Genomic DNA, 107,589 nt, shown 5'->3' with positions numbered 1-107,589 from the left:
GCAGGCGGACAATTCTGGGAGCGACTCAGTAAGGGGTCTTTGTAGAAGTGTCCCAACTGCCACCCCACATGGGCTTGTTCTCTTTGTCTCTCTCTTCCTGCTCCCCCTCTCCTGCTTTCTGGACAATTCTACAAACCGCCTGCACCCAAGTCTTAATCTTAGACCTGCTCTTAGGGAACCCAACTGCGATTTACTCTGATGGCAATAGGGAGAGCCCTTGAAGCATGTTTTCCCTTTCTAATAATAATCCTCTAATGAACTCTAGGCACTCTGCTGGGCAGAGAAGATACAAGCACAATACATCGAAGTCCTTGAACTTGAGGAGCTTATGACCTCCTCCTCTTAGAACCTTCACAGTGTTTTTATTTCCATGATCTCATTTGGCCCTCTCAGCAACCTTTCCAGAAATGTAGTGCAAACATCATTATTCCCACCTTATAGAAAAAGCAAAAAAGAGACAAAAAGGTTAAAGCAGTTTGCAAGGTCACACAGCTAGCGCATGGCCTTTTAAGCAATTAAAATCTGCGCCTGGGTCTATAAATTATCATAGGTACTCAGAGAAATAATGTTAAAAGCGACACATTTGCTGTGATTTAATTATTCGCTTGCCTTCATTATATTTTCTTTGCTTTTTCTGTTTCTCCTCAACTTTCCAAATATTGTACTGGCTGTTAATCAGTGCTATATAATTTCTTCTGTGAAACTAGGTCAACGTACAACGTGTTAACATAACTTTCCTTTTACAGTTTAAACAACATTTTAGTTAAACTGAATCTTAAAAGAAGAAGAAAAAAAACCCTTTGATTACTATTGCATAATGTTAAGCAGAACAAAAAGATGGGATTTGCATTTTAGAATACCCCGGTCTGAGGGCAGGTTGGAGAGACTGGAAGGGCATGATTCTATGTTCCCTCCCTAGGCGGTTCTATCTCTTTCCATGGCTTTAAATAACATCTGTATGCTGATGACTCACACATTTACATCTCCAGCCCCAACTTCTCTTCGGGAGTTCCAGATTGGCATATCCAGCCCCCTAACTGTCAGCTTTATTTGGATGTCTCCCAGGAGCTTGAACTTATCATGTCCAGAGTAAACTCTTGGTTTCCACTCTTCCCCCAAGCTGCCCCTCTAAGACCTCCAAGTAGAGATGTCAGTCAGGGGGGTTGGTCAGGGGTATCACCATAGCCCCAGGTGTTCAAGCCAGAAACCTGGAAGTCATTCCAGATCCCTCTCTCCCATCCTCTGTATCCAGGCACTTAGCAACTTTGGCAAGTTATATATTTTCTGAATATGTTTCAGATCCCTTCACTTCTCCCCATCCTGACCATTTGCCTGGACCAGGGTTGTAGCCCCCTAACTGTTCTCTCTCCTTCCTAGTGAGACAGGGGTGAGAGCAAGACGGAAGTTTTCCCTCTGATTGATTTCACGTTTCCCCGTGGAGCCTCCTCTCTGTTAGGTGAACAGTGCCGGCCTCTCTCCGCGATCTGAGGGGTGAGTTTAGGGAATGGCATGGCACACGTGGCTTTGCTTTGTTTCGGAATGATCTGCCTGCCACAGGAAGGCTGTGTTAGTTTTCTAATGCTGTGTAACCAATCACCACAAACGTAGCAGCTTAACGCAAACACAAGCATATCATCCCAGAGTTTCTGTGGGTCAAGACTCTGGGCATGGCTTAGCTGGGACCTCTGTGTGATTCTGGCAAAGTCGCCATCCAGATGTCAACCAGGCCGTTTTCATCTGGAGGCTCAGCTGGGGAAGAATCTGCTTCCAAGTTTATTTGGGTTGTTAGCAGAGTTCATGTACTTGAAGTTGTATGACCGAGAGCCCGGGTTTTTGATGGCTCTCAGCTGGAGGCTACCTTCAGATCACGGGAGCTGCCTACAGTTTCTTGCCATGTGGGCTTTCTCAACGTGGCTGGTGACTTCATTAAGCCAGCAAGGAGAATCCAGCCTGCTATGATGGCGTCTTCTATGAAGTTACGTAACCATGCAATGACATGCTATCACCTTTGCCATGTAATGCAACCTAATCAAGAGAGTGATAACCCATCACCTTTGCCATATTCTACTGATTAGAAGCAAGTCAGTTTCTACCTGCACTCAAGGGAAGGAATTACAGAAAAGCATGGACACCAGGAGGCAGAAAATCACAGAGTGTCATCTCAGGGTTTGACCCTACAGAGACATGTACCATGCTCTGCTTCTCTACCCATAGGTTTATAGAAATGCACTCCCCCTTTCCCCCCAAGGGAGCCACCGTCATATAGAGTGCCTGGTCCTGGGGAGCTGGACTATATGGATGGAGTTTTCTGGGATTTGTCCTGCATAACCGACAACCCAGACCTGCACGTACTCAGTCAGGCTAAGGAATGTTGTTTGTGAGACTCCTACTGCATGAATGACCTCCGGAGCCCGGTTAGTTGATATTATCTGGCCTCTAGTTCAGAACCGGCCCTTCTGGTCTGGACACGGAGAGCTATAAACCTTGCCTTACATCCCCTCCTATTCCAGGCTGGGAATGGCCCCCAGAATGGAATCTGGGAGGGGAGGCAGGCACACATAGCCTAGGCTCCTTGAAAATGTAAAAACATGATAACATAGAAATTCAGCTCCCACCAAACTGCACATAGGCAAACAAATGTTTAACTTCAAACCCTGTATTTGCCCATAAATATGGCCCTTTTGGGGATGGTCAGTTAGAAGTTTCACCTGAGGGGAGAATGCTCTCTGCCCAGGCCTCTGAATGGGGACTCCAACCCCTCTCTCTCCACGGGCTTCCCCAGCTAATGAGGTTGGATATTTTAAGTACCCGATTCGATGTAACTCTGTCTTATTCTTATTTACTGCTTACTATTGTCCTCATCTATCTGTAGATTTCCCTTTTTTTCCTTTCTGTTTTTACTAGGTTTTTATAATATCAATAAAGTATCTTTCCCTTTCGAAACCGAAAACATAGTTGTTGTGAATTCTTTCTTCAGAACAGGAGTAAGGGGTTGGTAACTCTGTATAATTCTGGGATAAAGTATTAGAAAATTCACTTTGCCACAACTAAGCCGCATTCTCCAAACAAGCTTTTGTCAGTATTAAAGATGCTATGTTGATTTCCTATTGTATAGATGACTGTAAAGTCTTTCACGTAATTCAGAACCCAGCCGGAGAAAAAATGAATGCTTCGTTTCTACTCCCTCAAACCCAACATCCCCACCATTCTATTCTCCATAGAGAAGACAGAATGATCTCTTTAAAAACATAAATTATGGATATTAGGAAGAGAACAAGAAAATATTATGAACAACTTTATGTCAATAAATTAAACAACTTAGATGAAATGGACAAATTCCTTGAAAGACCCAGAGCTAACATCATACCTAATGATACAAAACCAAATTCTTTCCCACCAAGATCAGGATGCAGAAGACTAGACAACGCTATTCACTGGCTTGATCTAATTACATTTGCGGACTATTACACCCCATCCTCTCTCACCACTTCTAGTCAGCACTATACTAGAAGTTCTGGCCAGTGTAATCAGAAAAGAAAAGAAATAAAAGGTGTACAGATTGGAAAGAAGGAAGTGAAAACATCTTTACTCTCAGATGGCATGATGGTCTACAAAGAAAATTTGAAGGAGTTACAAAAGAGCTACTAGAACTAAATGAGTTTAGCCAAGTTGTAGGATGCAAATATACAAAATCAAGTGCATATATATATATATACTAGCAATGAACAATTGGAAAGTGAAATTTAAACAAATAAACCACTTACAATAGCATAAAAGATATAAAATACTTAGGGACAAATCTGAGAAAAGATGTGAAGGACCTGTATACTGAAGCCCATGAAACATTGTTGGGAAAAATTAAAGAAGAACTAAATAAATGCCTTGTTCATGGATCAGAAAAGGATGTCAATTCTTCCTAGATTGGTTTATTGACTCAATGTGATCCCAATCAAGATAAATTCCATCAGGTCTGTTCTTTCGTTCTTTCTTTCCTTCTTTCTTTTCTTTCTTTCTTTCTTTCTTTCTTTCTTTCTTTCTTTCTTTCTTTCTTTTTCTTTCTTTCCTCTTTTCTTCCTTCCTTCCTCCCTCCCTCCCTTCTTTCTTCCTTCTTCTCTTCTCTTCTCCTTTCTTCTCTTCTTTCTTTCTTTCTTTCTTTCTTTCTTTCTTTCTTTCTTTCTTTCTTTCTTTCTTTCCTCTCCCCAGGTGGATTCTAAAATCCATACAGATATTCAAAGGATCTAGAATAGCTAAAACAACTTGGAAAAAGAAGAACAACACTGGAGGTCTAATGCTCCCTAATTTTGGCTTATTATAAAGGTACTGTAATTTAAACAATGTAGTATTGATGTAAAAATAGGTAAATAGATTAATGGAACAGAATAGTCTAGAAATAGAGCCACAGATATCTGGAAAACTAGTACTCAACAAAGGTGCAAAGGCAATTCAGTGAAGAATGGATATTCTTTCTAAAAAATTGTGTCAGAGGGGTGCCTGGATGACTCAGTTGTTTAAGCATCTGTCTTCAGCTCAGGCCATGATCTTGGGGTCCTGGGATCGAGCCCCACATTGGGCTCCCTGCTCAGTGTGGAGTCTGCTTCTCCCTCTCCCTCTGCCTCTGCCCCCTGCTCGTACTCTCTCTCACTCTTTCTCTCAAATAAATAAATTTTAAAAAATGTAATTAAAAAATGGTATCAGAACTATTGGATATTCATACTAAAGAAAATGAACTTTGATCCATACCTCACACCATATAAAAAATTAACTCAGGGGGTGCCTGGGTGGCACAGCGGTTGGGCGTCTGCCTTCGGCTCAGGGCGTGGTCCCGGCGTTATGGGATCGAGCCCCACATCAGGCTCCTCCGCTATTAGCCTGCTTCTTCCTCTCCCACTCCCCCTGCTTGTGTTCCGTCTCTCGCTGGCTGTCTCTATCTCTGTCAAATAAATAAATAAAATCTTTAAAAAAAAATTTAACTCAGAATGGACCATAGACCTAATGTTCTCTCTTCGTATAAGGGCACTGATCCTATTGGATCAATACCCCACCTTTAAGACCTCACTTAGCCTTAATTACCTCTTTATGGGCCCTATCTCCAAATATAGCCATATTGAGGTTAGGACTTCAACATATAATTTTAGAGGGACACAATTCAGTCCATAGCACATAACTGGAACATGGAAACTGCAAGATGAGCCTGGACCATCTTGTTTGGTGAAAAGTGAGGAAGTTCTCAAAGTATGATGGAGATGTATCAAAAAGAAACAAAACCAGTTTGAAGGGGATCACAATGACCAAATCTGGAAAAAAAAATGAGCATGAAAAGAAATAATATACACCTGAAACTAATATAACATTGTATGTTAACTATACTGGAATTAAAAAAAAATAATAATAAATTAAAAAACATTTATATCTTAATGAAAATAAAATGTTACTTGAAAGACAAAAAAGAAAAGAAATAGTAATGGTAACATATTAAAATCCTTTGAAAAAAATAGAAAACAATGAGTCACTGATATAAATAAATAAAAGAATGGAAAGTTTGCTAAGGAAGGGAATATTACATTGTTTCTAAATACCTTCTCCCAAAGTAATTACTAATTTCCAAATGGAGAAAGAGTAGTTTTATGGAGGAGAGGGCTGATAGACATTACTTTAGTCAAGTGATCAAAGGTAACATCACTGGTAGTCAAACGAATAGAAATCGTGTGCCACCTATAAGATTCACTGAGAAGAACATAGCATCACTTCTGTGATATTTGTACCAAAGTTTCATAACCTAAATACAATCATGAAGAAATAATAGTCAAACCCAAGTTGAGAATATTCTACAAAATAACTGGCCTGTAATCTTCAAAAGTGTCAAGATCATGAAAATCAAGGAAAGACTGAGGAAACTTCCAGACTAAAAGAGACTACATAGACATGACAAATAATGCAACATGTGATCCTAAATTGAATCTTTTTGCTCTAATGAACTCTACTGGAGCAGTTGGTGAAACTTGAATAGGGTAATTATGGCAGCTCAGGCAAACGAAGACATGGTGGAATCAGCCTTTTCTCTAAGAAGTGCTAGTTCCTTTTACATGAGAATGATACTTAGAAGCCACAGTCCGGGTGTTGCGTGTGCTCATTACAATGGAGGTGTTGCTTGTCTTTCAGGGCACAGACCTAGAGAACACATGCACATGCTCACATGCACACATTTCAAGTCCCAAATCAGTGTTCATTCTAGTTTTCTCCCTTTCCATGTTTGTAACTCCCATCTCCAATAATGAGAAAACTAGCTTCACTATGCTTAACTTAATTTACTTATTTGATCAATTTTCCTATATGTAATCAATCTCCCATCCCCGGTGGAAGGATCCCTTCCTCACCCCTTTTGAGCTCTGATACTCAGTTCTGAGCTTCCACAATGACCCCATGTGGATGACTTCTTCAGCCTGTCTGGGCTCCAAAACTGCACACTGGGCCGCCCCTTAGATCAAAACCTTCCTCATTCCTCTCAAGTTCTGATATTCATGCTGGGATGTCCCCATCCCTATGTGAATATTCTTCTCATTCCTCTCAGGCTCTGACCCCTTGCCCCAGGTCACCTTCTTATTCAAATGCCCCCTTCATCCTGATCAGGTTTGGACACACTGCACTGGGCTACACCCTGTGTGCATATCATCCTCACTCTCTTGGAGTCTGACATTCTCTCCTATGTGGCCTCCTTCCTTACTCTGCTCAGGCTCTGTTATCCCATGCCACCCCCCCTTCTATTGCTGTTACTGTCATCAAGCTCTGACACTCTGCACTGGACACCCCCACCTTCCTGGTGTAGACAACCTCACTTTAATCAGGCTCTCACATCCCACTCTGTGACACCACAGATACCTCCCCTCCCCCAGGCAGACATCAGATTTGTCTGGCCCGTCTAATGGCTTTTGGACTGAGTTGTTCAGGAAGGCAAGGGAAGAAGCAGTGGAAAGAGGAAAAGGAACCCCTTATCAACTTTTGGACAACTTCTCCATCTTTGGGAAATTGAGTCCTGCTTCTCCAAGACAGAGCCAGAAATTCAATTACCTCTTTTAGCTTCCTTTTTTTTTTAAAGAATTTATTTATTTATTTGACAGAGAGAGAGAGAGAGAGAGACAGCCAGTGAGAGAGGGAACACAAGCAGGGGGAGTGGGAGAGGAAGAAGCAGGCTTCCAGCGGAGGAGCCTGATGTGGGGCTCGATCCCAGAACGCCAGGATCACGCCCTGAGCAGAAGGCAGATGCTTAACAACTGAGCCACCCAGGCGCCCCCCTCTTTTAGCTTCCTGAAGCTGAGGCACAGACATGTGAATCCACCAACTAGCTGGACCTAGATGAGGTTTAATTCAGAAGTAAATGACAAGAGAAAACAGAACCTTCTCTTCCCCCTCCCTCTTCCCCTCCACTTCCTCCTCCTCCTCCTCTTCCTTCTCCTTCTTCTATGAGAGTGGTGGTGGAGGTTTCAGCTTTTCATGGACAGCAATGGTGGGGTTTCTTGCATTGAGTTCTCTGCATCACCAGTGAGGCTGGGACAGTGGTCTCTTCATAGGAAGACCCTGCAGGGGGTTGGGGGCATTGTCCCTAACTGCGTAACCTCTGAGCCCACTTGCCAGCTCTTCTAGAGACTCTTTGAGTTATCTAATATTCTTTAATAACTTCCTTTTCTGTTTAAACTAGTGAACATGGATTATGTAGTTTGCAGCTAAAACACTGATGTTTGTCTCTCTTATATCCCTGATGATGCCACGTAAGTATTTGTTGATACATTAATTCTGTAAGAACTTCACTTTCACAAGGGGCTCTACTTCTCCAAGTCATGAGAAAACAAATATTTACTAAGTCAAAGGAGTGTTCATTAACAAACAGGCCTTTTAGTCAAACAAACAAGTTGTGCCTAACACTCTAGGACTTAAAGTAAATAGGATCTATGACACCGGTGACACTGACATGTTCTTAAAGAGTATACCACACCTCAGTGTTTTCAAATCAGGAAGGAATACCTATCCGTATCAGTGAGGAGATTTGTTTTTTCCCCAAAATGACTGAGCCTTTCCCAGGGAAATTCACATTTGGTAGGTTTGAGTGGGGCCTAGGAATTTATGCTTTTTGAAAGCTCTCCAATGATTTGGATTTACCACCATGAAAGGAACAACTGAACTAAAAAAAAGCATGTAGGCCATGGGGATTGTGGGAGCTGGCTGAGAGCTGGCTCAGAGGCTAAGTAATTAGGTCAGGAAGTCAGAAAAAAGGGCCTAATGTCAGCTTAGGAGCAGTCAATAACCCTCTAAAAACTTGGAATTAAACTTGCCTCAGCAATAACTAATAAAAACAACTTGCAGTGGATAGGATTGTATGTCTGTGGGAGTAAGTTATAGTGTGGGGTTGAAGAATTTGGGAACACCCAAAAAGTCCACTCAAGGTGTTATGGGAGGACTCTAGGGAGTAGGCCTGAAATGTGATTGTAATTTAGTGAGTAGTAACCCAATGATTAGGTTCTGATTATTGTTTCCATTTTAAGAAAAATCTGTCCACACTGAAGAAGATTGCTCAGGTTCAGACCCGAGTGTTACTGGCCACTTGGGTGGTCTCTGCACATTATAACTTCCTAGAAGTCCTCATAATCCATATTTCTCTCTACTCATTATGGCAGCTGTTCTTTGCAAAGCTCTTTCACTCTCCTTCCAGAACCTTCTGACCCATCTGGCTTCTTTTGCACTCCTCTCTATGCCACCCCCTCCTCTTGCCTTCTGAACCTCTCTTTTCTTTCTTGTTGCCATGCCTCTTGTAACAAATCTGATTGGCTTTTACCTTCTTCATCCCACCCACACCCTAAGCAAAAAAAAAAAAAAAAAGGGAGAATTTTTCTTAGAATGCCGAGGGAGGGGAAAGACTGTGAATACATTAATATTTTTCTTTATCTAAAATATAATGACTTTGGGAGGTCTGGGTGGCTCAGTCGGTTAAGCATCTGCCTTCAGCTCAGGTCATGATCCCAGGTCCTGGGATTGAGTCCCGCATTGGGCTCCCTGCTCAGAGGGGAGTCTGTTTCTCCCTCTGCCTGCTGCTCCCCCTGCTTGTGCTCTCTGTCTCTCTGTCTCTGACAAAGAAATAAATAAAATCTTTTAAAAATAAATAAATAAAATATAATGACTTTGTTAGTTAAGGTTCTTTAGATGCAAGTAAGCCAACCCAACTCAAGCTAGTTTAAGTCAAAATGAGAACTTATTGGATTCATGGAATCCAAAAAGGAGTTGACCATGGAGGTGCCTGGGAATAAGGGCAACTCTAGGGCTTAACATCAAATATCTGTGGGTCCTTCTTCAAGAGTAGGGGTCTCAAAGTTTTTCACTGTGACTCACTGAAGAGGAGTAAAAGAAAACCTTGAAACCTTTCAATTATTCCCAATATCCAGAGGACAAAAGTCAGTGCAGCATGAATTATCACTGTACTCATAACATTGCAAGGAGAATATGCATGCATATGCATACATAGAGGCATGATGATGCCATTTGAATTATAATGCATAGTTTTAAAGTCTAATTATTGAAAAATGATAGGCCCAAAAGATCACTACACACAGCAACCACAATAAACTAAACTGATAATTATAAGCTCAATAATCAAGAAGCCAAGTTTATAGTAATTTATAATTAATGTCATTTATAATTAATGATCAATGTAATTAAGTCATCAAAACCCACAGTCAATTCTAAACAACACCGATAAAGCACTGAAGATAAAGTGTCATTACCCCAAATTGCAGGAATTCAGCTATCTGGGTGCCTGTGCTGTGAGAGCATCACTTCATTGCCAAGTTGGCCCGGCAAACAGCTTCCCCAGCACAATGTCGAATTAGAGTTCTCAGAACACTCTTCTAAACAACCACTTTAGTTTCTGGATCCTCAATTTTAGTAACCCATGGTGACCCATTCAGTAGATTATTAGAAAATAGTCCCTCGTTATACATAAAAATTTATGGCATTATATGGTAAAGTCATTTGCGCATAAGAATAGGAACAAGGGCTTACACTCTGGGTCAGTTTGAGGCTCACCAGGGGCTCCCATAGTCCTTTGGGAGCCACGGCTCCGGAAATCTGCCATGATTGCCAGCCACTAACAGCTCCTCTTCCTCAGATCAAAATCTCCAGATCCCAAAAGAGATTAAAATTGGTCCAGGCTTGAGCCACCCTGGAAACCAACCACCCCTGGGTTTGGAGAGCAGGGAGGAGGGAACAAGACCTCTCAATAGGAAGTGGTTTGGTTTTTTGGCTCTGCTCCATGGGTGTGGAGGGCAACTCGCACAAAAGAGAACTCCACAGATGACAGCCTCCATTAAAATAACACCACCAACAAAAACTGAATCAAGGTCATAAGACTTACACCATGCCTTGGACATCCAGAGGGAATTGGATTCTTTATTTTGTCTCCAGCCTCTAGGTATCTGGAAGAAAAATCTAGATTCCTTCGAAGGCAACAATGTAAACAATACCTGTAGGAAATATTCAATCTTTCTGTGTAAAAATGCTCAGTCTCCCAGCTTCTTGGGTCTTTTTCCCACTCACCCCTCCTTCCACCACCCCTTGGAATCACATGGTGGTGTCCCCGGTTTCTGGAGTCTCCAGGGCTTTCTCTCTGGCCCCTAATTCTGGTCGCTGTTTGCACAGCTGAATCTGACAACTAGAAGGATTTGTGATCCGGTCTCTCAGCCTGGTCGGGGCTCTACCTTAGTCCTTGGCTAGCTCGGCCTTCTGTTACAGTTACTGGCTAGGTGGGGAATCCTTCTGAGTTTCTGTCATGTCCCCCTGCTGGCTCCCCAACCCTGGAGGTCCCTCCTAATCTCCTCCAGACCCTCATTCTGCCTGACATAGCTACTTGGTTCTCATTAGCTATGCTTTGCCACACGAGGTCTCTACGTCCTCAGTGCTTTTCATTCTCTGGGTGTTTCAGAAGGTCAGTCCCAACAGTTGTGTGTGTGTGTGTGTGTGTGTGTGTGTGTGTGTGTGGCGTGGGGTGTGCGTGGTGTGTGTGGCGTGTGTGATGTATGGTGTATGCGTGTATGTTTGTGTGGTGTGTGGGGTATGGGGTGTGGGTATGGGGTGTGTGTCTGTGTGTGCTATGTGCCATGGGTGTGTGTGATATATGGTATGTGATGTATGGCGTACGGATGTGTATGTGTGTGTGGTGTATGGTGTGTGTGATGCGGGGGGAGTTTTCTCCTTTTTTCCCCACCTCCTCTTCCCATAATCCCTCAGGACCGAAAGGAAAGGCTTTTATCACTTTCTCTCTTACCTGTCCCCCATCTACCACAGAAAAAACTTCATGGCTTCGTTTTCACTCTAAGAGTCTCCTCCTGATACGCTAAAGAGAAAGATAAAGGGAATTTTGAAAATGATGTTTATTGAATACCTGTTATGTCCCAGACACTTTCTAACTACCTCTAAGTGTTACAGTGCTTGGTAGCTTGACGGAATCCAATTTGTTGAATGTATGCTTTGTGTGTATTAGCTGATTAAATTCTCAAAACGATCCTCTGAGGTAGGTACTCTTATTACTCCCATTTCACAGATAAGGAGAATAAGTCATAAAGAAATTCAGTAATTTGCTTAAGGTCACATAAGTGGTAAGTGGCAGAACCTGGATTCGAGCCCAAATATTGTATGTACCTCAGAGTCTGTCCATTTTAGCCAATTGGCAATTGTAACTCTTTCAAGACAGTAGCCTGGATCTAAAATTAAATGTCTTGCTGAGAAATTTCATTTTAAATGTCAGTAGCAAAATATTAATTCTTTATTTCTTTTTGCCTTCGTCTGTAACGATTTAATCTTTCCCCTGGCAGATGCGTGCTTACGGCTAACCACAGGAAGGCCAGAGTCTCTGAAAGGCGAAAAGAGGAAAGCACATTAATAATTTTTCAAAATATTGCCTTCTTGTTAATAATCATAATAACAACAACAGCGATAAGGGCATAGAAACATAACAATGGTAATGTAATGGGGCGAACACGGATGGTACCCTCTAAACACTGTTTTGGGAAATGAGCTCTTGGCCGAGCAGGCGTACGCTAAGATCTTCTTGACAAGGGCTACTTTGGAAGCATTGAGAGGTCCTCAAGCTACTCAGCTGGCAGATCTGTCCCAAGACGATGAGATCCCCTAGAACCACTTGGGGATTCACTCCTCATGGAGGACTTTCTGGCCACGTGGCCTCTCCAGTTTCTCACCTACAGGAAGAAGATGCACTAGCTAGGCGCTCTCGAGTCTCTGGCCTGATTGACAGTTACGTTTTGTGTGGTGACCAAATAGATGGGTGTCCTACCCTGGTGAGCCTGGGTGACACAAGCTGCCCCTGGAGGGGATCCCCTATTTGGTTCTAAAAAAAAAAAAAATCAAATCTCTGAACCAACAAGGTTGAGGACCAGACATGGAGAGTGGTGCCCTGCAGGGGACCCACCTGGGCAGACAGGTGTTCATGGCAGTCCCCCTCTCTGTCTCTGTCTGCGTCTGGGTTTCCCTAAACGACAAGCCAGAGACGGTCTTCACTGGCAGGTTTTCCTGTAGAATGGGGACAATCATCTAGTGAGAGTCAGAGGGAGTGAAGCAGGGATGGAGAGAGCTAATTCAAAGACACACTGCCAGGTGGGCCACTTTCTGGTGGCCTAACAGTGTGGGGCTGCCAGCAAAGCCACCTGACAGATGTCTCTGAGCTGTCCACCTGGAGGCGAGAGAGAGAGAAAGTTCTTATCCATCAGCTGCCATCCTCTCCGGTTAGAGGTCCATTCCTCCACCAGCTGGCCAGGTTAAGTCCCGGCATATACAAGGTCCTTGCCACGCAGGCGGGGGAGTCCCCCCTGGGGAGCCAGCCGTGCCGTGGTGATGGATATCGGGTTCAGCATGAGGCCGGTCTTAGCTCACAGAGGACTGAGGACTGCATAAAAAGACTGGGTAAGGGGCACCTGGGTGGCACAGCGGTTGAGCGTCTGCCTTCGGCTCAGGGCGTGATCCCTGTGTTGTGGGATCGAGCCCCACATCAGGCTCCTTCACTGTGAGCCTGCTTCTTCCTCTCCCACTCCCCCTGCTTGTGTTCCCTCTCTCGCTGGCTGTCTCTATCTCTGTCAAATAAATAAATAAAATCTTTAAAAAAAAAAAAAAGACTGGGTGAGGCCAACAGTGTCCGAAGAGGGGTGACAGCAGCCCTTGCTTTCTTCAGACTGCCACCACCAGCGGGGTGAGCTCAGGAGGGTCATTGCAGGCCTTGGGGCTTTAGATTCCTTGTCCATGAAGGTGTGGGGGCTGCGCACCAGGGAGATGAGGCAGTAGATTTGCTCATTAAAGCTCCTTTGGTCTCACACTCCACATAGAACAGAACTTCCAAATGGGATCTGAGGAGAAGATGGGCCGGCGAGCAGACAGGCAGGGAGGAGCAGGCCCCTGGGGAAGGTGCGTCTTGGGAGGGAAGTGGGGGCAGCCAAGGCAGAAGATGCGCAAAGGCTCCTGGGATGGGGGCACAAGGAAAATTCGGTTTGTGTAAAACAGTAGGTGATTTGGGGATCAAGTGGGAATGACAGCCTTTAAAGGTAGAGGCTTTGAAGATGTGGTGTGATGGGGGGGACAGGTGTCTAAATGTATGACCTTGGGCAACTCAAGTGCTAGGTCCCAGTTCTTCACCCATGAAGTGAAAGAAGTGTTTCAGGGCCTTCGGGGGGCCTTCACTCACAGCGGGATGGGTCCGAGCTGAGGGGCCTCACAGGTGGAACTAGTGTTTTGCAGCTGACCCAGCTATATGGGTGGCCTTTTTACCCCCAAGAACAAGGAGTGGGACCCCTGAGGGGAAGCTGGACTAAGTAACAGCTGGTACTGGGGACGTGAGGCCGGGGCTATTTGGCCTCAGATATCAGGCTGGGGTCAACATCTGGAGGAGGACTTACTTCTGCAAGCAAGACAGAATATAGTCAATCCTTTCAGTGGCTTCTGTAACTGACCACTAAGTTTCAAGCTTTCTCTCTCTCTCTCTCTTTTTTTTTTTTTTTTTTTTTGGCGTTTCAAAACTGGCTTTAAATACTCATCAGGGCTCCAGGAAAAGGGGCTAAGAACTTGTTAGCTGTGAATTTGGGGTTGGGGTGCCCTGAGAGAAAAGGGTACCCCCCCACCCTGGGACAGAGGAGCAGAGTAGAGGTCCTCTCTGGAGGGTCCCAGGACCAACTGGGAGCCAGGCCTCCCTTGGAGGTAGGTCATCAGGGAGGGAACGGAGGAGGAGCTCCCATGGTGGTGATGACAGGCAGTCACTTCCTCAGTGGTACTGTGGATAGCCCGGGTGACCTGGGGCTAGGGTACCCTCCTTAAGGGGCAGCTGGCTGGGGTCCTCCAGGATCAGGGGTGCATTGAGGAACTGCTGGGCAGTATAGCGAGTAAGGAGGATGCCAACACCCTCTATGAGGGCCAAGAGGATGCCCCCCATCATTGCCGAGCCCACCATGGCCATTGGGCCACGGCGGGCAGCCAGCACAGCCCCGGTCAATGCTCCACTGGTGATGGAGTTCTAGGGATCTTCTTTGCCCTGCAGGTGCACCAGGATGGTAGAGAACAGGTCCCCCCCCACACATCGCAAAGCTACCTGCAATCTCGGGGGCTCGGATCCTCACAGCGTTGACACTACCTCTCAGTGCGGGATTCCAACAGGGGCGTTGTGGAAGACCTTGATGGCCTGGAAGACTCCACCGCCGATGACACCCACCGTGAAGGCTCCACCGCAATCATCCACAGTTAGCCATGGGCAAGCCTCCAGAGCGTAGTCCTCCATGGTGCTGGCGTCCCACCACGCAGTCTGGCTTGGTTCAAGCTCTCTTTCTATGATGTGGAGGCACTGCAAGGATGTGGCTGTCCAGCCAGACACCACACATTGTTCGCAATCCACTTGTCTCTGGCTGGGCCCAGAGGACTAGCTCTGACCCACAGAACCTACATAGAAACGATGCATCTCATTTCCCAGCTGAGGGGATTGATTATGACCTGTGCCTGCGCCAGCTGGCTTCCCTTCCCCAGCCTCTGGATGCTGCATGTTCAAGATGGAGCGTTATAATGAGAGACTATGGACTATGAGAAACAAACTGAGGGCTACAGAGGGGAGGGGGGTGGGGGAATGGGATAGGCCGGTGATGGGTAGTAAGGAGGGCACATATTGCATGGTGCACTGGGTGTTATACACAACTAATGAATCATCGAGCCTTACATTGAAAACCGGGGATGTACTGTATGGTGACTAACATAATATAATAAAAAATCATTATAAAAAAAATAAATAAATAAAAACATATGAATATGATAAATATAAATAAATGTTTCAATTAAAAAAAAAAGATGGAGCGTTATAGCAGGCCAGGGATCTGGATCCCCGAGCCCCCGCTTGGGGGACAGCTGCCCAGGAACATCATCATCGGACTTGTCACGAGCAAGAAATAAACTTGTGTTGTGTTAATCCAATCATATTTTGGGGTCATTGTCATGGCAATTAGCCTATCCTATCTTGTACAGCTATACTAGGAACTTCCAATAAGTCCCAGAGCAGAAGCTCAGCTATTTGGGGATCCACAGCTTGGGGAACGAAGGGATAAGCCCGCTCATCAGTCTTGGATGATACTGATTCTATTTATCTGTGGAGAGATGACCACATGCCAGACCCCCTCCTCCATTCTGGGGATGCAGTGCTAGGATGACATAGTCCATGGTCCTGGGAGGCTTACGGGCCAGCAGAGGAGACAGATAACAAGCTGACATCCTAAATGCATGACTTGTAGGATCAAAGCATAACTGACTTTGTCTTGCCCTGCCTGTCAGAAGTAAATTCAGTGGTGGTGAGCTTTTCCTGCAACAGAAATGTGAGCAGATCTCACGATTGTTCTGTCCACTCCTAGGTTATAGACAGTCCTGCTGCTTTAAGTTGTAAAACAGCCTCCGTTTAAGAACTGGGATTCCTGGCGCAAGATAGTAATTAAACTCTTCAATTTCACCCAAAGGTTAAATTAAAACCTCTGAGTTTGGACCTGTTGATGACTTCTGGACTCCAGGGAAAGGGACGGAGCCAGCTCTTGCTTTCTCGTATTGCATCCTCTTCCCATTCTCAGGTTCCCTTCTCTTCCTAGCTGGTGTTCTGCTCCTTTCAGGATGGGGTTTGTGTGCATGAGAGGCCGAGTGTGTGTGGTAAGGGGATGGGGCAGTTCTTTCTAGAATGAGAGATTTTGTGGTCCCTGGCAGATGGTTCTTTTGGCCCAAGTAGATGCGTCTTAACTGTGAGGGGTTATTGACTCTCCCTTATCCTCTAGGAACCTAGCCTTGGCTCTCAGCTTCTTGTTGCTGGAAACTTTGCACCTTCTAGAAGCTCCCATTGGGCAGAACCCAAGACAACACCTCTCTGATTTTTCTCTCGTGGTTCACATTGGTCCATAGGAAATAAGCATTTTTCATCCCAACAGGTTCTGGAAGTGAGGGCTGAACCCAGAACAGCACCTTCTATCCTGTTTTCCTAGGTTAACCACTTAAGGTTTCTCAGGAGAGAGGCACGAGTCCAATATCTGACACCCCTCCTCCCCTCTCACCAATCTGAGAGACACTTAGTAAGCTCTCTGAGGGGTCCTCTAAAACCCTCTCTCCACACTTGGAGGAGGTGGCTGTCCTCATCTTACTACCCCTTCCCTGGGGTGGGAGGAGTTGGCTCTCTTAGGGCAGCAACAACTCCTTCCAAAGAAACCCCCTTACAAATCCCTCCTTCTTCATTTTCTTAGCCCTTTTGTATATACTTGATCCTGCTGAGGGGACCAACAATCATGGAAATTTTCTTGACAGTTTCCTTTGTAGATCTTGTAGATAGCTATCTAGCTTTGAAATTTCACATCTAGGAGCACCTGGGCGGCTCAGTCGGTTAGGCGTCTGCCCTTGGCTCAGGTCATGATCCTGAGATGGAGCCCCAAATCAGGCTCCCTGCTCAGCAGGGGGCCTGCTTCACCTTCTCCCTCTGCCCCTCCCCACCATTCCTGCTCGTTCTCTCCCTCTCTCTTCAATAAATAAAATCTTTTTAAAAAATAAATTTCACGTCTATTGTCTCTTGGTGTTTTGATGGAAACTTCTACTTTAATGTCGTGTTACACAGGCAAACAAATTAAAGGGAAGGTAATTGCAGATAGTAATCAGCTGCATAAAGAAGTGAAGTTGGGGGGATGGGACAGAGAGTGGCCCAGGGGAAGAAGGGCTAATTTAGAACGTGTGATCCAGGAAGGAAGGCACCTAGCTCTGAGGAGTGGCAATTTGAGCTGTGACCCGAAGGACGAGGACCCAGTGTTGCCAAGATCTGGTTCTGTGGGGTGAGGGGGGAGAAAGCATTTCAGGCAGTGGAAACAGCAAGGGCGGAATTCGGGGTGGGAACAATTTGGTGAGTTCAAGGAAGGCCCTACGGCGGGACTGAATCAGCAAGTGACAGAGAACGTCGGAGAAGCGGGAGGGCCAGGATCCTGCAGGGCCTTGGGTGTGGTAAGGGTTTGGGATTTTACTCTAACACCTGCAGAAGCCGTTGCAGGGTTTTGAGCAGGAAATGACCTAATCTGATCTATATTTAAAGAGATCAATCGAGGGCATGGAAAGAAAGGAGGGGAAACTATTATAAAATAAAAGAGCCTTAAAGAACATAATGAAACACAATGTAATAGACCTAAAACCACGCCCCATAGAGATAATGAGGTTAAAACTCACCATTTAGACCCCCACTGATCTCCCCTTCTTCTTCACTGAAATGCTAACCCTATCTTTTATTTATTCATTTTTTTTAAGTAGGCTCCATGACCAGCATGAAGCCCAAGGTGGGGCTTGAACTCACAACCCCTGAGCCGAGACCAGGAGTCGGACATTTAACTGACTGAGTCACCCCGGTACCCCTAACCTCATCTTTTATAGACAAACCACAGGAAGAGCCTAGACTAGTTTGAGCTCAACCATACACACCTGCACAGAGGGACCATGGCGTGTCCCACAGTTACCTCTGCCCCATTATAATGTCAAAATCTCTGTCCAAGGAGGAGCACAGGCTTCATTAACATAACATAGGATGTATGTATGGACATGTTCTCTGTCTGACTTAACTTGTGGTGAGAATACTCCCCTTTCTGAATAGTCATCCTAACCCCAAATAAAAGGAACCCGCTTACCCTTGCTCGGGGAGTCAGGGCTGTGGAAGTTATTCCCTGTGGTCTTTTTATTTGCTGCAAATCAAGTTTCCTCTTTGTTGTAAGTCCACCTGGTGTAGTCTCACGAAGGAGCAAACTCGTGTGAGCTCGGTTACGGACCTAGTTTGGATCGCTATTCAAACGAATTGTGAAAAGAGATCTTTGAGACAACCTAGGAAATTTGAATACATACCTGGTATCAAATAATTTTAAATAATTACTGCTAATTTTGTTAAGTGCGATAATAGCATGACTCTTAGGTTAAAAGAAAGTCTGTATTAGTTTGAGATGCATAATGCACAGGTGTTTATGGGTGATTGCCTTGATATCTAGGATTTGTTTTGATGCATCCCACACGCACAAAAATCCCCGAGCCTTCATTATATGTGGTGCCTAAATGGGGGTGTCTCTCGACCTAATGGAGGCCCCCAAATGTGGGGTGATGATCGGGTAGAAACAGGTGGCACATGGGGCGGGGGTGGTAGTGAAAGAATTCTCCTGAGGCAGAACAAAGGAGACAGAAGTGTATTGAATACACCACAAGGGGGACAGCAAAGGAGAGACTATCTGCAAGGAGGCAGTGGGTGGGGGTTGTTTTTAAAGGGAGAAGATAAGGAGGCATGGCGACCTATGGAATCTTACCCTTTTTTGGTAACTATGTCTGGTTGTAAGCAGCCCATTGGTCAGTGAGGGCCTGTGGATACCTTGAGGTGGGTTGCCTGATGGGCTGGTCTGCATCCAGTCAGGGGGTCCCTATGGGCCCTTTGTACATTCTGGTGCTCAAGCCTGTTTGCCTCAAAGTAGTCTCTACCTTATACTTTGCTCTCTACTTAGGTATGTTTTTAAAAATGCATATTAAATGTTACAAAGTAAATAATTTGGCTGTGGTGTGGAGAGTGGGTTGCAGGGGCAAGAGCGGAAGCAGAGACCAGTTCGGAGGCAGTAATCGGAAGAGAAGAGAGAAGGGATGGTGGATTAGAGCAGAGTGGGAGGGTCGGGTGGAGATGGAAATAAAGACAGAAATTTTAGAGATAGAGCCAACAGAGACTGCAGATCACATGCGAGGGAAATGCTGGTAGCCTGGGTCAGAATAATAAGAAAGTGGCTCGGGGGACAATGAGAGAGCCCATTATTCCACACCACTGCTTGCATTCTCGAATCCATCCCCACTAGAATGGGGGGTGGGGAAATGGGGGACTAAAGGTCTTCCAATTATTTCTGCCTCATGTCAAATTTATGTTCTTGGATTTGGGGCTGGGCTGAGCCCAAGTCAGCAACGCAACTGTGAGGAGCTTGCAAGAGGCCAGGGAACAGGAGGACTGGCTCAAAGGTTTAGAATAGCCAGAAATTCTCGAATTCTACAAGGTGGGCAACTGGAAGAAATCACTTCCCATTCGGAGTTGTGGTCCTCAACCTTCAGGAAAAACTCGAGGTTTATCTGCTTCTGGAATGAATGGTTTTTTCCACACGAGGCCATACCAGAGTGCATGTCAGCAGTGGAGCCCAGAAACACAGATCTCAGATCGACTCTTGGCTAGATCAATTATGCAAACACCCGTTTAGCTGCTAGAACACTATGTCAGCATTTAGGGAGCTTTAATTCAGCCACAAGTGCTGGTCCCAGCAAAGGAACTGACTGCCTGTGATCTGCCTAGGGGCAAAGCTGTTTGCTGGTAGTGATTTGTTTCTGGTGTCCCTCTTTTCTTTTCCTTTCTGTACAACCCGTAAGACAAATGGAGATGTGCATCTGTCACTATGGATCTATCAATGGCTTGGGTTTTCTGGATAGAATCTTGTTTAATGGAGCCAGCCCTTTCTTTGCCTCTATTTTTTCCATGTGTGTGAAGCATTTGTTGTTGCTGAAGTGGTCTGATGTCCTGGCACTGAAATACACACACAGAGAATACAAAGTGCTCTTAGTGATCCTACAAGCAGAGTCCCTGAATGGCGCATGGAATGCGGTTGGGATGGTGTTGAATGGGATGGATGGACCTCGTAGGCAGCAGGTAGAGTACAGGCCAATTCTGTATTCTGCCATCCTACTGGATCCTTGATTGCCCCCCTCTGCTTGGCCTATGTCATGTTGTTTTCTAGAAAATCAAGTCACCTTGTACCTAACTTTCCCCTGGCCAGTAATTTTTAGCTGCTTATTGAGCTGGTGGTGTTTTATCTAATCCTTGTTCAGGCTACCCGGGTGCACTGCCATTAGAAAACACCGTAAATCATCACTTAAGGACCATAATATCCATTCTAATAGTTAGAACACAAAGTGGCCCTCACCCTTGTGACCAAGTGGCAGTTGCAAGCTCCCGGAATAGGTCCCCCACTGTCTTCTTAACAACTTCAGTGTCTGCTGGGTTAGAGTCTCACATCTCACTACTCACAGCGCGTTTTTCCTTAGAACTTGCTCATTCCTGTGCTTTCTCTGCTACCAGAGATTGGCACCTGCTCCCCAGCTGTCACTTATGGATTTCCCAGTAAGAGCCAGCCCTAGCAACCTGCTGTCAGACCAGTCATTTAATGCATTTGAATCGTATTTCCTTCTCAGGTAAAGAAGAGTAACATTCCTCCCTTCCTCCATTCTTGGCGTTGCGCCAGGGCTGAGGGTGGGGGTGCTGGGATGATCCAATGAGACATGACTTGTGAATATCCTTTACAAGATATAAGACCCTGCACAAAAGCTAGTGATCGTAATAACAAAGAAGTGTCGTCAGGAGTTGGGAGGCATACATACAGCAACAGATAAGCATGTCTTTTTGATTCAACAAAACTGTATTGAGTATGTACCAAGCACTAAGCTGTATACAGATAAGAAAACAGGTATTTACAATCCAGAGTGATGAGATCTATGATAACACCAAGCCCCTTAGGAGCGTGCACAGAAAATACCTCTAACCTAGACTAAGGAAGGTCAGAGAAGACCCACCGGAAAAGGTGTTGGACACGTGCAAAGCTCAGCCAAAAGAGGGACTGACAACAGTGGCTTCTGGGAACTGGGAACGGCTTGGTCTGGCTCTTAGAGTGAGGTCAAGCAGTAGGGCTGGAGGGGTAGGCGGAGTCGCCATTATGGAGGGTTTGGAACATTGGGGCACGATGGAAAGGTCCTAAGAGTGACATGATCAGATTTGTCTGAAAACCATCTGGGGAATATTTTGGACAGAAGAAGGAAGATCAGTGAAAAGGCTACTGGGATAAGCTACTTAAAAGTTAATGACAGCATGATCTAAGATAATGCTGGACGGTTGAAGAGAAGTAGATGGATTCAAGAGATATTCGCGAGGTAAAATCAATGATGTTTGTTGTTTGATTCAACATAGGGATGCGAGTAGAAGGGACACGTGAAGGCTAACACCCCCATTTCTAGCTAGGATGGTGGTGCCATTCATTGAGATCAGGATTGTGGAAGAAGAAGGATTGCCATATATAAAGATAATCATCTCAATGCATGCCATGACTCATTTTCAGGGCCTGTGGATTCCGTGTAGAGATAAACGTAGTATTTGGATATTCTGCTACTTGTTTCATGATGCCTGCTCCAGGAAGGGACAGAATTACAGACTGCATGGTCCTCACACGACTGCCAATGCCAACTAGACATAGAATAGAGGTCAGTCACAAAGGCAGTGAGTACATTGGCTGACCGGTAAATTTTTGTGGGTGGTCTGGCTCAAAGAAACGAGCTACGCCAATCAGATTTTGTTTCTGGAGAGTTTTAAGGAAGCCACTGAGTACTGCCAGTCATTAATGGACATTGGTGTTGGAATGTTTTAGAGTCAGGGGCTGTGGTAGCAGCCACTGGGGCCACATGGAAGTTGTTGAGAGGGTGGTAAAGGTTTCAGTGTTAAATAAGCTCACCTTTAATTCTTTCTTACTTTAGTTCTTTCAAGTGTATAACCAGACAAGTCACAATTAGAATAGAAATTGGTACTGGGAGTTCAAAGAGATAGAACCTTAACACGTGAGACCAGCTATGGTATTATTGGAATGAGATACAATACAAAATTGTTTTCATTATAAGATAGGAAGCTTGCAGTGTGTGGTTTTTGGTGGAAAAACAACTAAATAAGTTGTCATCTGCTGTCCCTTGAGACTCACACAATATGCATACCAAAGGTGAAGCTTTGGGAGGCTTGATACCTGAATGTAAGGATAATGAAGCAGATTATTTATTGCTTATAACCTTAGATAATGGCCAGCAGCAAAGAGACAGTTTTGAGTCCAGAATGCCTGTCTACGAGCAAATAAGAAAAACAGGGTGATTATGTAACTCTGGGGCAGAAAGCCCATTTTGCCTGTAGCTGGAGCTCTCTGATTACTTCACACCAAGTCCAGAAACCAACGGGCCTTGCCAAACTGTGGTCTGGTCCTAATTTTCTGTCTCATTGAATTTCTAGTGCCAAAGTGAAAGCTCTGATTGACAAAGACGGATGTTCAGACCATTGGAAAGGAATGATTTGGGAGGAGGAGTTGCTGGGGATCACAACACCCCACAGGCTCTTCTCAGCATTTCTCACTCCATCTTCACCACGAAATAAGGAGCGCCTTGCTCCAGAGAGGCGAGCCTCACAGCGAGGGTTGGAATATGCGTAAGGACAGACGGACTAGGAAAGACATACCATCCTCACCTACATCCTTTCTGTGCCATGTGTTATCAGCTATTGAAGGGACAGTCAGATGGAAAACACTAATCCTGGGTTCCAAACAACAAAGGATTTGGGAGCCTGGTCCTCAGGATTCATCTGAGCTGTGAAGAATAGGAAGCCTTCCAAGGACAAGGGTTTTACTCTTCCAGCCAGGGGTCTCCTGTGGCCCCCCAGGGTTTGACATACACTTGGACCAGGAGCCACGGTGTGGTTCTTGCCCCAGAGATCTCTTCCTTTTCTCTAGTTTTCTCTTTCCTCTATTTTTCCAAGTAAATAATCCCCCACCCTCCCACCCACTGCTGTCATCCTGGTTTTCCTCCCTTGTCAATTACTGGGGGAATGGCAGAGGTGAAATTTACCATTTCATTCATAGATTGTAAGAAGGTGGGCAGTCACCAGGATCCCACAGAACTAGAAGAGGGATGCACAGTGCCTGAATATTGTGGCTCCTGTGTCCAGCAAGCGACGTCAGCAGCAGTTTCACGACTCTCATTGACTCCGAATGAGAAGAGTGCAACTTCACATTCTGGTGGGGAGATGAATGATTTATAGTTGTAAATGTGATCAAGTTAGATAAGAATATCTTTGCAAATGTCTGAATAGGGAGAAAATTATGTGTGCCAGGCAGGGCAAGCAGAAGAATAAAATTGATAGGTTTTTATTGTTTGTCCCATCCAGTGATGCCGCCAGGGACAGCTCTACACACCACACGATCCCCTCCCTCTATATAGCCATGGCTATTGGACCTGCCATAGACACTAACCCAGGGCAGCCATCCTGTGACCTCTGTTGTCTGGAGCAAATGGATAGACTCATCCAAGAAGACTTCCTCCTGACACTTGAACAAGGAGACATGGAGTCTATTGCCATTGGGAGTGGGCTCTGGACTTAAGTCTTATACACTTGGGGGATGATAAGTAGTCAGGGCTAGGTGGTGGGGTGCAAGAGGAGAACAGAGCAGACCCTGGAGCAGGAGAGACAGAGTCGCTGCTTCTGTTCTTAATGGGTTTTCCCCCATCTCAAGTGTAGATCCTCTCAGATCTGGCAAGGAGTTCTGTCCTTGGAGTTCATTGGATTTCTGCTTTCTTAAAATAAATCCCAAACTGCAGCAGACATCTAGAGTTCGGGAGAGAGATCTGGACAGGATATAGCCTTCGGGCCCATCTACATTTCGTGGAATGATGACCTTGGGAGCAGATGAGATCACCCAAGGAAGGTATGGAAGGAAACAGAAAATGCTGTTATTCTGATCATTATAAATGCTTTACATTTCAGGCTTGAAAAGACACATAGTGCTTGTGTGTATTATTTTACTCACACTTCTAAACAACCCTGTGAGGTCACTATTATTACGATCCAATTTTACAAATAAGGAAAGGTGGCAAAAAGGGCTAAGTCCCGTTGATGTCCCATCATCAGCGCAGGGAGGGGGCTGTGTTCCAGTTATCCCTCCCAAGGTCAATGCCCAGTTCTCAGGGCTGTGTTTAATGATCCCAAATTCTACTGGTTGGGGGTGGCTAGTGGGGAGAGATGGAAAGTAGTATTTTGTGGAGAAAGGGTTACTGATGGGATCAGATTGTTTGGGAAGTCCAGAGTTAAATCAACACAAAGACTCCTCTATGCTGTTCTCAGAGCATTAAATGTGTTAATGTGCATCTCCCGAGGGACCTATCATCGGAAGAATTTCGCAAACTTACTTGACCACAGACTGACTTCCAAATGTGGTGGTGTTCAAAGTCATAATAGGGAAGGGGAGAAAGACAGTATGGAGGCGGGAGGCCGGAGGCTTACGAGAACATCTCACATCTACCTGCAGGGTTAGCGATCACCTGCTCCCTCTATGCTGGACGCTGGCCACGACTGGACATCTCCTTCGATGTGTGTGTGCGTGCGTGTGTGTCCACTCATCCACGTAGGCGTAATTCCGGCAGGAACCAGATGGATTTTTATCACTTAGCTCTTAAGGTCTCTCATGCCCTAGTATTTTTTCAGGTATCCTTGGGGACTCCTTGTTCAATAAGCATAGCCCGCCTCTCTCTCGGGCGCTGGGGTACAGCAGAGCCAGGTGGGGAGCTTATTCTCATTCTTCCAAGGCCAGGAAGGAGAACAGGCAAGTTAAGAGGGTACCTTGACCCTGGGGGGCTTCTTTCTTGGGCCTGCCCTACCTACTGGGGACATGTTGGGAGAAGCCTTTGCAGAGAACTTCTCTCTAATTGACATCCTCTGTTTATTTTTGCACCCCTAATTACCCTTTCAACTTGCCATGGTTTATTTTTAGAGGTTTCCCATCTACCTCATTAACAGCTAGTAAGAGTTCCTGTCTCATATTTCTACCATTTATACCCTTAATTAAACACAGTGGCCTTTGTTATCTCTGAGTAGTGGCCTTGTTAGAATTTAAATAGGATGGCTTGCAGCTATTCTTAACTGCTTTTTAAGCATTCCATCCCTTTCCTCCAACCCTTTTGTGTGCCACTGGGCTATCTAGAGCCCTGTCTCCCTGGGGCTCTCTGTTTCCTTTGGTTATTCTTTTCATAATCAAGAGCTGGCCTGAGCTGAGCAAGTACGAGAAGGTTCGGGATTCTGGCTGTTCTGTTCTGTGGGTTGGCTTTGCTTTGTTGTTTTTTTTTTTTTTTTTTGGCACCCTTGGCCTCCTTCCTCTCTCCCTCCCGGAGTTGTGAGGGAAGAGGCTGGTAGGGATTTTTTCAAGCTTTGCCATCCAATGTGTGAACAGAACAGCGATACTTAATTAAATGCACACCAGGACTCAGATCCCTGACCTTACACCTGCTGATTGTCCCACCTCATCAGGAAAGCGCTGCCTAATTACCTTTTCCTGCTGGCCCAGTTTATTTTCAAACCTTCGTAGTGGGACCGGCCAAAATATCGAAGGCATCCATCATCAGAGGCACCTGATCCCAGGTACCACCTTGCAGAGAGAGGGAGGCCGGCATAGCACAGAGGCTGCTCTCTGTCTGGGGATGCAGTGGCATGGGCCCAGGTTGCTAGGACAGGAAGGAAGATGTGTCCCCAGCAGTGTCTGGGGGGCCTGTGGAGGAATGCGCACTTTGGGCAAGGAAGCACAGTGGTCTATCCTTCGTGGCCGGGGCTCAACCTGCCTGTGGAGCTCACAGACTCTCTGGCAATAGATAAACACGTTGTCACATCAATGGCTCAAGGACAGCCAGTGGGGTGCAGGCTGAGGGGGCGCCCAAGCCCTGCAGAAGCAGGACAGAGCAGTTAGGGTCAGAAAGAATCACCTTGGCCTGAATCTCGGCTCCTCCCCTTGGCCTTGGGCAAGTGACATGACTTCTCTTACTTGTTTCCTCGTGTATGATGCAACAACACTTATGTTACTTACGTCATAGCACTGATGTCAGAACCAGTCAGGTGATGCAGGAAAAGAACCTGGAGTGGAGACTGGCATGTCACAGACATTGAACAGATGATAGCTTCTACTATTAATGTTAGTGTTATTGGAAAAGAGTGGCCACCGTAGTCCTAAGTGACCACTCTGGACCATAGGGGCAGTGGAACTCTTCAAGAACCTTCCAAATATGTATTCTCTTTAGCCTCTTGCTCCTGGAAATGACCCTGTGTTCCACAGATGGTGTAGGGTAATTCTGGGTCATTGTGATGATGTTGATTTTAGCTTATAGGAGAAGTCATCTATTCATTCATTCACATCCCCAACTTATCCAACAAACGTTTATCAAGCCCCTTCTATAGTCCAGGCACTACGCAAAGTACAGTAGGGACATCAGCTCTCAAGCAGCCTCTACTCTTTTGGGGAAGGACCCTAACTATGATGTACATCAGAATGAATTGTCTTCTAGAAAGAAGAGGCAAACATTGGACTTACAGGGACGGAGAAGAAGGAGCTGACCTGGGACGTGCGGAATTCAGGGAAGATGGAGGAAGGACATTTGAGCAGGAACGTGAAGGGCAAGAAAGTTTTCAAGGGGCAAAGGAGAAGTGGAAGAATGATCTGGGATAAGGGAACAGCGTGAGCAAAGTCATGGAGAAGTGGAAATGCACAGATGTTTGGGAAATGCTGCCTGTGTGGAGAGAAGAGGTGAATGTGTAGGGTCACCTGGCAATGGACTTGAATTCCACAGTAAGGAATCTGAAGGAACGGGGCTGGGGGGCCAAAGAGAAGTGACATTGGACATTTGTTCCAGAGAGATTGCTAACTGGGACTGTGTGAACATAGACTGGGTCTCAGGCTTTCGCGGCCAGGAGACCCCTTTCATTAATGTACTCCCATAGCTCTCATAGTTTGATTTCGGTCGTGTAACAAATCATATCCATGAGGCTGTAATGAGGTAAATGTACAGTTTCTAGTAGTTCTTTAAAATATTGAGGATCCCTGGATAATATGAAAGGGTCACTTTAGGAACCAAGGAGGGTAGAGAAGTCAAGGAGGAGAGATGTGCAGCCTCCTTAGTAGAGGCCTGCCATCGCTGGGGCCTGAGGTGAAGGGGCAGAGGTGTGGTTTCTGAAAGGCGGGACAGGTATGAGACAGACTGTGGGTGGAATGGACAGGACTCGATGAGTGACTGGGGCTGAGGAGAGGGAGGAATAGAAGATGATTCAGAGACCATGGGCCTGGGGGTTGAGAATATTAACGGTGCCATCACCAAGACAGGAGGCACAGCAAGGCTGGGAGCCAGAGGGAGGAGAGTCAGTTGAGAGTGGGATGCACTGACTTTGAGGTCCCCATTGTCATCTGCCTGGAGTTCTCCAGCAGGAAGTTGGGAGCTTGCGAGGCTTCTCATGGCAGAAAAACTGAGACTCGGTTGACTTCCCATCCTCAGACTGAATGCATAGGACTAGTGGGTGGGACTAGGACCCTCTCAGGCTCCCACCTTCTCTCTTACCTTCTGCTCCAATCAGTCCATGATCACAAAGACTCCCCCTAAAATTCTCTAGTATCTGTCCCTTGGGGCCTGGGTAATGCTTGAGGGAGAGGGGTCGGTGGAGGGGCTTTGGAAGAGGTACGAGGCTGGGGCAGCACTCCGCCATTGCCTCCTGGCCCTGCCTGTGCCCAGTCTGCGGTCAGTTAGCTCAGAACAGATGTTCTCGGTCATGGTCAACCTGGTTGCCTCTGCCTTTGCTCGGTGGTGAAACAGGACAGAGATGCGGGAATGGAAGCAGATGGCTTGCCCTGCTGTGGTAGGGACTGAATTATAAGATTACGGGGTGGGGGGGGACTCTTAGGGCTTCCACACTGGGTGCCTTTGCTGCTAACACCCACTCCTGTTCACATGGACAGCGTGCTGCCCATGGGGCAGCCAGCCAGACACCCAGCGTGGGAATCATCCCCCCCAAGACTGTCCAGGAACACAGCCCTCTGTGACTACCTTCCGTGCGGCGTTCAGAACGCAATCGCCCTGTGAGCTGGGTCTGGATCAAGGTCTTCATGATTAGGAACAACTGTCCCACCCCAGGTAAAGCCAAACCTCTAATTCTGGGACCAACTGTTTCTCAGAGCATGGGCCGGGGTTACTGGTGCCAGAATCATCTGCCAGCTTGTTGCTACATGGGTTCGTAGGCTCCAACCCAGGTCTCGTGCATCAGGATCTCTGTGGTAGCCATTTACATTCTTAACAAGCTTTCCAGGCGGTTCAAATACCCAGTAAGGTTTGAGAGCCACTTCTGGAAACCATTACCATGACCATTGCCCTGTTTTCTCAACCACACACTTGCTATTCTGAATGGGGGTACTTGACTCTGGTCTTGGCTGGGGTGTCCTCCTCCCTGGTGATAGGTGCTTCCTCTCTGACAGGCTTGCCGCGATGGGGCACCTGGTTGTGTGGGGGACGGGAGGGAGCCAAACAAGAGAAAATCGTGGATTCCTGCCATGGGTGGAGGACAAGAGCACGTGCGTGAAAAAAAATAAATGAGGAGACAAAGCAATGCACAGCGGCACACAGAGTAAGGGAGTGTGTGCCAGCAACTGCCCCGGAGCGATGTGGGGCCACTCTCCCCTGCCACGGGTCTGGGGAGGCTTTTCCAGGAGGAGAGGCTGAAATGAGGTCTTAAAGAGTGAATGTTGATGCTTATATTTCCCAGGGGAGGGGAAGGCATCCTGATGGCAGAGTCTGTATGAGTAAAGCATGGTGAGAGGTGGGGTTGCCTATGGAAATGGTGGCGGGGACCCACGGGGTGTTCTGAGTGCCGGATGAAGCCATTACCGGTTTCACGTAAGGCAAAGTCCTTGATAGTATTTAAAACTTTATGCAAACAATAATCATTCCTTTCTCCCCCTATGGGCAAAAGGGGAGTCAGTAACATTTTGGAGTAATGGCGGAATGTGTACTAAAGGGGTCAGGGTAGGGGCGCCTGGGTGGCTCAGTTGCTTAAGCGTCTGACTCCTGTCTGGGCTCAGGTCATGATCTCAGGGTCTTGGGATTGAGCCCCGAGTAGGGCTCTGTGCTCAGTGGGGAGTCTGCTTGTCTCTTTTTCTCTGCCCCTCCCCCAGCTCTCCCATGCTTTCTAAAATAAATAAATAAATCTTAAAAAAAAAAAATAGGTGTCAGGGTAATGAAACTACCAGGGAAGTGGAGACCGGCTTTTTAGGGGCAGAGAAGTAGTTGTCCAAGGGCCAAATCTGATTAGTATGCCTAGTGGGTTTTTTTTTTTTTAATTTCAGTTTGAATGTCTTTACATAGAACTTGCCCCCTCCAGGGCCTGCAACCTGCCGCTCTACCTTTGACTTACAGCCTCACACATTTACACCACCGGCTGCTTAGCTGCTGCTGTCTCCACGTTTCCAATCCCCGGATCAGCATAGAGGGTAAGAAGTGGAAATCCCAAGCAGTGGAGGCCACAGGGGTAATCCAGGAGGGCAGTGATGAGGGTCTAGAGAGAGGGGGCACCGAGACAACATAGAGAAAGAAGGAAACATGAAGTCGTGTCTCAGGCAGGAAGAGAAGGAAGTCCAGGATTAAACATGTAGGGGAAGGCTATTGAAGTTCACAGTTGGCAAGAGGGCCCGCAGGGCTGCATCCAGATGTCCAAGGGTCTTGTGTAGGGCAGGTGGCAGGTGGTCCTAATGAGAGTAATGGCAGCTGGGGATGGATCAGCAGCAGCATGGAGGCTGGAGGTGATATGGGGGTGAGGGGGTGGAAATGGTGTAGAAAGTTGGGGGGAGGCCAAGGACTGGGCCTGGGGGCTTCTCACTTCTGCGGGTATATACCTAAGAGTTGGGGTGGTTGCAAAACTGGCTCCATGACAGACACCAGAAGCAGGAGAGAAGCTCCAGGAGGGAGGGCGAGTGCTCGGGAGGCACTCTGCAAGACGACCGGAAGCCCTGCTGAGCTGCCGGGGCTTTGTGAACTGCTGGGAAGGGAGCGGGGGGGGGGGGGGGGGGGGGGGTGTCCTGTGGTCTGGCTCTGCTCTAAGTGAAAGCACACTTAGGTGGTGGGGTTCCTGTGTGTTTGGCTTTGCCTGGGGGGCTGGCATGGACTGCCTGCACAGCCTGGCTTTGAACCAGACAGTGGAAGGGTGGCGTCCTCAGACCTGTAACCGTGCACTCCCTGCGCAACTGGGCTTGGCCAAGGCTGAGCTGTTGCAGTTTATCCTGAGCTGGCTCACCCTGCCCTGCTCCCAGGCAGCCTAGAACACCCTGGCCCTCCTCCACTCCACAAGCCAGAAGCTGAACTCCGCTCGATGAGCTGGGCTTGCAGAACTTTGGAGTCTGCCTAGGTCACTTAAACTTCCACCAGCCAGTTTTCCATTTGGGTTTGAACGGCTCCTTCCCCTTGCTCCATCAGGTTGACTCAGCTGGGAATGAAAGCGGGGAAGCTCACATTGGGGGTTCAGGATAGAGTTTGAGATGAAAACTGCTCCATGCTGCTTGGCTTCACGTTTTTCCCCAAAGTGAAAATCCAGCTGGTTTGTTCCCCGGCTTGCCTCTGAAGCAGTATCTGGTATTTATAGAGGACTGAACCAAGGGCCAATCAGCTCAGAATGGAAATTCCTGAGCCGGGAGTTCTCTGGAGCCACTGGCTCTTGGCTTTCTCTCTCCCTGGAGTTCAGCTAAGGTTTCCTCTTGAAAACTTGTAAGCTCCGAGAAGTTTGAAGAGGCATAAATGGAGAATCTCCATGAAAACACGGGCTGTCTTCCTCTTGGTGCGGACGCCTCTTGTGTTTTTTAGAGTTAGTGGCAAGAAGGTGGGCGAAAAGCAAGGAGACGGGACCCCTGGGGGCCCCAAGGAGCAGCTGCAGAGTCCGGCTTTCTGAGGGTGATGGGTTTTGTCCCCTGTTCCTTCCGCTGCTGGGACCTCCCGCTTCTGCTATTCTGTGCCCGTGCTAACCCACTGGGCAGAAACCAGAATTGGTTGTTAGCACAAACCTTCCAGCTGCAAGGCAAAGGGATTGTGAGATAGCTGACATTTCAGAAGACAGCTGGAATGAGTGAGATACCAACGGACACATTCGTTAAATGTCACCACTTTTGTTTCTCTTCAACGTTCAGTGCTTAAGTTATTCTAAATTAATTACCCAGCCACTTGATTTATTCTCCCTGCTCCCTCCCCCCCTCGGCAGACTTCAGAGGAGCTCAGTCTTATTCCCTTTGTTCTCAAGTTACTCGGCTGCAAAAGGTGAACAGGTCTCCCAGGAGGGAGGATGTGGTCCACTCAGCACTGCGGGCTGCGCTGTGCTCTCGGGCTGCAGACCAGAAGCAACCGAAGTCACTCCACCTCTGTCTTACGGGCGGGGGAAAGAGGCTCAGAGAGGTTACACAACCTGCCCAGGGGAGACTGGGGAAGCCGAAGAGCCGGGGCCGAAGCCAGATCGTCTGGCTCTTGAGTTGACCAAATATAACGGTGTCGAAGAGAAGACTCTGTCCTCACGTGGCAAATCTGGCAAGATAGAGCGCTGTCAGGTAGCCACCGGGATGAAACAGAACGGAGAACACAGTTCTAGCCCCAGCTTCCTGGCCCGGGAGAGAGTAAGCTGGGAGCACTGGGGCCGTCTGATGGTTCAAGACCAGGAGGCAGAGGGAGAACCTCTCTGCATAAGAAGCCAGGCATATCTGGACCATCTGGAAAAGAAAGCTAGTGGTAATTTAAGGAGGCCTGTTTGGGAAGCTTGTCTGGTTCTTCGATTTCACCATCCACTTTCACCGCAGTGTTTCATCGTCAGTAATTTCTCCAGGGAGATGAAGGACCACAGCCCTTTCAACTGTGATTAGCAAGACCTCTGTCACCTCCAGGACTCATGTTTCCCAACACACTGAGAATTTCTAGCCACAGGTGTTCATGCTTCGTTGTCCCAGCCCGAAGGGTCCCCAAAAGCCTGGCTCAGATACAGACTGAAGCCGCACAAGGTGAAGCCATGGAGAAAAGAAGAAATGCTGCATGTCTCAGGATGCCTGAGGCGCCTGCCCACGTGGGTGCTCTGTGTCTCTCTGGAGAGTCCCTGATGTGTCACCAAACTTCCCCCATCTGTGCAGAAAAAAGAGTCACCTCAGGGAAAAGAGTCACACATCTCCCTACTCTGCCCCCAGTGCTAATTTACTGCCAGTGAGCCATCCTTAGCTGAGGCCCCTGCAGCAGGAGACTCACCCCGCTGGTACTGAACAGGAAGAGATGCGAGAAGGCAGGAGAGCTGAGCTCGCCTGTGTGCATTCCTGAGTTTGCAGAGCTCCTGTGAGCCCTCTGAGTTCTTCCGTCTGCCCCCCCCCAACCCCGCCATGGCAGCTTCATCGATTTCCCTTTTCATCAAGTCTGAGGGCACAGGCTTTGTTTGGGGCTGCATACTGTACAGTGACGAGCCTTCCTGCCATTTCCGAACTTTCCAGTAGAGCTCCTAAGTTGCAGCAAGACTTCATTCTTCCTGGCATTGTCCAACACAGGACACGTTTATGGGGTGACTGACGAGGGTTGGGGGTGATGAGTGGACTCCACAATTCTTGAGCTATTCCTGGAGGAGTAACTGATGTAGGGGGGGGGCAAATGAATGTGCATGAGTCTTGGTTCACAAACAGGGCATTGTAGGGCTCTCTCCAGGAAGGAATGAGTCTGGGGTCTCAGAGGGTACCCTTAGGGTTGCACTATGAAGGGTATACACATAGGTGGATGGCTTAGGCAACCTTTCTCCAGGCTTACCACATTATAGAGTAATTTCCTCTTCATGCGTCTGTCTCTTCCTCTGAATCATGAGCTCCTTGAAGAGATGTGTTTTGTTAGAAGGCAGCTCAGCATCATGTTGATAAATGATTAAGCACCATGCTTAAGCATGTGGACAATGGCATTGAGTTATCTGGGTTCAGTTGTATGACCATGGGCAAGTTTCTTGACCTCTTAGGGTTCAAGAGAAAATTAAATGAGGTAATGGAGGTAAGACACTTAGAACAGTACCCGGCCTAGAAGAAGTGTATCGTGTTGGCTAGTTGTTATTATTAATTTGTGTGCCCTCAGCCTAGCACATTATCTGATATAGCCTAGGTGCTCAACACATTTGTGGAGTGAATACCTGTGTGCATTCAGAAACAGAGGTGAACCTGCATTCATGGGAGTTAGTCCAGCTGAAGTTCTTGAGTGTTCCGGGGCCAAGTGGGGCAGGAGAGAGAAGTTGGGCTGTGGGGTTGTGTCTGGCTGGCTGGCAGGTTGGGAGTCCAAATGTCCAAGACATTTGCAGTTGTGGAAGATGAACTCCATAGGAAATTGGCAAGAATTGGGTAAAAAGTCTAGTGATAGCTGGTTAAACCTCCATCACTATGCTTGGTCCTCCACCAGTATTACAACATGTGTTTATCAGCAAAGGCCCCAGAGGTGAGGATGGGTTTGTGGACAGAATGTCAGCAAATAGCACCTGATAGGTGATTCCTATAGGATACTTTATAGCATCCCCAAAAGTCGAAGCCCTGTGAATACTACCTGAAGCTTTCTGGTGATTCAATGCAATCCCTATCAAAATCCCATTTTTTTGTAGGAACAGATTCATCCTAAAATTCACATGGAATCTAAGGGACCCTGAGTAGCCAAAACAATTTTGAAAAAGAACAAAGTTGGAGGATTCACGCTTCCTGATTTCAAAACTTACTACAAAGCGATAAGCAATCAAATTAATGTGATACTAGTATAAAGGCACACAGAGACCAATGAAACAGAATAGAGGGCCCAGAAATAAACTCTCCCATATATGATCAAATGGTTGTTAACAAGGGTGCCAAGATCATTCAATGCAGGAAAAGATAGTCTTTCCAATAAATGATGTAGAAAGCTGGATATCCATGTGCAGAAGAATGAAGTTGGACCCTTACCTCACAACCTATACAAAAATTACAATGTATCAAAGACCTAAGTGTAAGAGCTAAGCCTATAAAACTCTTAGAAGAAAACATAGGGGCAAAGCATCATAGCATTGGATTTGGCAATAATTTTTCAGATATGACACCAAGTAACAAAAGAAAAAGTAGACAAATTGGACTACCTCAAAATGTAAAACTTTTGTGCATTAGAGGACATGATCAACGGCAACCCAAGGAATGGAAGACAATACTGTATTTGTAAATCATAAATCTGATAAGGGATTAATATCTCAAATATATAGAGAAATCTGAAAACTCAACAACAACAAAACAAATTCAAAAATGAGCGTTGAATCACTATATTGTGCACCTGAAACTAATATAACACTGTGTGTTCACTACACTGGAAGTAAAATTTTAAACTTAAAGTTTTTAAAAAATGAACAAAGGACTTGAATAGACATTTTTCCAAAAAAGATATACAGATGGTCAATAAGCACATGAAAAGATACTTAACATCACTACTCATTAGGAAAATGGAAATCAAAATCACAATTAGATACCACTTTACACCCATTATGACGCCCACCATCAAATATACATAAAATAACAAGTGTTGGTGAGGATGGAGAGAAATTGGAACTTTTGGGCACTGCCTATGGGAATGTAACATGGCGCCACCACTATGAAAAACAGTATGGCAGTTCCCCAAAATATTAAAAATAGAATTACCATATGATCCAGCAATTCCACTTTGGGTATATACCCCAGAGAACTGAAAGCAGAGACAGGAAGAGATCTTTGCACACCCCCATTCACAGCAGCATTATTCACAACAGCCAAAAGGTGAAAGCAACCCAAATGTCCACCGATAGATCAATGGAAAACAAAATGTAGTATAGTCATAAAATAGAATATTACCCAGCCTTAAAAAGGAAGGAAATTCTGACACATATTATATAACGTGGGTCAACCTTGAGGATATTCTGCTAAGTGAAATAATCCAGACACAAAGGGCAGGTATGATATGATTCCACTGACATGCGGTACCTGGAGTAGAGAAATCCATGCACACAGGAAATAGAACGGTGGTTGCTGGGGGCTGGGGGTAATGGGGAGGAGGGGATGGGGACCTTCTGTTGAATGGGTACAGAGTCTCAGTTCTGCAAGATGAGAAAAGGTCTGTGGATGGTGGTGGTGACGGTTGCACGAAAATGTGAATACACTGAAAGCTGCTGAACTGTACATTGAAAAATGGTTAAAATGGTAAATTGAAGGTAAGTATATTTACCCCACACGCACACACCCAAAAAGCAAGAACAGAGGCAAGGGGAAGAAAGAGGTGGGTCCCCGCGAACGTTAGGTGAAAACAGACTTGCGAGTCAAGTGATGTTCAAGCACTTCGGATGAACTTGTGAAGAATCGTTTTACAAGGCCCTTGATTGATCTGTCTTTGCTCATCCGCATCCTCATCGATCAGCTTTGCTTGGGCACATCTCCATTGTTATTCACATCACTTTCTTCTTCCTTGACCTCTGAATCTTGATGGTTCCCAAAGAAGCTCTCTTTGAGGCTCTCCTTGTCTGCTTGCACACACGTGGCCGTGTCAGCCTCCTGTCTTCACATCTCATTCTGGTGCGTAAGCTTTCTATAAATTAACATCTCTCGCCCGACCTCTCTGCCAAACTGCATCTCGAACTACGGCTGTCTGCTGCACGTCCCTCACGCATCTCAAATTCAGTTGGCCCGAACCGGGCTCATCGTTGAGCCCAAACAGACTCGATCTGTTGAGCCTCCGGTTTCTATGGAAGTCTCCATCATTTTTCTGGTGCCTCAAGTGTGAGAACATCCAACACTCTTGAATGCCCCCTTCCTTCTCCCTGCCTTCCAGATCTGCTCAGCTGTCAGCCCTGCTGCGTGGTCCACCTGTGTTCACCGTGTCCAGTACCGGTGCCCTCGTTTCCCCATGTGGGACCCCTGCCTAGCTCGCCTTCTGCCCCCTCCTGGGTGAATGGCTGCCTCTGCCTGCCAGCCTCTTCGCCTCCAGTCTCTGTTGGTGAGCTTGCCACAGCAGTGCTGGGAGTGCCATTGTGAACCAGCCAGAGGAAAGCCGTCGGGAGAGGCCAGTCCTGTTCCCCACCTTAGGGCATCAGACATCTGGATGGGGCTCGCTGCAAAGAGGAGCGGGACACGGGACACGTCATGAAGTCCCAAGTGGCCTGTGGCTGCAAAACAGCCTGAGGAGGGGAGGCTGGGTGAATGGATGGGGTGTCGAAGCTAGACAGAGTCTCAAGGTCAGGCCGACCTTGCGGTTCCCGGGGACCAGCCTGCCTGGGAGCAGAAGCCAAGCCAGCAGTGGAGGGAGGAAGGGCAGCAGGCCCATTTCGTGGAGGCAGCTGGCAAGAACGAGGCAGGGGCCAGGTCTGCAGCCTGGTGGTATGGTGTATGGAGCCCTCAGCCCGGAATGTGCCCCCTCCCCACAACCTCCCCACCCCGAATCCTACCCATCCTTAAAAGCTCTAGATCGGATGCCCCTCCACCTCGAAGCTGTCCTTGTGCCCCGCTGTGATATGCTTTCTTGGACTTACGGAGCCTTTTGTTCCACCCCCCACCCTGCGCTCACCACTTTCTACCTTGGACTATAGTGACTTACGTTGCCAATTACCTAGACTAAAGCTTTCGGTGGGCAACATTCAAGTCTGAGGCTGGCCCAGTCATGGGGCTCAGTCTAGTCCTTGAGTTCATTCACCAACGAATGGACTGTAGCTTCTCTTTGTTTCTCTGAATTAGCCGGTCAGCAGCTGTCCCCCTCCACGGGGCTGCTAACCTCCCTGTGATCATCCCAAGTGCGCTAACCAATGATTTCCAGTTCTTCTTCCCCGGGGCGCTCGAACCGCTCTGTTCGGGGAGGCCGAATGAGTAGTCATGGGCAATGAACTGTGAAGGAAAGGGACATGGGTCTCCTCGGGGCCAGAGTGGTGAGGCCAATAGGAGAGGCCTCAGAGCGCTCGTTTCCCTCGGGCGTGGCAACTAGCCACCTTTGAGACGTTGGCTGCTTTGTCATCCTGAGCCCCCCTGAATAAATCTGAAGAGCAGAGCTCCCCCTTGCTGACCTGTGATGGACACGAGCAGGATCGAGAAGTAAGCCTTTGTTGTTCCCAGGCACTGAAGTCTGAAGGTTGTTACGGCTGCCTAAGCCAGCCCCGCCAGCCAGACACATTTACTCCGCCACTGGACCCGCTCTAGATACGCGAGCCGCCCATCACCGAGCCCTGGCTCTCGGGTGACCCGACGGCGGGCAGAAGCCAGGGGAGGCTGTGTGTTTGGGAAGCAGAGTGCTTCCTTCAGCAGTTCAGCCCCCCGGGGGTGGCCGCTCACTGTGGAGCGCCAGTAATTCAGACGCAGATGTGCAAGAATGGAGGGTACCTTCCACTTTCCTCTCTATGGGCTGCTTCCTAAATTAATTAAAAGCTGGGGGTGAGCACAGAGGATATTCTATTAAGTCAGAATGTTCTTTTTCAATGTTGGAGTCTGCAGTAGGATTTTCTCCTCACTCGGCCAAGTGGCGTTTTAGGAGAGTTAGCAGGATTCCTCTCCTGGTGGGCGAAAGTGTTGCACTTTCCAGCGATAAGCGTGCAACCCGCTTCCCTAGAGATGCTTGGGCATCTGGAGGGGCCGCTTGTGGAGCTGAACTGCTGAGGAAACAGCACAGCCCCACACACCAAATGCTCTGAGCCGTAAGCCTGATAAAAACACAGGTGGCTTTCAGCTTTATGGGGTACGCAGGTATGCCTTGGGCAGAACAAAAAAACAAACAGGCCCTTCCATTGTACCTCTGATGGCAGGGACGTGGTTATCTATGTGAAGCAAAGCCTAAAGATGACAGCTGTGTGGTGTCCTGTGTGTATGCGGACGGCTGAACGTCAGGAACATACAATGACGAGAGGAATGGGCAAGAGACAGATTTAATGGAATAAAAACTCCAGGCTGTGACAGGGGCGGGAGACATGAAGCGGTAATTAACATAATTTTTTAAATGATGTTGCAATTAATTAATATCCTGAGTATGCGAAGGAAGGGGGGGCAACTCTCAGCCCAGAAAAACTGCTAAGTAAAGAAGGGAACTTCACATTTTTTTAAAAAACATCGATACGCAAGAGGCCCTGGTTATCATGACTTCGGCAAAGCTCAAAACGCTAACCCAAGAAAGAGGTTTCTCGGGGCGGAGAAGCTCACGAATGAATCGACTTTGTATTTCATTTTATTCTGAAACTTGTAATTCGTTTTATTCTCATCTGCGAGGAGGAGGTATTGGGCTAGATAATGAAGTTGGCAGACATTCAGGTTCATTCATGCCGAATGGACTAGTGCCCCCAGAAGACACGGGAGGTGGGGCTCCTGGAGCCGAGAGCCTCCCTGGGGTGGGCTTCCCAGCCCGTAGAAATTTACCAAGACTGCTGTAGTGGGAGCGGGAGCAGTTGGGTAGGGAGAGTGAGGCTGACCATTATCTGCTCAGGAAATGATTTCCCAAAACCGCTGGGAGGTTACCTTGTGTGAGTTAGCTGCTTGGACATAAAAGGAATGTCTGAGAGCAGTTACTATTCCACGATTCACACCAATCACACTCCCTCCTCCAAAAGAGTCAAGTGGTCATCCTCATGTGTCTAGGGGTATGAAGATGGCAGCTGGACATGCGTTTCGAGATCACTTCTGGAAAGACCCTCTCTCACTCATTTCTGGGCTGCTCATGACCCAAGAAACTCAACTGTCCTTTTCCTAGTTGCAGGACCCGTGGCATCTGCTCAGTGATGGAGATGGCCGTTTTGATGGGGTCAGTCTACGGTCAAGAGACAGAATGAAGTTTATGGCCAAGTCTTGTCATGACTTGGGGTTTTTGTCTCGCTCTCAAAAGAACACCCAGCTGCAGGACTGCCTAGAATGGCCTATCAATCACAAGACATTCGGGGAGAAAACTTATCTCTATACCAATGACACATTAGCTCCTAGCCCAAGGCTCAGTACAGAGTGGAGTTTGGTTTATCTGCCTTTACTTTTCTAAACTGAAAACTTCTCTGGCCACAATATCCTGGTCATCCTCATGCCTGATCTGAACTTTGGACAGAAGACACTGCCTAAAGTTATATCAGCAGAGAAACCTGAAAACTTGGCTTAAGGTGAGGGTTACTTTATTGAGTCTCTGCTCCTAAAGCATGTGACATATGTAAAGAATAAGACACAAGGCCGTGACTAGCTTTTCCCTTCTCGACCTTCCATTGGCGGAAGAAGGGGTTCTTCAGCAGACTTGCCTCTTGCAAGGCACACACACAACTCTGGAAGCTGGCATTGTGTAGTCACAGAGGAAGGAGAAACTCACCACCACAAATTTTCCAGGGCTACGCAGACTGAGATTGAACAAATCAACTGAGTTATAGGTGGTTGGTGGGAAGACCACTATGAACTCAACAGAAACATACTATTACAATACAGAATAATTGAAACATTTTTTTTTCCTAAACTGAATTTGGCCTAAGGTAGAGATCTAAAGGAGGAAAAAAACCGTCAAAAAACCTTCACTATCACTGAAACAAACACTTAAGAACTTAGTAATCTATAGAACTAAAGTTTAAGATGAATATTGTCCCAGAGTCAAGGGGGCTGAAATAGGCTTAAGCAGACTTTGCTTCAATCAAGAAGATTCTCTTCACAGAAAGATGGATTCCAGCTGTGACTTGGATTAAAACTCCCCATTCCCAAAAGAACATTTTATCTAGGTGTTTCTTTGATCTATTTAGGCATTTTCAACAGTTGCTTGCTACTTCATGGAATTAATAAAGCTACGCGTCACACAGAAGTCATTCTGGAACACACGTGCCTTCTCTTCTTTACAACGAAGGTTATTTTGGGGAACAAAGATCCCGTGTTCAAACAAATATGGTCATTAACTGTGGTGTGCCAGAAAACATACAACATGTTCAGTTTTGGCAGAATCATTCCTAAAGAAAGGGATTAAGTTTCCATGAGGAATCAAGACATTTTCACATGATGAGGAAAGTCAACAAGGAAGGGGGGGTGTGAGGAACCCTGCACGACCAGCGGAAGGTGCATGGACCCCTCGGAACGCTCGTGATCACCGTAGGACCAGGAGCCTGCATCGAGGTCTGTGTCACAGCAGCGAAGAGCTTCCAAGAGCTCTTGGCCCAATCTGCACCTTTCCGCAGGCCACTGCAGACGCAGCCATGGCTCCATGGCTCCATCCCACGTCCTTCTTCTCCAGGGTCCTGGAGCTTGGCGGAGACACAAAACTGCAGGAACTCAAACCACCTGCTCTGAAAAGTCAACTATTATACACTGTATTTTATATGAACCAGCTCAGGGCTCTCCACTCTTCTTTCTCTCCTACTTTACCCTCCTTCTCTTCTTGGTAGCAGATCCATAAAAAGTGAAAACCACAGAAAACATCACCTTGGGAGACAAGAAAGACTAAGACAGGTCTGGCCACATGACAAGGGTCTTGGCCTTGACCTACACAGGAGCGGTTAAGACTCGGGCTACGGCTGCCGCTGCCCCTGTACAACACTGTGTTTGGACGGTTGCACAAGTGCAAAAAGAACGTCGCTGAGTCCCGTTGGTGTCGCCCGGCCGTGCAGCTCATGGTGTGGGAGGTGGTTTCGGAGATGGGCACGAGCTCTCGCTGTCAAAGCTGGCAGCCCGGCCCTGCCACTGCGGAGAGGGGAGAAGCCTGGTTATCCATGGCCAAGGGGACTTGCATTTCAACTTTCAAAACTTCTCTGGCCCATGCACTGAATTCACCTTTCCCGGCTTTTTATAAGCTTACTTGAATTTTGCTGTCAGCCATGCAAAAACAGAAGGAAAAGTGCTGTAGAGCTTCTAGCTTGGAATACCTGATTTTTTTTTTTAAAGACCTACTGCAGAGATAATGAAAGCTTTCTCCACTGTGTGCAGCGTGTGTGTGTGTGTGTGTGTGTGTGTGTGTGTGTGTGTGTTAATGAGGTGCTATGACTGGGCCATTTCTGAGTGCTTCAGCCATTTTTCACACTGAAAATCGGATTATGTTAGCAGCGAAAGAGGCAGGCTACAGAGTATGCCCTTACTGCCAAGAACCCACGATCATGAATTATTAGCAATTTGTCTGGGAGCTGTTAGTACAGCTACAAACCTGATATTGCTTTAGCGTCCGGCTCTCTTTCTCGGGCTAAACTCTTCCTGTGGGCATTCACGCCCACCTTGTGTGGAGGTGGGGGTGTGAGGCGGGCAGCCCCTTCCCCTTTCCAGAGCATTCCCTGACTTCTCCTGCCTCACAGGTTGCCCCGTCAGCCCCGCCCAGACCCTTCTCTTGAGGTGGGTGATGGAATGAGGCACAATGGAGCGAAGGAAAGGGCTGAGGGTGGACGGACCCGCGCCTGAGCCATCTGACCCGTCTTTAGATTGAAAAGTCAGTCATGCTGTGTTCTGGGCAAAGGTCTGACCCTGGGAATATTCTTGACCTGTCCTGGGGCCGTGTAACTTCAAAGTGAGGCAGTGTCCACTGCTCACTCCATCCTTCCTGGGAGCTGAGGACACCCCAACCTCTCTGCCAGGTGCCCGTGGGACAGGGCTCCAGAGGGAGTCAGGGAGGTGGTCGAGGTGGTCTTTCTGAACTGAATCCCAGCCTCCTCCGCTTCCCTGGAGCTCTGGGGGTCTCCACTGTGGAATGATGGGCTTAGTAGAAGCTGCTCTATGCATCTGTGCACAAATGGGGGCCAGAGGGGAAAGGATGCCGTTCTTCCCACAATACAGCCATTTCTAGACAGAGCTGAGCCACCAGCATTTCCTACTGGAAATCCACAGTGCCAAGGAGAGACCCAGACCTGTGGATCACCTCCACGCTCCCACTTCTACAGAAAGCCTCTGTCACCTTCCCTGGGCTCGGTCCCTTCATGTCCCTGTGCAGGCCAACCGGCAGATCTTTACAAGTCACCCAACACTGGCCCATCGGGTATGGATGACCACCACTCCATGCCCTGGGCCTGAGCAATCTTAGCGTGCCGGACCTGGGGGCTGGCCCACAGCGTCATCCCAGCCAACTCTCTTGTTCTCGCACATAATAAAATCAAGACACAGAGAAGTCAAGACACAGCTAGTTAGGGGCAGAGCCAGGATGTGAAACCAGGTCTCCTAACTCCCAGCTCTTTCCACTCCGTCCTGCTGCCACCTTAGCATCCAGCCACAGCAGGGGGAGAAGGAGATTCGCAGTAAGAGGAAGCCTAACGTCTTTGGGTCCACACTGGGTACTTACTCCTAACTCCAGCTGGCAGTCTCTCTGCTTGCAGCGTCCACGTGAATGAAATCACAACCGAGGGTTTCCCTGGTGAAATATTTTAAATAAATAAATGCCTGGTTGTTGAGCCCACTGTGACTTCCGACTCAAGTGCTTCTTAACCAGAAGGTGACACGAGATGATCTCTACTGCTCTCATTTAACATGCCTTTGTTTTAGGGGCTCTACTTTCTCTCTGCCAGCCGTTAGTGTTGGTGAAAGGTACACTGTAATTACTGGCTTCTCCCCTGGGTAAGCATGCCACTTACACAGTCTGATTGATAGGCCAGTGTGGAGGAGAAAAAGCGAAATGGCCACACAGACTACCTTTTTTTTTTCTTTATATAATAGCCCAAGTCACGCGGAACTTTATTGTTAATCCAGGACACATGAGGAAGGCACACTGGCTTCCCTGCCAGCCCCTGAATGTTTCTGTGAAGATAAACAGAGCAGGGAGATAGGGTTCGCGGACAATGGGAAGGTGAATGATTCCAGCAGGCTTATCATGGTGGCTCTGAAATCGCAAAGACCAACCTGCCCTCCCCAGCACCCGGGAAGGTGATCGTTCCAGGATGTCTGTGCTCCAGTAAGACCCTTAGTTGTTCTGAAATGGGTCACGTGCAAACAGATCTGAAATCTCTGCAAACTGATCTCCACTTGGCCCTTTGTGATAAAACGCCTTGGAGAAGGCTGCTGGTCAGCCTGGGCTCTGTGTACAGTGACAGCACTGGGCAGGAATGCTTCGAGGGAAGGGGGCCACCGCCACTGCCACCACCACTGGGGAAGGACGCTCACTGGGGCTTAATCAATTTCTACTCGAGAAAACATCCCAGCAGGGAAAAATACCTTTTCAGTTAATTTGTCCCCCTCAACCTTATTTTAAAACCCCAAACAAGGGGCACCTGGGTGGCTCAGTCGTTAAGCATCTGCCTTCGGCTCAGGTCATGATCCCAGCGTTCTGGGATCGAGCCCCGCATCAGGCTCCCTGCTCAGTGGGAAGCCTGCTTCTCCCTCTCCCACTCCCCCTGCTTGTGTTCCCTCTCTCACTGCCCCTCTCTCTGTCAAATAAACAAATAAAATCTTTAAAAAAAAGGAAAAATAAACCCCCAAACAAGCGAGCCAGTAGGGTGCCCTCTGTTCTCATTAATAAAAAAGAAATTATCACAACACTCGAAACTCCTTGAAGAAAGGTACAATATAAATAGAGAGTGCTTTCTAGATACGATGCCATTTATCTTCCAGGGAGCGGGAGAGTGAGATTTCTTTATTTATGATACGAATGGGAGAAACAAGTTCCAGGAGCAAGGTTCTTGCTCAATGTCCAGAACAGAACTGAGCAGGCAAGATGGGAGCCCTAAGGATGATTGAGGCCATAGATGTTGGAGTGCAATACATCACTTGAGTCCAAAGACGGTTTCCTTCGTATCTGCCTCGTAGGTTTTTAGATGCGGTTTTATAAAGATACTTAAACCGCGGGTGCTGAAAGTGTAGGTGAAATCCTAGGTTGCCAAGATGAATGTCATTTTCAGCTTCTTGATACAGAGAAATGATCAGCTGAGCAGAAAATGGTAGGATAATGAGAGGGGGAGGGGCAGGCTCGGGAGCTTGGTGTGTGAGGTCAAGAAAAAAGTAAACCCAAAGGATATGAATCAATTTATTCTCTTTTCGTTTTCCATATACTGTTACTTTCCCTTTACTGTCTCATCAAATATTCATTTTCAAGGGCTTGATTCTACTTTATCTTTCTTTCTTTTGTAGTCTGGACTAGTGAGTCAGAGATTTCAAAGGAATGGGGCTCGGAATCAATTATTTGGCTTAATTAGGTTGTATTCATCATGGAGTGATTCTGGAACCGGCGCCTCCGTGCCGCCCTGCACCCACCCCCAACTCCAGCCGCCGCTGGCCGGTGGCTTCAGTTTGCGTGCACAGAGTAGCCCCATTACACGGGGAGGGTTATCTTTCTGAGCTGGTGACACAGGAGGGCTCACGGCCTCCACCCTCCGTCATTTAGGGTCAGGGTCTCCTACAAAAGCAGAGATGACGGGAACCTACGCCCTCATTTACGAACCAGGAAACCAGAGACCAGAGGGGGCAGTGAATTGCCTGAGGCCCTGCAGCCCATCGGGGGCCTCTTAGCTTACATGTCCCTGTCCCTAAACCATCCTGAATATTCTAGTATGCTTATTCTGCTCTTAAATATCTTCAGGGGATTTCAAAGGGGGGGAGAGGGCGTGGCACCCTCCCTTGGTTGAATCAAGCCTGTGTTCGGTGAGGTGCCAGGTATGGACCCCAGGCCCCAGGTCCCCAGGTCCCTCAGTTCTGTCCAGGAGCTGCCTCCTTCGGAGGCAAAGGCTGGTCATGGGTACCTCCCCCGCACCCTGCAGAGAGAACCTTCTGCATAAAAGGAGGCAGAAGTTCCTGCGGGGGTGTGGGGGAAAGGGAGCCAGAGAGCTGAGGGACCGGTCTCTGTCATTCAAGCTTCACAGCTGTGGTAAAATCAAGGCAAGCACAAGATAGAAACAGGAGGCCTCTGAGGAACAGGAACTTTGTGTCTATGCCTTACTTCTCCATACTGGCCTCAAAGGCATGCTTCCCTCAGAAGGTAAATCAATTAGCCTGGCTCCGGGAGCCCTCTGCCCCCCCCCCCCCCCCATAGCCCTCAGTCTCTCCTAAGACAGCTCACACTTCCGGAAGCTGGGAGAAACAGGCCTGTCCACACCAGGAAGAAAAGGGAGAGCCGGCAGGTCCTCTCGCTTTGCGGCCCACACCTTTCCTGTGTCCCAGAGCCCGAAGAAGGGATTACAGTTGACCCTTGAACAACACTGGGATTAGGGGCACTGACCCTCTGCACAAAGATCCAATATGACTTTGACTCCCCTGAAACCTAACTATTAATCACCTACTGTTGACTGGAAGGTTTACCGATAACATAAATAGTCAATGAAGACATATGTCGAATGTTATAAGAATTCTATTCTGTATTCTTACAAAAAAGTAAGTGAGAGAAAAGAAAATGTTATTAAGAAAGTCATAAGGGAGAAAAATACATTTACAGTGCTGTGCTGTATTTATTAAAAAAAAAAATCCACACACAAGTGGAACGGCACAATTCGAACTGTGTTGTTCAACGGTCAACGGTACTGTTTTTAAGGTGACTGCTTTTAAGCTGAGGGGCCCTGTGGTGTAAGAGTTAAAGCTTTATTATTTTTTTTTTTATTAGTCGATGGTCTAATTTTAGACTCTAGACTTCCTAGGCTTGAAGCCTAGGATGAACAGACAACCATTTGACTTTTTAGGATATGGATTGGGGTATGAGATCCTCAAAGTGAGGTTTCAAGCTTGCCTGCTACCCCCACATCCCAACCCATCTGAGAAAAAGCAGGCCTGGGAGCCACCAGGATGACAACTTGCAGGATCTTATATTGGTGGCGTTTGGTGGAGGGACATTTTCTTTGCCATTGAGAGAAATGACTGGCTGAAGATTATACAGCAAGTCCAAAGCGGCCAAGATTGGAGCCCAAGCCTCGGGAGCCCTGGGCAGTGCTCCGTCTGTTACATCTCTGTCAGGATCCTGTCAGAGAGCACGACAACTTGAAGCCATACTCTCTCCCGCAATGGGAGAGGCAGCAGTCATGGCGGCGGGCTCTTGTCTCTGGCCATCTGCATGGAGGCCATGAAGACAGCCTGGGGACTGCCTGGCTAGAGCCTCAGGGAACATAGGGATTCCACCGGGGTAGACTTTCTTGCCAAGTTCTGATCTCACCCTCTTGGGACTTTCTCCCAAAGGACCGACTTCGCCCAGTGGGGGCTTTGTGAAAGCATTCCGGGCCTGGCTCTGTGCAGCCGCTGGGAATGCTTCCTCCGAGTTTTCATTTTCCATTTAGAACTCAGCGTCACTTTCAATATGCTCGATATCAGAGGCTTTTCATCAGGCAGCTCCCCCCGTCCCGCTCCATCTCCTTCCTGCCGCTCACGCACTGGGCGAGAAGCGCGTAGCCCCCTGCACAGCCCTGGAAGGACCCACGCAGGCAAGGTCACACAGCCGCCGACTGCCATTCTCCAGCCTGCGTGGCCATGCAGCAAACATGCCAAGGGCCGAGCACGACCTCACCCACCTCTTTGAAGGATTTCTTTACCTCCACCAAGGAGTGCCAGTGTGCGATGGGCTTCCGTGGGTAGGCCAGCATCTCGTTCCAGTGGTCCCGGCCCAGGCCTTCCGCGTTGATCCCCACGCGGCAGACTCCTATAATCTCATTGTGGCCCACTCTGGGGGAGAAAGAAAGGGCCTGGTGCTGGTGACCAGACATGCTGTCAGAAAGGGAGGTCCTGGGGTCTGGGATTCTGCTGGGCAGGTCTAACTCAGAATGCTGAGCTCTGAAAAGAGATGTTTGGCAGGGCCTTGGAGTGCCAGCGCCAGTGAGACTTTGCCCCACTTCCTTGGATGGACATTGACACAGACAGATGAGAAAAAGGTTGCAAACTGCTTTGGAATTTCAGGAAATGGTGGGCAGATGGCCTGACTTTAGGTAATGGGAGAGTTTCAGTCTTCTCCCTTCTTTGACTCAGCTAGCACATCATAGCCTCGCTCGAGACATCGGCATTTGGAAATAAATCACCCCGCTCTAAGCACCATTTCTCCATACCCCCAATGGCTAGAATGTGATTTATTTACTCAGCAAGAATATCAGTCATCACCCAAATATGTTCAGTGAGCACCTACTATGCCCGAGAACTTGTGCTAAAAATCCTGGATGGAGGCTTTAATGCGTGGTTGTTTTGTTTTGTTTTGTTTTTCCTTCAGCTGGCTTGACAACCGGAGAGAAGGAGTCATGTGGCTGGGGGGGGGGTTGGTTGGAAAACGTTTTAGAGCCAGCCTTGATGGAAGAGAGGATTTGGGTAAGTGGGTAAGTGGAAGGGAAGAAATACATGCAAGGAAGGGGAAATTAAGTTGGATGATGATGCTGGGTCCAGATTCTGGAAGGCCCTGAACAACCAGGGGAAGGGCCTGGAAAACAGGAACCATTGATGGTTCTTGAGAAAGGGCAGGTCCCAGAAGAAAGGGGTCTTTTTGGAAAGCGTGCCTCTTGCGCGTTGGCTGGCTTGAGTCAGGGAGTGATGGAGGCAGGGGTCAGCTGGAAGGCTGCACAGCCATCCCTCGGTGGGAATGGTAGCAGCACCAGAAATGGAGAGGACAGGGGATGGGACTTGGTGCCAGATGGAAGAACAGGAATCAGCAGGGGCGAATTCAAGGAAACTGATGGGTGGATTGGCCCCTGAGAGAAACGGGCCTGCTGGGAAGTAAAGCTTGAGCTTCTGCTCAGAGGAAACCATGCTCTTCCTCAAACTTCTGCACCCTTTCTTGGATGGAGCCAGATTTGAGGGATCGGCCCTGAGCCCTGAACCACAAGCACCAAGGCCAGGAACTGCATTGGTGTGGGAGTGAGAGGCAGGGAACCATGGCCCTCAGGGCCCCGCACCTACCGATCGTAATCCATAACCGAGATGAGCAGACTGACTTGATCCATGTTCTCTGGCGGGATATCAAAGATGATGGCCTCATTGTAGACAGGATTTAGAGTGTTCTTCTTTATGGTTGTTTTCTTCTTCTTCAGTCTCCGCCCGTCACAAAGCAGGGACACTTTGACATAAGGATCTGTGCCAGTGGGGGTGATGGGAAGGGAAGGGAGCATGTTAACCAGATGTCCTGGAACATCAATTGCAGCAGAGGGACGGAAGCCGCAGGCCTACTGTTGTTCATCAGATGGTATCAGTGGGTTGTTAAGATAATTAAACCACCTTGTATTTATGTAGCACACCTGTCTCTGAGGACACTTCGTGCTTAATAAAACACGGAGTCTTTAGCGACCTCAGGATTATTGGGAGAGTGCCTAATGGACTTTCACTAATGGTGAAGCTGGCCTCAAATCAGACAGGACACCTGCCCGTGGGTATGCGGTTCACGGCCCCACATCCCCGCTCCGTCATGGCCGGCTGGCTCCAAAGGGTGGTGAACAAGACACCCTTCCTTTCACCTGCTTGGAGTCCTTTCCTCTGGGGTCGTCAGCATTTATTAACCAAAGGATAAGGGGGGTAAAAATAGAAGCTGATGACACCCAAGGAGTAGCAGTGTGTCAGAGTAAAGGAACGGCGACAATCACAACGCTGTCTGTGTCCTCCCCACCTGACAACAGGATTATGGGTCTCATTGTCCCAACCAGCTCATTTCCAGCTGGCATCAAGAAGGGCCCTGCTCTCTGCTTCCCCCCCCCCCCCGAAAGCCATTTCCTGCCCACTTCTGGGCAGAGGAGGGGGACGGAGCTGTGCTGGGGGCCGTGAGTAAGGCGGCTGGCTGAGATTCGGGGCAGCCTGGTGACATTTCCTTGCTCAGTGGGATCTTGGATCCTCTCCATCCCCAGAGGAGGTATCTTTTTACTGAACCTCCACGTGTCTCCCATCCCTGTCTGTTCTTTAGTTTTCTGAATAGGTGTTTCATGGTCATCCTTCTACCCTGAAATTTTCCACTCATCCAGGTGAAGTGAGACCTATCGAATCTCATAGCACAGGTGTCTTGGGCACCATCATAATTGTTATTTATGCTGCACAGCTCAAGAAATGGGAGGGCGCTCACAGGTAATAACAGCTTTTGAGACGCTGATGTACTGACGCACCTTCTTGCCCAGAAGCCAGGGTTCGTGGAAGCCATCAGGAGGCGCGGGTCCAGCGGCTGCAGCCCGGAGCCTTGAGGCATGGGCACGTGGTTCTATCTGCTGGGCACCTGAGCACCCACCAGGACCTCATGCTCCCCGGGCATCGATCAGGTGGCAGTCGAGGCACCCAGCTATGGGGAAGCTAGAGAGAACTACGCCATGTGATCCGAAACTCCAAGCCTTAAAGGCATTTCTGCAGACCCCCAAAGGAGCGGCCGACTAACTAATGCGACAGGGCAGCTATCCCTGAACCATGGGGGCACTTGGGTTTACGAGGGAGCTGGGGAGACCATGATTAAACAGCAGGTGTTTAATCAACCTGCTGTCTCCAATGACCCATTTGGAAGGGCCCTCTCTCCGGGGTGTTTTCAGTAAAAAAGGAAGGCGGAATTCCTAGAACCTCTGTGAGACAGCTTTCTGGTGTCGGTGGGCTCCATTCTCTATGGCTATGCCCAGGGCAGGCTTCAGGTCCAAGCAGTCAGGTGGGGAAAGCTTGCTCCAAGACCCATCACTAACACAGCAATGTCTACACTCCATGAGGTGAACAGTGTCTTGGAAAGTGTCTTCAGGCTTGAGGCTGCCCGAATGTTGCCCCAACAGCTGCCATGCCCATTTCCATGCGCTCCCATGGCCTGGCAGAGCCCCACGCCACCAGGCTTGGAAAAATATGTCAGAGCCACCTGTCCTGGAGGCCACTAGGCAGATGCCTTATGACCGACTGGGAGATTCTCAGCTTCCTTCCCCAACTCTGTTCACTCCTACGAGGCATATCCATTTATAAAACTCAGTGGGTGTAGCTCCCTTGAAGAAATCATCAATCTCGTGATTGTCCAAGAGGCTACGCAGAGAGATGACTGTTCCTTAGGATTCTCTGGGGGCAAAAAGTGTGCGGCTTCCAGTGGAACGCTGGCTCCACGTGACCCTGGAGGTTGTCTGCTCTGCAACAGCCTCTGGTGTTCTATGCAGCTGAGCGAGGGAGCACATTTCAGCCCCATTGTCACGGGAGGCATCACAGTTCAGCATTTAGTATGTGCCGGGCACTGTCTGAGATTTATGGGCCTCGTGTCTTTTAAGCTTCCCACCAATGCTATAAAATAGCTATCATCATCATCCCCTCTGATAGGTAGGGAGATGGAGGCTAGAGAGATTCAGGAACTTGCCTCGGATTTGAACCTAGGTCTGTCTGACTCCAGAGTTTACATTTTAAACCACTAGACTCGAATCAGTACAGACCAGATGTGGCGGAGAAAGGTGGTTTTACTCGCTCACCACCCTTTTGTGGTGTCCTGATCCTTATTATTATTTTGTGGTATTTTCATTGTCATCGTTCCAGTGGATGGGCTTCGAGAATTGATTCACGACTGGTTAAATCAAGGAAAACAAGAAGACCCTCGGGTTTGGGGGTCGATGTCATAGAAATCAAGAACAGCCAATAAGCTCCATTCACTCCCTGCTTTAGCCCAATATGCAAGCAATCTGGGTCAAAGGCAACCTCAAACTCATCCTCAAAAACAGGCGATCTAGTTTGAGAGGCCCATGACACGCATGCCCGCAGTGTTTCACCCTCTGACAAGGCTCCTCGTGCTACCAATTCATTCATTCATTCAAAGCATGTTTATTCAATGCCTACTGTGTTGCACGCACTGTTCCAGACACTTGCTTACATTTGCGACCCAAACAGAAATCCCTGACAAAAAGAGGACCCCTGAATTTTGAGAATCAAGCTGAGATTTAATAGCAGATTCCAAACCCAGGTAGAAAAGAGGGTCAATTGCAAGAGGGAGATTAGAATTTAGCGTGAGAAAAATCTCTCCCCCCCAAAACCCTCTGATGTGGAACGGCCGGTATGATTACCTCAGTGGCTTCGCCATAAGCTCTCTCTCTGGCACATCAATTTAATTACACCAGAGAAGATAGTGTGGGGACTTAGGAGCAAAATCCTATTTCCCTCGGCAGCCTTGAGAGTCCTCCATGAATTTCTGTCCTCAGCATGCACTTATTCCGATATTAAAATGAAATCTACATTGGCTGTATTTTTGGAGGAAGCTGACTTGCTGGGGCCTGAGAGCTTCGCACATGTCGGAAGAGGCTCTTTAAGCTCTTCCCCATGTTCTCCCCGAAGTGCAGTGGGAGCTTCAGTGGAAGGAGTGGTGTTAGGGTGGGTGCTTTCTTGGGGAGCTCTTGGCCTGGAAGACAAGAGCGCTGCACAGAGACAGTGGGGGCTGGGAGCAGAGGCTCCGGGGGAGTCAAAGCGTCAACAAATACACGTGACTTCAGCATTTTCCAACTACCTTCCCCCCCCCCGCCCCGAAACCTCATTTTTCAAGGTCTAATACTTCACCTTCTTCCAACTACACCAGGTTGCACCTGGGCCCGGAGGTTGGCAGCTGGACCATCCCTTTTCTATGGCAACTGTGATGATACTAAGGAGTTATCCAGGAAAATAAATAATTGATGAAAAAAAGGAAAAATCAGCACCGCTGGAATGGTTTGACACTGGAAATCTGATCCCTCAGAAGAGCCTCTTGGGTCACGGGTCCAGGAAAACAAGTCTTTTCCTACATTTGCAGCTCTGAGTGGAGCCCAGACTGTTCTGCATGTCTGCTCTCTGGGACACTTCGCCCTGTTGCTCTTCTCAGGCTAATGTGAGCCGACAGGGGGAAAGGAGGCCCCTGGGACTCGAGCTAGGCCTCTGTTGTATCAAAACTCAAATACCTTCTCCGACAACGACTTACAGAATCTTGGAAAAGGATCAGTCTTTGCAGCGCCCCCAAGCAAGCATGTTCTCAGTTACTAGAACAGGACTTACTCTGTACCTAACAGCTCTCCTGGTGCTGAGGCTGGGGCCGGGAGCCCTGCAGGAAAAACCCAAGTACAAATGCACTTTGCTTTGCAGTGGCTTTGCCCCGTTGACTAGCTCTGCGGGGCTGCCGTGGGGCTGTGCAGACCTACAAACATTTACGTGCTCAAACCTGACCAAACCCTTGAAAGTCCTGGGGCCTCGTATAACTAGAAAGATTTTCCTTATTTTTTTTTTCTTCTCCTATGTGTTTACTTCTTATTCTCTCTCTCCTTTGTGGGAAAATGATAGTAGTAGCTAATGTCTACTGAGCGTTTATTGTGTGTCTGGCACAACTCTAAGCACGTACACGAATGAGCTCATTTATCCCGTAAAGCAACCTGCGTAAGTTATTTTTTTCAGATGAGAAAATCAAAGCATCACACAGCAAGGGAAGGGACAGAACTGGGATTGGAATCCAGAGCTGGTGCTCCTCTTCTAAGAATACTGACAGTTCTTCCCCTTTCTCTCTAAGCCTCTTTCCAGGTCCGAATGTCTGGGCGGCTCCAGGCCACTTGGGAAGGGGACGTACCTGAGTAGCCCGTGATGTCCATCGCCTTGAGGTTGCGACATTTAATCACTGTGAGGGTGAGCCGGCCTGCTGTGGGCAGGTAGCACAGGGAGAACATGATCTCTCCCAGATCCACGCTTTCCTGCAAAGAAGCAGACAAGAGGGCAGATGACGGGCACACAGTTCCCAGGGCTGCTGCTGCGGGCCACGCTGGGACCCAGGAGAACGCTCTTTGAGGCAGAGCGCCATGTCTTTTGGACCCAAGGGTCTGGCCTCCATGCTGGGAGTAACTGGGAATAAAAGACAATGATAACGATATTGCCTCTTTAATAGAATCTTCCCTGTTCATTGTTCCTTCTCAGCTCTGCTCAGATGCTCGTCCCGGTCCTCGCCATCCTGCTGTGTCCTGCCTGCCCTCCAAGTGCCCCTCGGGTCCAGCCTCCAGACCAGCAGCCCCAGAGTGACCCAGCCCTGTTCCCCTCCAGCTCACCCTTTTCAGCCACTGGTCCCCTTGACTCCACACCCCAGCCCCCTGCCTGGCCGTGGTCATGGTAGTGTCCTGCACAAGACACGCTCCAGCCATTCGGGGCTCTCTGCTGGTAGGTCTGCTTCCAGGCTCCAGCTCAGTTGTTCCTCACCAGTCCCTCTGCCTGGCAGCTTCCCCGTGTCTCTGGAGACCCGCTTAGCTTTCTAACTTCCAGGCCTAGGCACGAAAGCACGAGGGATCGTGATCTCGCTCAGGCCATGTTGCCACCAAGGAGACGTACATTCCCCATCCCAGGTTTGTGCCAGGTCTTGGATCCACCTTGTCCTTTTCCCTCAAATGTGATCATCCTTCAGATACGACGCAGTAGAGAGTATACACTCTGCTGCCTCTCCTGCCCCTGGGGGGTGTGGGGGGGATCCCAATCCTAGGAAGTTTCTCAGTAACGGGGAAGAGGAAAACTCAGAGGCTAAGTATGTCTGTCTGTCAAGTTACATAGCACTTTGCCAGACTGCTTCCTCTCCCTGCTCCCCACTTGATGAAGGAGGATGCTGCTGCTGCCAACCCCCCCCCCCGGGCTCTGAGGCTGGCCTGGTGCCCCCCGACCCTGGGTGGAGGAGGAGGGCAGGGTTTGCAGTGGCTCTGATTTCAGATGGGGCTATCTGCTTGCTCATTCATTGGTTCAGTCAATCAACAAATGTTCACTGAGCACCTGCTGTGTGCAGGTGCTGTTCTGGGTGCTGGAGATATGGGAAAGAACAAAATACACAACCCCGCCTCCACCCCGACTGACCTTACAGAGCTTACATTTTACTTGAGCGAAGGAAGAGAGAAAAAGTAAGAAGTTAGATGGTAAAAAGCATTGAGGAGAAAAATGTAAGGCAGGGAAAGGGGATGTGTAATGCTCAGAGGAGGCCGGAGTTGTTCGAATTTTGGGCAGGCTGGCCAGGGAAGGCCTCCCTGAGGAGGTGACGTGTGAGAAAGAGAGCAGTCGAGGGTGACACCAAGGTTTTTGTCCCTTCTCCTCACAAAGAACCCCTTGACCGGGGACTCCCAGAGCCACCTGATGATACCTGGCCCCAGCTGGAGACAAATCCAAGCCTCTCCCATCCCCTTCCAGAGCACATGGTCAGGGCTTTCCTCTAGGTGAAACCGGTACCCACTCTCGCCCTAGCGCAAAATTCAGTCTTGGTCTTTAAATCCCGGGGTAGCAGAAGAGGAACCCTCCCAGCTCCCCAGGCGGGGGTCTGGCGGGGGCAGAGCTGTACGCTGTGCAGAGGCGTGACCCCCTCCCGCACACAGCACCCTGTGGCGCCACAGAGCCAGTGAGCTGAGACCCACACCCACGAGCTCCCACGCGCACCAACTCTCTGAGGCAGGGAGTACTGCCCTTATTCCCTCCACTTCGCAGACTGAAGAGCTCAGTGTTCAAACTCAGGTCGCAAAGCTCTGCCCAGGCTTCCACAGCTGGTAGGAGATGCAGCTGGACTCCGACTCTTAGGACAGCACTCCTCCCACTCACTCTATCTCAGAGCACCTTCCGGCTCACCCAGGGAGCACCTCAAGGTGACCCTGGCTCCTCCGGACCTTGGCTCTGTGCTTTGTGGAGAGTATCCAGTCCTCCCTCCGAGACACACATGGTCTCGTGGGGTGTACCCGTTAGAAGAAGGTGCCAGAATGCCACCTCCCTCAGGTGAGTCTCCCGTCTCCCTAGTCCCCTAGTCCAAGGAGGGGAAACGGCCCTGTGACATGGTGTTGAGGGAGTACGACCTTCCCCTCGTGAGCAGGTCCCTGGTGCACCGGCTGAAGGTTCTATCTCGGACCGAGGCACTGAGGTACAAGGGGGCCTCCAGTTCCCTTTAGTTCCCTCATATCCCTCCTAGATTCATTCCTGCCCAAAGTTAGAGAAACCTTTCAGACTCAATAACAGCAAGAAGAACGAATGCCCCTGTGTGTCTGCCATATGCCGAGTCTTACCACAGCCCTACAAGCTAGGTGCTCTTCTTATCCCCACCGCAAACAGGAGGAAAGGACTGTTGGTGAAGGTAAGTAGCTTGCCCAAGTTAAGTAACTTGCGTGACTAGCAAGCGCTCTGGTGCCAATTTATATAGATCAAGGCTGCTGCTCAGACACCCCCAGTGGCTTCTGGAATCAAGGCCCATCTTCTTAGCTTGCAGTGAGGCCCCTCAACAGTGGGGTCCCGTCTGACTTCCTCACCTGACTGTCTCTCTCTACTCCTCTATGCCAACCCTCTGCTCCACAGGACTGGTGTAGCTTTGGTCCCTTTTGCCAGAATGTTCCTCCTCTTGTCTTGGCATCCTCACCCAGGGTCCAGCCCACAGAGAGCATCTCTCCCCCACACCCCTGCCGCACCTTCTGCCCCTGAGCCATAGGTGTTACCAAGTCCCCCCTCTGCTGCCACTGTGCCCTCCCACTAGCACCTGGTGACTGGAGGCCCCTTTGGGACTAGGCTTTGCTTTACACCTACTCGTGCTTCAGAGGTGGCCAAGCACAAGAGGAGCTACACGAATGCAGGTAGAAACACGTGGTTGTATCTTAGCCAGGAGAGCCCTGGAAGCAGTGGTTCTCAATGTCAGTGTTGCCATCAAGGTAGGGCCTGGGAAGGAATCCTGTGGCCCCTCTGAAGGGAGTGGTTTCCCTACCGTTGTCACCATGCACAGTGGCCCTTATAAGGGCTGTCTTATTTGGGGAAGTCCGAGCTGATTGGTTTATAGACTCAGGAGACTGGCTTGGGGCGCGGGAGATCTCTCGGGGTAAATGGAATCACATGCAGTTCTCTGCACTGCTCTCAAGGATGGCTCCCTCCAGGGGGCACCGCCCAGCAGAGCCTCCCCTCTTTTCTGCGGGGGTGCCCTTCCTTGACAGGACTATGGCAGCTGGGCGGCATGCAGGTGCTGACTCAACAGTGTGGTGTGGGACCTCCTACCCCCACCCTGGTCCCTGCTCCCGACCGTGAACTCCTTTCTCCATCCATAGTAAAGGGAACGAGCCAAGGTCCTCCCATGACTTGCAGGCAGAGAGAAAACAAGAGCCAAGGAGCCTGTGGCCAGGCCCAGGACCTTCTGTGGTGGGTGATTGGGCCTCACGGGACCCGACCGCAAGTGGGCTGCCCTTGGCTCAAGGGATCAAGGGGATGTTGTTCCCCTGCCCATGCCGGCAGCAGAGGACTGGCTTGTTTGATCAAGGAAAATAAAGAGGTTACTTTTGAGTAAATAGAGGGATAGGGGGCTAAGCAAACAGACAGTCAGCATCTCCTGGCAGCCACCTCTCTCTCTGGAAAGCTTGGCCCCTGGGGTGGCCTTGCCAGATCCTTGCTCCGCCCCACCCCCTTTCTCAGGAGGTTTCAGCCCCAGATCCTATACTCCTTGCCAGCCTTTTATCCTCATTAGTGATGCCTGAGACTTCAGCTTTAATAAAACCAGGGTGACCAGGGGCTGCAGAACGGCCTGCACGTTATTGCTTTCATCTTCACTTGCTGTCAGGGGAGGCCGCCTTAGGGCCCCTGATTGGTAATGAGCTCTCCAGTGATGGAGAGGTCACTGCTGTCCAGAAATCGGCAGAAACCAACTTGGCCCTCTCAACTGCTAACCTGCAGGCTGGTGGGGCGGATGGGGGCCCAGGAGCAGCTGGCTTTAAGTTCCGGCTGGAGTTCGGAGGGGGCAGACCTGCTGCCAGGGGAGGGCTAGCCAGGGTGCTGGCTCCTGGAAAAGTCTATCTTTAGGTGCAACCTGTGCACCTGCCATCTGCCCCCTCCCCCGGCTGCAATGCCCAGGCGCCCGGGCGGTAAGGTTCTGAAAGTCCCATCCACGGCACACCAGCCGTGCAACAGCATTTCCCTCTCTTTGATGCACCCACAGAAGCATAGAAGAGAATTCCTATCTGGGGGCTGCCCAGGAAAAAGCAGTGAACCACAAGTCAGGAGACTTGAGCTTCCTTCAGCCACCAACCAGCCATGAGAACACGTCATTTCACATCTCTGTAAAATGAGAGGATTGTCCTAAATGTTCTAACCCTCAGGTCCCTCCCTGCTAGCCATAAAACCCAAGGATTCACACCGGAAAACCTATCATCAACATCACCAGTTGAGATGGCCCAAGGACGCCTGACTTGTCTATCGCCCGCCTCAAGGAACTTATTAGCAACTTCGCCTTGAAATCCAAATGCTCTCATTCCTTCGGTCCCCGCTGCCCCCAAGTGTTGTATTCTTCTCCAGCGCTAGCCTTCTCTTCCTCCCAAACAGGCAATGAGTGGCATCAATGCTCCGCGTCTATCTTGGGAATCCAGGCTGAGCGAAGCAAGAACCATGCTTCCCCATCTTTTAGAGAACACTTCTTGTCTCTTAATCATTAAGTGGCTTGTCTGAATCTCTTGTCATCAGCAGAGAAGCATCCGCTGCACTTTTAGGAAGGCCACAGGAGACCTGAAAGGATCTCTGCAGCACGGGGCAGGAAGCGCTGTTAAGCTACCCCAGAGCAGGGGGGCCTGGAAGAGAGGCGGGGTGGAAGCCAATTTGGCTCCAATGGGTAGAAAAACACCCAGTGAGCAATCCCTCTGTGAAGACCTGAGGCTTGGAATCAGGGGTAGAGCTGAGTCAGAGGCGGAGGCTGGCACTTGGGGCTGGGCCACGTCCTCTGCTATCAGCCCCCTAAGTACCACAGACGCCTCTTCCACAGCCCAGGCCACCACCATGACTTTCCTGTTGCTCGTGGGGATTATATGACAAATGCGGTGTTCTCCTTAGATCGTGGACTCTTTGAGGGCAGAGATGGGGTCTGGTCTCACTCGACATCATACCTGTCATGTTTTGCCCAGGGCCTGATCCGTGGCAAATCACAGTAAATACTGGCTGATGAGCGAAAGGCTGAGAATATGGATTTGGGGTCAGGCAGCTCTGGGTCCCAGCTCCAGCTCTGATGTTTATAAGCAGTGCGACTTACTTATTAGCCTTTCATAGTGTTGGTTTCCTAATCTGTAAAATGGGGCCGTATCTACCTCTTAGGGTTATTGTTAGGATTAAATGAAGTCATTTGCATAAAGTGCTTGGCATAGCACCTCGCACAGAGTAGGATTTCAGGAAGTACTAGCTGGCATTGTAATTATTACTTCTATCTTTACAAATATTATAAAGACCTCACAGTCTTGGGGCAGGGACAGGCACAGAAGTAAGTAATACGTTGGTTTGATAAGTGCTTTAAGAGAGGCTTGGGCAAGATGGGGGGGAGGGGGACAGAGGAGGGAATAATAAAGTGCCCGGGGTTACAGGGTAGGCTTCCCAGAGGGGGTAATATTCCATAGGGTCTGGCAAGGTGAGCAAAAGGAATTTGCTAGCAGAGGAAAACAAGTGAGGACATTCTAGGCAGAGGGAGGGGACTCGAGAGGTTCTGGGTATTAGAAGGTGAGATGCAGGGTGGGGATTGAAACAGCACAGGGGAGGCTGGGAACAGGGCAGGGCCCCCTCGTCTGCCTCATGACCCCCACTTAGGAGTCCACCCTGGACCCTGGTCCACTCAGTCCACAGTATCACCTCCCACCCAGACACCCACTCCAGAGACCAATTTTATGGGTGTCATTAATTTGTTACCACTTCCTAAAACTTCACAAATATGGGGAGACTGTAGTGATAAGACAGACAGGGTCCCAGCCCTCCAGGAGCCTGTATTCTAAAGGGGGGGGACAAAAATAAACTAAGCAAGAGAGTATCCGAGGGCAGTGAATGGACTGGGGACATGATGGGAGGAGGGTGGCCACGTTAGACAGAGTGGCTGGGAAGGCTGTCAGACCTGAAAGAGGGGGAGGGTGGCCAGCCACCAGGAAGAAGAGGGGACAGTGGGACAGCGAGGCCAGCAGTGCTGGAAACATGCTAGTTGGGGCAGTGAGCTGGAGAGTATCGGGGGAACAGGATGGGGGAGGGGAAGGGTGTGGGGAGCCAAGCGAGGCAGAGCCAGATCTCAGAGGCCTTGAAAGATGTTTGCATTTAATCCCTGTGAAAAGCAGAGACCTCAGCAGGCTTGTGGAGAGTGGATGGCAGGGGCAGAAAGGAAGCCAGGATACCCCAGCTTCGGTGCCCACTCACAGACTCCACACCTAGCCCTGTGTGCTATTCTGCCTTCCGAGTGTCCCCCGACCCTGGGGCCTCTCTTCCCCTCCCTTCTGCACAATCTCAGCTCTGACCCACACCACGTTCGCCTGGACCTCTGAGCATTCTGACCTCCCTTCCCTGCTTATCCCCTCTGACCTTCCTCCTGGCTGTAAACAGGGAGCTGTTCTCTTGCTCCAAACCCTTCAACAGCTCCCCATGTCAGGCCTGTTTTGTAGATGGAAGACCTCGTCTTCATCCGGAAGTGCAAATATGTACAACAGATAAAAAGTGGCTCAGAGACGGGGCACTCAGGTCTCCTACCTCCAACCCCTCAGCCTACCTCCTTGAGCTTCCAGAAGTCAACCTAAGCGTCACACGCCAAGTGTAACATTCAAGTGTCTTCAGGATCTGGCCCTTGCCTTTTTGGCCAGCCATTGGGCTTCAGGTGCCCTACCGTGGGCCGGTCTGTCCTAAGCGCCTAAACATGTTAAAGCCATAGAATCTTCACATAAGTCTCCGAGATGGGTACTCTTATTGTCCCCATTCTCCACATGGGGACCTTGAAGTACAGAAAGGCTGCGACTGGCCCAAGGACACACAGCTAAGAAATGGCAGTACCTAGGCTCTAGAGCCCGCAGTATTAGCTACCACACCACCCTGCTTTGTTCCCTCCTCTTGGGTTGCCTACTCTCACTGCCCTGGTCTGACTGGGGGGGGGTCCCCCATTGCCCCCGGGTTGAGAGATCAAGTGTCACAAATGCCTTCAAGCAAAGGCGGGGCGTTTCTGAGCAGGTTCTGGTGACCCGCTGGATGATGGGCTGCAGGGGAGGGGAGCAGAGACTGACACCCTGCCCGCCCAGCGCCCCCAGGCCTGGCTCCGCGTGGATCCGAGGGGGTGGGCGTGCTCCTTCCCGGGCTGCTTCCAGGGCTCCTGCTGTGAGCGCTGGGGGTGGGGGTGGGGACAGGGAGGGCCTGAGGTTGGGTTGGCTTCCTCGCTGCCCCTCCTCAGGCCCGGGCCTCCAGGGCTGTGGGGAGGATGCTGGGGGTGGCGGAGGTGGAAGGGCGGAAGGAGCTGCTGTGATGCTCGGGCTCCCTGCGGGGTGCCGGGGCAGGTTGCATTTGTTCTGAGTTCCATCCCTGCCTGCCTTTCCTCTCAAGTGCTTTCTGCCCCAAGGGCTTAGCAGTGATATGAATACAAGATCTGGCAGGAGAGAGGTGCCTTAAATGAACTCCATGGACTTCAGCTACAGCCTGTGGCGTGGACCCTGAGAGCCCAGGATGGCCCCGGGAAAGAGGGAGACCCTCCAGCTTGGGGGGGGGTGGGCATACAGGAGGAAGCGGGTGAGATCCGCAGGCTGGGCTGGGTCCCTGGGACCGGCATCGAGAGATTAAAGCACATCAGCGGGAGGCAAATGTTTCTGTATCTGAGCATCTTCAGGGAGACAGATGGTTTTATTTAGGAAACTTTTTCTCAGCCCCCCCTCATGAACCTGCCCTCAAAAAGAGGTTTAGTGTTTCACACGCACCATTACTTTTGGGCAAATATCCGTGAGTCAGAATCACACTGGGAGGTACAGTTCTCTTCCTAATGACTTTTTAAAAGGTGGGTGGAGAGGGAGAGGGGCTGTGAGGGGGTGGAAGGAACTTGAGGAGAGTAGAGTTTGGAAAAGTTCTAGAAGACATGGAGGCACTGCCTGGTCAAGCTGGCAAGTCTGCCCTATGGGTGCTTGTCCATGGGAGGCCAGGGACTCTGCTCTGGTCCTCCACTGGCATCTCATTAATGACGGAGAGGAATAAATGGCACATTAATGAAGTTAACGATGAGAATCTGTCTTCATTTCTAGCCTCTAGTTGTCCTGCTGTGTGGCTGTTGAACAGCTGTCAGTTTCCCGCAGGGGAGGGTAGGCATCTCCGCAGGGCGTGATCTGATCCCTGCCCAGAGCAGGGCAGTGGCAGCAGGGGCTCTCGGCAGGAGGGAAGATGCCCTGGTCCCAGTGCATGGTCTTCTGGAGCAGCTGAGGGGCATTTCTGCAAACAGGTGCCCTGGGGGGTGCCAAATCAGCAAGACATTGGTCTCGGCCATGGGCACGTGCTCGAACAGGCTTTAGCTTCCTGGTTTCTTTGCTGACCTGAGAGTTTAGGTCTTCACCCACCTCCTGCTCAACACTCAAGAATCTCTTGGTCTTACTGTGGTGTGGCTGTTCTGTGAAGAGGCTCTTTGCAGCCTCTCCTGCCCTTGATCGTCCTGCTCCAGAGGACCCACTTCCCTCCGTTCTCCCCCTACCTCTCTGGCTTCTCCCTCCCAGTTCCTGCTCCATCCTCCTCCCATCCTTGCCTCTAAACAGTGGAATTCTAAACACTCATTTTCTCTCTCTCTCTCTCTCTCTCTCTCTCTCTCTGCTCATCCATAATGTTAATGCCCACTTCCATTCTCAGGACTCCCAAATTTATGGCCCTTCTTGGACCTTTCTTCTAGACTCCAGACTCATATATCCAACATGACGTCTCAATGTGGACATCTCACAGAAATCTCAAGTCTCTCAAATGTTCGAAGGTGAACTTTGATCTGCCATGTACACCCTCCCCTTGTTTTCCCCAACTGGAGAAATGGCCCCTCTATCCCCCCAGTTGTTCAAGTCAGAAACGAGACATTATCACCTTCCTCTCTCCTTTGCAAGTGGTTCATCACCAAGCCCTGTCAATTCCACCTCCAAATTCAGTCTCAAGCCTGCCCACTTCTCTCCATCTCCAGTACCTCACAGAGAGCAAAACCATCTCTCACCTGCTCGCTTACAACCACCTCCTAATGGACCTCTCTGCTTCCCCATGTTCGCCTGTCCCACTGTCCACACAGCAGCCAGAGTGCTCTTGCAAAATTATAAGATGGAGCATGTCACTCCTCTGCTTAAAACCCTCCAATGGTTTCCCTTTGCACTAGGAATAAAATCCAGAACACTTACCAAGACCCACAGGGCCCTACCTGTTAAGGGTCCAAGTCTTCACCTTCTCCCTCCCACAGCAACTGAAGAGTTCCCCGCTCCCAGGATTCTGCATATTCTGCTCTCTCCATTTGACTATTCTTTCCCCAACTCTTCACATAGCAGGTGTCTACTCACCCTTCAGGCCACTTCCTCCCAAGCCACACCCCTGCTCTGGACTGTGCGTTCCCAAAGGACAGGGACGGGGTCTGTTTCACCAGGAGAGGACTAGGGTGAAGCAAACCAGGTGCCCAGGGTACGAAAAGGAAGGAGGCCCTCCCTCTCAGCTTCATGCATGCCTCCAAGAGGGAGGGCTTCCTTCAATTTTGCCCTCTAGGTACCTTGTTTCCCTGACCCTAGTCCTGGCTCTATATTTTACTCACCACTGTATTCCCAGGACTGAACACGATGCCTGGTATATGACACATGCTTAGCAAATAATCGTCGAATGAATGAACAATTTAGCTTTGTGGGATGCACTTGGTGAAGAAGGTGGTGAAGAGGGTGGGTCACAGGAGTGGACCTTGGTTAACCTCAGTCTCTGGTCTGTCCAAGAGTGACCCCCACCCCCCCACCCCCGATAAGGAGATGGCTTCAGGGTTGAGCCTCATCAGGTGTTCCTCAGGGTGTGGTCTGAAAATCTCCTGTACTGGACCTCCCTCGGGGGAGGTGGAGGCTTGGTTCTTGTGCTGTGCCCAAGACATACTGAGTCAGAACCTCCAAAGGTGGGGTGTGAGTGATTGAGAAGCTTCCTACGTGATTCTTGGGGATCCTTAGTTTGCAGCACAAGGGAAATGAGAGGATTCTGAGGACTCCCTAGATCAGACCCTAGTAGAATCACTGTGACATGCAATATAACCAAAGTCATTCAGTATCAGTGCCACCAAGCAAAAGTTAGGAGGATGGAAGGGCCTCTTCCCTTTGGTTGGGTGCAAACAAGGGTTCGGATGGATCAAAGCCATGCAAGATCCTCTTGGAGCAGCTCTTCACCTTTTCTCAGTGTACCACACGTACATTGGATAACTAAGTTTTAGCAAGAAGGCACCTGCCCCAAATTTAGAGGGTTTAAGAAACCTGGGTAGGGTTTTAAAATGTCTATTCTGTAATACCCCCACTGCAGTAGTTTCCCAAGTGTGTTTTCCAAGTGTGCATCAACACTACTTGGAACTTGCCAGAAATGCAAATTATTGAGCCCCACCCTCACCAGGGTGAGAACCACCGCCTTTTCCAGTTAGAAGAACCAATTGAGCACGCACACTCTGGCCAGGATTTTGAAGTTTCTTCTACTTCTTTTAACCTACTTATTTTGGTGACCAAAGCCAAAGTCAAGAGAGAAGGAGACTAACAGATATGGAACACCTGGATACTTAACATATATGTTTTTCATTGTATTCATACCACATTCCTCGGAAGAGCCCATGATTGTTGCCATCTTGAGGTTCAGAGAGGTTTGGTAACTTGCCTAAGCTCTCGGAGTGATTGACCAAGTCTGGATTTGGACTCCTGTCTGTTGACTCTGAAGACCTTGCTCTTCTCCACCATGTCACTCAGCGTCCTCTGGAACTGTGCGTGCTCCACTCCCTCCCCTCCACCCTCCCTGGAGGAAGCTGGACTGGGGGTAGGCAGAAGTTTTTGTCTCCATGCATGGAACTTAGGCTCTCTCTACATGGATCTTCCCATGTGAGCTAGGGTACAGACACCAGGACTGGGAGGGGGAAACCCTTAGATGAAGAAGTCTGTCTCCTGCAGAGTAGGAGCTATTTTCCTCACTTTCATCTTCTTGCTTCCCTAGGTTTTGAGGTGGGTGAGGGGATGGTTTGCAGTCCCTGTGGGCTTCCCAGGAGAGTTGTAGGCATCATATCTGGGGATTCATTCCCTTGATGTGGGATCTTTGCAGATCTGAGCAAGACCACTCCAATCACATGTTTCTAGACAGCAAGAGACCACAAGTGATTGGTCAACTCAACCAGTTCTAGCTTCTAAGCAGGACTCCACTAAACTGAACAACAAAGCCCTCTTTTTTTTTAAGTATTTTTTTTTTATTTGAGAGAGAGAGAGAGAGAGATCACGAGCAGGGGGGAAGGGTAGAGGGAGAAGCAGACTCCCTGCTGAGCAGAAAGCCCGATGCGAGATTCGATCCCAGGACCCTGGGATCATGACCTGAGCTGAAGGCAGACACTCAACTGACTGAGCCACCCAGGTGCCCCCTTTTTAAAACATGAAGCCCTCTTTTTAAAACATCTCACTCACACTTTTCTCAGCATTCCACCATCTTAGACCTCGGGAAGTTCTTAGAACTCGGGAAGTTCTCCTTGATGTCCAACGCACTGCCTCCCAAAGCAGGTATGCTCTTCCCTCCCAGTTCCCACCTACAATTTCATCATGATGCAGACATTATGCCTTCAGGGTTTGGAAGACTATATCAATTTTCACTGTCTTGTCTTCTCCAAAGCCCAGAAACTCAGTTTCCAGGCATTTCAGTGGCCCTCATATAGACCCAGAATATTCAATAAAGAACTCTTGACTGGGGGTCTGGTGGGAAGCTGGGGTCTTGGCTCATCATCCAACCAGAGGGGAGAGAAACACTACTCTGCCTCAAAGGAATTAGTACAAACAACCCCAGAGGGGAATGCATGGGGTTTGGGGCAGAACCTGGGGTTCAACTCCCTGTTCTTTTGTTTCCCAGCTGCATGACTGTGAGAGTCACTGAACTTCTCTGACCTTGTCTGACCATGAGCAGCAGCCATCCTCAGGGGGGGTCCACACTGGGAAGCTGCTCTAAGCCCCTGATCTGGAGGCAGATGAGGAGACCACAAGGTAGACTTTGCCAGCTGCTAGTAGAACAACGAAGGTGCACACGCAGCAAGCACGCAGTCTATAAAAACCTCTTACTCTCCAGCCCCACTGGGGCGGGCGCTGGCCCTGCAGCCGCGGGGCAGGCTAACCAAAGCCCACCTGGTAGGCTGAAGGGCCAGGTGTGCCCCCTGGACGTCTGGGTCAGCAAGAGGAGAAGGAGGGGCAGCCATCTTGGGTGTGTCCCTGGGTGGCAATGAGGACATCTTCTAGCCTGGCTCTTAGAGGCCAGCTCCTGGCTTCAGGGCCCGTAGAAAGCTGTGCGGGTTTGCAGGTGGCCTCTTTCCTCTCTCCCAGCCTGGGCTTCCCCACCCATCAGCACCTTTAACAAGCAGGGTAAGGGAAGACATCTTGGGGGTCCTCTCAGGATGGAGGCTCCAGCTCACGTGTCCCCAGCAGTAGGATAAACTCACAGCCAGGAGGATTGGGTCCTTTTTTTTTTTTAAGATTTTATTTATTCATTTGACAGACAGAGACAGCGAGAGAGGGAACACAAGCAGGGGGAGTGGGAGAGGGAGAAGCAGACTCCCCACTGAGCAGAGAGCCCAATGCGGGGCTCGATCCCAGGACCCTGGGATCATGACCTAAGCCGAAGGCAGACGCTTAACGACTGAGCCACCCAAGCGCCTCCAGGAGGCTTGGGTTCTAATCCCAACCCTGCTGCTAACCTGCAGAATGATCTAGGGCAAGTCACTGTGCCTCCCTGAGCCTGCGGTTTCCTCAGCTGTAAAATGAAAGCATTGTACCAGGCGACCTCACCTTCTCATAAAACAGGGTTAACTGTGAGGCTGACAAGTGCACTTTACCCCCTGCAGGGCAGACTCTTTGAGCATTTCCGCAAACTTTCAAACCCCTTCCTGCTTTGTCCTGCCATGGAACTGCTTCTGGCAGCTGACTGGGGTTGGCTTTCACCCTCTTCAAGCTGCATTCTGCCAACACATCACCGGAGGGAGAAGCAAGTCGTGGGGGAGGAGGCCGAGGGAAGAGGCTCCACGGCCCCAAAGATGCCCACAGCGCTCTGCACTGGCTGCTTGTTCGAAACCAGGCCCAGTCCTTTCTTCCCCCTCTGCTCACCCAAGAGCACAATGATGAAATACCAAATTAGCTCCATTATTGTAACTCCTCCAAAAATTATAGGTCGCGTGTTCTGCCAGCTCCCGCTAATGTCTCCCACTGGTGAGCAGGTGACACTGATGGTTATCTCCTCCCTTCCAGGCACCAAGTGCAGAGTGGCAAAAACAGGATGAGGCTCGGGCTAGGAGGCAGCTTTGAGGGTGGGGATCCAGGGAGCCCACGCTCCCGCCTGCCCCCGGCCCAGAGCCACAGCTCGTGGGTGCCTGAGCTCCCCAATAGAATTCTTCCAGGTCCCTCCTTCCCTCTCTGAGAGGGACTGCCTCTTGGCACTGAATGAGCCTGGAAGAGCCCAGCCTGGCATGGAGGGCAAGGCCGTACCCCCTGGCTGGGCTGGCCTCAGCCTCTAGGCTGGGCATCCTCCATGTTCCTATGGCTGCTGGCCTTGCTGCTGAGGACGGCAGCTGCTGCATGGATCACGCCACCTCTCTGACTCCTTCCCCAGGCCCCCAGTCACTGCCCAGAGCTTCCTGCCCTCCCAAACAGCAGCCAGTGCTTTCTTCTTACCCCTGCCTCCCTCCCCCACCTCCACCTATCTCTCCTCCTACCCCAGACAGAGCATCTCCTGCCTTGTCAGCGGAGGTCACTCTTCCTCAGGTGGGGAGGACCCAAAAGGGAGTGGGAACAGTGCGTTCCCAGGCAGACCCAGGCCGCTGCCCGCCAGGCCTGTGTTCACTGCCATCCCCACGGCTCCTGGTTCTGCAGAGAACCCAGCAACTCCTTCCTAGCCCAGAGCCTTCTTTTAAGAGGGTGGGCCCTGGGTCTCTACAGGATTCCTGAGCACGTGCCTCGGCAGTGAGTAGTTGCCGAGTCAAACCGCCTCTGTGATAATCAGCGTAAGAGCCCAAGGGACCTCAGGTATTACAAAGATCCCTCCTCATTTTACAGACCAGGGAACAAGGCTTCGAAGGGCCGTGTGGCTCAGGTGCCGCTAGACGGAGCTTTCCCAATATTAGACCACTTTGGAACCCCTTTCTCTCACTTTCCAGTTTCACCCCATATGTATAAATCGAGTACCTACTAGATAAAGGTCAAGGGCTAAGGGTTAAGGGCTGCAGGGGATGTAGAAACAAATGAGACGGACGCGTGGCACCGGGAAGTGGAGAGCCCCGGATTCCAGGGACCTCCCACCTCTCCCACAGTTAAGGAGGATTACATGGAGAAACCTTCAAGAAACTACTCGTAGCTGGCATTCACTGAGCGCTTGCCACGCGCCGGGCACCTGCCTAAGAGCCCTCCGTGTTTACGGAGTAGGAATTATTCTTACCCACATTTTACAGATGGGGAAGCAAGCGCGGAGATAGTCACAGAGATATCAACCAGAGATTTTAACTAAAGAGGGGCATGGGGCTCAAACCCACACACGCCCTGTTAATCACCATGCCAAGCCAGCTTGATTTTGTGAAAGGCTGTCACAGGGATCGAATTCATTACACTCCTTACGCAGTGTTCGGGTTTCCCCTAATACTTCTGGAGTCCTGACTGAGTCTCACATGACAGTGCTTTACGTACATCACGCCAGCTACTCATTTTCATAAGTCTTTCTAAGAGAATCTCGTTTGTCACAACAAATCTAGGAGCTAGGTCTTATGATTACTGCCACTTTGCAGATGAAGAAACTGAGGCCTACAAGGGCTAACAAGGTTTTGGAATTCAAAGACCATGCCCTGGACAGCCCCCGTGATGTCCCTTATGCTCTCCTGTGCGATACAGACCGGGAATAGCTTCGTTTTCCCCAAGCGCCCAGTCTGTATTTACTTCATGGACACAGAATTCTGGAACTAGGTTTCCCTCTTCGCGTTAGCTGCTAGAATGCTTAACGTCAAATGTGTGCTTACTCTGGACTCAGGGCCCACGTGCTGTGTGGTGGCCTCTCTGAACTTCAAGTGACTTTTTTAGTGGATCCTTTCACTACATGGCATGACGTTCTAAACTCACTTTTAATCACGTTATAGGTCTTGTGAGCTAGCTAAAGCTAAATTCTTTCTGGAACAGCGCAAAGTAACAGACAAAAATAAATGAAAGTTTCTATTACTTGCTGTGCAAACTTTAGACCGTTCACTTTGTCTCTCTTAGCTTATTTTCTCTATCTGCAGAATTAGGATAATGCCCCTACAAAGACTTGCTGAGGATTAAATGAGACGATATGTAGAAAGCTCCGCGAGTTCGATAGTGCTGAAAGGCAAGCTAGCCCTCAGTAACACTGTTATTAACAACAAGGTGGGTCCCTGTCCCCGGGCACCTGCACCATTTATGATCTGGACTCAAGGATTGGTGGAGAGGGTCTAGCTGGCTGGGACCCAGTCCCACAGAGTGGGAAGGCTCCCACAGCTGTCATGGGTTTCGCAGAGTGGTCTGATGCTGCTCGGTGGGGGAACAGAGCTCTACCAGACCTCACACCTCCCATATCTGGAGGCAGGCCTTGGTTGGAGCTGTCCCTGAGGAGCTGACTGGGGTCCCCCCAGGGGAAGGCCAGCCGTTCAACATGAGGTGTTAAGGTTCCCGAGAATCCTCCAAGGATGTGTCAGCCTCATCACCAGAGAAGAGGAGACCAGCATTCCCTCCTACTGCTCACACCTCAGGAACTATGGCGCTCACTGATAATAGATAAGGAGGGGCCATGGTCTATGGTGAGAGGGTAGGCCTGGGGCCCACCAGACCTGTGAGCCTGTCTTGACTACCCCACCTCTGAGCCTCGGACCTACACGCCTAACCATCTCCTTCCTCCTGTTCCCCACACACATCCTTCCCTTCTTCCCAGAAACTTGCAGGCCTCACCTCGCCAGTGCATCAGCACTCCCTGAGTCTCCAGCACATTCCTGCCTCTCACTACACCCATGTGATCGTTCTAAGAAATAGGACTCTGGATTCCATCAAAACAGTAATGGTGATTACCTTAGGACAATGTGCTTATGGTGAATAGTATTTCTTTTTTGTGTGGTTTTCTGTATTTTCCAAAATACCTAAAACAAAGTTGTAATAATTTGCCTTGAGGCAAGGAAGGGTGAAATATCTTACAGCCATACAGCTTTTGAAGAAGATGATCTGTTTTGGGTCTCTGTTCTAGTGCTTTAAAGCCACGTGACTCCAGAAATTTCCTCGGTTTGCCTCATTTATAAAATTGAAATACAGATTTCTTACTGTTTCATGAAGTTCAATGAGGTAATAAACTCGGACCGGGCTTTAAAAACATGTTAGGTAATATTGCTGTTAGCATCAGGAGCAATTGTCTCTGGCAAGAACCCGGGAAGGCTCTTTCTCATTGCTATTTAATACATGCTCACCACAGCCTTGTGAAATACATGTTATTTCTCAGTTTTACTAGTGAGGAAACAGCGAGGTGATGTGATCCATCCGAGGCCACACAGCAGAGGCAGGACTCATGCCCTGGTCTCCTGACTCCAAGTCCTGTGGACCTGCGAGTCCCTGAGGGCCGGGACCATGTCCACCAAATATCTCGTGGTCCTGACTGATAGGCCGGCGTGGACTGCGTGGCCTTGAACGGATGTCCTCCCTTATCCTCAGCTTCCCCACAAGTGAACCAAGAGATAAGCTTTATCCTCCTTTATCAACACGTGGGAGACACAACCTAGAGCGGAGGCAGTCATGGGCTTACTAACCACCCGAATGGGTATATAATAAGCTATGGAATCTTTAGGACACGAGGTCTCCCCCAGATCATTCTTTTCCAAAGGTGGGTTCTTAGGGCAACCAAAAGTGTCCCACTCGGGACAGCTGGAGCCCTCGGAGGAGGGGAGGGGACAAAAAGCTTGCACCAGGGACCCAGAGTGAGTGTGTGTGTGGGGGGGGCTGCCTGATGGGGTCTGGCCCAGCGAGGCCCAGGCTGATTCCAGCTGGCCACACTGGAGGTGGCCAGACACTCTGCTGAGCAGCTCCCTTCTTATCTCATGCAAGAAGGAACAATCACTCAGCCAGAGTTCCTCTGGTAAACAGTGCCCAAATAGGGCTGGGGGATTATTTTTCCTCAGGGAATACTCGCTCCCTAAAGAGAGCTGGGTGTCTGCCCAGTCTTGGATAGGATTTACTAATATATTAAAAAAAAAAAAAAAAAAGGAGAAGAAGAAAACAGCTCTGTCAGCAGGAATTGGAATTACAAAGGCACTCCCTGCCTGCCTTTCCCCCTGGCCTCTTTTTTGCCCCAGACCTACCAAAAAGGCCCAGAAGCAAGAAGGAAGTTCAGTCTCCCTGTTTCTCCCCTTCAAAGCCACCTTGGAGCCCTAACCCCCACCTTCAGAACGCCTGGCCCTCCTCCAGGATTCTCCCCCGCGCACTCCTCGAGGCTCAGACTCAGCTGTTCTAGGGCCTTCCCTCCCGCTCTTCCACCTTTGCTACCTTGCAGCTGAAGTGGTCGGGAGGGCTCCTCAGAGTGTCTCCAGCAGGGGCCTGGGGGGGGGGGGTGACTCAGAGGGAGATGGTTTCCGGGATGTGGGGGAAGCATTTTCCAGCAGGTGCCTCAAGTCACAAAGCCGGCCTGTCCCCAGCTAGTCAAGAAGGGCAGTGTTCCCCATGTTCGCATCATGACACACCGCCAGAGCTGTTTTTCTCTCTCTGGAAGTTGGACAGTTCTCAGCACATGGTCCAACGTGTCACTAAAGATGTGAGTCAGTCAAAGGCTCTCGGAAGGAGTGAACTCCCTCAGGAGGCCCCTCGGGAAGGAGCACCCTGCCCCCACCAGTGCTCTTCTAGGGGGTGAGGGGAACAATGTCCCCATCCCGCCCCACGAAGACCTGGCTCCCTTATTGAGAGGGAGGGGCTCCGGAGAGGACTGAAGCAGCAGGCCCTTCTTCCCACCCCCCCCCCAAGTTTCCCCTTCCTTCCTTCCGGGTTTTCTCTCTGGTCCTGGCCGCCCCCTTCAGGTTCTGCCTGTGCACTCTCTTCAAAGCTCCAGCCCAGGTGCAGACCCGAATCTGCTCTACTCTTGGATCCCGCAGCGCCCCCGGAACGGCTGGTAATGTCGAAAGGAACTTCTCTGAATACTAAGAAGTGACAGAAGGAAATAACCACAGACACCACAAAGGCACAGCTAGAACGCTTCCGGAGGCTTTAATTGCTGGGCTCCAGCCCCCAAGGGCTGGGACGACGTCACAGGCCCCTCCCTGGGTTTGTCCCCCCACAGGTCTCTGCCTGCTTCTGGGGAGTGGCATCCTTTCTTTTCTCAACATTCATCTCTGGCCCCCTAACAGCTTGTACCCTTCCTGGCTGAGGCCCCATCAATGCATCTACCAGTCTGGGGCCTCCCTGTCAGGCCTCATCCTTGCTGTTCCCTCCTCAACCCACCTGCAGAACTGGGAGCACTGAGATGGAGAGTGGCTTCCCCTCTCCAATCTCCGTGGTAACTCCGCCCAGCCCCCTAAGGAGGGAATTCTTCCCACGTCCACAGGGGTGGCCCCGCATGCCCTTTCATGAGCTTACAGAAGGCCAGTGCCCAGAGCAGTTCTTAGGTAAGGAGAGAAAACAAATGGTATTTAAAGCCACAGTTGCCTTCTCTGGAGGGGGAGCCTGGTAAAGGCAATAAACCAATCTCAGGGCTCCACATCTCCTGCAGAAGATGGCCCATCATTACTCAACTGAATACCCTGTTGGGTTTTGAGTGTTCGAAGATGGAGCTGGAATGGGGCCCAGGCCTAGGAGCTGGAGAGAACTAATTGCCCAGGGCAACTTAAAGAGGGACCTTGTTTGTTTGTTTGTGCTTTGAGGCTTAGCAGCTGGGGAAGGCGGAGAGGAGCCCAGAGGAGGACAGGAGCCCTGCACCCTAGGGGGGCTTGGCCGGAGAGCCCCTCAGGGCGGGTGCCCACCAGCAATCTACTGGGCAGTGGGAGGAGAAATACCCAGTCCCCAGGACAACAAAGCCCCAGGTGAAGTACATCAACGCACTTTGTGTCGCCTGGGGTGGGGCAGAGCTGGGCTTGTGTCCCATGACTGGGTCAGCGAAGGAAGAGTCTCCAGAGGCAGAGAGGACATTTCAGAAGAGGCAGAAAATTAAGAGTCTGAGGGAGAACATCTGCTTTCCCATCCCCAGAAGAGGCAGGAGCTTGGGGAGAACCCCCACCCCCCCCCCCAGCCGGCTCTTGACAGGCAGCGGAGAGGAGGACTGGGAGCACATACAGTGGGGCCAAGTCACTGGGTTGGACCCTGGCTCTGCCTCTCCCTGGCTTTGGGCCCTTGAGCGGGTTGTCCGAGTGTCCTCATCTGGAAACCGGATGACAACAGTACGCACCCTGCAGGGGCGTGGTGAGGATGAAAAGTAAGAGCCCCGCACAGAGGAGGCCCAGAAGCCCCAGCCGATGCCTGCCTCCCCCTGCAATGGGAGTCCGCACACAGTAATCTAAGCCCTGGTCTCCCGCCCCTTCCCCTTGCACCTCCACCCCTCCCACCCTGCGCAGACTCAAACACATGCTTTCAGATCACAATGTACATTAGCTCCGGGAGAAACCACTGTCATAGTCGAGGACACCGGAGCCTCCCTGAACGCCAGGCTGCGCCAAGTCCAGCCCATCAGCGGGGTAGAACTGCAAAGTGACAGACGTGGGAGTCTCCTGAAGCCATCAAGCCGGAAGGCAATGGCGGCCAGAGAGAGGTGAACGGTCAACCTCCTGCCCCAGCCCCTCCCACCCCAGGGGCGCTCTCCCTGCTCTAATTCCTCGTCCCTATGCCAAGTGGACTCTGCGGAAAATGCTCCATCCCAAGTTTTGCTACAGCCCTAGAGAGACCCTCAAGGTCTCAGAGACTTTGTCCAGAGAGGAAGGCATTGATATGCATGGAGAATGAGTAGGTGTCAACTCAGACCTGAGAGGAAAATGTGGGGGGGGACAACTGATGAGGATGAATGGGGGGCATGGGCTTGGCGCGAGAGTGGTGTTGGGGAGGCTGTCTGCTGGAGAGGCCACATGTTTCTACATAGTTGCTGACACTCAAACACCCTAAAAATATGCTAGCAACTGGACAAGGATGAACTAGACCCTACAGCCAGCCTTGTCTCCTTCTTCCTCCAAAGTATAAATATTTATGAGCAGTGGGGAGGCTTTGAAGTCAAGGTTACTTGGCTTAGGGTCTGAGGCACTTTGATAAATGGCCTCTCTTCCCTCCTTGATTTTCGTGCTGACGTTGCTTGTGGGTTTGCCCTATTTCCAGTCCCAGTGGACACTGAAGTCTCTTCCATGAGAGAGGCTATCTGTTGGCAGCGACAACGTGGTCTTTGCTCTGCACCCTTTGAAACTTCATGCCTTGAGCTCCGGGTCTTCCCTTGGCTCTCTTCCTTGAGGGATAGAGAGACTCACAGGCACAGAGTGAAGACAGCAAGTGGGCAGTGGCTTTGGAAGGGAAGGGGAGGGGTGGGGAGTGAGTAAGGAAAACCAGCGCGAGAGAATCCCACCCCCCCCAAAAAACACGTAAAGACGACCAAGGCTGTGGGCAGAGCACGGGACTAGGTCTCATGAGACCTGGGTTTGGGCTCCAGATTTGCATGGACTCCCTGAGCCACCGCAGACGAGCATGACCTCTCTGGTCCTGACTTGCTCTCCTGTAGCAGGAGGACGCTGGGCCAGGTCATCTCTGAGACCTTTTCCGGCTCCGACCTTCCCTGCATCCATGAGAACATGGAGTCATAACACTGTGGTCCGAGGGACATTAGAAACCCCTCAGGGACCATCCTAGTTCCCCCAAGGCAGTTGCTCTTCTGCTCATAGCTACCCCCAGCGACCCCAGTGTCTGAACTGATGCTGATCTAACTGACCCGGTGACAATCCCTTCCTCCTGAATGAATCCTGGAGTCTGAACGTCCTTGACAGTATCCAGAGGGAATGTTTGGCGGTTGCTTCCCTTGTGACCAAATAATCTCTCTCCTAGAGAAAATGTCACTGTGGGTTATCAGGTGTTAGAAGCGACAGAACAAGTGCATTTGCTCCACGCAGCAAGGTGGGGGAAGCACAGAAAGTGCCCCGGTGTTAGAGGGAGAGATTTTTGTTGATGCCTGAGCTCGTTGCCTCATGATTTCCCATTCATTCTCATGTAAGGCAAAGATTAGATATTTACACGACTGAAAGGCACAGCACAGCAACGAAGGGCAGAGGGGCCAGGCAGGGCAGGGGCAGCTGGCCCAGCCTGCTCGGGGTTGGAGCAAGCAGCAAGCAGGGGAGGGAGGCAGGACGGGCTGCGGCCTGGTCGTCAGTGGGAGCTGGGCTCTGCAGGAAGCTGGCCAGAGTGGGCAGCGGGGCTGTCTGGATGCTAGGGATTTATCAAGGGTGAGACTGGAACTATCTCTCCTGTGATGAGCCTCTGGCAGCCTCTTGGGGTTGTTTCCTCTGAGGCCTCAGGGAAGGACCTCTGGTGACCTGCGAGCACCCAGGGCTGGCAGAGCGGTTATTGAGTGACTCTGCTCACAGCCAGGTCTGTGCCCTGTCTGGACTGGTTAGCTTTGTTTTCCAGCACCACGTGGGAGACCTTTAACCCCATGGAGCCAAGAACGGCTCCTGGTCCCAGTGGGCCCAAGGAAGAGGGTGTGGACAGGGCAGTGCGTGCCCATCCCCTCTGCGGAAAGAACCCACCGACCTGGAGCCTTCATGGGGGGCACAGGGGCCCTGCTGCCGCTCTGGGAGTCTGTGCTCCATCTCCCCAACATGCTGCCTGTGGGATGGAGCTCGGGCCCCACGCCCTGCCTCCTCCCCTTGCTGGGTTCTTGATGGATTTTTAGCAATGTTTTTCTAGAAAAGCCTTGGCCCGTTGGCTTCAGAACCTGGGGCCTGGAAGGGTGAACTGCATTCTCAGGACCTGCGCTTTGAGCCTGGAGGGACCCCTGGGTGCCCATCCTTCCAGTTTGTTCCTGGTCATTATAAGACATGAGCTCCGAGGGTAGGGCTGTTGTTCTTGTTCTGAGCAGGAAAAGCAGTTCCCGGTTTTGACATTCCCACCTGACCAAGACTTCCTCGCAGGGAGGCAACCAGGCCCTGCCTCTCCTCCCTTCTGCATGGAGGAGAGCAAAGGAAAGATCTCACCCAGCTGTCCTCTGCACTGGCAGGAGCTGGAGGACTAAACAATGCAGGAGCGTGGTCTGGACGTTTCCGCCCACCACCTGAGGGTGGGGGTGCAGGAGGAGAGCTCAGGGCTTGGCAGTCCAGAGAAGAAAGAGGATCACAAGGCCAGGCCTGAGGGAGCATGGGGGTAAGTGAACCCTTGCAGGCTGGGAGGCAGGCCTACTGAGCAGCGTGCAAGCAAGGGAAACTTGCAGCTCCTCTGGACCCAGGTGGCTTCTGACTCCAACGCAGGGTCAAGCAGCCCAGAGGACTCACTTGGGGCCAGGCCGCCAAAACAGTGGGCAGGGCTGGCGGGCTTCATACATTATTCAGAGCATCTCTGGCAGAAGGGCTTGGGGAGCCATCTTCGTGGTTTGGGCAGGGAGCCCAGGCCCGGCCTTGCTCCCTCACACCTCCCCTGGCTTCTGTGTGACCCTGATCTGCCCTACGGGCCTCTTGTGGGAAGCTTTCCCTCTCTGCTTCCATCCTGGCTTGGTCCTGCCTGCAAGAGTCCGGACACCTGGGAATTTAAGGCAGAATTCTAGCAATACTGAGCTCTTGCAGCAAACTCCTGATGGAATATGTTATTTTGACCTGGGTTGCTCTGAGCAGGCTGGAGCCACTCACCCGCCTCCCCTCGGCCCCAGCCCAGCCCAGCCTTCCCGGAGGTATGACCCATACCTGGCTCGCTGCAAAACCAGGCTTCTTAGGCCTTTAAATCACATTGCAAGAGCCAGCCACTCAGGAAAGTTCCCTAAAATGATACAACCCGTGTCCCAGTCTTCTGCATGTGATCTCTTCCCCACGTGGGCTCTTGTCACGTGATGCTGAGCAAAACGGGAGGACCTCAGTCTGTCTCTTCCAGGGTCCACCTGATGCAGTTGGTCTTTGCCTCTCGTCCTGGAAATACTTTGTTTCCCAGGGTCCTGTGCTTCCCCGGGTTTCCTCCTACCTCACCGGCTCTTAACTGTCAGTCCTCTTGGCTGATTTTTCCTCCCAGTCCCCACCACTGAACGAGACAGTCCCAGTTCCGAGGCTCAGGCTAAACGTCGATCTCCAAATATGGGATCTCAACTAGTCTCATGGCTTTTAACACCATTTATATGCTGACTTCTACGTTTATTTCTTTACTTTAGCCAAGGCCTCTCTCCCGGACCCCGGACTCCATATCCGAGTTCCTCTCCAACAACTCCATGTGGACGTCCCAAAGGCATCTCCGATATAATGTGAGCCAGTCTGAGCACCTGGTCTTCCTCCCCAAATGGATCTTCCTCCAGGGTTCCCCAATTCACTGAATAGGGATTTCCTCCCTGCTCGAGCTGAAAACCCTAGTTCTTCTCTTTCTCCATACCCCAGACCTTACCCTCAATCTGTCAGCAAATTCTGCTGGTTCTGCTTTCGAAATATATGCAGAATCAAGCGAGGTCTTATACCTCCACCATCCTGTCCAAGCCACCGTGGCCTCTTACAGCAACAGTCTCTCAACTGATTTCTCTGTCTCTGCCCTGGTTGTATAGTCTACTCCTAACCTTCCAGCTACAGTGATATTTTAAAACTTTTGACTGTAGAACCCCATGAAGCTTTCCTGCCCCTTTACCCCTCTCACCTCCGCTTCTGCTCTGCCCCCTCCCCAGCCCACTTCCACATCAGCCACACGGGCCCCCTGATTGTTCTCTGACCAACCCACGTCAGGTTCCCTGCATTCACCTTTCTCTCCACCTGGGTCTCTCTTCTTCCAGATATCTGCATGGCTCTCTCCTTGTCATCCTTTGAGTCTACTCAAAAGGCCCTTCTCAGGGAGGCGTCTCCTGACCAGCCTGTTTCACCCGCCCCCATCTCTCTTCAAACCAGCCTCCCCACCACACTTTCCTGCTTTGCTTTCTCCGCAGTATCTCTCTGACGGTACTATTTACCTCACGACCTCATTTGTGTCCCCCAATCTGCGTGTAAGCGCCTTGGGAGCAAGGACTCTGTTTAGCACTGCACCCCAGAGCCCAGGACTGTACTCGGTGCCTCGCAGACGGTTGAACAGATCACCGCTGAATGCGCCGTTCTCGAACTATCCCTCCTCTCATTTCCTCAGTTCTCTTTTCTCTTGGGTCTCCTCCTGCTTCCTGCCCTTTGCTGGCCCCTTGCCTCCTCTTCCATGACTGTGGGTGCTCCCCAAAGCTCGGTTCTTGCTCCCAACTTCTCCTCCCACCATCTGCATCCTTGGCCCACTCACCCACCCTCTTGGCTTCCATAATCACCGCAAACCATTGTGTTCTTCTGATTGCATTGACTCATCTGAAACCTTCACTCAACGATAAGCTCCTTGAAAGCCAGGACTCTATATGTCCCTTCAGGTGTTCTTGGACCCAGATAAGTTCTCTGACGGATCACTGAAGACATGTTGAGTGGATAAAGATTCATCATGCTTCCCTCTTGCGGCCGCCTGCCTCCCAGCCAGGCTAGAACTGAGAGCCTGAGATCCAAGGTGCGAGTTGCATCAAGTTGCTGGTCAATGAGCCTTGAGGAAGCTCCATCCCACGGTGATTTAATGAGTCACAGTGGACCGATTTAGCTGATTCTTTGGCTCTACTTGAAGAGGCCTTTTGTGGACCACCCTTGGATCTCATTTGACTTGAGTACGTGGGCGTGAGAAGAGGATGCAACCAAACTCTTTTCTGGTTAAGGACAGGCGATTTCATTCCAGAGGCCAGCCTTCCTCCACATGCTGGGCTAGTGAGGACCTGCATATCCCTCAGGACAGCAGAGCTGCCTTCCTGCCTCCCCTGTTACACTGTGAGCCTTTGAGGACAGGACTGGAGTTTAATTCCTCGTATTCTCCATGCTAGCCTGGTACAGAGTTCATTACTCAAGTAGTCTTGCACAAAGAAAAAAACCCAATCTGACGTGACAGAAGTTCTTTCTAGATCCTTCCCCCAATCCGGAGAAATTGAATTTCTCCCCTACTCCTGAGAACCCAGCCTTTTAACACTCTCTACCTTCATTGCTATCAAAGCCTAGCCTAAAATTTGCCTTTCCTGACTCTGATTTCTTTTCTCCATTCCTCCCCAATGCTTCTGCACCTGGCTTGCTGTCGAGCACAGTTTTGTCACAAGCGTCCTGAACCGGCCCATCCCCCAAGCGTGTGCCTTGTGCGCGAGGGGGGCGGGGGCCACCGGGCCTACTCTAAGGTGCCCATTAGCCTGGGCCCTCTGAGGCGGAGGGCTCAACTTCTCCGCAGCCAGCTCAAGCTTCTACAGGCGACAAGCTTCCACACCAGTGAGGCAAATGACCACACATACTTCACACTCGAATGTCTGTTGAATGAAAGAGCGATGAATGTCAGACTACCGCCCACAGGAGGAATCCTGGGGAAATGGGAAAGGAATCCCAGTGTCAGCACAAAAGCCGCTGCCTGGAACAAGAGGAAGGAACCTAACCAGGCCACAAGAGAAAACAAAAACACTCTTCCGGATCCCTTGAACGAGCTGCACACTTTCAGATGTCTTCTGCCCCAGGGAGCAATGTAATCCCACTGCGCTCCCACCATAAGGACCACAGGTTTGATCAAAGACCTGGATTTGAATCTTGGCTCTCCACCACCTACTGTCTGGGTGACACTGGGTGACTCACTTAACCTGATCCTTCCTTTCACTGTTTACATAAAGGGGATGCTAATAAGGCTTGTGGTGAGGATACAATGTGATCAGGTTGGTTGTGCTCAAGGCTCCTGGTAGGAGCTCAAGTAATAAGCCACACATCCCCAGTAAACAGGGGTCTGAAAGGAGGCAGTAGAGGAGGGAGCTAAGCTCCCCCTTCCCTCCCACAGGACTGTGCCTGGTGGGAAAAGGAGGAAGACAGCTTGTTGGTGGACAGCGGGGGCTTCCTTGTGGCAGGAACCCCCTAGAGGACATTTCCCAGGTGCTGGAAGAGAGGACTGATTCTTACTGACATTTAAGGGAGGAGAATATGTCTGGAAATTCCGCCCAGTGGCCTATTAACCTACGGACCACACTCCCAGGGACTGGGTAGCTCTGTTCTGAAAGCAGGGGAGCCAAGCACTTCTCTCTAAGAGATGCCAAGAATCTTAGAATCTCATAACTTTGAAGCTGGTTTAACACTCAGCTCAGAGAGGACAAGTCACTTTCCCATGGGGCTCAGGAGTCTGCTCTGTGACAGTGCCGACCTAGGCATCTCATGTACGTTATGTGGGTTTCTACATTTAATCTCACTACGAGCTCTAGGACCCATTATTATCCCTGTTTTGCTGATATGGAAACTGAGGCACAGTGTAGATAATGTCCCCAAGGTCTCAGAGCTAGAAAGAACAGAAGCCAGAATACAACACAGGTCTGCTTGGTACCCACGCCTGAGCTCTTTCTGTCCGGCCTGCTCATTCCCAGGCTAGAGACTATTCCACCATATTAGGCCTCTCTTCCTCCCTGCAGATTCCGAGTCCAGGGTCCCTGGAAATACCCAAAGCACATCAGCACCCCAAAACAACACACACATGTGCACACACACACACACACACACACCCGTACTTGCTCACTCTGACCTGGCGGGGACCTGCTAAGGCAGGAAGATGGCCGAGTCCATTAACGCCACCAAGCACAACACATATTTATGGCCCCAATTACAGCCTTCACCTCCCCCCGCCACCAAGGCGCAGGAAGAGCGACAGGAATAGTTGTGTGCAGTGGGGTCTGAGGCCTCTGTAGCAATAACTACAAGATTACAGAGACGTTAGCAAAGCCGGTGACGGCGGCTCTATTATAATGATAAATCTACAGCTTTATATAGAAATAATGAGACTGGGGGCAGAAGGAGGGGGAGGGAAGAGCGGAGGGATTTCAGCCAATCAAAGTTTTAGGTGGAGGGAAAATGGCAAGCCCCTGGGAATGCACAGGGGACCACCAGGGGCCCCTAGTCAAGCCAGGCAGGAGTGGGGGCAGCAAGAGCATGAGGGGCAGCCCCGGCTGGGGGGGCCGGGGTGGATTTAATGAACTACCATGATTTCCTTCCCACTCTGAGCTCCTTGACTCCGTGGAACAGAAGAGAGGCCTCCAATGGCTCTAACACATCCAGGTCGCTTGCTTTTCACCCTCTAGCCTGGAGGGAGGGGGGTGTACTACCTCCATTGCTCCCTAGGCTTCACTCCAGAGCCTGGGGGCAGTGAGGCAAATGTCCCTTGTGGCTTAAGATTTGCAATTAATCAAGAGCTGAACTCCCCGGATGGACACATCTCCTTCACTAGCCTTGAAGCTCCTAATTCAGTGGTTGTGAGAAAAACAACAGGAATGCTCCAGGTTTTGCTACTTTAAACCAACCTGAGCCATGAGGCTGGAACCAAAACAAGGGACATACCTGGTTCCACTTGCCAGGGCTGAAGGTGATGATCCAATACAAGCACCAGGACCAACAAGGGGACGGCATTCATGGACTCGTGCGACCTCAAAGCAGCCTGCTAAGCCCCTGATTCTCCCAGTGCCTCTCCTCCTCACTGAGCCTCCCCTTCAGTCCTGACTATCCGATCCAACTGGTTAATCGATTTGCCACTCCAGACATACCCCCCCACCTGAACCATATCTCCGAGGGACTGCACAGGCCGCGTCTCTCCCCACCAAGCCTGACTCTACCTGTTTTCAAAATATTATTTGACCTTCTCCTCCAGGAAGCCTTCCCAGGTTATAACCATACCCGATTCCCACTGCTTCTTTAATCATCCTTTCTTTGTGTACCAATATACAGTTTTAATTGAGTTAACTAAGCTGTGGGTCATTCTACAAAAATGTGCTGAGTTCTTATGTTTGCATAAAATGACACACTCAGCCCGGAGGAAAAAATACAAGAGAAAGTCAAATGTGGGACAAAAGGCATTCCTGAGCCATTGGGAGGACTTTGCAAGACCGAAGATGATTCAGGGTAAAACTGAGGGACCCAGGAGTAAATCCAGAGGAGCGATTTCTGTAAGAGCAGAAGGGCTCAGGGAACTTTGAAAGGGGGATTGGTTTGGGCCAGACCTGCGTGACAGAGGGAACCCTGTGAGCAAAGGCAGGAGGCAGGAATGTCGGCACGCTCGGGGGACCAACCTGCAGGACAGCGGAGTGGGGCCCAAATGCAGCTCTAGGAATGGAATCCAGCACGAGGACAGATGGGAGCCTCCGTGCTCATCCGTACCACCTCCACCACGCTGGCGGCAGGATTTCACATGCACCCACTGCTCGTCATTCCCACAGACTGTGACTTGAGCCTCTCTGGCCCCCAAATAACTATAATTTCAGAGTCAGGACCAAAAAAACAGGTAAAAGCACCCACCCTCTTACTTCCCTTCCCCTTCCTTTGCCTGATTCCTCGCCCACCAGGAGGACGAGCCTACTCCTGAGAGCCAGCCCCCGGAAGAGCCGTGGACTGGAGGGCCCCAGGGCCCCCCGCTGGCAGAACATCAGCTCAGACAGACTGCAAGCAGGACAGGGCCTATGAGCACAGCCACCTGCCCTTGGCTTCAGAAACTCCCGGGGCCTGGCCTCCCAGTGCTCCCAGCTGGGATGCTAGCCCTTCCTCTGTCGGGGTATATCCCCTGCTCCTCCCCAACTCTCCTAGTTCCTCCTCACCCAGGGAAATGCCTGGGCCGCCCTAACTCTCCGTAGCAACTTCACACAGTATACACGATTCACTACTTAGCATTACTAGCTCCTGCAGAGACGTCTCTTGTCTCTGGAACTGGATTCCGATTTTCTGGGGATCAAAGAGGCTGTCTTTTATCCCAGTCCCGCTCACTCCCCAGTGCCGGGCCCAGTGTTCTGCTCAGGAGGAGAGAGAGGAGGACCAGAACAGTGCTACCTGAGGACGGTAAGGAAGGTGACGATGTGTCCAACACGTTTTGGATGATCTGCCGTTTTCTGAAGCCGGGCTGGGGGAAGGGGGATGGGGCGAGGACAGGGACAGCCACAGCGTTCCAGCACCCAGAAAGCTAGCTAGCCTCCCTGTGAGGAGTGCACTCAGGCACAGACTGGCCAGTCCAGGCCTGGGTCTTCCATCATGCCCACAGCGAAGGTCACAGGAGAGGGAGGGCAGTCGTCAGAGTCTGAGTAAAGCTCTGCTTCTCCAGCCCCCAGCCTCAACCCTCCCGCTCTCGGAGCCCCTGGGCCTCAACCTCGACGTGGGGAGGACCGAGCAGCTTTTCTCTACCTGCGCAGTCACCATAATGAGGCTGTTGCTCAATGAGACCACAAGGGAAGAGCTGCACCAGATGTAAACTTTACAGTGATTTATAGAGCAGAGCCCTTGGCCTGGGCCGGCGCACAGCTGCTGTGCCAGCCCGCCCCGTCTGCCCGCCCTGTCTGTCTGGCCCTGCTGCTGGTGCTGTTCTTGGGGATTTCATGGAAGCAAAGGTTGGGGAGGTACTGGGACATCAGACTGAACTGGTCAAAGTCAGCACCAGCTGGAGAATGGGGTGTCCCCGAGACCAGCCCTGGGGCAGAAACGGAGCCCACCAAGCTTTGAACAAATCTGGTTTCTGACACTTTTCCCATCAGAGCAAGGCTGATTTTCCTGGCCTCCCCCTTCACAAATTCAACACAGAGACATTGAGAATTGACTGTTCAAAGAGAGGGCCTGCAGACTGAGTGGGGTCAACCCCACCCCAGAGAAACAGTGCAAGAACTATCCGGGGAGACTCAACCAGTTAGCACTCAAGACCCCAGACACAAGGCCATTGGTGTCTGATGGGAACACCCATGCTGGGCTCTCAGCTGCCTGGATGGGCTTAGAGAGAGGTGCACCCACCCGTGGGATCTACACTGGACCAAAGGGCTCTGAAAATGCCCTCTCAATTCTCTGTGCCAAACCCGACCTCCCCCTGAAAAGCCAGTTTGAGCCTCAGTGCCTCGAAACCTTCCCTGGTTAATTGCAGTTGATCGTGACCAGCCAAGCACCCCCTGTCCCGTGTGTGGATTAGCCAGGCATCCCTCCACGCTGGCCCCGGCAGGGAATGCCTGCGAGAAGGGGCTGTGCAGTAGCCACTCGTGTTGGTCATTATGTGCTTCCCGTTCTCCTGCTGGGCACACGGTGGGATTTCTTTGCCCAGCCCTCCTGAGTTGCCACGTGTCTGGCTTTGGCTGGTGAAACGCGGGTAGAAGTAACATACATCCCTTCATTGTGGAAGCTTTGAGATATAGTGCATGACTTGCCACATCCCCTTTCTCCTGATGGCAGCACGTATCCAGACGGAGCCTCTGTCAGCTCGGACCCCTGGGTCACCCCAGCCAAGCTGGGAAGCATGGGTAGCATGAACAAGAACTAGATCTTGGTTGCTCTAAGCTACCAAATCCTAGGATTATTTGTTGCCGCAACATAACCGTGTTCGTCCTGATTAACATGCCCAGTTCTGGATCGCCTTTTCCAGGCTTCTAGCACATATCAGTGCACTTGGCAAATGCTGCTGTCTGATTCAGTCTAGAGACCTGGCCCAATCCTCACCCATGATCAAAGAGATAGATAACATTATTTTATAGGCGGTAGACCTAAGGCCTAGCAGATGGAGGGAGCTGCCCCAGAACATATCATCAGAAGCAATGGACAAAAATTCTCTTCCCTGCCAGGCCACACCCCAACCTGGGGCAGCGAGCAAGGACTTCTGCAGGGTGGGCTGAGCCACTGGTCAGTTCCCACCATCCCCCTTCACATCCTGAAGGGCAAAGGCCCACTTGTCTCTAGGGTGGAGGAGGATAGGGACACACCCCACTCAACCCAGCCCTAGGAACCTTCAAGAAGCCCAGGAGGCAAGGCTGTACTCACACTTGTGGCGTACTGGATGTCCTTCCAGATAGACGTCTCCCGGGAGAGGTCGGAGGCCTCAAAGAGGTTGTCCAGGATGACCTCTCCGATCATGTCATGGCGAGAGAAGCGGTCGAAGTCGAAGACACTGAGATGTAGCTTGCGGTCGGCCAGCTCCTCATAGGGCACCGGAAAGTGGAAGTTCTCATCGAAGGTGGGGTTCAGGGTCTTGCGGTGCACCCGGGTCTGCAGCTTGCACTTGCGATCAGGCAGGAGGTAGATCTTGACGTAGGGGTCAGAGCTGCCACAGAAGTCCTTGGCAGGGAGGTCGAAGGCCTTCAGGATGCGCACGATCAAGGTCTCGCTCTCGTAGTCATAGCGCAGGCTGAAGTTGATTTTCCCGCAGCTCTTGGTGGCCTCGGACTTGGCATCGTCCCCGTCCACCGACTTCTGCTTGTAGAGTTCAGGCTTGATTCGGCCAATGCTGGTGGGCTGCTCTGCCGCCGGGGGCAGCTCGTTGCCGTAGTCCACGCTGGAGACGTGCATCTGCCGTGGCAGGTGGCGCTTGAAAGACGTGTGCCTGGTGGGGGGCGGGAGGGGGCAGGGACAGCTTGGTCAGAGCTCCAGGGAGAGGAGCGTGCGGGCCACACCTCCTGGCCGCCCTGGCTCATCCTACCCTTTGCGGGGCCCTTTTCCTCCTGCTCGCGGACCCTCTCTCCGCTTGCACACACTTTGTTCGTGGGTGGTTGCCAGCATTACAAGTCTACAGAAAGGAGTTGGAATGGGGCCTGGTATAGCCTAAGCTCAGTTAATGGTAGCCTTTGCTGCCATTTTTTCCCCCCTGCTTGCTGGGTTTCTTTCCTGGTAGACTGACTCTGGTTCCCCCATAAAACCATGAGAGCCCTTAGGAGAAGGACCATCCTTTCTTACCCTGGCCATGGCTGTCCCTTCGTCATCATCGCCCGCTCTACCACCCACACCGTAGTTAACATTTATTGGGCTTGGGACCCAGACGGCGTAGGTTCATATTGGCTCTGCCGCTGTCTGGCTATGTGACCTTGGTCCAGTTATTTAACTTCTCTGCACTACAAAATGAGGATAATAAAAGTAGCAATTGCATAGGATTGCTGTGAGGAAGAACCGGATTCATACACATAAAAAGCACTTAGAACAGGGCCAGGTGTATAGTAAGCGATACATCGTCTACTCCAGATTGTCAAAGAATCCAGCTCTGATGGATTCCTTCCTTGGCTCCTCACAGCAGCCTTATGAGTCATCAGCCCTATTTTAGTCTGGAAAACTGAGGCTTAAGAAAGGTGAGCGACTCGCCCGAGGTCATATGATGAACTCTGAAAATGTGACCCCCAGCACGTTCGTTCCTGGACTCCCAGCTGAAGACCTGGTCTCTTCCCTTCGGCTGGTCCCCTGGGAGCCTGGGGACACATTGCAGGGACCCAGGAGCCCACAGGAGCCGTAGGTTTGAATAAATACAAGTCGTGCATATGCACCACTTCCGTGTCCGAATTTAGGGTAGGCTGTTTGTTATCACGTGGTGGGAGTTGGTTTTGGTTTTCTCAGTTAAAGAATGCCATGTATACAACCACTGTCCTGTGGGGGAGGGGGGGGACTCTGTCCAAGGTTATAAAGGAATCCTCGTTCTCCAAATGTTGGGAACCTCTTGTCCTATATCCCGTGCACGGCAGACCCTATCGACAAGGCTTTATTGGCATATCCCTAGACACACCACGAACTTTTATGCCTCTGGGACTTTGCATAGTCTCTGCCCTCTGCCTGCAATCTCTCCTTCCCTCCAAATACCCAACACCTCCCAGCGCACACCACGGAGCACAGCGCTCCACCTCCAAGGTTGCCCTCTCCTGCGGCCTTTCCTGGTGCCCAGCTCCCAGCTGGTTACCACCGCGGGGCACATCGTCTGTTATATTCTCCAATCGGAGTGCATGTGATGTTACTGCTGGCCTCTGCTCCTCACGGGCTGGAACCTCATTAACGTCTTGAGTAGCAGAATGTGGCGGTGTGGCGGTCAGGGAAGGGAGAGGTCCACCCTCACCTGGTAGACGACGCTGGCTCTGTGGTCTGTCGCTGGAGCCGCGTGTGACGCATGACGTGCTCCTTGACCGACATCTGCACCTCGGCCGGGATGTCTGGGGACGTGTGGCTGATCTTCACAGCCGCCTCCAGGAAGCCCAGAGTGTTGGTATCCTTCAGCTTGTCCGCCATGGTGCCTCTGGAGCCGGGGCTCTGGGGGGCCTCCGGGGGAGGGTTAGCAGAAGCGGGACTGGAGGCCTCCTTGCTCCTCCAGGGCATCCAGCACAGCTTCCAAAAGAGAAAGAGAAAAACTGCCACCAGGGCCACGCCACACACAATCACTACCACTGCGAGGAGGCTGACAGAGGGGCCTGCCCTCGGCGAGAGCCGGGCAGGGAGGGACAGAGACAGACAGAGGTGGGCAGAAGCAGGAGAGGGTGTTGGTGGAGGGGGCACACAGAAGGGACAAAGACGGGAGAAGAGAAAAGAACGCTCATGAGAAAGCTGCCAGCCGGAGGAGAGGTGGTTTTTGGGGTGGCGCTCCGCAGTGCACTTGGTGAAATGTCTGCAGCCCGGCCCTGGCCTCCGCCGATGCCCCCTCACACCCTTCCCCCTCCCACCCCTGGCCCTGCCCCCTCCCCCACTGCCAGCCTGGGGAGCACCTGTGCTGCCTCCCCTACTGCCTGTCGGCATGCACACCGGGAAGGGAAAGTAATTTAAATCGCAGCCTAAGCAAATGTGCAAATTCGTGAAGCGTTCACATTTGGATGCTGTTTGAATTTCTATTAGAGCTGTTACTATGGCCAGACTTATAGCAGAGTCATTTTTTGTACACAGCGCTCTTCCTCCACAGGCTGGGTGGCCTTGGGGACCAGAGGCTTGGCCAACTCCATCTCTTCCCTTACCCCACCCCTGTGGAGCCCAGAGCGGGAGCTCAGCAGTCACTTGAAGTGAATGAGAGGCAGGGGTTCGGTCTCAGGCTTCGTCTGGACTCTCAACTCTGCACACAGTAGGCTCAGTAAATACTTGGATGAAGTCGGAATTCGACCCACACAATTTATTTCCAAGCTACATACAAGTGATTCCTGTAGCTGGCTTTTCCCATTCCCATGGCCAGTTGAGAGCTTTGCTGTAAAGCTGGTATTTTTGAATGTCATGGTTGGTTCAGAGGTGGGCACTCACTGCCTTGCCCCCCAGGCCACCCCCCGCCCCCAGCAGGATGCCCGTGAACCCAAGAGAGCTGTGGGGGGATGCCTTCCTCTGGAAGAAACGATTAAGCAGATCTCCCACCACCCCCTTTTGGAATGACCCTTAGAGCCCAAAGCCTCTTCTCTCTCTGAGAGGTCAGAAGGCTCCGAACCAACGACACACATGGCGGGGTATGCACTAAAGTCAAGGCCACGGAGGAGCCTTGAGTGGCTTGGGTGACAATGGAAAAGTTGAGAAATTCCACCACTCTCATCATCATCACACCAAATTTCTGGAAACTCTGGAAGAGGCCAGATGACCTGGTAACTGGACCTGTGCTCCTGTGTTCCCTTTGGAGGGGTGTGTCCACCCAGTCTCTCTATGACTTGCGTGGCCCCTGCAAGCCTGTGGGTTTGCAGGCTCTGGATTATCCTGGCCCAGCGCCCCAGGGATTTTAGGATTTAAGGTGAGAAATGACCCTACAAGTCAGATGGGAGCAGTGGTCCGGAAAAGGGACTTGCCTGGGGTCGCGGGTCAGACTCAGAGCCTACACCAGGGTCTAGAGGTGCACTGCCCAGCCTGGGGCTCCATCCACTGTCCTAACCAGGCTATTGTTTCCCTGTGGTTTTATATTTGTCTGATTCAGAGCCTATTACAGAAACTGGCGCATGAGAACAAAGGAGTGAATGAATGAATTAATGACACATGAAAGAGCTATAATGATCTCTCAACCAGCATTTACTGAGCACCTGCGGGTACCAGGGGCTAAGCTAGGCTTGCAGTACCGAAATGCCAAGTCCCTCCTGGGGGGAATCCAGAGTACTCTCCTAGCACACAGGCACCAGGGAAAGCTGTCCCCCATCTAGAGGAACCTGGGAAGGAGGTGAGAACGTCAGCTACCGTCTCTGGGGAGCTCGCACTGCCTTCTACCTCCCTGGCTGTAGGGCACTGGCCTGGATCAACTGTCACAGCCACCCTCCGCAAGCCCAGGCCCCTGCACAGAGACACTGGAGCCCCTACCTGGCCAGAGGAGCTGGGTGGGATTAGTCCTTCACCCAGAGACTGCCACCTGGAAAGCCGATTCTAAGTTCACTTCTAAACTAAAGGTCTCTAGTGTGGTGTGCATGTATCCTGGGAGCACAAGAGTAAATTTATCAGATTGCTTTCATATTTATTTGTCATCTTAAAAACAATAAATGAGAGTTGCAATATACACGTTGATAGTAATAGAAATGATAGCATTTTATTTTTGGATTTAGTTAAGTTTTGAACATTACGAGGTCCAAGGTACAAAATACTTTTTATGCATTCGCTCGTTTAATACTCTCCAGTGAAATAGGTGTGATTATTACTTTCGTTTTGCAGATGAGGAAGGTAAGGCACAGAGGATGAGATTGCCCGGGGTCACGCGGCTGGTAAGCCACGGGATGGAGAGACGACCCACATGTGTATGTAACATGGGAACAAATATATATTGGAGGCATTAAATCAAATAATTTGTGCTGTTATGAGTTCATTATCTAAATGGTTTGGAGACTGCTTCAGTAGGCCCTTATGCCCCTGGGGTTCACGAGGAAAGCCTCCACAGATAGACGGGTCCTTATTCTAAGTATCCAGCCATCTCTAGACCTTTCACATCTGCTCTCGGTTACAGCTGCTCGGGATGCATTCTCTACCATATGAGTCACCTTAAAACAAAAAGGTATTTCTAGGGCTTTGCTTTCCTTTGATCATGCATCTTACTTGCTCTGGTAATAATTAGAATTTTAATGAGAAAGGGGGAGAAATGGGGGGAATCCAGAGAGCATAGAGTGCATTTAAATGTTCAGCCTGACAAAAAACTGAATTCATAAATGAAAAGAGAGGTGGGGGAAGGGGGCGGGCTGAGGGAATCAGTTTTCCTCGGTGTGGCTGCTATTTTGAATGCCTGGGCACGTGCCCCCGCCCCCCCCCCCCACCTCCCACTGTTGTTCCCTCAGAGCTGCGATTAGGGCAGGCAGAGGTATGGATTATTGGGAATCAGCACCCAGCGCTCAATACTGGTTATGTAAGACCAAGAGGCCCTTCCTCTGCCTGGAGAATCTCTTTCCAGGACATCACGCCCAGAGGCATTATACGGAGACTTGGGTCCTGTTGCTGAGTGGATTCACCCCCACCAGCGATGCAAGGCAGTGAGCAAGGCTGCTAAAGATACGCAGAATTAGGACAAGGCAAAGGTGACTGTAGAGGATTTAGCCCTTATAAAATCACTATATGTGGCCTTGAACTCAGCCAGCCCGCAGAGCATGGTTGAAGGTCTACTGAGGCTGGGAAGGTAGACTCCTGTCTCCTGTACGGTCTAAAGGCTCTGGCAGGGGCCAGATCGGCAACGATGTGTGCCTTGCTACCCCAGGCCTGCTGGGTCCAACCCACCAGGACGTGCTGCCCTCTAGCAAACCACAGGTGCACGAGTCGCCTTCAAGGCCTTTTTCCCACCCGTCTTGTTTGAACCTTAACACTGTGAGGCAGATAGAATTTTGGCAGGCAGCTCAGCCGCCTCTGAGTCCTGATCCAGTGCTCTCCATATTTCATACCGCTATCATGCACTAGTTTCACGGCAGTAAGGGAGAAATCCCTTCCTAAATCTTGGTACTCTTCCTCCCTTTCCTCTTCCTTCTTTATTTCCTCTTCAGCTTGGAGAGAAAGAATCACTGCCCTGGGGTCAGACTGGGCTCCTTCAATGTCCATCTCCACTGGCTTTAAACTGTGTGACTTTGGCAAGCTACTTAATCTCTCAAGCCTCATTTTCCGCATCCGTGATATGGGTATAATAATAGTATCTGCCTCCTAGGGTCATTCTGAGGTTTCAGTGAGATCAAAAGTGCTGAGGACAGTGCCTGGGATGTAGTAATAAATATAATAAATATTAGCTGTTTCTATTAGGATCACCTAGTTCTGCCCAGTCTAGTTTTGAATATCTCCTTGTTCGGGAAAGTCTCATTGGCAGAACACCTGCAAGCCACGGACACTAACAGAGAGAGCTTTAACTTTGTCATTACAAACGAGGAACGACCTTACTAGCAGAAAGGATATAAGTACTTCATACAAAGCTACATGTCAAGACATAATACGTACTATATTAAAGATCTCACATCTCCGAGTTCTTCTGTCAATACTCATTTGCTTGCTACTTGTCCAGTTTCGTTGCTACCATCACCAGCCATCTGGTGAACAGAAGTGAGCTCCAAAGAAGTAAAAAGAAAATCATGGAAGAAAAATCAACAATGGAGAGAACACGCTATGGTTTGGCAAAGTTCTCTTGGAAATTTGGAAGAAGGAAGTCCAGTCCATTACTCAACATTAGGTGTGAAACATCTTTATTCAGGGGTCAGAAGAATCCAGTATTCCATGGGCACCTGGTTTGGGAAATCCTATTGGCCAATCACCCAGCAGCCTCTGGGAGAGCAAAGAGCTGGGCAGCTAGGCTTTGGAAACACACCCGGTGACCTGGCATCGCGCAGGGGCATGTGGCTTCTAACCCGGCAGGGAAGGCAGACTTCACTGAGTGCTCAGACACTGGGAGGGTAGCTCGGGCAAGCACCAGCGCCAGAATGGCCACAGAGCACATCCATCCCCATTTCTAACTGTGTGACCTTGAGCAAGTTACTTAACGTTCTCCAAACTCTGGTTTCCTCTTTGATTTGATAGGGATTCTAAGGCCTCCTACATTACAAAGTCATTATGAATATTAAATGCACTAAGACTTTGGGCACAGCTCCTGGTATGTGGTCAGTGTTCCCCACATGTAAGTTGCTATTTTTCTTCATGTGTTACTTTTTTTGGTGGCAAATAATACAGAATGGACCCAAAGCTGGGCCCTCTTGAGACAGGGAAGGGGGACACCAGACCACAGGGCAAGGCATCCAAGAGACCTCAGGCCCCTCTTCTCTCCAGGAAAGTGAAGATCTCCCCAAAGCCCACGAGGGCGAGAATTGCTCGTCAGGTTCAGTGAGACTGTCTGGCAGGGGGATTGGCTCATGGCCTCCCTCTTCCCCCGGAAAATGCTGGGTTATTAATTAGCAACCCGGGCCTTTCTTATCTCTCCAGACTGCCACTCCTTTCTACAAAGACAGAGCCCTGGCGCCCCCTCCCCTCCTCCCCGCCCAGAGGGTTAGGGTTCATCAGCAGCTCTGATCACCTGCTATTGTTTCCATTTTTCTAATAGGTTTCTAAGTCAGGAAAATCCATTTGGTAGCAGTAATAGGCATTTTTGCTAACAGATGGTACCTGAAAAGATAAACTGGGGAGAGGAAGGGAAAAGAAAGGACCATTTTCTCTGTTTTCCCCCAAAGCTGGAGAAAGCTGGCTTCAGGGCCTGGGACTGCTGGTAGACCCTTGGAAATGGTTTCTGGGCCGGCCTCTATGGAGCAGGGGCCTCCCGGGCTGAGAAGCCCTCATTCAGACACAGAACCGAGACACAGACAAGCACAACCCAGAGATCAGACAGCAAGAAATGCAGAGGCCCAAGACCCTGGAAGGAACAGCACCAAGTCTGGGAAGGGAAAAGACTCTGGGCAGAACCATTCATATTAATACTGGTAATATTATTTATTTCTTTCTACATGGTCAGCACCGTGCCCCTTACATTATCTCCTTTAATCTTTACCACCTCCCTAAGAAATTAGTATGCACCTCTCAAAGATAAATTAACTCAGCTTAGAGATGTTAACTAAAGTAACTTCTCCAAGGATACATCGCATTATGCAAAGGAGCTGGGATTTAAACGTGGGACTTCTGATGCCAAAGTCGGAGCTTCTGAGCCAGGCCCCTGAAGGGAAAGCTGCATGGGAAGCCAGGTAGGCATTTCTTTGTTATAATCAGGAGAGTGTGGGACACATCCTCCACTATGTGGCCCAATCCTCTGTACCTGGGTAGAAACCTGGAGACTAGGACTATGACCAACCTTGTACCTGGGTAGAAACCTGGAGACTAGGACTATGACCAACCTCGCCCCCCATCTCTTTCTTCTTCCCCAGAAAGTATAGACACTGCGGGTTACCCACCAGGCTCCAGGCCAATAACCAGTGGCCCCTGGAAACGCCTTGTCCAGAGATACATGTCCCTGAGAAACACCTGAGAGTGCGCGCATCTGTGCGTGTGTGTATGTGTGCGCCCACGCGTGCACGTGTGTGTTGGGGGAACAGGGGCTATTCTGTTCTAAGCCTTACAGACGTGGTCCATTAATAATAAACTCTGCCACGGCTTGTAAATTTATTAGGAGAAGCTGGTGTAATTAAAATTCAGGGTTAGGGGGAGGGGGAGCCAAGAGCCTTTGCTTCCCTTCCTTCTTTCAGAGATCCAGGCTGAACTACCGATGGGGATAATTAGCAGAGTCCAAACAGAGAAGGAATTAATGCCCCTGAAAAGCTGCAATGAGGAGAGACAATGCTGGGCTAATTATGGCCGCACCAGCTTTATGACTGGGCACCAGCTTCCACCATCATTAGGGGACTCAGAGATAAATCGGAGACTAATGTGGAGTGCTGCAGCTAACAGAGCATTGGCATTAATTTAGTATTATTATTAGTATTATTAGTATTATTATTTTGGCAGATGGTAACTGTACCTTTCTGTCTGATTAGTCAGGGCTTGGGGCCCCTCTGAGATGTGGACATCAAGGCTGGGGTGTTGGGGGGGAGAGGCAGACAGCCAGAAAGTTTATTTCCCTCTACGCCCCCCTTCCTGTTCACACCTGCAAGGACTGAGAGGAGAGGTCTGCCCGGGCCCACATGGAGCAAGAAAAACAGATCAGCAAGAGAGAGAAGGGGGGGATGAGACAGCGTTGTATACCTAGGGCATCCTGTTATATACCTACAGCGGGATATCCTGCTCACCTCCCCTTTCAAAGCCCCCTTCGATGAAAATTCCGAAGTGTGGCTCAGTCTTCTGTGTTCAGAGACCTCTTTTCTTAAGCGGGACCAGCAAGGGTGCCACCTAGCTTGGACAGGACTTTCTCTTACCCTGCTTTTTTCCCCACTCCAGACAGCCTTACACAGACCCTGAAGAAACCTGGCTGGATCCAGATGCCTCAATCTTAGTCCTAATTTTCTGCAGCCACACGTTATACCCTCAAGTCTAAGGACAGAAGAACAAAACAGTTAGAACACATCTTCCGTACAGAGCGTGGAGGGGATGGGTCTACTATTCCACTCTTAGAGTTCCCACAGACAGAGGTAGAAGAAAACTTCTAGAAATGTAAATCCAAGTGCTCTACAGCTCCTAGATACTTTACCCCAGTTCTAGAAGATTAAAGTTGAAGACACACCATAAAGTCCGAACAGCATCTAAAGGATTGTACACTGCACCTTTCCTCAAAGAAGCAAAATCTGCAGAACTTCTAACTTCCAGCAAGAGTTAGGGAGTAACTGATTATTTAGTTATAGAAACGGGACCTTCATTTTTTGATAAAATGCTATGCATTTAACTTGCCGTCACAAGCAGGAAAAATCTTACCTGTGCCGCCAAAGGCCAGCTTCAACACCAGGTGACTGAATCAAACATATCCAGAGTCAGTAGAGAAGTGAACCAACAGTACGTACTTCACACGGCCACAAAGAATAACCATTCCTGGCCTCCAGCTTGGCAGGGGCAGGGCAGCTCAGGGTCCCCCATCAGTTCCTGAATTTTTTGGAACACCTCTAAACCTGCGCTTGCTGCCTCAAATCCAGAACTCTCCTACCCACACCCAACACTCCACACTTTGGCCTATGCGACAAATTCATTCGTCTCCACAAGGCCGATGGCAGGAAGAAGGAAGGGAACTGCCTGTAGTGTCCACTTGCAGGGGTGGGGGGGGGTGTATATTAAAGAGGAAAGTAGACCCTTCGCCTTCAGAATGTTTAAAGAAAACTGGAACTTGCTTCTGTCTGGGACAGTTTGTGTAGAGGTGTTTCAAGTCAGGAAAGCTAAGGAGGTCTGATTAAGGTTTCCTGTGCAATTCCTAGCACAGACCATGGCATGTAGGAGGGTCCCAGGAAATGATAGCAGAGTCGGAATCCCAATTGTTGAATCTCAGGGTGTTACTAGAACTCCCGTGAGCTAGAGACTTTGAGTAGGAGGAAGGCAGGGGAAACATACAGAGGTAAAGAGAACTGGGTAGGCTCTAGTCACTTGCATTTTTCACGAAAATACGAATGAAAAGATCCAGCATTTCTCTGACTGGAGAATCTGGCAGTGGCTCTGGGATGCAGGGAGTAGGCTAGGATGTAGGCTACCTGGGGGCCTGGTCCTGAACTGCACAGGATCTCCCCAGACTTGTGCTCACTTAAGCCCCAAGATCACAAAGCCACTCTCAACCACTTTCTTTCTTTTGCTGAGATCAAGGGTCTCCTTCTGCCTCCTCCTCCCTTTCAGCCCCCTTGCTTGGTCCCCGGGGGGCTTCCTGAGGCTTGTGACTCAGCAGCCAAAGTTCAAGTCCCCCAGCGCTGACAAGTCAAGCTCAAGCAGCCTGCAGGGAAGGCAAGCTGATTCATCTGAGCCTGCTTGCTCTCACTCCTCAACCCTCCCACCCTCAGCCTAGCCACCAGGTACCCGTCATTCCAGACTACAGGGTGTCCCTCTGGAGTCAGAACACCAGTGCCTCCCTGTATCAGAATGTTCCACACACACATACACCCTCCCCAGCACGCAGCATTTCTGCTCTGGACAGACGGGGGAGGAGGGCAGCCTCCATCCCAGGTGGAACTCGACAGGTGTGTTCTTACCTCAAATTATCCCCTTTAGGGTTTGAGAAGTCAGGCTCAGCATTAAGGCCCTCCCTGGGAATGAATTGTTGGAGGTGAGCGTGGAAGAGAGCTGGGTAAGCAGGCAGGAAGAGACTGTCTAACTTGGGGGAAATTGTGTGTCTGGGCGATATGAGGACAGGGATGGTGCAACGGATGATGGCACCTGAGAACCAAAATCTAATAACACTTGCTGGGCCTACTCTATTCCGAGATTCTTCAAGAGGGAGAATCAACCTCTCCAACATCCCTCATGGTACCACCCTCTGAAAGTTTTTCTTTAGGTCTAACCTCAGTCCCTTCTGCTGCAGTAATCAACCCATTGATCGAACATTGCCAGGGCCAGAGAGAGTGCACGCGAGAGAGCAGCGCCCCCTACAACCCACGCAGGGCTGTGGTGCGCTCTACTCCCGCAAGGCTGGACACAATCCTCTCCTTGGCCCACTACCTTCCTTCTATTCCTCTACCCCCTCAGCGGCCCGGTTCCCAAGCTAGGACCTTACCAACAGTTCTGACCTTTAACCTCAAGCGAAAACAGGGCCCTGGAACCTGCGGTCTCCGGGGAGCTTACCCCACCTGTACCTGCTCCGTAACCGCCGCTCCAGTCCCCGTCTTCTGGTCCCTGGAGACGCGCGTGGAGACGAAATTCCCGCCTCTCGCGGCCCCTTCCTCCCTTTCCCGCGCCGTTGGTGCGGAACCACAGGGGCGACCCTCGCCTACTCCGAGGCCCAGAGCCACCGGGGTCAGGGCTGGGAGACGAGGAGGGGCGGTGTCTGAGGAGCCAAAGGAACCCCGGCGCCTTGGTCCCTGCAGGATCTCCCCACCCCCACTCCGCATCCTCTCGAGGCTTCGCACTGCCCCCGCGCCCCTCCCCCCCGGAGGGAAGGAGACCCGGTGCTCCCTCTCGCCCAGGACCCTCCAGACGTCGGCATCCTGACAAAGAAGCCCGGCTGCAGCGGGCGAGCGCGGCCGCACGGCGCTGGTGCGGCAAGTAAATACCCGAGCCGGCGGGCCGCCTACCCTCCCGCGGCTCCCGCCGCCAGGGCGCGACACGCCATTCCCGCTGTCGCGACTCCCGAGAGACGCCGCAGCCGCGCGCCGGGCCCGGGCCCTGCCGGGCTCGGGCTCCGGACTCACCGGCTCCGGCAAGCTCGCCTCGGCTCGGGCTCCCGCCTGGGGTCGGCGACCGCCGGGGCTGCGTCCGGCGCACAGTCCGCGCCGTTCGGTCAGGAGGCGCCCGCTTGGCAAAGTCGGCGAAAGGCACCGGCTCAGTAGCGCACCGGCCCCGAGTCCGAGTGAGTCAGAGAGGGACCGAGGGAGCGAGTTATAGGGGCGGGCGTTGGGGGGAGGATGCCGAGACACCCTCCCCCACCCCGCCCCCCGCCCCCCGGCGGAGGTGCAGACAGCCACTCGCAGCCGGAGACACGTTCGGACACAAAGACCTAGTGCCGCCCGCAGACCCAAGTTTCTCCCTGAGACCAGGGGGCTCGGACCGCGTTGCCCGTGAGAGCAGACAAACGGACGCGCAGACCGACAGACGGACCCTGGGACCTCGACACTCCCAAGAAACGAGTTACTTCCTCCGCCGGGATGTCCCTGGTCTCCTGCTCGCCCCACAGACCCCTTCCCTGGCAGATCGCCCGCAGGGTGAGCGGAGAGACGCTAGGGAAACTGAGGCCCCCGTGGGGCGCCGCACCCCGGGAGCGCGGCTTTGCGCGAGATCCCCGAAGAGTCGCACGGGGAGGGGGCTCTGGGATTCTCTGCCTCCCAGGTCCCTTTCACGTCTCTCCGCTTGCCCTGTGGGCAATGGAACAGGGCACTGGCTGGGGCTGGTTCCGAATCCAGGATCCTGAGCTGGAGTTCTCTGTCTAGGTTCCGGGGTTCCCGGGGCCGGAGCTCTGGGAGGGAGGATTCTCAGGGCGAGAATCCAGGAAGAGAGGGGTCCTCGGATTTCCCGTTACCTGAGCCGGCCGCGCTCGGACTCCTCTCTGGGGGCTGTAGCTCGAAGCTCCGACAAGTCTCCACGTCCAGCCCGAGAGGGGGCGGCCGGGCCCGGCACAGCGAGGCCAGGAGCGCGAGCGCCGCCTGGCACCGAGGCCCCCCGGTCCCCCACACCCCACTCATGCCCGGGACACCCCGGCGCTTCAAGCAGCCTCCAGAACCCGTGCCGCCGCCGAACTGGGGCGGGGCGAAGCGGCCCCAGGAAGACCCTCCCCGCAGCGGCCCCCTGCGGCTCCGTTCAGCTTTTAATCGCTTCCCCGCAGGGTCTCCGCCCCTCACGTGGCATCCCGCGGCAGCTGGCAAGTCTGGCGCCTCACGGCCGCCCCCTCTACACCCAGGGACAGGTCTGAGTCCCGGCGGGGTTCGAGCCCGTTTGTCCAGCACCCCAGAGGGTGCAAGGCCCAGGAAAGGGCCTGGGATCTGACTCCACATCCACTGCCTGGTGTTGACCTTGGGCCTCTCTGAGCCTCAATTCCCCACTCTGTAAAAGCGGTATAATGATTACGAGTGCTTCACAGGCTGCCTGGGAATATAAAGATAGTGTTCGTGAAAACAGTGTAATTGCCACATTCCACACAAGTGGCAACGAAATAGATAAACCCATTACAGAAAGAAGGATGACCCGGCTGGGAGTGGGAGAACCTTGGCCAAGGTTCCTAACGGGAGAAGTTAGTCAGACTAGCCCCAAGTCCCAGCTTCGGAGGCAGAAGACAGTAAGACTGGGGGGCTATTCGACCTGCAGAAAGACTTTCTGGGCCCCGCAATCCTGCGGTCCACGGTACCCTTACGTTGCTATGGCAACGGGAGGCAGCGGCCGTCTCTCTCCATGGCAACGGGAGGGGAAAGTTTCTGGCAAATAGGAATGGGGGGGCATTTCAAGAGGGCGCTCCGTTCCCGCCAGACCCATCTCCCCACAGCGGTGCAACGCCACCGGAGATCATGTATCTTGCTATTAAGCGTAGCCAGGGCCAGAAAGCCTGAAAACTAAACGGGAGGGTTGAGGCTAGACCTAAGGCAGACTTCCCCTCCAGGAACGGTGGCGTGAGGTCCAGGAACAGGTTGGTTGGGGGGCTCCGAGGCACCTCACTCAGCCCTGGAGGTCTATGGGCCGCCACCCGCCGCGGCCCTGCAGGGGGCCCTATCACGGAAATCGCGCCTCCTCGGCTTGTCGGCCGGTGGGCCCCCTCCATTGTGAGGTTCACCCGAATTTCCAGGCTCAGGTCCCTTTGCCTCCCCCGAGCTGGGAAGGAAACTTTAGCTGGAGTCTCCGGAAGCCGCGGGGCTGGTGTGTACCCGGGTGGCGGGTGGGGGAGGAGGGTCTTTCCTCCTAATTATCACGCTAATTGGAAGTGGCTCGGGCGGTGACTCACGTTCCAGAGGGAGGAGATTCGGAGCCCCAGCTCCTGGCGGTCTCCACATGCGCCATCTGCGCCAGCCGCGCTAGCTGGCCCTTGGACTGGAGAGCCCCGGGCAGCTAGTGCCCTGAGTACAGAGGGTCAAGCCGAGGCCTCAGAGGACCCAGGCTTAACCGGAAGGTTTTTGCTCTTGGGAAGCGCTCCCTGGCTCTGTCCACGGTGCTGAAGGCCCAACTGGTGCAGCCGTAGCGTGGGCACAGGGTTAGGGAAGGTGGGGGGGATGGGCAATTGTGGCGGGTTCACAGCTTCCACCCTGACCTCCGGAACCTGCCATAGGAGAGAGCTAGGAACTCAGGCCAGAGGCACTGAGCAAGCATGATTCCGGCGACACTATGCAATCCAGGCCTCCTTCCTGAAGGAGGTGCTCAGTTGCTGTTCCAAGAATGGGTGAGGCTGTGGAATCCCCATTCGCCTCCCAGTGCTTCTAGAACCCACCTGAGGAGTCCAGAAGCCCTGTCACCTCCTGCTCCCCCACCAATGCAGAGATCAGCACCGGGGAGGCCCCTCGTTACATGCTCATTAGCAGTTTCCGAGGAAGCAGGTTTGTGTTTATGTAAAATACAAATGGAGAAGAACTGCTCTCTGCCCATGTTTATGGCAACTCTGTCACTCCGCGGCGATTTTTCCCTCCCCCTTCCGAGTTCCTGGGGAAATTTGCAGAACAAAGCGCCTTGTTTTGCCTTTGCAGAGAATGAAAAAGCACAGGAACTTCCAAGGGCCCAGGCCTGTGATGCAGGGAAATCAATATTTTGCTTTACAACGAGTGGGGGAATTTGCATCTAAACTGAAGGCAAAGGAGCCTGTTTGGAGCAGAGCAGGTGGCAGGAGCCGAGAATTAACAGATAATTTCTCATTGTTCCCGGATTCAGCCTCCACACTAGGCAAACGATTCTGCGGCGTCTCTGGCGCCCCAGCAGCTCTGGACCTGGCATTTCTCAACAGAACAGGGAGGAGTTTCTGCTCTGACAGGGCTGCGGGAAGGGGCTGGGTCTCCCGGGTCGGTCAATAAGTATTGAAGGAAACAAACTGAGGGCTTCAGAGGGGAGGGGGTTGGGGGAATGGGATAGGCTGGTGATGGGTATTAAGGAGGGCACGTATTGCATGGTGCACTGAGTGTTATACGCAAGTAATGAATCATGGAACTTTACTTCAAAAACTAGGGGTGTACTGTATGGTGACTAACATAATATAATATAAAAATCATTATAAAAAATAAGTATTGAATTTCGAGTGTGTGAATGAGTGTGTATGAAAGAGACAGAAAGAGAGACACAGATAGAGACACGAGAAAGAGAGGCAGAGAATGAGACATATAGAGACAAATATAGGAGATACAGAAGAGAACAGGGAAAGAGGGACAGAGGGACTCATATACACATAAAGGGACACTTATTCAGAGAGATGAAAGAGAAACTTTTTTTTACATTGAGAAAAAGCCCACCTTAGTTGCTTTCTTTGCCCTCTCTCCCTGCCCCCGAGGTTAATGCTGACACCTGCTGACACTGGTGGTCACATAATAAGCCACAAACCAACCAACCAACCAAACAAAAACATGTAAAGATGGGCGCTCTTCCTCTCTAAAGCCCCTTTCCCTGACAAGCCCACTCCCATATGAAGAGACCAAATTCAGACTCCCAGGGTCTCACCCAGACCTGAAGAAGGAAGGGGGTAGGAAGAAGTAGAATTGCTGCCCCTCAACACTATCTTCCAGAGAAAGACCACCTGAGTTTCAACTTAGGGGTGGAGCGGAGAGAAGGAGGAGCGGAGACAGCACTGCATAGTGGCGAACAAGGGCACAGGCTGAGCCCCAGGAGGCTGGGTTCCAGGACTGGTGCCTCAAACCAGCCATGGGGCAATCACATCCCTTGTCAGGGTGTCAGTGTCCTTATTTGTAAGATGATGAAGCCAGATGAGGAGCTCTTCAAGGCTCCTTCCAGCGACAACATTCTAGGGTTTTACATGAAGGGAAAGGAGGAGGCTGAGTGGGGAAAGGAAAGAGGGGCAGAAGAGCAGCTCTTCTGGCTCTAGAGAAAAAGGTGTCCACACTCACTTTGGGCTTCCCTTCCCTCGTCGCTCTCATCTCGTGTACAACTGTGGCTGGAGCCTCTTGAGTCTGGGCCCCTAGTCCCCAGGCCTGACTGCTCAGAAGAAGGGAGGGGACCTGGAGGTGGGGTGGGAAGCAGAATGAGAGGAGATTTGAAACAGAAACCAGAGCATCCCTCTCCTATGCCCTCCTCTTCTCGGAAATAGCCAAAGTGCACATCCCCTGTCCCCACCCCAAGTCTCTTAAGCAGTGGCCCATCTGCCCTTGGACAGGTCCCTCACTCTGCTCTGAGCAGTAACGGCCTGTTGAGTTATACTACAAATAAAATAAATTTAAACAAAATAATAATTTCTAAAAAAAATTTAAAACCTCGGTAGGAAATTGCTAATGCTGTGGGCGAGAAGAATGAGCTCCTTTGACATGAGCCGATGTGTCATATTGTCTTTCCATCTCAATGCAATTTCTAAATAGGGAGCCCTTTCCCCATTCCCTCCTCCCCTCCAAGCCCCCAGCAGAGATGTAAAGGGAGTCTGACGTTTGTAGCCGGATTGTCTGACGTACAGGGAGAGACAGAGAGAAAAAGATAGAAGCGTACTCACCACTTTGTCGAGTGGATTGGAACCAAGAGGGCTCTGACCCAACTTTGAGGGCCCCCAATCTCCTACTTAGTGAAGCATGTAGACACTTTGTGCTAGGGTTTTAAATTTACTCTAGGAAACAGATATCAGTTGAAACTGTTCCATTGCTGGTGGAGATTAACTTGATGTCCTATATAGGGGAATGGGATTATTTTACACCATTATTTAAAACAAACACTGCTATGGGATCCCTATGGGGTTTCTGCAGAACAGCTTTAACAGTATTTCCAGCAGATGTCACCCCAGCCCTCAAGCCCCCACACCAACATAGCAACTCTAGCCAAAGCTGGGTGACTTCTGCAAACCATGCCATTCCAAGCCATCGTAAGAGTTTTCAGGAATTCCTCCTTGCTTGAAAAGATGCAGAAGACATTGCAAAGCCCTGCATCGATGCACAGGGAGGTTTGAGAGTCCAGTCTTGCTTTTATTCTAAGAAAGGTCTTTGACAATTCAAACCTCCTGAGCCAGGGGTACATTTGCCTCTCTCTTATTCCTTCCTCATTTCAGAGGTCTCATCTCTGTTCTGTGCTCTCCACTCAGGTATAGTGTTCCAGATCAGACTTGGGAAGACTGGACCAGGTTTGTGGCATCCAGCAGGCTGGGGACTGGGGAAACAGAGACAAGTTCAAGGTCAGAAGGCAACATCATCCCCGAAAGTTTTAGAGCTGTACGTAAGTACCTATGGTGCGTGAGGGCTCTCTCTGTACTACTTGAGAAATGAGAATGATTGGAAGAGAAGAGCTAGGAAGGAAGCCAAGTGGGCTCCTCTTCGCACTGACCTCATGCCGAAGAAAGAGCACACGTTTTGGAGTCAGACAGACCTGTGTTCAAATCCTGACTCTATCACTTAGCAGCTATATCACTTGAGGTGATATGCTTTAGCAATCTGAACCTCAACTTCCTCATCTGTAAAATGGGACATATAAGGCCTGCTTTACAACGTACAAAGGTTCTATGAGTAAGGTTAAGCATCTAATATACTGTGACTGATTCATAGCAGGTGTTAAAACAAATGACAGTTCTTGTCCTCTCTCTCTGTCTCTCAGATCCTAGAGGGACATCCATGGGGCACACTGTCCAGAGCTTAACCCATATTCTTCCACTGGGCAAGTCCCTGAACATTGCCAAGAAGGAATTTATCTCTCTCTTTTTTTTTTTTTTTTTTTTAGGGTGGTGGAAGGGCGAGAGGGAGAGAGGTAATCTCAGGCAGACTCCACACCCAGTGCAAAGCCCAGAGATCGGGGCTTGATCTCACAACCCTGAGATCATGACCTTAGCCAAAATCAAGAGTCAGGTACTTAACCAACTGAGCCACCCAGGTATCCCAGGAATTTATCTCATTTAATCTTGTAACAACCCTGAGAGGCAGAATGGGTGGACGCTAAAAGTCCACTTGGCAAATGGGGAAATGAAGTGAGTGGTCCCTGGTCACACAAGCTAAGAGGTGGCAGAGAGATAAAACCCAGGCCTTCCGATTCCTGGTTAGTACCTCTTCCTTGTAGTGGGAAGGTTGGTGAGGGTGTGAGTAATTTTTCTTCTTTTACAAAAACGTTTATAATACTTTTAAATCGACTTTATAATAAGCAATATTTGGAAATAAAGTACAGAGCAGTGAAAGATTGACTTCCGTGTCTCTCTGCAAAGCTCTTGGCCCTCTGACGTTAGCCACCCCAGTTGCAGCATGGGCCCAGTCGCTGCTCTAGGGGACAGAGAGAGTCACTGATAACGCACAGGGCTGAGGCCAGGCCAGATCACGGCTCAGGACCTGCTTGGCCGCTTCACTCTTGACAGAGATAGGACTCCTCAGAGGGCGGCTCAGGGAGCCTCTGCTGCACTGGGGTCGTGTTCTTTGTCAGAGCCCAGTTTCCAGGAAAGGGCCAAGCCAAGATTCCTGTAAGACCAGGACCCCAAAGACTAGAATTCTCCCCAAGGAGCCTGGCGAGAGTTTGCCATCTCAGGGCTCTGACTACTGCACTAATGAAAAGAAACCAGATAAAATGCCAAAACTAATTAAAATGACAAATCCAAAAGGGCTCTGTCAAAACTAGGAAGTCTTAATCCTTGATTTCAGTGGAACGCAAGCCAGAAGAATCAACAGAGCGTGTTTTGGGTCAGCGGCCTGCAGCCCTCTATGGAATGGAGGGGCTGAAACCCCTAGAAAGAACAAACTGGTTCCTCCAGTGTTAGCCACTATCCACTCTGCAGAAGAGAATCCTTCTCCATCCCGGACCCCAAGACTTATCGACATCGCGGCTGTTTGTTAGAGGTACAGGAAGTGGCTTTCATGTCAGCCCCCAACCTTTATTAATACTCCCGTACATTCATAAGGCATGACACAGTTGACACAACACTCTCCCATTTGTTATCTCACTTCAGACAACAACCCTGAGCAGCGGATAGATGTTTCTTATCCCAACTTGGGTGGTGAGGTCGCAGAGAGGCTAAAAAGAACTGACTTGGGGTTAGAGCCAGCAAGCTGCAGAACCAGAATCGGAGCCTGTCCTTTCACATCATTCATCCACTCACTGAGCAGTTACGGAGGTCCTGTGCAGACCCAGCGCCGCGCCAGCCCCAGGGGACGCAGCCCTGGGCGATGGCCCTCCGGTGCCTGCCTTTGGTCACGTGCGGTGTACACAGGCCCTGTCCTGGGGGAGTGCACATAATTGGCCGCCGAGAGAGGCCACACGTGGAACTGGGTTCAAAGGAGTCCTTTGACCTCTGCTGCAGTCACCCACACCCATGCCTGACTGTGAACTTCTCTCCTGTGACCTGATTCTCTCTGGATTTCCCTCCCTTCCTGGTGCTCTCACTCTCCCCCCTGCCTCCTCCCCACCTTTCCATTTTCTCCCAAGCTCAGCTCTCAAACCCTTCTTTCTTCTATCTCTGCACATTCTCTCTGAGGGATCTCATCCACTCCGGGGGCTTCAAACACTAAATAATACTAATGTTAATAGCAGTACCGCTGCACATTTACTGAGCACGCACTCTGTTCCAGGATCTCCCCTGCTCGCTTCACGACGATGATAACATTTAATTCCCACAGGGACCCTGTTATTATCTGCAGGCTACAGGGAGCAGGGACAGAGCCAGAATGTGAACCCAGGCAGTCCAGAACCCAGACCCTCAGCACTCCCGATTCTGTCTCTCTGTGATTCTACACGTGCATGTCCAAATTCCCATTGCAACACCTTTACCCCAGACCTCCCGAATCCCCTACATCCAAGACAGAACTCATATTTTCCCTCATGAACCTGCTCCACCTTCTTAAAGGAGGACAAAACTAAACCAAACTAAACTAAAGATCTCAGAGCCCCCCCTTGATTCTTCCCTCTCCCTTATCCACCGCAATTCTTCCAGGACCGAATCCTCCTGATTTTACCTCTAAAATGTTTGGGGGTCCCTGGGCGGCTCAGTTGGTTAAGCCTCTGCCTTCGGTTCAGGTCACCATCCCGGGGTCCTTGGATCAAGTCCGGTGTTGTCGGGCTCCCTGCTCCTTGGGGAGCCTGCTTCTCCCCTCCCTCTGCCACACCCACTGCTTGTGCGCGCTCTCTCTCTCTCTCTCTCTCTGTCAAATAAATGTATACAATTTTTAAAAATAAAATAAAATGTTTGAGCTCCTGTCCTCCCCAGCCTTGTCACTGCCCCAGCTCAGGCACTCCACATTCCTCTTCTGGATCATGGCAGTTACCTTACGGGCTAATGCAATATGTCACCCTCTAGTTTAAAATCCTTTGTAGACTTCATGGGGCCTTCAGGATGAGGTTGACTCTCTCGCACATGGCCCTCCCAGACCCGGCCTCCTTCCACCTATCTAGCCTCCTCTCCACACACTGCTGGCATTCCTTAGGCTGCCTGTGCTGTGCTCTCAGAGTGAGAAGTCCTGTCTCTCACCCTCACATCCTACCCAAACTTCCATGCTTTTGCTCTTTGTTCCTGCAATTCCTCTCCTCCTCCCCGTGGGCCCACTCTAGATTCTGGAACTTTGCAATTGCTTGTCTCTGCGCCCTGAACACCTTTCCTCTTTTTCTCGTCACCCAGGTGGTTCCTACAGGATGCAATCAAGCACAGAGGTTAAGAGCATGGGCTTTGGGGGTGCCTGGGTGGCTCAGTTGGTTAAGCGACTGCCTTCAGCTCAGGTCATGATCCTGGAGTCCCAGGATCGAATCCCGCATCAGGCTCCCTGCTCAGTGGGGAGTCTGCTTCTTCCTCTGACCCTCCCTCCTCTCATGTTCTCATTCTCTCTCTCTCAAATAAATAAATAAAATCTTAAAAAAAAAAAAAAAGAGTGTGGGCTTTGGGGTCAGGTTGCCAGGGTTCAAATCTTAGATCTGCCATGTAGTTGCTGTGTGACAGTGGGCAAGCTGCTAAACCTCTCTGTGCCTCAGTTTTCTTGTCCACAGAGATGGTAATAGAAACACCACTCTCATCAGCTTCCTGAGAGGGTCGAATGAGTTGATTGCACAAAGCGCTCAGAACAGCTCCTTCCCTGACTTCAAAGCTGTCTCAGATGTCCCTTTGCTCATTGGCCCACTGTGTGCAACGCCTAGCTTTGTCATAGTTTTAGGACATCACACTGTTGACTGTAACTAGACTGTGAGCTCTTCTAGCCGGGGTCTGTATCTTATTCGTCTTTATATCCTCAGTGCTTCCCATCATGCACATTCAGTGAGTATCCACCGCTTTGAAGAGGGGTGAATGTGTGAATGTAACATAGTGCAAAGTCAGTATGTGAATGCCGAAAGAATTGGAGCTGAGTTAAATGGGTCAAATCAGGGAAGGCTTCCTGGAGGAGGAGAGTTTTGAGATTTTAGTCAGGTGAGACTGGAAGGAATTGGGGAACACAGGAACAGCCTGTGACAAGGCTTTGGGGCAAAAATCTGCAATTTCTATAAAAGGAGCATAAGCAGATTTTTCTTGCCTGGAGCACAGATGAGGGTCAAGGAGAGAGAGAGGAACCTTAGCCCACGTGCATCCCCAGTATTCACATCTCCATCGCTCAGTCGCAGCTGGATTCCTACGGGAGAGCAAGTTCCAGCCAGTCGGAAGGGAAGTGGAAGAAGACACTGCCTCTGCCCTCCTGGAGATCCTGGTGATGCTACAGGAAGCTGGGAGAAACAGCTCTGACGGCTCTGTGAACACACCAGAGCTGGGGTCGTGAAAAGTTTCTTTATGAGAAGAAATTGCTCATTTTTCTCAAGTGTCAAGTCATTGGTGTGGAGGAAGTGTGTGTCTGCTGGGGCAGCTGACTGTTTTCCAGGATAAATTTCTGATAATAACACAAAGTCATTACTGTGCAATTAGCACTGCTAATGGGGAATGCAGAGTTCCCTTCCCACTCCCTCCCTCCCTTTTTGCCTCTCTCTGCTCTGTCTCGCCCCTGCATGCACATTCTTCTCTGACCTCTCCCGCCCAGCCTCCAAGCTGGCTGTGGGAGAAGAGGGCCTAGGGTGGCTCTGTCAGGGATTGGATTTGGACACCCAGGCCTCCCAAATTAGCAGGGTGCACATGGGCCTGGCAGAGGGGGGCAGAGAACAAAAGCACGAGGATGAAGGGGAAGGAGAGGTTGGCCTCAGAGGAGAACATCAGTAAGGTTAAAAAGGGAGGCACCCAGAAGCCCTTGGGGCAACTTGGCCTCAGGGGCAGGTAACAGTGGTCTGCCACCCCAGGGGCCCTCTCTTATGGTCTGGAAATAGGGGGATTTGGTTTGCCGCAGCTGTGGGGAGATCGCCCAGTGCCAAGCCAGGTAATGGGGCCGTGGGCGGGTGATGCTGTGTTTGTTTACGCTGCTGGTAGGAACTGCAGCTAAGCTCAATGGAAACATATTTTGTTTCATTCTGAGTAATTATTTCCCCTATACACACACACACACACACACACACACACACACACACACACACTGTGTGCACATGCACACATTCAAGCAGTTAGACATACATGCATAGACCGCATTCAGACACACACCCCCAGGGGGATTTTTCAGGCATACTCCTAAAACACCTGACAGATTCTCTGACATGCTCTCCCTCTGGGAGGCCATTGAGATGTTAGGAACTCTCAGCAGTCTTTGTAGGATGGAGAGAGCAAGTTTTGAACCTACTGAGAAAATCTTGGAAGGGAGAGGCCCAGAGCCCATTGCGGGGAGCCCAACCTCACCGACCAGGGAAAGAGGGTGGGCAGAAGGAGAAAGGAGAACAGGGAAGAAGGAGGAGAATGGTGAAGCCTATGGCTTAAGGAAGAGGAATCAGGGGCAGGCAGTTGCTGAAGTGAAGGGGCCTGGGTGCAGAGGAAACTTCCAGATAGAGCAGACATGGTGGGGGGGGGCAGCCAGGCCACAGCCCCACAGCTTGAGGGAAGCCTCACAGAGCGATGAGTGCCTCCAGCCCTAGCAGGAGGTGGATTGGATGGCCTGGCTCATCTCATAGCCAATTCTTTATGATTCTTGTGCATGAAAATTGCCGAAAACCAATCGCTTTCCTCACAGCTATTCTCACCTGGGGTGGGGACTGGTGGGGAGGGTCGCGGGTGGGGAGGTGGCTTTCATTATTCATTGGACCAACTTGGTACAGCCAAACCACACAACAACAAAGGGAAATCATGCCTTCTCTGAAAGCCATTCTGATTGTCAGCTGAGCTGGTGAGATGTTCTGGCGGCTTCC

At 50.6% G+C, this 107,589-nt stretch overlaps 1 protein-coding gene and 1 pseudogene across 4 annotated transcripts; both read right to left on the bottom strand.

The window, feature by feature from the left end:
- Window positions 1–14,302: 14,302 nt before the first annotated feature.
- LOC123000275 (mitochondrial import inner membrane translocase subunit Tim17-B-like) lies at window positions 14,303–14,812 on the bottom strand (annotated as a pseudogene).
- A 25,963-nt stretch (window positions 14,813–40,775) lies between these two features.
- On the bottom strand, window positions 40,776–96,959 carry SYT6 (synaptotagmin 6). Of its 4 annotated transcripts, none has more exons than XM_044378641.2 (7): window positions 96,797–96,959; window positions 85,910–86,258; window positions 83,863–84,421; window positions 52,522–52,642; window positions 47,925–48,096; window positions 46,559–46,709; window positions 40,776–40,847 (listed from the first exon to the last, which is right to left on the bottom strand). In XM_044378641.2, the coding sequence occupies exons 1-7, from the start codon at window positions 96,957–96,959 to the stop codon at window positions 40,776–40,778; spliced, it is 1,587 nt and encodes a 528-aa protein (XP_044234576.1). The 4 variants fall into 4 exon arrangements, with proteins under 4 accessions (XP_044234576.1, XP_044234579.1, XP_044234577.1 ...); XM_044378642.2 differs by lacking the exon at window positions 40,776–40,847 and adding an exon at window positions 42,475–42,492; XM_044378643.2 differs by lacking the exon at window positions 40,776–40,847 and adding an exon at window positions 42,475–42,492 and having other exon boundaries at window positions 46,580–46,709.
- Window positions 96,960–107,589: the final 10,630 nt, after the last annotated feature.

Source organism: Ursus arctos, unplaced genomic scaffold (genome assembly GCF_023065955.2).
Source record: "Ursus arctos isolate Adak ecotype North America unplaced genomic scaffold, UrsArc2.0 scaffold_12, whole genome shotgun sequence".
In the NCBI taxonomy this organism is placed as follows: Eukaryota; Metazoa; Chordata; class Mammalia; order Carnivora; family Ursidae; genus Ursus; species Ursus arctos.
This window is presented reverse-complemented; position numbering and strand designations above follow the sequence as displayed.

Bases quoted from the DNA above. Each gene is read 5' to 3' on its own strand.
- SYT6 (XM_044378641.2), bottom strand. From the start codon at position 96,959: ATGAGTGGGGTGTGGGGGACCGGGGGGCCTCGGTGCCAGGCGGCGCTC. The intron at 86,259-96,796 runs GTAACGGGAAAT...CGCCGAGGGCAG, and splicing joins TCCGAGCGCGGCCGGCTCAG to GCCCCTCTGTCAGCCTCCTC. The intron at 46,710-47,924 runs GTAGGTGCGGGG...TTTCTCCCCCAG, and splicing joins TCGGTTATGGATTACGATCG to AGTGGGCCACAATGAGATTA.